General features: G+C 38.0%; 2 protein-coding genes and 6 long non-coding RNA genes across 16 annotated transcripts; 6 read left to right on the forward strand and 2 right to left on the reverse strand.

The window, feature by feature from the left end:
* The first annotated feature begins 28520 nt into the window (after window positions 1–28520).
* LOC118480435 lies at window positions 28521–54737 on the forward strand. Its single transcript, XR_004862729.1, has 3 exons — window positions 28521–28689; window positions 53073–53243; window positions 54378–54737. It is a non-coding gene; the product is annotated as an uncharacterized LOC118480435 (long non-coding RNA).
* On the forward strand, window positions 32264–33788 carry LOC110867312. Its single transcript, XR_002551513.2, has 3 exons — window positions 32264–32340; window positions 32965–33052; window positions 33628–33788. It is a non-coding gene; the product is annotated as an uncharacterized LOC110867312 (long non-coding RNA).
* On the forward strand, window positions 38650–40174 carry LOC110867313. The gene is made up of 3 exons (XR_002551514.2): window positions 38650–38726; window positions 39351–39438; window positions 40014–40174. It is a non-coding gene; the product is annotated as an uncharacterized LOC110867313 (long non-coding RNA).
* Window positions 54738–58819: 4082 nt separating the features above from the next.
* Window positions 58820–62067, reverse strand: LOC118480436. 6 transcript variants are annotated; one of them, XR_004862731.1, is made up of 8 exons: window positions 61824–62067; window positions 61488–61574; window positions 60908–60992; window positions 60089–60202; window positions 59905–59984; window positions 59750–59818; window positions 59336–59408; window positions 58820–59239 (listed from the first exon to the last, which is right to left on the reverse strand). XR_004862731.1 is itself a non-coding variant. In XM_035975280.1 (4 exons), exons 1-4 carry the CDS (start codon window positions 60033–60035, stop codon window positions 59150–59152), a joined length of 345 nt encoding a protein of 114 aa, XP_035831173.1. In that variant the 5' UTR covers window positions 60036–60082; the 3' UTR covers window positions 58820–59149. The 6 variants fall into 6 exon arrangements, 3 of the variants coding, with proteins under 3 accessions (XP_035831173.1, XP_035831172.1, XP_035831174.1); XR_004862730.1 differs by lacking the exon at window positions 59750–59818 and having other exon boundaries at window positions 60089–60534; XR_004862732.1 differs by lacking the exon at window positions 59750–59818 and having other exon boundaries at window positions 60908–61574.
* A 670-nt stretch (window positions 62068–62737) lies between these two features.
* LOC110868543 lies at window positions 62738–71710 on the forward strand. 4 transcript variants are annotated; one of them, XR_004862735.1, is made up of 4 exons: window positions 62739–63101; window positions 64421–64975; window positions 65567–66319; window positions 70318–71690. It is a non-coding gene; the product is annotated as an uncharacterized LOC110868543 (long non-coding RNA). The 4 variants fall into 4 exon arrangements; XR_004862734.1 differs by having other exon boundaries at window positions 62741–63101; window positions 64421–66319; window positions 70318–70872; window positions 71464–71690; XR_004862736.1 differs by having other exon boundaries at window positions 62747–63101; window positions 66158–66319.
* A 2138-nt stretch (window positions 71711–73848) lies between these two features.
* On the reverse strand, window positions 73849–76067 carry LOC110867314. Its single transcript, XR_004862737.1, has 5 exons — window positions 75929–76067; window positions 75736–75812; window positions 75395–75468; window positions 74226–74261; window positions 73849–73950 (listed from the first exon to the last, which is right to left on the reverse strand). It is a non-coding gene; the product is annotated as an uncharacterized LOC110867314 (long non-coding RNA).
* A 2724-nt stretch (window positions 76068–78791) lies between these two features.
* On the forward strand, window positions 78792–81906 carry LOC118480437. Its single transcript, XR_004862738.1, has 3 exons — window positions 78792–79377; window positions 80656–80800; window positions 81363–81906. It is a non-coding gene; the product is annotated as an uncharacterized LOC118480437 (long non-coding RNA).
* Window positions 81907–106238: 24332 nt separating this feature from the next.
* LOC110868551 (arogenate dehydratase/prephenate dehydratase 6, chloroplastic) lies at window positions 106239–107877 on the forward strand. The gene has a single exon (XM_022117744.2). The coding sequence runs from the start codon at window positions 106448–106450 to the stop codon at window positions 107705–107707; it is 1260 nt and encodes a 419-aa protein (XP_021973436.1). The 5' UTR covers window positions 106239–106447; the 3' UTR covers window positions 107708–107877.
* Window positions 107878–144179: the final 36302 nt, after the last annotated feature.

Below are 144179 nucleotides of genomic sequence, written 5' to 3' on the forward strand. Positions count from 1 at the left end.
AGTCAAACACTTTGCTACATGTTCAGCTACTGACTTTTTCAAACCAATCCACCAGTAGTTTGCTTTCAAATCCTGGTACATCTTATCAGCTCCAGGATGAACGGAATATTTAGAGCTGTGGGCTTCCTGGAGGATAACATCCCGAAGTCCTCCATAGACTGGAACCCATATTCGTCCGTTTAGTCGTAGCATACCATCTTTGTCGTAGGATAACTGCTCCTCAGTTATTCCTAACTTTTCTGTAGGATAGTTAGCTTCCAACACAGCTTCCTTCTGTGCAGCTAACACCCTTTCGTTCAAATTATTCCTTATTTCAATGCGCTTGGCATTGATTCTGATTGGCTTCACCCTTTCCTTTCTACTTAAGGCGTCGGCAACCACATTTGCCTTGCCTGGATGGTATCGTATCTCGCAGTCATAATCGTTTAAGGTTTCCATCCATCGCCTTTGTCGCATGTTCAATTCCTTCTGATTGAACAGATGCTGAAGACTCTTGTGGTCTGAATATATTATGCACTTGGTTCCATACAAGTAATGTCTCCATAACTTCAAAGCAAATACAACTGCACCCAATTCCAAATCGTGGGTGGTGTAGTTCTTCTCATGCACTTTGAGCTGTCGAGAAGCGTAGGCAATGACTTTGCCTTTCTGCATGAGTACACAGCCCATGCCAGTATGTGATGCATCACAATACACCACAAATTCATCTATACCATCGGCCAACGTCAATACTGGCGCATTGCTCAGCTTCTGCTTCAAAACATCGAAGGATTCCTGCTGCTTAGGGCCCCAATCGAACTTAATCTTCTTACGGGTCAACGAAGTTAGGGGCGCAACAATTCTTGAAAAGTTCTCAATAAATCGCCTATAATATCCTGCCAATCCAAGGAAACTGCGAATTTCCGTAGGAGTCTTCGGCTCCTGCCAATTCATGACTGCTTCTACTTTAGCGGGATCTACTTGGATACCACGCTCACTTACTACATGTCCAAGGAACTGGACTTCTCGAAGCCAAAATTCACACTTCGAGAATTTGGCATAAAGCTTCTCTTGATGCAAAAGTTTGAGAATACAACGAAGGTGTTTCTCATGTTCAGCTTGGCTCTTCGAGTAGATAAGGATGTCGACAATAAAGACAATGACGAATTTATCTAGATAAGGCTTGCAGACGCGATTCATGAGATCCATGAACGCGGCTGGTGCGTTAGTGAGCCCAAACGGCATCACTAGGAACTCGTAATGTCCATAACGAGTCCTAAACGCTGTCTTGTGTACGTCTTCCTCCTTGACCTTCAACTGATGATATCCTGACCTTAGGTCAATCTTGGAGAAATAGCTTGCTCCTTGCAACTGATCGAACAGATCGTCGATCCTGGGTAACGGATATCTATTCTTGATAGTGACCTTGTTAAGCTCACGATAATCGATGCACAGACGCATCGACCCATCCTTCTTTTTAACGAACAAGATTGGCGCTCCCCAAGGAGACGAGCTAGGTCTAATAAAACCTTTAGCTAACAGATCATCCAATTGCGTCCTCAACTCCTTCATCTCCGTTGGTGCCAATCTGTATGGTGCTCTTGCTACAGGTGCAGCGCCTGGAATGATGTCTATCCGAAACTCTACTTGCCTATCTGGTGGCAAACCAGGTAGCTCTTCAGGGAAAACCTCAGGATATTCCGAAATAAGAGGAATATCTTCAATCTTCGGCTTCGGCTCATCAATGGTAACTTGTGCCATATAAATGACACATCCTTTCTGCATGCACTTGGATGCCTTGAGCATGGACACTTGCTCAGGCAATCCATGCTGGGTATCTCCTTGAATAGTAAGTGACTCACCAGACGGAGTCTTCACTATCACCTGCTTTCTATTGCACAGAATCTGGGCTTGGTTACTCGACAACCAATCCATGCCCATCACTATGTCGAATCCAGCTAACTTAAAGGGAAGCAAGGATAACGGGAAAGAATGATTCCTAATGGATATAACACATCCATCTAGAACAGTCGAGGCGTTTTCTATGGTTCCATCGGCTAATTCCACCTCATATTTCACACTTAAGGTTTTAACAGGAAGGTTCAACAGTTTACAAAACTTATCATCTACAAACGACTTATCAGCTCCTGAATCAAACAAGACTCTAGCAAAAACATCATTTACAAGAAACGTACCGGTAATGACGTTGTCGTCAAGGACGGATTCCTTAGCATCCATTCTGAAGACTCTCGCATTAGTCTTCTTCCCATCATCTGCTTTCTTCGCATTCTTTGGGCAGTTGGGCCGAATATGCCCTTTCTCGTTGCAACCGAAACAAGTTGCATCCTTCATTTTCTTGCAATCCACAGCTTTATGATCTGTGGACTTGCAGATCCCACAACGTTTCTCGAAAGACTGGGACTTAGACTCCTGCCTGCATCTCCCAAAATGATGCCTCTTACAAACCTTGCATTTGGGTTTCTCACCCGACTGATCCCCTTTCTTGAACCCCGACCCTTTCCTATGGTCGTTGTTTCCCTTGTGTCGTTTCTCAGATCTTCGTGAGGTGTCATCCTCACGTTTCCTTTTGTTTTCCTCCGAGCTCTTCATAGCTCTTAGTCTGACGACATCTTGAGTGAGGGAGAGGGATAGATCAGCTACTGATCTAAATGTAGTAGGCCTTGAAGCCTTGACGCTTGCCTTTATCTCCGGTGCCAGACCCCCAATAAATCGAGCAATCCTACGCGGCTCCGGGGTCACCAGATAAGGCACTAACCGGGATAAGGTGTTGAACGTAGTAAGATACGCTTGACAATCGAGATTCTTCATAACTAGAGACACAAAATCCGATTCAATTCTCTCGACCTCATGCTGCGGACAGAAATTTTCCTTGATCAGTGCTACAAACTGATCCCAAGTCATGCTATACAGAGCGGTCTTTCCAGTTGCTTGTAGAAGCGACTTCCACCATGCTAACGCGTCTCCCTTGAACGACTGGGACGCGTACTTCACAACATCCCTATCAGCACACCCGCTGATATCGACCACAGTATCCATCTCATCAATCCACGTCATACAATCGACGGCTCCCTTTTCCCCGGTGAAATCCCTGGGCTTGCAAGATACGAAGTATTTGTACGTACAGGACTTGCTGTACGTATCATGCTTCAGCTTAATCTCCTGCTTTGGGACGCTGCTGTGGTTGGAGGAGTGATTATCATCCTCAGCTTTCTTCGGCTCACTCTTTTTAGAGGGTGGCTTACTATGAGCCTCAGAATGAGTCTTGGGCTTTGCGTGCGCTTCTGTTCGGGTCCTACTCCGAGTACCACTAGATTCCCTGAATTGCCTATCCATAGCTTTGGCAACATCGTTATCTATCAGTGCTTGCAACTCTGCACCGGTAACGTGAATCTTTGCATTATCTGAGTGTTCCCCAGAATGACTGTTGGTCTCCTCCGATTTGGCCATTGTAGCTTTAAGCTACAATAAAGGACAAGGTCTATTTAGAACCTAACAGTATCATCGTTCTAAACGATTTATTAACCATGGTATCAAGAACCTTAGCAGTTAATTTAATAAATTTCATTCAGGCTCTTATTAGCAATCAAGGAATGAAAATATATATATTGGCACCATAGGCCTAGTCACATGGACAATTACTAAATTATAAATTTAGATTTTTACAGGATTATAAATTGTATAATGAAACAAATAATCCTTTACTAGACAGAGAGTCATAAACCACAACTGTCACTATATGACATAGTCATAACCCGTAGGTATCAAGCCATTAATAGACTTGTGTACAGATAAAATCTGTAGATAATTTATTAAAAAGGGTGGCTTGTGTGATTCTACCGATCACGCTTAGCCAGGAATGTTAACATGTTTTCAGATGTTAACAGGGAGTTGAATCTTTTCAACCAGGTTTTACTATCAGGGCCAGGCCTGTTAATAAGGCATTCAAGCTAGGTTATACCTTACTAAGATTCTTATAAATGGCAAATCAAATAAAAATTGATATTTTCCATTATTTTAATATTATATTCATGCATATAAAAATGAGAATTTCCAATTAGCCATTTCAAATTTTAAATAAAGTACTAGTACATCTTTGCCCTAAACGGGACTTTAATTCAAATAACATGAATAACATGCCCGCGCAGGGGCTAAACAACTAACAACAACAACAAATAAAATAAAACAAACCCACGCAGGGGTTAACAGAACAACATACCCTCGCAGGGGTAGAATAAGGGAAATATACCCACGCAGGGGTAGAGTACGGAAATAGATGTCCACGCAGGGACATGAGTAATGAGATAACAATCAAAGGATTCAATGATCCTTCTTACTCTTACCCTTGAGTAAGTCAAACACCTTCTTGAACATACCACTGTTGCGTCGGCGATCAGCTTGCATCTCGTGTTGCAACTCACGTCGCATGCTGTTAATCCCATGCAGGATTTCTTGAACCTGCGGCGGCGACATCATAGGCGCCGGCGGCGGTGGCTGGTACTGCTGCGGCTGCGGCGGCTGTGGCTGCTGGTAACCCGGAGGGTAACCAAAAGTAGACTGCCCAGCAGTCCAAGTGTCTCCAAATGGACCACTAGGTGGGAGTGAGCTGTAGTTCACAGCTTGCCAATAAGGGTCTCCTGTGTAATCATAACCCTGAGGGAAAACCTGCTCGAACGGGTTAAACTGAGCTGCGCTGGCATAAGCCGGAATCGGCTCTCCATAGTTCTGCGGCGGTAGAGGCGGGATCGGTACTGAAGTGACCTCCGATACGGGATGCTGAGACTCCCCCGTCTCGGACTCCTCGGGAAGAGGCGTGTAGCGGCTGCTACCAACATGTGGAGGGGTGCCTATGCGAATCCCTCCGCGCGTAGACATGCGCGCATTCCTCCTTGGCCTCTGAGGCGGAGGAGGTAAAACTGGTGGCGGCGGTGGTGACGGAGTGATCACATCACACCATAGGGCCTCAGATAGGTCCTGCTGTAGAGGCGGCTGCTGCTGAAGCTGCTGCTGCTGAGAGTGGTGCTGCGAGTGCACCGGCGAACCATGGCGAGACTGGAGCATCGGAGAGTTGTGGCGGCTGGGGGTGTAATACCAATCGTACTGCTTAAATCTCTCCTGAAAGCTGTCCACACCATTGTAGGGTGATCCCCTAAATGGCGACCCATCCGATATCTCGATGGGATGGTTGGGCGTACCTGACGGTGGCAGTGAAGGGTCCGTGTCTTCATCAACTTCCATCTCGTGATCACCAGGAAAGTGGTCCTCCGGTCCTAGTGGGTTATGACCCACTGGCTCATCCACAAAAGCATCAGGGTTATACAGACCCTGGTAAACTGGTGCTGGGTACTGGTGAGGTGACTGATGGAGCGGTATGTAAGATCCATGAGAACCATGGGGCCCATTCTCCGAGTGGGGCCCAAATGATTGGGGTAGTGATGGCGAAGTGCTCATAGACACCGAGTGTCTAGCCGACTCGGCGAATGATCCCCAAAGATCATTGGCTGCAGTGTGGTGCGTAGCTGACGGAGCTCGTCTGTGTGAGGGTCCTGCCTCATGGTCGTGCGATGTAGCGAATCCTCCTCGACCTCTCATTCGTGGTGGCATAATGATCCTGTCAAAAATTAAACAGGTTGCACAACAAATATATAAGCAAGGTTGGAGAACTCGCTAGTCGCTAGCGGGTCGGTGAGGTAGGGACTAGCGACTACTCGGGATTACTCGAGATTAATCGGGATTAATCGGATTGGACTTTTTATGTATAATTTTAAGTTTTTATACATATATACATATATTTTTATACATAATTTTTTAAGTGGACAAGTTTTGACCGGAATCTGGGACGTTTTGGCCGGAATATGGGTTTTTTTACGATTTTTTCCGATTTTTTTTTGTTTTTTCCCGATTTTTCCCGACCGACTAGTCGCGATTAGGGCCGATTAGGGCCGACTAGGCCGACTAGCGATTTTTTTACTGATTAGCTGAAAATTACTCAGTTGATGGGCGACTAGCGACTAGTCGGCGATTAATCGCCGGCTAGTCGCGATTTTTGCAACCATGTATATAAGACAAAGCAAATAATGAGATTAAAATAAAATAAACGAAATGTTGAACATTTCCTAAGTTCTTTGTCTAGACTCGAAAATCGAGGAATGTGCAATTGTGTAACTGAGATTAAACACATTAGGATAGTGTTTAATTCACTCAGCGTTGGCTCTGATACCAACCTGTCACACCCCGATTTCCACGTGTCACCGGTGGGCCCGGTGTGGGGTACAGTGACGTAGTTGGCATCGTCATAGACAATCAACACAATATAATAATGCACAGCGGAAGCAGAATAGATACATTTCAACTTTTAAATAAATTGCAATAATAAATATCACAGTAGTTGAAACGGATCCACAGGCGGATCAAATACAAATAAGATAAAATATTGTTCAACAGATATTTGTCGTCCGAGCTTGCGAGACTATAGTGGACGCTCTTAGGAAACAGCCAGCCTATTTTCGTATAGTACCTGCACTTAACCTTTTGGGAAAAATACGTCAGTTTACACTGGTAAATACAAATCGACTGACTCATTTTGAAAATGATTGAAAATTGATTTAAATGCACAAGGCATAAATATTTTTATTAACTTGGGATAATTATATAATATAAACTTGTGAACGATTTACATGCACTCGTATCTTTGGTGGCCCGGGATCTGCTGTCCGGGCTAAGAATTAAATGACACACCACATTAAAGAGTTATACACGCCGAGTGTACGCCTACACCCCGTGCTCTGGTCGTGGCCATCTCGTAAGATAATGCCAAGGATATCCGGGACACGGTCAATAACCCCCCAAAGCCTAAAGTAAGACAAGACTGTTTAAACGAAGTCGCACAAGCTATTCAAGACTGTACACCCATAAGGAGCAGGACTTGTGCGCCCGATCAAGCGGTATTTTAAATACCGTACCCCAAGCCCGTATAGGGAAAATAAGTCAAAATGTATTTACCTGAGCAAGTATGTAACACAAACGGTAAGTGTGGTAGCTTTTACTGGGCCTCCTAATCTGGAACAAAGGTTTATAATTAACCTATTAGATTCCTAACGGGTCTTTTATTTAAGCCTAAGCTTTGACCGGTTAGTTTTAAGAATGATACGGTTTACGCACGATTAAGCGAAAGACCGGATAGAATGTGATTTAGACCCGACAAGTTTGAATACTTGTATAATATGGGTATACTAAATACATTCTGGATTTTGAAATAAAAATGATATCGTTTGACCCGTTTCGGTCAATTTACGCAAACTAGTTACGTAAACCGAACCGAACACAAAAAGGGCGATACGGGTAGACAAATGATTCAAATGCAAGTTCCCTGATATAATATGCTTTAAATATGATATAATATCAGTAAGTTATGTTCTATATTGCCCGGAATAATTTTAAACTCAATTTATGCCTTAGAAGGGCATTTTGGTCTTTTTAAAAGATTATAAAAGAGTCAAATTAGAAATCTGAGTTTCGGGTCTGGTTCATACAGTAAATATACCTCATTTAACATATTATAACAGTAGGGTATGACCCATATATCAAATTTATCATTTAAAATCAAACTATGCACTGTAGGGGTATTTTAGTAAATTCACAAGGGCTAAAAATGCCAAAACTGGAAATCTGAGATCATATACTTATACTTACTGTTATTATATGAAAATATGCTAATTACATCAGTAGGTATAAGTCTTACATGTTTAAAACAAGTATAACGCTTACTATGCGCTTAAAACGCTAAATATGCGATTTAGAGCCGTTTCCGGGTTTATATATGAAAGCTGAGATTTTTATATTTCCAGAAGGCTCAAAATAATTTATTTAACATTTGAAATCAGTAGAAAAAGGTTTCGGGTCAAAAGGATGTGTAAAACTCATTTTATGGCTTAAACGGTCAAAACCGACATAACCCGAAATAACTAGGCGATCTAGGATCCGTTCAGCCAAAAATTAATTAAAAATCATCAAAATTCCCAGAATATTATAATACATCAGTTGGTAAAAAGTTTTATACCAAAACGTGGCCAGAAATAGGTCATATGCGAAAAGGGCCGTTTATGTAAATTAAGAACATAGTTTTACGCTAATGGCCATAACTCAAAATCTGGACCACCAACTGATCCGAAATTTTCGGTGCAAGTTTATATATTAGAAATAAAGATTTCTACTCTTTCACTTTTCCAAAAATCACGTTTTATATCAAAAAGGGCAAAATAGTAAACTTTATGCATATATCGGAAACATGCATTCGAATCGGCTAAGCATAGACTTAATCAACAAAAATTCCAGAAAGTTTTACCAAAATAAAAATGGTCAAAAATACTCTCCAATACAGATCTCAAACATGCATGCACGAATCCGAATCGATAGTCTACGAATTAGTCGTTTTATAGGACTTTCGGCTCCGATTCGTATTTATACTATAGATTGTCGAGTTGATCGTGGTAAAATACATTCTTATATTCATAATAAAGCTATCTATGAAGATCAAACAGATTGCATGTCATTTATTTTACCATTTAAGCTATTTTTCTCAAAAATCACTTCTGTTGACTTTTTAGAATCACGTTTGACTCGACAATTAGCATGCATGTAGTGGGATTCAGATAATACCCTTTAGAGGGTTTGTTTCCCACATAAATACCAACATATATCAGGTTTCAATTCGAGAAATGACTGATTGAAACTTGTTTAATCAGAAAGTCAAAGCTTATGAACAAACAGTTTGACTTTTAGCAATAATCAAAGCAAGAACGGATTGGAGATCGAATTAGAAGCTTACCAAGGTCCTATTGATGTTAAGCTAACACTAGAAATCGGCCTTGATGTCCAGAAATGCTTCAGAGATGCTTGAGAGCTTTTGCAAGTTTGGAAGTTCTTGTTCACAACACAAGTGTTTAGTAAAATGAGCTTTGGATCAGATTTAAAGCTGAATTGTTGATGTTTGCAAGGGGTTACTGTGGCCTAGGCATGCATGCAATGTTATTGGAGCTTTTGGGAGGTGAAAACAGCTGTTACCCACTTAATTTCGGACCCAAATCGCTGCTGTTCGCGGATTCTGCACCTGGGTTTATTGGCAGCTCCAAAGTTTGCCCATTTGTTGCAGTTTTGGTCCCTGTACTTTGGTTGCGATGATTTGGCCATGAATCTTGACTCGTAAACCCCCGAATCTGGTTTTTAAGAACCCTTGGACATTTACCAACATGGTAATGTCCTCGTTTAACTTTGCGCTCGCCCGAAAAGCCATAAAATTCGACGTTGACGCTTTTAACCCCTCAAGTACGGTTTTGGCCATAACTTTCTCATATGATAACGAAACTTCATGAAATTTTTACCACATATTCTAGTGAGTATATTTTAGCTTTACAAAGCTTCGAGTCTGCCAAAAGATCACTCAGAGGTATAAATTCAACATGTTGACACTTTTAGCCCCTATAGTTACGGTTTTGGCCATAACTTTCTCATACGTTGACGAAACTTCATGAAATTTTAACCACACATTCTAGTGAGTATATTTTAGCTTTAAGAAGCTTCGGGTCTGCCAAAAGATCACTCAGAGCTATAAATTCAACATGTTGACACTTTTAGCCCCTATAGTTACGGTTTTGGCCATAACTTTCTCATACGTTGACGAAACTTCATGAAATTTTTACCACATATTCTAGTGAGTATATTTTAGCTTTACAAAGCTTCGGGTCTGCCAAAAGTTCACTCAGAGGTATAAATTAAACATGTTGACACTTTTGGCCCCTATAGTTTGCAATACTTCACTTTTGTGCAATTTCCGCGTCGTATGATCCATGAACCATCCGTTTAAGGTTATAAACATTATGTAGGGTTATCATAGAGCCTATTTATCCATTGTTGACACTTTGGACCCTTACGTTCCATAGTTTTCACTGTTTGTCACTTTTAGTCCTCTTAAAGTATGTTTTCACATACCGGAACCTTATGACACGTGTCAAGACGTTATTGGACGAAATTTTTCGAGGTGTTACAGTACAATTTCTCATTCAGATTGGTACCATGACAGATAAGATGAGGTAACGATTATACAAAGTAATACTATCATTATCATAAGCATTTACGGAATGAAGTTTAAGGTAAATGCTTGGGCTTTCTATATTTACCAAAGAAGTCCTTTTTTGCATGATTAAATCCTAGCTTTTTAGAAAATAATGAATAGGACATTTTTATATGATTAAGTTCCTAAACCTTATAAAAAGAACAATTTCATTAACTTTGGATCTAACCATTAAAAAATAGTTTAAAAGGACTTGTGTACCATTTTCGTGATATTATGTAGGCCTTTTTTTTTGTACCAATTGCCGTTTTTTAGTGAAATGTTAGTTTTTTTATTGAAGTTAATCATTTTGTTGTGTAGGTAGGTAATCCACTTTTGGACTTCAATACAAATTTTATTACGATACCAATAGTAGGTATTCAGTTTTGGGAACTTTTACATATTCTTTTGGTGTTTGCGTAAAATTGTTGTGGTGTTTACGTAACAAGTTAAGCAAACTAAGCAAGCCCAAAGTTCACCATGGCCTCCATCTCCATCTGAGGCATCAATGATGTCTGGTAGTTGTAGTGCCTGCGGAGAACCTCAATCCAATATGCACATGTGTTATCCTGTAGGTTGACTTTTGTGGTCAAAATATGCATGAATGTAACTTCATATTCATTGTGGTGAATTAATATTTGGAGAAAACTTGATTTGGCATCATACACTATAATATATTCTTCAAAGCTAGCAATATGAATCCAAAATTTTAACACTCAAAGAACCAAAACATTAACATGTTTGACTTTAATATTTGACATGTGAAAATATTACGTTAGTGGGTGCTTACTTAAGGTTCACAGTTAATTCAAGGGTTTTTTTTTTTTTTTGTCAAGCTTCATAACCATAACCATGTATTTTAATAAAATTACACATTTACCTCTATGTTCCATCTATTCCATATGTTTATAAATAAGTATTACAGGTATAGTAATCCTTCTTATTTATTAATTGTATCAATTCTAATACATATAGTCGGTGTCCCTATAATGTTGCTTCGTAACATCAACATCGATCAACATAATGGTTTATGCAATGGTACGAGATAACGTATTACTAAACTTTACAGGCATGTTATAGAAGTTGAGATTATATCGGGAGGAAACATAGGGATAAAAACATATATTACACGAATCTTTCGCAATGACGATAAACAAAAGTCAAGGACAATCTCTATCAAGGGTTGGATTGTATCTCAAATATCCAGTTTTCTCACATGGTCAACTATATGTCGCATTATCAAGAGTAAAAAGCAGAGCCGGTGTCAAGTTACCTATACTAGATAAAGATGGAAATATTACAAATAAAACAACCAATGTGGTCTACAAGGAAGTTTTTACTGAAATTTAATGATTTGTTATTTCTTTCTTCCATGTATTTGTTTTTTTACACGATCTTAAATTTCAAATAAATTTATTTTCATTTTTCAAACCGCGTTGAACGCAGGCAATAGCCTAGTATATTTTAAAGAAAACAAACGTACATACATATTCCGGTATAAGGAATGGTAGAACTCATTTGATTTTATAATAAAATCTTTATTCAAAATTTGAAAAACTAGACACAATACCTTATTATTTAGTATATTAGTAAAAACACAAAATACATTACCACTCGTGTAATTTGGTATATGGACGAAGATTATCCCCCACATAAAACCCATCTTCTTTAACTAACCAAAAACATCTTCCTGGTTTGCGAAATTCCCTTTTTGTGCAATATGTATCACTTATATGATCAGTATAAACATCAAAAAAAGCAATCTTTGAATTCCAATAAAAATGGGCATAAAATAGGGTCTTGAACGTGACACCCTCGCAAAAGCTCCAATTTTGGTTATCGTTTGATGCAAGCGTGTGATTTCCGAGATCATCGTCGCCTGATTGTACATGGACTGTGATAGGATCCTTAATCTCATTATAAATATAAACAGTCCAATAGTGAAACAAGCAAGTCTTTTTTGTTGTGTTAGATATCAGAGGTGTGATTTGAGTGCTTCCAATTAGAGAGACATTGGTTGTGATAACAAGGTAGAAGAACAAGAAAAATAAACTCTTCATTGTTATTGATGTGGGTGTATTAGTACATGAGCATATAAGAAAACAACATTGTTGTATATATATATAGAGAACAAACAAGAAACGGTAAATTAATTGTAAATGGTAAATTCATTGTAAATTAAAAACATTCCAAGAATGACAGGGATACACACAAATACTACATCCGAAAAGTATAATATTTCTTTTGACATTTTTAGGAAACTGAATAATTAATAATTATTAAGATTTAATGTTAAATAACTTAAATGATATGTCATTCTTAATTTGTGGATGCGAATTCTTTGTACGATAATGAACCTATGTCTTAACGTATGTGTTATTTATGATTAATTAATTGCCTAAATTTATGAAAGTTTACCTTCTTAATGTTGGTGCGGAATATTTTTCTAGAACCCTTTTGTTGTTTGGAATTCTAGTGATACACTATTTTTTCTTTTGTTGTGAAACCATATATTTTTATTTATTTTTTTGATAAAGGGCATCGCCCAACAAATTTATAAACCAAAAAGAAAAAAATTACACCATTAAGGGGCATCCCCGGCCGTTGATGAATAAAGTCGCCCAAAGGTCAAAATCCGTGTCACATCTTTATAATCGATCCCTGGTCGTTGATGAATAAAGGATCCGACGGTCCATGTTATATTAACAGTAAAGGGGTATAATACCCTTGGCGGGCTACTGCCCATCCTCATTCCCTCCCAATTACACAACTAGCCTCCCCCAAACCCTAGCATGACGCCGTTGCTCTGCCCCGCGCCCCACGTCCTTTGCCCGGCGTCCTCAGCCCCACGCACAAGGTAATCTTGACAAATTTGTCTCTAATTAGGTTTATCTTTACAAAATTCTTGAGTTAGAATGTCTATTAAGAAAGGGCAGGTTATTGTGATGTTGTTTTCAAGTTTCTTGTGTTAGAAAATGTCAAATTTCTTGTGTTGTTGTCAAGTTACATCTCACAAAAAAAAAAGCAAACAAACAAACTTTTACGGCAGTGAATGAAGATTTAGAATGGTTAAAAAAGCGTAAAAGAAAGGTGTTTCTCTTAAAAATAGATTTCGAGAAGGCATACGACAACGTTAACCGGAACTTCTTGATTTCTGTGTTAGAACAAATGGGTTTTCCGCCTAAATGGTGTTTGTGGATTAGAGGTATTCTCACTTCCGCTCGGGCTTCAGTTCTGGTCAATGGTTCGCCTACCTTTGTCTTTAAATGTGAAAAAGGTCTTCGCCAAGGTGATCCTCTGTCCCCGTTTCTCTTTGTTATTGTTATGGAGACGCTTTCCTGGATGTTGAAAAGCGAAGGAGGCGGGTGAATTTAGTGGTGTGACTTTCTCGGGTAATGAGGTTAGTTTTTCTCACTTTTTTACGCCGATGATGCTTTGATTATTGGAGAGTGGTCCCATGAGAACTTAAAGAAAACGGCTCGAATACTTCATGTCGTTTACTTGTGTTCGGGTCTTCGTATTAATCTTAACAAGTCTAACTTGTTTGGGGTTGGTACGGAAGATTGGGAAGTTGACAATATGATGGAGGTCTTGGGGTGTAAAATGTGACATCTGTGCTTGTAATAATTGTAAACAATTCAGTTATCAATGGAATAAAGTTATTTGATCCCTATGTTTGTTTGTTTGTGTTTGATGTTTTTCATGTTTTGACTTTTATTCGATTTTCAACTCTATATCGCTTTCTGGAGAATTATACGCAAACTGGTGCGAAAAAGTAATCAGTTATATGCAACAAATACTCCGGAACATCAATTTCTGCTTAACATACCTTAAATAACCTTTACATAACTTAGAAATAAGTTTTGAAGGCTTTGGTATGGCAAAAATCTAGTTAATTCGCTTACAGGGACTAAAATTGACAAACTGCGAAAGTATGCCAATCTGAACTGTAACGAACGTTCCGGAACATGATCATAAGTTAAACACACCTTAAATATCCTTTACATAGCTTAGAAATAGGCTTTGAGGGGTTCAGTGTGCTAAAATAAACTTTTGGGTCATTCAGGGACTAAAAGCGTCAAAAAGTGCATAAGTTTGCATTTTCGCGCATAACTCACGTTCTGAATACATCCGGAAATCCAAATATTTATGTAAGCACTAAAATATTATGTTTTAATGTTTGGCATGAGAAAAATCCATTCGTCGCGTAATTTGGATCGTCTTTCGCGCTTATGCGCATCCGTCGTAATTAAGCGAACATCGCGATCGTACGACCAAACAAACCGACATCCGGAATATTTTTGAGCATGTTTCAGGTCCCCTACACTTTAACTTCATCTTAGAGCCTTGAAATGAGGTTAACGGGGCTTAAACGTGCCAAAAATGGGCCAAATTGCATGTTTCCGAAGTGCAGGGACTAAAACTGCAAATTCTGATCTGTGACCCTCAGGCGGGGCGCGTAAGGATCCATGTATTCCTTACGCGGGCCGCGTGGCCTCCCCAAATATGCAATTTTGTTGCAAACAGCTGTTTATGGCTGTTATGCACTTCCAAACCACTTGCAAATGGTTTTTATCAATCCTAGGGGCTCCCATGGGTTTGTAAATCAGTGGGTAAGTGTTGTACGGTCAAGATTAAATGCTTGGGGAACAAGAAACGATCCTAATGGTTCCATGTTTCCTATAAATACCCAACCCCAACTTCATTCAAACCCACTTGATTCTGAGATTTTCTCTAAGTTGGAGTTATAAACACTTCATACCTGAGAAATACTCGGAAATCAATCTTGCGGGGACCTTCTGTAAGTATTCTTTCGCGTTTTTCGTTCGTTTTAGCGTTAAAGTCAAACTGTGTTTGACTGTCTGCATTGACCAGTTTATGGTCAACGCGAAGTTCGTTTGAACTTCATAACGTGAGCGTAATCACGATGGTTATAGTCCCTAGTGACTATACCTACTGATTACCACGTTATCTAGGCTTAGTGACGAGTCGTAGTTTCGGCCAAAATGCGTTTTCTCGCGTATTTTGTAACCAAACTACTCTAGGGTATTAAAACCGTTTGTTTTAATGCCAAACCTGTTTTCTAACATTACTAAACATGTTCTAGCATGTTTAGCTCGTCGCTTTTAGATTTGTGCTTGTTTAGGGTCGTAAAGGTAAGCGATCTAATCAATCGCTTATGCTTACGAACCCAACCCATTTGGTCGATCATTAGGATCCGACCAAACACTTTAGGTGACCATAGTTGTATAGGGAATAATCTTCCGAGGTTATACCTTATGGTCACATCGTTTATCTAGTTGTATGATAGGTAATGTATGTGCCTTAGGTAAATTACCAAAATACCCTTTTTACGCCAAAATTCATTTTAAGCCTATGTAACATAATTTTTGGTATCTAAACTGATTTAACAACAATATTGAACATGTTAAGGCATATCTTGTTTATCATAGGGCTAGTTAGGCATTCCGAACGCGTTTTACACGAACGACGCGTTAAAGTAGCATAAGCTACCTAAGCGGGTCGTAACGGGTCAAGAGCACTTAGGATAGGTTTCGTTTTAGTACGTAGGCTTTGTTAGACCATATTACATAAGTTCCCACACTTATTTGGTTTACGAAACCTCGTACTACCCGATCCTCCGATGGGTCCGTTTATTAATATAGATACCTATATAGGTGCCGTTTGATTCCGTGATCTTCTAGCATTGCTTGGTGGTTATCTTACGACTTCTAAGCAATCTCAAGTGAGTACATAGACCCCTCTTTTACTGTTTTCCAAACGTTTTGGGGTGAAACACATGTGCCTACTTGTTACTTTCATGCTTTTCATGTTTTCGCATTATGTACTTGCTATGTTCATTAGTACATTATTAGTACATGATTTCATTATGTTTTTGCTATGTATGTCCATTGTGTGCATACTTAGTACATCGTTTTACATGACATTTTCATGCTATGTATGTTCATCATACTTAGTACATCGTTTTACATGACATTTTCATGCTATGTATGTTCATCATACTTAGTACACTTGTTTTACATGACATTTTCATGCTATGTATGTTCATCATACTTAGTACATTTATTTTACATGACATTTCACGCTATGTGTGTACATTTGATTACATACTTAGTGCATTGTTTTCACATGTTTATATTTTGGGTATGACATTTGGTTTGTTTAAGTGGGACAATATACATTCATTAACTTTGATCACGCCGCTCGTTAGTAGGTAGTGGTACCATAGAAATTGACAACTCCCGTTCCTGACATCCTGGGTATGTTTGGATGAAAGGAATGACCGAATTCGATTTAAACATAAAAACCGATAGACCTTTAATTTGTTTAAAGGTTTATCACCACAGTCACAAGGCTTGAATGTATGCATTTTCACAATACCGCATAAATGTTTGTATTCAGTATAGCATGCATCTCCACAAAACATAACGTTGATTTAAACTGAGTTTTACTTCAATACTTTGTTTTGTGCATTTTCACCTATGGTTTAGTTGATACATATTTCACTTACCATACATGACATTTTGTTTACACATGACATGATTGACATTGACATAGACATTTTGACATTGTTACACACATTTCATGATTTACACTTGACGTTAGACATGGTTTTTCGCATAAACATTTTGACATTTGGTTAAACAAAAACATGTTTACATTGGTGGTTTGTTTGGGTAAGTGATTTAAGTAACGAGGCGTGTGTAATATGATACAAACATGGTGGATACGCCGCTGGTACTTCCTATATATAAGTGTTTGTATGATATTACGCATCGCAGCGTTGTTTAAATCATTTCAGTTTAGCTATATAACATATTTTTCACAATACATTGTTTTACAAACAACTTGTTTTATACAACTTATTTTACTGGGTTATTCATTTAACCCTACATTATTCTTTAAAAAAAATACATATCTACCATCGTTTTTCAAATGATTTACAAACAATACAATCAACAAGGTTCATGACTACATTTCATTAAACATTTTTCTAAAACCTAAGTCATGGATCCTATTTTCACAAAACCTATGTATCTCACAGGCATTTTTATGCTGACGTACCTATTTTTCACATGTGTTTCAGGAGCAAATGCATAGGATGATCGTGATACACTAGGGTGGACTTAGGCCTTAGTGACGATAAAATGGATCTAGACTAGTTAATACTTGTTATGTACTTTGTTTCTTTTTATTTTAAGACAATGTAACTTGTGGGTTCTCGTTTGAAACAATGTATTCCACCCTTGGGTGATGAATAAAATATTATTTAAATTACCTTGGTTGTGGAACAATAATTCTGTTACAACACTCCCCGATGTTTCCGCCACGATTTGATGTTTTACGTGGTCGGGGTGTGACAGAAGAGTTGGTATCAGAGCCAATGGTTATAGGGAATTAGGTTAGTAGTAATGATTTGACCTAGACTATAACCTTTCTAGGACCCCAACACAAGTGGTCTTGTGTTTAGATTTTAAAACATGCACTTCACCTATCCTTAGGTGATCACCAAAACAAGAACCCAGTTTTCTAAAACGATTTTTGAAAAACAATCTTCTGTTTTCAAATGCTTTCTTATACGGTTTTGAACCCTTTTTGGTTTTTCAATTTGATTTTGAAACTTTATCATTTGTTTTTAAATGATTTTTTTGGCGTTGTGCCTTCCAAGTTTTCAAAATCTCGTCAAAGTTTTGGGTTCTAAATAGTGTGAACACGTGCAAACTAGAAGGGTGAATGCCTGTACCCTGGGTTTTCTGTCTAAGGCTAGAGTGTTCGTACAAATCCACATAATCGGACCAGTCACTCTTACCTGGGAACTCCTGGGGTGAGTGTTCACTTATAGGCGAGCATGTCTTCGCTAAGCATTATTTATGAGCCCATTTACTTTGATTAGTCACTGTGTGTCGTTTGTTTGCTTTGTGATACGGACAAATGACCACCATCCTTGCTTTGTTGATTTTGTTTCGTCTCGTTCTTTTCATCTAATCATCTCACTCGTTTCCTCTCATGTTTTCCTCTTTTTAGCATGCCTCCTCGACGCGAAAATCAGCTACCCAATGCCGAACTGGCAGAAATCATCGCACAGCATATGGCTGCTGCGTTTAGGGGTGTAAACGAGCCGGGCCGAGCCCGAGCTCGACCAGGCTCGAGCTCGGCTCGTTAGGTTTTTATGAAGCTCGAGCTCGAGCTCGGCTCGGTTCGAGCCTACTTCATTGAGCTCGAGCTCGGCTCGCGAGTAAAACCCAGAGCTCGAGCTCGGCTCGACTCAGCTCGAACTATTTTGAGAACAACCTTAAACGAGCTAAAAGCTCGGCTCGAGCTCACTTCAACATCGCTTAAACAAGCCAAAGCTCGGCTCGAGCTCGGCTCATCAATGTTATCATCATTATTAATATATTACGTGTAAAAAACTAAAATTTTGTTTGGGCTCGTTTAGGCTCGCGAGCCTAAACAAGCTTTGTATTTCAGGCTCGAGCTCGGGCTCGATAACAAAATGAGCTCTATTTTAGGCTCGAGCTCGGGCTCGGGCTCGTTAAGGCTCGGCTCGTTCGAGCTTTTAACCGAGCCGATCACGAGTAGCTCTCGAGCCTCTAGGCTTGTTTACACCCCTAGCTGCGTTCCCGAATCTTATTGCTCAGTTTAACCAAGCCAACATCAATCAGAACGCTCCTTGTAACTTCAAGAGCTTCAATTCGGCTAAACCACTCAAGTTCAGTGGTACTGAGGGGGCAACTGGGCTCCTTCAATGGTTTGAGAGCATTGAGAATACTTTCCGTCATGTTCAGTGTCCTGATAATCGCAAAGTTGAGTTTGCTTCAAGTGTTTTTCAGAAGAGGGCGTTAACATGGTGGAACGGGGTTATGAGAGATCTAGGTGCTGAAGTCGCTTTAGCGCAAACATGGGCTGAATTGAGGACTCTCATGATGAGTGAGTTTTGTCCTCGTCATGAGCTACGAAAGTTGGAAAGGGAGTTTGACGATCTGAAACAGGTTAGTGGTGAGCACCGGGCGTATACTGATAGATATGAAGAGTTGAGTTTGTTATGCCCAACAATGGTCACCCCATTTGACCAGGCTATCGAAAGATACATCGATGGTCTACCTGACTACGTGCAAGACATCATTACTGGTAGTAAACCTACCACTGTTCGTCAGGCAATCGAACTATCTGCAACATTGACAGAATCACAGTTCAGAAAGGGTAAATTGCATAGGAAGGGTGACAAGAGCAAGAATCAGGCATCTGACAAAGGGGATAGCCAGAAAGGTAAGAAGGGGAAGGATTCTGGCTCATCAAAGGGCTCCAGGAAGCGAAAGGCTTCCCAAAATTTTGCCATCACTGCCCAACAGAACCAAGCGGCTCCCAATCAGCCAGCGCAGCCTCCCGCAAAGAAGCGGTATGAAGGGAATGCACCTTTGTGCAATAGGTTCAATAGTCACTATCAACAGCAACTCCCGTGTCGTTTCTGTACAAACTGTGGAAAATCGGGTCATCTTGCAGAGGTTTGTCGTTCTGCTAGAAATCCAGCCCAACAGGGAGCTCAACTACCTGTTCAACAGCAAGCACAAGCTGCACGACCTCACTATCCTCCTGGCTCGTGCTTTAATTGCGGAGACCTGGCCCATTATCGAAACCAGTGTCCAAGGCTGGTTAATGCAAATCCAGTTCAGGCTCAGGCTCGTGGACGAGCTTTTAATATGAATGCTGTTGAGGCGCAAGCAGACAACAAGGTGGTGAACGGTACGTTCTTAGTTAATAATCAACCTACATCTGTTCTTTTTGATTCTGGGGCCGATAAGAGTTTTGTGTCGTTATCTTTTGAGCCTTTGCTTCGCGTGTCTAGAACGAAACTAGGAAAGCCTTTGACAGTAGAAGTTGCGAATGGTGAACCCATTGTTCTTGATTCTGTTCTTAGCAACTGCCAGTTGAACCTCAACGACCATCTTTTTCCTATTAACCTCACGCCTATGCAACTTGGGAGCTTCGACATTATTGTTGGTATGGATTGGTTAGCCAAGCATCACGCAGAGGTAGTTTGTTTTGAGAAGATCGTTCGTGTACCGCTTTCATCAGGTGAGATACTACAGGTTCGTGGTGAAAAACCTGCTAGTAGCCTCAAGCTTATGTCTTGTTTTCAAGCTCGAAAGTATCTGCGAAAGAACTATGTGGCCTTCCTGGCACATGTTACGACAGATAAAGACCAAGGTAAGTCTATTCAAGATATCCCTGTTGTTCGGGATTATCCGGAGTTGTTTCCTGAAGAGTTGCCTGGTCTACCTCCAGCACGCCAAGTCGAGTTCCGTATTGATCTTGTACCTGGTGCAAATCCTATTGCCAGAGCTCCATATCGTCTTGCACCGTCTGAGATGCAAGAGTTGTCTAAGCAGCTTCAGGAGCTTTCTGACAAAGGTTTTATCCGTCCTAGCTTTTCACCTTGGGGTGCTCCCGTTCTTTTTGTCAAAAAGAAGGATGGATCCTTCAGAATGTGTATCGATTATCGTGAGCTGAATAAGCTTACCATCAAAAATCGATATCCCCTACCTCGCATTGATGATCTCTTTGACCAGTTACAGGGTGCTACTTGCTTCTCGAAGATTGACCTTCGTTCTGGGTATCATCAACTTCGTGTGCATGAAGAACATATTCCCAAGACAGCATTCCGCACTCGATATGGGCATTATGAGTTCACAGTCATGCCATTTGGTTTGACCAATGCTCCTGCTGTTTTCATGGACTTGATGAATAGGGTTTGTAAGCCTTATTTGGATAAGTTCATCATCGTTTTTATTGATGACATCTTGATTTATTCTAAGACGCGAGCTGATCACGAGCGCCATCTTTATCTTACTCAGGAACTCCTAAAGAAAGAGCAACTTTTTGCCAAGTTCTCCAAGTGTGAATTTTGGCTTAAGGAAGTTCAATTTTTAGGACATATTGTCAATGAACAAGGTATACATGTAGATCCCTCCAAGATCAGTGCGATTAAGGATTGGGATACGCCTACTACTCCTACTGAGGTTCGTTCTTTTCTTGGTCTTGCGGTTTATTACCGCCGCTTCATCGAGAACTTCTCGAAGATTGCAGTTCCTCTAACTGCCCTAACTCAGAAGAATAAACCCTTTGAATGGGGTTCTAAGCAAGAAGAAGCATTTCAGACCTTGAAGCAGAAGCTTTGTGATGCACCTATTCTAACTTTGCCTGAAGGCAATGATGATTTTGTTGTCTACTGTGATGCATCGAAATTGGGTCTTGGCTGTGTTCTGATGCAAAGGAATAAAGTCATAGCCTACGCATCAAGACAATTGAAGGTACATGAGAGAAACTACACCACTCATGATCTTGAGTTGGGTGCAGTTGTCTTCGCTCTCAAAATCTGGAGACACTATTTATATGGTACAAAGTGCGTGGTTTTCACTGACCACAAAAGTCTTCAGCATATCTTCAATCAGAAAGAACTCAACATGAGGCAAAGACGTTGGGTCGAACTCCTAAACGACTATGATTGCGAAATTCGCTACCATCCTGGTAAAGCGAATGTTGTGGCTGACGCATTAAGTCGTAAGGAACGTGCTATGCTTCATTGTGTTCGTGTTCAATCTGCTGTTCAAGCTCGATCTGATATCCAAGCACGCATTACTCAGGCTCAACAGGCTTGTGTTTCACAAGACTTGATGGGTAAGGAATTACCCTATCACATTAAGCCTGATCTTGAGCTGAAGGAAGATGGATCATATTATTTCATGGACCGTTTGTAGGTCCCAAGCCAAGATGATCTTCGCACTTTGCTTATGGATGAGGCCCATAAGTCTCGTTATTCTGTTCATCCCGGCTCAGACAAAATGTATAAGGATCTTCGTACTCAGTATTGGTGGCCTGGTATGAAGAAAGACATTGCCTTGTACGTTTCAAAATGCCTTACTTGTCTCAAGGTTAAGGCTGAACACCAACATCCTTATGGTCTTTTGGAGCAACCTGAGATCCCAGTTTGGAAATGGGAAAACATTGCTATGGATCTCATTACCAAACTCCCGCGCACTAAGAAAGGTCATGATGCCATCTGGGTAGTTGTTGATCGTCTTACAAAGTCAGCGCATTTCCTGCCGATCCGTGAGAATCTATCTGCTGAAGATCTGGCTAAAATCTATGTGGATGAAATTGTATCTCGACATGGTGTTCCCTTGAACATTATTTCTGATAGAGATGCTCGTTTCTCTTCTCGTTTTTGGAGAACCATGCAATCTGCTATGGGGACCCAACTCAATCTTAGCACAGCATATCATCCACAAACAGATGGCCAAACTGAAAGAACAATCCAGACTCTGGAGGATATGCTTAGAGCTTGTGTGATCGATTTTGGTGGTAGTTGGGATTCACATCTTCCATTGATTGAATTCTCCTACAACAATAGTTATCACTCCAGCATCAACATGGCTCCTTTCGAGGCTCTCTATGGTCGAAAATGTCGTTCACCAGTCTGCTGGAATGAAATAGGTGAGGCTCACCTTACTGGACCTGACCTCATTCTAAAGACAACTGACAAGGTTAAGAAGGTTCGTGATAACTTACAGGCAGCTCGAAGCCGCCAAAAGAGTTACGCGGACCAACGACGCAAGCCCTTATAATTCCAAGTCGGTGATCGTGTATTACTTAAGGTCTCACCTTGGAAAGGTGTGATCAGATTTGGAAAGAAAGGAAAACTTGCACCTAGATATGTTGGACCATTCAAGATCGTCGAAAGAATCGGTAAGGTAGCCTACAGACTTGCATTACCTCCCGAACTTGGAAATGTTCATCCAACCTTCCACGTATCCAATCTCAAAAAGTGTTTAGCTGATGAGAACCTCCACATACCACTTGACGAAATCCGTGTTGATAAAACACAACATTTTGTTGAGAAACCTGTGGAAATTATGGATCGTGAAGTCAAATGGCTTAAACGCAAGCGCATTCCGTTGGTTAAAGTTCGCTGGGAATCTAAACGTGGACCTGAGTTTACTTGGGAACATGAAGATCAAATGAAGGCGAAGTATCCACATCTTTTCCCACGAGTTTCCTCTAAACGAATTTCGGGACGAAATTCCCAAAGGTAGGGGAGACTGTGACATCTGTGCATGTAATCATTGTAAACAATTCAGTTATCAATGGAATAAAGTTATTTGATCCCTATGTTTGTTTGTTTGTGTTTGATGTTTTTCATGTTTTGACTTTTATTCGATTTTCAACTCTATATCGCTTTCTGGAGAATTATACGCAAACTGGTGCGAAAACGTAATCAGTTATATGCAACAAATACTCCGGAACATCAATTTCTGCTTAACATACCTTAAATAACCTTTACATAACTTAGAAATAAGTTTTGAAGGCTTTGGTATGGCAAAAATCTAGTTAATTCGCTTACAGGGACTAAAATTGACAAACTGCGAAAGTATGCCAATCTGAACTGTAACGAACGTTCCGGAACATGATCATAAGTTAAACACACCTTAAATATCCTTTACATATCTTAGAAATAGGCTTTGAGGGGTTCAGTGTGCTAAAATAAACTTTTGGGTTATTCAGGGACTAAAAGCGTCAAAAAGTGCATAAGTTTGCATTTTCGCGCATAACTCACGTTCTGAATACATCCGGACATCCAAAAATTTATGTAAGCATTAAAATATTATGTTTTAATGTTTGGCATGAGAAAAATCCATTCGTCGCGTAATTTGGATCGTCTTTCGCGCTTATGCGCATTCCGTCGTAATTAAGCGAACATCGCGATCGTACGACCAAACAAACCGACATCCGGAATATTTTTGAGCATGTTTCAAGTCCCCTACACTTTAACTTCATCTTAGAGCCTTGAAATGAGGTTAACGGGGCTTAAACGTTCCAAAAATGGGCCAAATTGCATGTTTCCGAAGTGCAGGGACTAAAACTGCAAATTCTGATCTGTGACCCTCAGGCGGGGCGCATAAGGATCCATGTATTCCTTACGCGGGCCACGTGGCCTCCCCAGATATGCAATTTTGTTGCAAACAGCTGTTTATGGCTGTTATGCACTTCCAAACCACTTGCAAATGGTTTTTATCAATCCTAGGGGCTCCCATGGGTTTGTAAATCAGTGGGTAAGTGTTGTACGGTCAAGATTAAACGCTTGGGGAACAAGAAACGATCCTAACGGTTCCATGTTTCCTATAAATACCCAACCCCAACTTCATTCAAACCCACTTGATTCTGAGATTTTCTCTAAGTTGGAGTTATAAACACTTCATACCTGAGAAATACTCGGAAATCAATCTTGCGGGGACCTTCTGTAAGTATTCTTTCGCGTTTTTCGTTCGTTTTAGCGTTAAAGTCAAACTGTGTTTGACTGTCTGCATTGACCAGTTTATGGTCAACGCGAAGTTCGTTTGAACTTCATAACGTGAGCGTAATCACGATGGTTATAGTCCCTAGTGACTATACCTACTGATTACCACGTTATCTAGGCTCAGTGACGAGTCGTAGTTTCGGCCAAAATGCGTTTTCTCGCGTATTTTGTAACCAAACTACTCTAGGGTATTAAAACCGTTTGTTTTAATGCCAAACCTATTTTCTAACATTACTAAACATGTTCTAGCATGTTTAGCTCGTCGCTTTTAGATTTGTGCTTGTTTAGGGTCGTAAAGGTAAGCGATCTAATCAATCGCTTATGCTTACGAACCCGACCCATTTGGTCGATCATTAGGATCCGACCAAACACTTTAGGTGACCATAGTTGTATAGGAAATAACCTTCCGAGGTTATACCTTATGGTCACATCGTTTAACTAGTTGTATGATAGGTAATGTATGTGCCTTAGGTAAATTACCAAAATACCCTTTTTACGCCAAAATTCATTTTAAGCCTATGTAACATAATTTTTGGTATCTAAACTGATTTAACAACAATATTGAACATGTTAAGGCATATCTTGTTTATCATAGGGCTAGTTAGGAATTCCGAACGCGTTTTACGCGAACGACGCGTTAAAGTAGCATAAGCTACCTAAGCGGGTCGTAACGGGTCAAGAGCACTTAGGATAGGTTTCGTTTTAGTACGTAGGCTTTGTTAGACCATATTACATAAGTTCCCACACTTATTTGGTTTACGAAACCTCGTACTACCCGATCCTCCGATGGGTCCGTTTATTAATATAGATACCTATATAGGTGCCGTTTGATTCCGTGATCTTCTAGCATTGCTTGGTGGTTATCTTACGACTTCTAAGCAATCTCAAGTGAGTACATAGACCCCTCTTTTACTGTTTTCCAAACGTTTTGGGGTGAAACACATGTGCCTACTTGTTACTTTCATGCTTTTCATGTTTTCGCATTACGTACTTGCTATGTTCATTAGTACATTATTAGTACATGATTTCATTATGTTTTTGCTATGTATGTCCATTGTGTGGATACTTAGTACATTGTCTTACATGACATTTTCATGCTATGTATGTTCATCATACTTAGTACATCGTTTTACATGACATTTTCATGCTATGTATGTTCATCATACTTAGTACACTTGTTTTACATGACATTTTCATGCTATGTATGTTCATCATACTTAGTACATTTATTTTACATGACATTTCACGCTATGTGTGTACATTTGATTACATACTTAGTGCATTGTTTTCACATGTTTATATTTTCGGTATGACATTTGGTTTGTTTAAGTGGGACAATATACATTCATTAACTTTGATCACGCCGCTCGTTAGTAGGTAGTGGTACCATAGGAATTGACAACTCCCGTTCCTGACATCCTGGGTATGTTTGGATGAAAGGAATGACCGAATTCGATTTAAACATAAAAACCGATAGACCTTTAATTTGTTTAAAGGTTTATCACCACAGTCACAAGGCTTGAATGTATGCATTTTCACAATACCGCATAAATGTTTGTAATCAGTATAGCATGCATCTCCACAAAATTTAACGTTGATTTAAACTGAGTTTTACTTCAATACTTTGTTTTGTGCATTTTCACCTATGGTTTAGTTGATACATATTTCACTTACCATACATGACATTTTGTTTACACATGACATGATTGACATTGACATAGACATTTTGACATTGTTACACACATTTCATGATTTACACTTGACGTTAGACATGGTTTTTCGCATAAACATTTTGACATTTGGTTAAACATAAACATGTTTACATTGGTGGTTTGTTTGGGTAAGTGATTTAAGTAACGAGGCGTGTGTAATATGATACAAACATGGTGGATACGCCGCTGGTACTTCCTATATATAAGTGTTTGTATGATATTACGCATCGCAGCGTTGTTTAAATCATTTCAGTTTAGCTATATAACATATTTTTCATAATACATTGTTTTACAAACAACTTGTTTTATACAACTTATTTTACTGGGTTATTCATTTAACCCTACATTATTCTTTAAAAAAAATACATATCTACCATCGTTTTTCAAATGATTTACAAACAATACAATCAACAAGGTTCATGACTACATTTCATTAAACATTTTTCTAAAACCTAAGTCATGGATCCTATTTTCACAAAACCTATGTATCTCACAGGCATTTTTATGCTGACGTACCTATTTTTCACATGTGTTTCAGGAGCAAATGCATAGGATGATCGTGATACACTAGGGTGGACTTGGGCCTTAGTGACGATAAAATGGATCTAGACTAGTTAATACTTGTTATGTACTTTGTTTCTTTTTATTTTAAGACAATGTAACTTGTGGGTTCTCGTTTGAAACAATGTATTCCACCCTTGGGTGATGAATAAAATATTATTTAAATTACCTTGGTTGTGGAACAATAATTCTGTTACAACACTCCCCGACGTTTCCGCCACGATTTGATGTTTTACGTGGTCGGGGTGTGACATAAAAGGGGTGTGATACCGTTTGAGTATTTGAGGATTAAAGTGGGAGCGAATATGAACCGTGTTAATAATTGGTTGCCGATTGTGGACATAGTTAAATCGCGGCTTAGTTCGTGGAAAGCCAACACTTTATCTATGGGTGGTAGACTCATTCTTATTAAATCGGTTCTTGAAAATCTTCCGATTTATTATTTTTCGCTTTATAAAGCTCCCTTGGCGGTGATAGAGCAAATAGAAGGGGTTATGAGAAGATTCTTATGGGCGGGGTCGAGTGTTGGAAACAAGATTTGTTGGGTGGCGTGGGATGATATCACTCGGCCTAAAAAAGAAGGGGGGTTGGGTCTCAATAAGCTCGTCCACATAAACAATGCTCTTCTCCTTAAATGGGTTTGGAGATCTAAAAGAGAAGAAAGAAGCTTGTGGAAAAACATCTTGATTGGCTGTAACGGGTCTTCTCGCACATGGTCTTTTCTGCCATGTACCCAGAATGCTAGTAGTTGCTGGAAGAATATTGTTAAGATGGGTGATAAAAAATTGCAGGATGGTAGACAGATTAGTCGCTTGTTTGCAGGGGCTGTTGGGGATGGTTTAAATGTGAATTTTTGGACTGATGTCTGGTTACATTCAATTCCTCTAAGAGAGAAATATCCAAATCTGTTTAGTATTGAGAAGAATAAATGGGCTTCGGTGGCGAGTCGTGTGATCATAACCAATAACGGTAGAGATATGCTATGGGAATGGCGTAGAAATCCCACCAGTGCCGAGGAGGTGTCTGAGTTATTTTCTTTATTGCAAGATATTTATGATTACCAATGGATTGATGGCAAAGATCGATGGGAATGGAGAGGTAATTCTGATGGCTTGTTCTAGGTTCGGAAAATCAAGAAACTTTTTGTTATCTGCAGGAACATTATGAATGAGTTAAAAATTAAATGGAAAGGGTGGACCCCTCTCAAATGTAAGCTGCTGATTTGGAGAGCTGGATTAAATCGTCTTCCCACGAAAGATCAATTGCAGAAAAGAGGGATAGCGTTGTCTGACCCGTTTTGTCCATTCTGTAACACAGTGATGGAATTGGCTATTCACTTGTTTACGGGCTGTATTTTTGCTGTAGAAGTCTGGTTTCGCATCGGGTCGTGGTGCAGGCTACAGGATATGATAATCTTTGATGTCAGTGATCTGTTATTGTTTCCGGACAACACGTCATTGGCTGCGGATCAGAAGAACCTGCTTAGGGGGTATTATATATACTACCATGTGGTGTTTATGGAACGAGCGGAACTCCAAAGTTTTCTCTAATAAATGCCGGAGAGCTATTGAAGTCGTGGAATATGTTAAGTCGATTTCTTTCTTTTGGGTTCGACATAGATCGAAGATGAAAGTTAAATGTTGGTTTGATTGGTGTAATTATCCCCTAGACTTGATGTAAGCTCGTTTTTGCGCTCTTGGGTCTTCTCTTTGAAGACTCCTGTGGCGGTTTTTGGTTAATGAAATTTAATTTCCAAAAAAAAAAGTGAATTTTGCTCTGATTCTTTAGCGTTTGCAACTTTGGTGCAAAGATTGATAAATAGAGAGATGCAAATAGAGAAATTAGAGTCGATAAAATCGGTTGTAGCAGATACAAGAGGGAAGCATAGAGTTTTGGCTGAATTGAAGAGGCTTGAACAAGAAACTCGTCATTTAGAAGTTTGAATTTCTAGTTTTATCTTATATGGGTTATTTGTGGGTTTGTTTAAAATTGGGAATTTTTATATTGTTATTTGTTTTCTTGAAATTAAGATTATAGATGGTTTGTTATTAAGTTGTTTCATGAATTTAATTTGTTTAGAGTTGACTCCGAATTAGATGGCTGGATTTTATATTGATAGTGAGCCTAATGTTTATGTAATGATAGATATGACTGGTTAGAATGTTGGATTAATGAGTGCATTCTTTTTTAATAATAAGAGTATCAAGTTATAACCGCTTTAGAAACCGCGAATCAGTTTGCTGGTTTAGACTAAATGGGTTATGAATTGTTCATGGAAAAGTTTAAATTTTAGATGCCAACAAGGTGTATTTTGGTCACTTTGGGATGCTATAGTACAAAATTCAGGAGAATGGATCCGGTAATGTTTTGTAACACCCCGTGTTTTGAAAGTCAAAGTCAAAGTCAAGGTTGAAGTTAAAAGGAGAAAAGATTGCTAATTGCAAACTGTCCCTCCTCGCTCAATTTCTGTTTTGACTTCTTTGACTGTAATTAGCCCATTTTTGGTGTTTTACGTTAGTTGTATTATGTGGAGTAATCATTAAAATCGCAGTAATCGAATATTTATCAATACGAATAGCATTACGACTGTGAATAGTAGGAAGTAACAATGTGATAAAGTCAATTAAAAGCTAATCGAACTAATCTAATCAACATCGCGCTCGCAACTCGAACTACGCAATTTTGATGATTAATATACGTGTGTGTGTGCCTTATGTGTTACTTGTGCATATTTATTTACGTTATGTGTGGTAATCAATAGAAACGCAATCGAATTCAATCGCAATCGCAAAACGAATACGAATCAAGGATGATTGTATGTAGATATAGTATGATAATTAGTGGAGAAGAGACCGCACGCGATATGAGTAGTTAGGATTAAAAGTAATTTAAAAAAGAAAACTATATCGCATTCGCATCACTCGCAATCGAAATCGAAATATCAAAAAATCGTCGCACCGAACACTCAAATCAGGCAACTGACAGATCAGGCTACCAGCCGATCAACCAGCCGGCCGATCGGACAGGCTGTCCGATCGAGCTGCCCAGCCGATCGGCCAACACTTTCCTCATTTGGAAGCCTATAAATACCCCTGTCATTTTCATCATTTCCACTTTCGGAAACCCTCTGACCAACCAGCACACTTTCTTCACATTTTCTCAGAATTCTCTCAATTCCGGTAAGTTCTCGTCCTAAATCTTGTACTTTCTTGATCTGCACGCACTTCTACACCTTTCTATCTTTTGGATTTTAACTTTTAACCGTGAAATCATCAAGATTCGAGTGTTCTATAATGATGTCATCATGGTGTTCTTCAAGAACTTCATGTTTTGGCCTCAATCTCTCGAGAACAACTTGAATCTAACCAATTTCCACATAAATAAACAAAGATCTACCATAGATCTAAACATTTTCACTTAGAAAAGGATTGAAAGATGGTTTTCTAACTTTCTTTCAACTCTTTTACACTCAATGCACTTAAAACCGATAGAATCGGGCCTTGTGTCGACATACTACTCATTCTTGTGGTTATATGGCACAAGATCTGTATTCTAGCCGCGAGGTTCACCGATTTCGGGTTAAACATGGAACACCGTCACAAAAGTTAACTGACCGGATTTTGGGTGATTCCTGCCCGATTAGGAGAACCAAGTAATGACGAGGTTTCTGTTGCTTAACTCGTTATCAGAACGCCTCAATAAAACGACAAACAATTAAAACAACCAAGTGTTAGGCGAACAGGCCGGCCAAGACAAGGCGCTGTCCGATCGGACTGACTGTCCGAACGGACAGCCAGCCGAACGGACAGACAGCCGAACGACTAGCCAGCCGATCGGCTAGCACATGGGTCCCACACTTTATCACTTTTTTTGAAGTCTAAGTATTGAACGAACTGTTGTTCGATCGGCCTACCCTCCGACTGGATTACTCTTCGGATCATGAGATACTTGACTTTAACACTTAGTCGATTTTCAACATGTTCAATGCACTGGTGATGCCACCCGACCGGACTGCTGTCCGATCGAGTGACAACCTGCTGAGAACTTATTCTTACTGAAGTGTCAACCTATCGGATTGCTGTCCGTTCAGACGACCGTCCGGTCGACCGACCTGAAAGGTAAAGGTACTTTAATGTTTTCAAATACTACAAGGAAAACTTCAAAAGTCAACCATCGTACACAAACACATCCTACTCAAAGGAAGAAACAATCCACTCAAACAGCCATCTGATCGGACCTCTGTCAGACCGGACAACTGTCCGAACGGACTGTCAACCACACGGTCTGCAGTCCGATCGGACTACCGTCCGATCGACCAGCTGTCCTATCCATCGACACCTATTTCCGTTTTACGCGTTGCTTATCGTTATACTATCGAACTGTTCAGGCTAACTTTACTCTCAAGCGCTCCCTTCAATCCATCAACCACTGTGAGTATACTCGATCCCTTTTTGCTTTAAGCACTTTTGGGTGTTACATACGTTACTTATACGAAATCACATCGAATACACTACACAATATTTTAAACGCTAACCGTTACCGCATGTATTACATGACTTAATGAATGCTTGTTGTTATGTTTACACATGGAATGTTGTCTACCTGCCTTAACGACTATAATACTATAGTTTGGACTCAGCACCCGCTCATGTGGGGGTTGATAAGGACAATTACTTGCATGGATTACAGTGGTGATAATGTATTGCGAACTGCCTTGGGCAGTCAACCCGCAGTCACTGGTATCGATCGATCCGTGTCGATAATTAACATGCTTCGTTTTCCTCTGTGTACGTGCTGGTTATGCGTAAACTATTTCAAACTCTATATGCTATTATCAAACTTGTATGCTCGCCTTTATACTATGTGTATTGACTTTTATTTTAACGTATGTGACAGGTATTTAGGATGCTTATCTACTAGGAAAGCGAGGCTAGAATAAGCTTCTAGAGCCCAACAAATAGTTGTCTGTAGATCTGACAACAAGAGTCTCTAGAAGCAGATAAACAATTGGGCAATTTTGTAAAATCTGAGTTGTCTGAATAGAACTATTTGCCTGAATTTTGTCTGTAATAATTTGTTTACCTTTTGAGGCATGGTATGGGACATGTGAATTTAAATTAATTGGTAATGATAATTGTTATGGAAACTTCTGGACAATTTGTTTCGCTCAGTGCCACGCACCGTGTAACACCCCAAAAATGGGTTTGGTAATTTAAACTCGGGTAATATAAAGGAACGGGTAAAAATACTGTTAGGAGTAAAAGGGAACCCGTAAATGAATATTTACTAGGGATAATTAACCTAGTTGAATATTAGTATCGTTGGTATTAAACGAAGGATTGTAGCCTTATTTAATTAAAACGAAACATGAGGGACCAAAGTGAACAACTTGAAAGTTGTTCTATTAAAAGAAAACAACACACACAGACACACACATCGTGTGTGTGTGTGTTCGTGAACGAGCAGGAAGGCTCCCATGGAGCCAAAAACCCTAAACTTCATCAAGTTCTTCAAATTGAAAGACTAAACAAGGCCCAAATTCACAACCAAACATAAATTAACGATCACCTTCACAAGGGGATCACAAGGTATGTCATAAAACTCAGATTTGATGATCTTGTTTGAAGTGGGTTATGATCAATCCATGAAATTGTATGAATTTAAGCATGTAGAGGTGTTAGAAACACCAAATAGAACTTGTGTTATGAATAATTTCAAGTAATTGGGTGATTTAGAATGAAACCCATTGCATGAGTGTGAAGATGATGATCATGATGAACTTGAAGATGCTATAGTGTAATCTTGTGTTGTATAAGGTGTTGTATGATAGACTAAGATAGTTAAACTTGAAGTGAAATTTATGATTATGAGATTTTGTTTGAATGTGATAGTTCATAAGATGAAATAAGGAAGAACATGCTTAAAGAACTTGTACATTATGCTTAGGAAGTATTATGCACGCCAAGTGTTTGATAAAATGTCTAAAAGACAATAATAAGTGAAACTATATGCAAGTAATGGGTAAACATATATAGTTCATGTGAAGATTATGTAGGGATGATGTCGAGTATGCTTTATGCTTGTTTAAATGGATTAATGATGTTGAGTATGCTTTATGTAGGTCGTATGTTAGATGTGAATTTGATATGGTTGTTCATAAGTATAAGCATATATGCTAATACGAATGTGAATGTAATGACATGAGTGTATAGGAATCATGTCAAGATGGATGGGAGCGTTGAAGGCTAACGGGCTACGAATACTCAATCAAATAAGCGAACGCAAATACGGGCGCGCAAGGTAAGTGAACTCCGAACTTACCCCTCTTTGTTTGGTAAGGTAATTATGAAATATGGTAATTATTGAATGTACTGTAAGAAGATATGAATTAATGATAATTACTAAGTTAAGTTTTAGTGGTAATGGGTTGAAAGTGGTTAAGAAAGGGATTCGATTAAGTTTGGGTAAGAAAGGGGAACTTACATAATGAATTATGCATAAAGTCGAACTAAAGAGTTATACATGTAGGATGTAAATTGCAAGTACGTGTATGGATAGAAATTGATTGCATGTTTGAGTGGGTATTTAATTATATGCTTGAATGAATAAGTCGAGTTATGGGTATTTGAGGACATGTTCATATGAAGGGAAGCTAATGATACTAACCGTTTTCCTATTATGAATTAATGTGAAGTATAGGCACGTAATTATGGAAGAGAAGGTTGACTCCGCAATCCGATGCGAGTGATCGAATGGATGGATGATGGGCTAGTATAAGAGAAAGCATGATATGTTGACGCTTTATTATGCATGTGTTAAGATTATTTGTATTATGTCACCGGTTCTAATGATGTGATTGAATGTGGTGACTGCAGGCTGTACAGGATTATGGAAATTTCATCAAGAAGTGTACGCGGTCGAAGATCGAGTCAAGTCATGGATTGTACGTGGGTGTGTATGTGGTCACTTAATTTGATATATGTATGTTAGTTTTCATTAATTTATAAAAAGAGTTTAGTGTATTTAAGTGAATTGAAGAGTATCATGAAAGAAATTTTACATATGCGTTTTCCGCTGCGAATCTTAGGTTAAAATGTGTTAGGGTGTTACAAGTTGGTATCAGAGCCTAGGTTTGAGCGAAATCAAGTACAAATGAGTGAGTACTTGAACTCAAACCTGTGTGCTCTTGTGACTAATGACCCGTACAATCCAAGACTCGATCAAGACCAAAAGGTAAGATTTAATATAAGTAAGTATGTGAGAGATTACTAATAATGATGAATATTGAAAGGTGAGCTTGATGGATAACGAGGATGATCCGCAGTCGCAGGCTAGTACGAAAGCTAAGGTGTGAGATATGTCAGGAAAATGGACCCCAGGTACACAAATTTTAAAAATTTGCAAGCATTAGTATGTAGCATACCCTTATATACGAGGGTGAAATCCTTGAAGGATTCAAATGGGTGTGTCACGAACTTAAGACCGGTTCCCTGGACATAAAGTGATAATTCTTATGAGGACACGAGACTAGTATGTGGATTGCACGCCTGGCCAGTGTGCAAGAAGCAGAGGACGCTCGTGGGATCATAAGGATCATCACATATATGTTCGGACAAATCGGGATTAGGGGTCGTGTGGATTGGAAAGGGGTTCCCCGATTCTTTAAGAATCGGGTCAGACATGAGAAAGAAAGATAAGAATGAAAAAAAATGAATACAGATAAAAATGGAAAGAATGTAAAGTATGAATGAAAGGTTTAAATTCGGGAATGAAATTCAAACCGGAATGGAATGAAAGGAAGGAAAGGTTTGAATTCGTGAACGAATTCAAACGTGAATGGAATGGAATGAAAAGAATGGAAGGTATGAATGAAGGTTTGAATTCGTAGATGAATACGGATCAAACTTATGAAGAATGAAAAGAAGAATGAAAGTTAAATCCGTGGTGAATACAGATTAAATATGCAAGGAAGAAAAGAAGAATGAAAGGCTTGAGCCGTAAGCAGTGAACGAATCAAGTATGCGGAAAGGCAAAGTCGGATGGGAGGTAAGTAAAGCTTACGGCATTTAAAGTAGTACAACTACTTATGTATTTGACTAGAACTAAGAGATGTTAGTATTTGAAAAGAGATTTCGAAATAAGATGTTCCAACACGAATCGATACGGGTCGGAACAAGTTAGAACTGGCAGTAAACCATATTTGATGGTAAAAAGGGTAAAATAGTAATTTGGTCATGGAATAATGAAGGTATAAGGAGTTTTGAAAGATTTTGTTATGATGTATGCCATGATAAGTAATAAGGGTAAAACGGTAATTTAGTTACATGGATGAATGAAAATAATGTTTAAAGAATACCCTATGGCGTAAGCGATGATGGGTTAAATGTATGGAAGAAAGGTTTTGACCATACGGTGAAAATCCGTAATGAGCCAAATGAGCGAAATGGTAAATCGGTACCATTTTATGTAAAATGTAAAAGGTTTGGGGTGTTTAGACCAAATGGGTCAATTAATGATGATATGATCAATTGATGATGATGATTAATGAACGTTTGTTGAATTTTATGCTCACAGGATGAATAGCATATGGAAATTACGTTGCTATTAATTAGCAAGTAAAAATGCAATGTAATTAAACGGGTCACAGCATGATCCAAGCCAGGTATGTACGAATAAGATTGTAGTTAAAAAGTGTGACTTTTGGTTAATTCTGTATTAAGGTCTTTTGTCGTAAGAACCAGAGCATTTGTTGACCAAAACACCCTCGAATGACAAAGCGGGTAAACGACCCTTATGGGCTAATTGGAGACAAGTATTATGAACGAGTAAGTCATTTTGAGTAGTGTAAAGGTTAAAGGTATAAGCTTTTGGGTTTTGCCGTAATAGGAGGATCCGAGGGGTAAAACTCGGATTATATAGATCACCACGTTAGCTCCACCACAAATGTAGTTGTGGTGGAAAATCAATTGATAAGAATTGTGAAAATATGAAGCTAGAAGTGAATAAAGGTGATCCATACTTAAAATAGACTTAAATACCCTTAACGGGTCAAATTAGACATATAAGCGAAAACGGGTTTAAGAATGTATATAAACCCATGATACGAACCTAGTATGGTAGACAATATTGAAATTATGGGGTTCATGAGAAATTGGGATCAAACAAACGTGTTTGTTTGATAAGTGCGTGAACGGGTCGAATAATTCTTAAATGAATATTAAGCCGGAAGCTTGTAAGTTAAGAGTTTTCTTAATTCGGGCATGGAATTTTGAGTCCATATGAAAGAGGACCAAATTTTGGTCATATAGGAAGAAACGGGAGGTTAAACGGGTAAACGGTTCAAAAGTTATGCGCGTTTAAGTATGCAAGAACGACGGAAAAATCTGCTGATGTACAGGTTCCACCGTAAATTACGGTGGGTACCGTAATTTACGGTGGGTACTGGGGATAAATGGTTGCACCGTAAGACAGGAGGTTTCCACCGTAACAAAGTTGCCACCGTAAGTTACGGTAGGTACCGTAATTTACGGTGGAGGTCAAATTTGGGCAAAAATATATATGACATTGTGAAATCATTTTGGGATGCACTTTTTGACCAAAATCAAGTTCTGATGCATTTTTGATAAAGGAATTTTGCCCAAAATAAAAATTTTCCAAGCTGACCTGGCAGCTCGACCCTAGCCAGGGGCTCTGCCCCTTGGACCCCGCCAGGGGCTGCCGCCCCTTGGACCCCACTTCTCTCAGGGGCGCTGCCCCCGAACCCCCGTTAGTATAGAAAGGTATGTACGCACGTATGAGTTATGTATGAATGTATGCAAGTATGAAGTAATGTATGAAAGATATGCACGTATGAAGTTACATAGTAATGTATGCACGTATAAGGTTATGTATGATTGTACACACGTATGTAGAAGATGTAGGAATGTATGTACGTATGAAGATGCGTATGTAGGTAAGTACGAATGTATGCATGAGTGTATGTGTAAATGTAGAGATGAAGTAATATATGAACGTATGTGGATATGTATGAAGTAGGCATGAATGTATGTACGTATGCATGAGGAAAGAATTATCGTCCATGAAGGTATGAGGGGTATGTATGAATGTACGCATGTACGTAAAGGTGTAGGAATGTATGCAAGTATGTATATATATATATATATATGTATGAGTATATGCACGTATGTAAGTATGTATGAATGTATGCAAAAATGTATGAAAGTATGAATGAATGAATGTAAGTACGTATGAAGGTAGGTATAAATATATACACATATGTAGATATGTATGAATGAATGTACGTATGTATGCACGTGGGAAAGCATGTGCGTATGTACGATTTAGATACGTTCGAGTATTAACGTTATTAACCGTGTTTCCGTTGAGAAAGCAATGTAATGAAGGAATGAGAACATTGGATGCTCGAGGAATTGAAGTTGATCTCAAAAAGGGTAAAGTTACGTTATGCTACGAATTGAACCAATTATGAACCTTGTAAGGGTTTTATGAGTATGAGTATGTTATCATATCCAAAGTGTTGAAGTGTTATAAACATTGTATGAAAGTTATGGCCATTATTTATATTAAATGCAAAGATCCTTGTGAATTCTCAAATTATGTAAGCTTAGGTCTTGCAAGTGATATTATTTGATTCATGAACAGTATAATGCTGATACAAATCAGAAATTTGTGAAGGAGTTATGGGTGAATAAACACTAAGTTAAACAAAAGAATGGAATGAAATAAGATAACCGTTGATGTTAAATATAAAAAGGATGAAGTGACATGCTATAGGTATGCTCGAACTAGAAGTAAGTACAATGCATACTCCAATGTGTAATGACCCATCATGAATAGGTTAAACGAATGAAATTGATATGTTAGAGGGCGGCCATGCATTGACCTGTTATAGATGGGTCAAACAAACCAAAGTTTAAAAGAAACTAGAAATGGGATTGAATGTGCATAGTACATGTCGGTAACAAACGTAGCGTGATGTTGAATCTCGAGTTAAGTACGAGAGGTGAGTATGAAATAGTAGTTATGTTGCAAAAATGTTTTCGGGTGTATGTAAATAGATGTATGAGTGTACATATATGAATGTACGTACGTATGTGTTAAAGGGGATTGAATGTGCACAAATGAATAAAGCTTGTATGTATTTATGTATGTATGTATACATGTGTGAATGTATTCATGAAGGTATGTATGTATGTATGTATATATGTAGGAATATACGTGTAAATGTAAGTATATAAGTATCATACTTGATTTAAGAAAGTAATGATAGGACGTATAGTTATATATGTTCATGAATGAGACCCTTTTTATAAGATATGAGTGAATTCTTGCCATGGTGTGTAATGTGAATGAAATGAATGAATAAGCCAAGTAGTGATGATCATCACTAGGGGACTAACATAAGGCAAGAATTCGATATCTCAAGATACGTATATTTTAGAGTTGTGCGAAATAGAAAGGATTGGTATCAACCGGTCAGTTAAGGACTATGGTCCCGTGGAAATGAGCAAGGTTTCGAGGACGAAACCTCTTTTAAGGGGGGTAGATTTGTAACACCCCAAAAATGGGTTTGGTAATTTAAACTCGGGTAATATAAAGGAACGGGTAAAAATACTGTTAGGAGTAAAAGGGAACCCGTAAATGAATATTTACTAGGGATAATTAACCTAGTTGAATATTAGTATCGTTGGTATTAAACGAAGGATTGTAGCCTTATTTAATTAAAACGAAACATGAGGGACCAAAGTGAACAACTTGAAAGTTGTTCTATTAAAAGAAAACAGCACACACAGACACACACATCGTGTGTGTGTGTGTTCGTGAACGAGCAGGAAGGCTCCCATGGAGCCAAAAACCCTAAACTTCATCAAGTTCTTCAAATTGAAAGACTAAACAAGGCCCAAATTCACAACCAAACATAAATTAACGATCACCTTCACAAGGGGATCACAAGGTATGTCATAAAACTCAGATTTGATGATCTTGTTTGAAGTGGGTTATGATCAATCCATGAAATTGTATGAATTTAAGCATGTAGAGGTGTTAGAAACACCAAATAGAACTTGTGTTATGAATAATTTCAAGTAATTGGGTGATTTAGAATGAAACCCATTGCATGAGTGTGAAGATGATGATCATGATGAACTTGAAGATGCTATAGTGTAATCTTGTGTTGTATAAGGTGTTGTATGATAGACTAAGATAGTTAAACTTGAAGTGAAATTTATGATTATGAGATTTTGTTTGAATGTGATAGTTCATAAGATGAAATAAGGAAGAACATGCTTAAAGAACTTGTACATTATGCTTAGGAAGTATTATGCACGCCAAGTGTTTGATAAAATGTCTAAAAGACAATAATAAGTGAAACTATATGCAAGTAATGGGTAAACATATATAGTTCATGTGAAGATTATGTAGGGATGATGTCGAGTATGCTTTATGCTTGTTTAAATGGATTAATGATGTTGAGTATGCTTTATGTAGGTCGTATGTTAGATGTGAATTTGATATGGTTGTTCATAAGTATAAGCATATATGCTAATAAGAATGTGAATGTAATGACATGAGTGTATAGGAATCATGTCAAGATGGATGGGAGCGTTGAAGGCTAACGGGCTACGAATACTCAATCAAATAAGCGAACGCAAATACGGGCGCGCAAGGTAAGTGAACTCCGAACTTACCCCTCTTTGTTTGGTAAGGTAATTATGAAATATGGTAATTATTGAATGTACTGTAAGAAGATATGAATTAATGATAATTACTAAGTTAAGTTTTAGTGGTAATGGGTTGAAAGTGGTTAAGAAAGGGATTCGATTAAGTTTGGGTAAGAAAGGGGAACTTACATAATGAATTATGCATAAAGTCGAACTAAAGAGTTATACATGTAGGATGTAAATTGCAAGTACGTGTATGGATAGAAATTGATTGCATGTTTGAGTGGGTATTTAATTATATGCTTGAATGAATAAGTCGAGTTATGGGTATTTGAGGACATGTTCATATGAAGGGAAGCTAATGATACTAACCGTTTTCCTATTATGAATTAATGTGAAGTATAGGCACGTAATTATGGAAGAGAAGGTTGACTCCGCAATCCGATGCGAGTGATCGAATGGATGGATGATGGGCTAGTATAAGAGAAAGCATGATATGTTGACGCTTTATTATGCATGTGTTAAGATTATTTGTATTATGTCACTAGTTCTAATGATGTGATTGAATGTGGTGACTGCAGGCTGTACAGGATTATGGAAATTTCATCAAGAAGTGTACGCGGTCGAAGATCGAGTCAAGTCATGGATTGTACGTGGGTGTGTATGTGGTCACTTAATTTGATATATGTATGTTAGTTTTCATTAATTTATAAAAAGAGTTTAGTGTATTTAAGTGAATTGAAGAGTATCATGAAAGAAATTTTACATATGCGTTTTCCGCTGCGAATCTTAGGTTAAAATGTGTTAGGGTGTTACACACCGATGATTCCGCCATCGGTTGGGGTGTGACAGATTGGTATCAGAGCCATAACTATAGGGAATTAGGCAGACTCGACCTAGTCCGGGTCGATGTCTTAGAGATCTAGTCTATAGTTAGGACCCAATAGATCGACTCGTGCATGTCCATTAGGGACAATGTATGAGCTTATTACCATTCTTCGCTATTCTCGCCTACGCTACACTATCACTGTGCTCGAATTTTCAATGATGAAGCAGCGATTTAGTCGAGATTAGGTGTGAAAGCCGCAAATTCTCGACTAAAATGCTTGATCAACCCGTATTTCCACTATTCACCTTGCTCATATCATTGCTGTTTTTGAGAATCATGACATAGTATGACCAGTTGTCTTCACTTGGAACAGATTCTATCAACTTATCAATGATCACTTCATTATTTTTGACACACCAACTCTCTCCATTTCAAGTTTAAGATGACAGAATCTTTCAATCATTTGTGGAACAGTTTCACCTTTCATACAAGCAAACAAGTCAAATTCTTTTCAATAACGAACACTTGATTAACGGGGAAAATTATACCAAACCAGGAGTGAAATCCGTATTTTGATGAATAATCTCCTCTATTTTACTAAAACCAAGGGGAAATTGTCAAGCCAGGGGTGAAACCCTAACCTTGATGGCTTGTCCAGGGTTTTACCAAAACTCTCACCAAGGTCTCGACGGACTCCAACGACCTGAACTCACAGTATGGCTAGAGGGGTGTGCGTCTGATGCCCAAGAATCGAGGCAGAGGCCCTATCCTAAAAGTCAAAATGTGTATGACAGATCCTTGAGAATAGTCGAATCACTTTGGGTGGTCAATGTCTAATAGCCGCATACACTCTACTTCTCGATTTTTCTACGTGTTTCGATTCTGAGCCCGCAACTGCTGACTCTGATGATTTGTCGTTTTTATGTGCTATACGTGTAATTACCTGTTTATGTGTTTACATTTTTGGAAACTTATTCGATTTTTGCTCTCATTTCGATCGACACGCACGACCCGCATTGCTCTTCTATCTCAAAACAGTAACAAATCTCGCTACTAAAAGGAAATGCCGTACGCTATGATGCTCGCTATGCTATACGCCTATACTATAATTAATCGCTACGCTAAGCGCTATCGCCATAGTCGAACGCTCGCAAACTTGGAATGATAGGTTTCTGTATTCTGACTGCACCTATGTGCTTTTTGGAGGATTACGTGCTTCTGTGTTTCTGTGCTTCTGTGCCCTACGTGCTTACGTGCTTATGTGTTCCTCTGTGGATCTGTGATTTCGTGCCTACGTGTTTCTGTAATTATGCGACTGTGTTTCTAAGCTTTAGTAAGTACTATACGTGTGAGGTGAGATTCGACTATGACGTGTCTGAGACCTATGACAATGTCTGTTGCAGATAATGTCGTCATTTGGACACCGTCGCCCATCACTTTCTCGCCAAGAAAAGAGAGACAAACTTCTTTCTGCTATCCTCGGCAAACAAGTAGCAAAAACTATCAGTGATGTCTACGAGAACGTCAGCAAATCATCCGAGGAGTCGAGAACTGAAGCTCCTAAAGCTGCCCCCAAACTGCCTTCAGTTTCAAGCAGTTTAGGGCTTGTGGGCCAAAGGAATTCACTGGCGAGGGAGGCCCCACAGCGTTGTTCCAATGGTTTGATTCCACTGAGGTCACTCTGCGAATGAGCGGTTGCCCCGACGATCTTCGTACTCTCAACGCTACTGGCGTCTTCCAGTTCTGCGCACTAGACTGGTGGACGGCCGAGAGAAACAAGCGAGGAAACGATGCAGGCTACGGTCTATCATGGGAAGAACTCAAGGAGGTCATGCTGGAAGAATTCTGCCCTCCTCATGAACACCAGAAGTTGGAAGATGAATTTTGGCACATAAAGCAGAAGGATGGTGAAAACGCTGCTCTAACGGCTCGATTCAAGCAGCTCAGCATTATCTGCCCTGATCAGGTAAAGACTTCTGACATGGCAATCAAGAAGTATATCTGTAACACCTCGTAAAATCATACCCAATAAAATAAAGACACGTGTCATATAGGATAAACGTGTCAGGAATCCGGATCAAGTAAAAGATGTATGGTAGGATTTAAAATGTCGACATATTAATAAATACCCCTGAGCAACAAAATTTTAAATCCCAAGACCTTAAATCATTATGATAAACATCTGATATACTAAACCGGTTATTCCTGTAATAAATAAATTCAGTTATAAAGAAATTGGGTTCTTAAAATGATATTACAACAAGCTCATAATCAAATTCTTATTCAAAAGAATTTAACTTATTCAAATGCATGACAAGATTCTCCACAAGAATCCAAGGATGATTAAGTGCATGGCAAAGGTCTTTAAAACCTTTCAGGACTGATTAAAGTGGTCCCATGCTGTTGCAAAAGACCCAAGATTCGAACTTTGAAAGGTTGCATGGTCAAAGCTTGAAAGTTTACAAGTTTTTGTGTTATGGTCATCGGATACGGACCGTATGGCCTTAGGCTTACGGTCCGCAAGCTCTGCAACTGGGCGATATAAGCCAAGGTACGGACCACAAAACCAAGGGCTTACGGTCCGTAAGAGGTGCTTACGGTCCGCAAGACTCTTAGCTTACGGTCCGTAAGACAATCGCTGGCAGTAGAAAATGGACAGATGCCTGTTCAGCCTGTTACACCGCCTTACTTAAGTGGTTTTCGAATTCTGGGACTTGGCAACTGGTTTTGGCATTATAGGGACACATGGGGGACATCAGGGAACATCTATAGACTTAGGTGTGATGATCTTGTGGCATTTTGTTCACTATATAAAGACTTGATGTTGCAACATTTGGACTTGCTCCTTTCATTTGCATTCAAGCATTGCTCTGGAACTTGTGGAACTTCTAGCAGACTCCCATCAGCTATTAGATCATACTTAGGACTCTTGTAAGTGTCCTTAACCCTTTTTAATTCAGTTTAGCTTAGTTAATTAGCTTAAAGTCAAACCGTCGCAATTAAGGTTTGACTTATAATTAATCAAGATCTGTCCAGTCAAATCTCGAATTAAAAATACCTATGAGTTGGTAATTATGTGGGCAATAAACCCTTAAAAGGGCACCCTCTGATTCCCACTCTAAGTAGGTCAAATGTCGGGTCAAAGTTAACTTTAAAAAGTCAACAGAAAGCTTATTTTCAAATTAAGGCATAATTAGCAATGTAGAAGCCATGCAACCTGTTTTATCATTAATATAACTTGGTAATTAACGTAAGAATATGTCTAAACATGTTCAACCCGACAATTTTCAGTTTAGGCTTGGTTCGGAACGGAAAGTCACATAATTTGACTTTTGCTTTGACTTTCAGTTCTGACCCGTTTAAGCATAGTTTAGAGATGCCTTAGAGCCTTAATAGGACCAGGTTTCATGTAAGTATAACCCTCTGTGATTATACAACTTGGTTCATTAGATATCTGATTCATATGCATGTTTCCGTTAATTGCTTAAATATTGACTATTATGCCCTTTTCACCTTAAAATGAGATTTTTGAAAAAGTAAAAGAGTAGAAACCTTCATTACTAATTTATAAACTTGTCCCCAAAATTTGACATCAGTTTGAGGTCTAGATTAGGAGTTATGCTCATTAGCGTAAATAAGAAGTTTTTTAGTAATTAAATAGCATAATTAGCATATAGTATATATAAACCCAATTTTTGATATCAAACTTTTTATCTATTGATATAAAATAATATTTTGGGATTTTTGGGATTTTTATTTATTTTTAGGCTGAGCATAACATAGAGTTCTAAGCTTAATTTGGTTATTGTCGGTTTTGCCCTTTTGGGCTATAAATTGAGTTTTACAAAATCCTTTTGATACCAAACCTTTTACTACTGATCTAATATGATGAATAAAATATTTTGAGCCTTCTGGAATAATAAAAATATCAACTTTCCTTTAAAAACCCAGAAATGGCTCCAAATCGCCTTTTTAAGCGTTTTTAGCGCATAGTATGTATTAAAACTACTTTAAACATATAAGGATTGATACTTGCTGATATTTCCAGTAAATTTTTATATTTTAACAGTAAGCAAAAGTTTTTAACTCGGATTTCTAGTTTTGACCTTTTAGGCCTATGTGAAATTACCAAAATGCCCCTACGGTGCATAGTATGGTTATGATTAATAAAATTCACATATGTATGATACCATACTGTTATAACTTATTAAATTAAGTATATTTTCTGATTTAATCAGACCTGTAACTCAGATTACTATTTAAACTCTTTTACAACCTTTTAAATGAGCAAAATACCCCTACGGGGCATAGTTTGAGTTTAAAATCATTTTGGGCATAATAGAAGATATCTTACTGATGTCACAACATATTTAATGCATATTAACTTAGAAAACCTATATATGACTCTTATGGTTACCCGTTACGCATCATTCACGTTGGGTTCGGGTTATGTAACTAGTTTGCATAAATTAGCCGAAACGGGTCAAACCTTATCATTTTTGTCTCAAAATCCAGAATGTGTTTAGTTTACCCATATTATACAAGTCTTCAAACTTGTCGGGCCTAAATCACATTCTATTCTGGTTTTCGCTTCATCATGCGTTTTAAACCGTATCTTCCTTTAAAACCAACCGGTCTAAGTTTAGGCTTAATTAAAGACCCGTTAGGAATCTAATAGGTTGTTATAAACCTTTGTTCCAGAATAGGAGACCCGGTAAAAGCTACGTGCACTTGCTTGTTGTGATTATTACTTGCAAAGGTAAATACTTTTAACTTATTTTCCCTTATACGAGCTTGGGGTACGGTATATAAAATACCGCTTGGTCGGACGTTGAATTTTTAATCGTATGAAGGTTAATTTATTGAAATGACCCGTTTAAATTGTTTTGTTTGCTTAAAGCCTTTGGGGGGTTAATGACCATGTCCCGGATATCCTTGGCATCATTCACAGAAATGGCCACGACCTTAGCACACGCGGGTGTAGGCGTACACCCGCCAGCGCATTTATAAATAATAAGGTATAACCGCCGGTTTCGGGAATAACCCGCCGCGGGACTATACCATGTGGTGTGTCAATTAATCTTTAACCCTGTGTTCAACCCGGGCTACTGAACGTATAAGAAACATGTTATTCTTTTACAAGTTTATATACAAATAATTATCCCAAGTTATAAAATCTTTTGTGCCATGTGCATTCAAATCAATTTTTTTTTAAAACATTTTCAAATTGAGTTAGTTAAATTGTATTTACCAGTGTAAACTGACGTATTTTCCCAAAAAGGCTAAGTGCAGGTACTACTCGAAATAGGCTGGTCTCTCCTAGCATCAATTAGAAGTCTCGCAAGCTTAGATGCCTAAAGTCTGTTGAACAAGTTTCCTCTTTATTTTGATCCGCCTGTGGATTTGTTTCAACTGTGTTGTGATACTTAATATTACACTTTTATTCGGTTGAAATAAATCTATCTTTTGCTTCCGCTGTGCATTTAAATTTGTGTTGTTTGACTATGATAATATCAACTACGTCACGATACTCCCCACCAGGCCCACTGGTAATACATGGAAACATCGGGGTGTGACAATATCCGAGCCCTGCCTGACTGTGTTGCCGATTTCGTACAAGTGGCTAAGACTAAGACGATCGAGAAGACTTACCTACTGGCCGCTGAAATCAACGACAAACGGGTCAAGGCCGGTGTCTGGGATAAAACTCCAAAGCATCTGCATCAAGCTACTACCGCACCAACCGCTGACTCCACCGCCACCGCACCTCAGTCATCAAAGTCCTCACGCCGGAAGAAGAAGAACAACAACAGCAACTCCAGCAACAAGAACTTCGCTGCCACTACCACTGCTGCTCCACTGCAAGCCGTACTGGCTCAGCAGTAGTCCCATCACCGTCCAGCCCCAACTACTTACGCACCACCGGCAAAGCGTGCATACACAGGCCCCCACCCGGTTTGCCCAACATGCTCTTATCATCATCCGGTGGGTATTGCCTGTCGTTTTTGCGCTCACTGCAATATGTACGGCCACTTCACTGTCAACTGCCGTATTGGTCCTCGCAACACCGCAGCTCCTGCCACTGCTCATCAAGCTCTGCTCCCTGCCCCGCAAGGCCAACATGCGGCCCCGGCACCTGCAATCAACACCAGAGTCTGCTTCGCATGTGGTGATCCCAACCACTTTGCAAACATGTACCCGAACAGGGTGGTGAAACAAGAGCCCCAGCAGCAGCAACCTCACCAACAATAAGCCGCACGCGCCAGAACTTTCAACATCAACGTGCGCCAAGCCCAGACCGACAACAACGTGGTCAATGGTACGTTCCTTGTGAAAGGTATTTATGCATCGTGTTTCTTTGATACTGGAGCCGATAATTGCTTTGTGTCGTTCGAATTTGAGAAGCTCCTTAGTCGTAAGCGCTTTTATCTCTCCTCGACATTCGATGTTGAAGTCGCTACCGGAAGGACTGTCGTCGTCAACTCTGTTCTCCGTGGTTGTACTCTTGAGCTCAACAATCACATCTTCCCAATCAACCTTATTCCGATGCAACTAGGGAGTTTTGATGTCATAGTAGGCATAGACTTTCTTCACGAAAACCATGTTGAAGTTGTATGCTTCGACAAGATGATTGGATTCTCGCTCACGAATGGTGATTTATTATGTGTGTATGGTGAAACTGCTTCGAAGGGTCTCAAGCTCATGTCGTGTGTCCAAGCTTGCAAGTACCTCCGCAAGGAATACAGAGCTTTCTTGGCTAACATTGTAGTAGCGGAAAAGGAAAAGAAAAGGAAGACAGAAGTCAAGGACGTCCCTATGGTCCGTGAATTTCCTCATGTGTTCCCTGATGATCTTCCTGGACTACCGCCAAGTCGTGATATCGACTTTCGAATCGACCTCATTCCTGGAGCTAACCCTGTTGCCAAAGCCCCTTACCGACTCGCACCGTCCGAAATGCACGAACTCTCAAACCAACTCCAGGAACTACTTGAGGAAGGCTTTATTCGCCCGAGCACCTCTCTTTGGGGCGCGCCAGTCCTCTTCGTCAAAAAGAAGGACGGGTCGTTTCGGATGTGCATCGACTACCGGGAACTGAATAAGCTAACCATCAAGAACCGCTATCCCCTACCTCGCATCGACGATTTGTTTGAGCAGTTGCAAGGTGCTACGTGTTTCTCGAAGATCGATCTACGCTCAGGCTATCACCAGCTACGCATTCAAGAGGAGGATATACCCAAAACCGCTTTTCGCACTCGCTACGGCCACTATGAGTTCGTGGTTATGCCTTTTGGTTTAACCAACGCACCCGCGGTTTTTATGGATGTGATGAATCGCGTGTGTAAACCTTATCTCGACTGTTTCATCATCGTGTTCATCGACGATGTCTTGATCTATTCTAAGTCAAGAGCCGAACACGCGCAACATCTACGTTTGGTCCTTGAACTACTCCAGGGGAATCAACTCTATGCTAAGTTCTCCAAGTGCGAATTTTGGCTAGAGGAGGTTCAGTTTCTGGGTTACATCGTAAATAGTCAAGGTATTCACGTTGATCCTGCGAAGATTGAAGCAGTTAAGAGTTGGGTTACACGAAGAACCCGTCCGAAGTTCGTTCTTTTCTCGGACTAGAGGGTTATTATCGCCGATTTATCGAAGGATTCTCCAAGATCGCTGTGCCGCTTACCGCTCTCACGCATAAAGACAGGTCTTCTATTTGGGGAACTGAACAAGAGTCTGCTTTCCAAACCCTCAAACACATGCTCTGCAACGCTCCTATTCTCACATTGCCCGATGGAAACGACGGTTTCATTGTCTACTGTGATGCTTCCAACCTCGGTCTTGGTTGTGTTCTCATGCAACGGGACAAGGTTATAGCTTACGCGTCTCGTCAGCTCAAAATCCACGAGAAAAACTATACAACCCATGATCTCGAGCTAGGCGCGGTTTTTTTTTGCGTTAAAGATATGGCGACACTATCTGTATGGTACCAAGTGTACGATCTTCACCGATCACAGGAGTTTACAACATATCTTTGATCAGAAAGAACTTAATATGCGTCAACGCTGATGGGTGGAGCTCCTCAACGATTACGACAGCGAGATTCGTTATCACCCGGGCAAGGCTAATTTCGTTGCCAACGCTCTCAGCAGACGGAGTTATTTGCTCAGCATTCATAATACCTAAGCCCAATACGATCTCAAAACCCTCACTCGTGAAGCCCAGCATGCCTGTTTTAATGAACGCACTCTGAAGAAGGAATGAATCTATCACGATGGAGCCCAACTGGTGAATAAATCGAATGGGATATTCCACTATCTGGACCGAATTTCGATCCCTAAGCGGACCGATTTGCGAAGGATCTTGATGGATGAAGCCCACAAATCCTGATACTCTATTCATCTCGATGCTGATAAAATGTACCAGGATCTCCGCTACAAGTACTGATGGCCGGGTATGAAAAGGGATATCGCACTCTACGTTAGGAAGTGCCTGACTTGTGCAAGGGTCAAGGCTGAACACCAAAGGCCCTCTGGCTTGCTCGAACAACCCCCAATCCCTATGTGGAAATGGGAGAGTATAACTATGGACTTCATAACAAAGTTTCCGCACACGTCATCAGGTCACGACAACATTTGGGTTATTGTTGATCGTTTAACCAAATCAGCCCACTTTTTGCCAATACGAGAAGACTACAAGGTGGAACGATTAGCCCGAATCTACACCGACGAGATCATCTGTAATCATGGGACGCCTTGTGACATCATCTCCGACCGTGATGCTCGGTTTACCTCGCGATTGTGGGAAACGTTTCAAGCAGCTCTTTTTATGACGCTTAATCTGAGTACCGCATTCCACCCTCAAACCGACGGTCAGACTGAAAGAACGATCCATACTCTTGAAGACATGCTCCATTCGTGTGTCATAGACTTCGGTGGTAATTGGGACAAATACCTGCCATTAGTCGAATTATCGTACAACAACAGTTATCATACTAGCATCCGAATGGCACCATTCGAGGCTTTATATGGAAGAAGATGTCGATCGCCTATTGTATGGCACGAGATCGGTCACTCGCAATTAACCGGTCCTGAGCTATTGCAAGAAACGACTGACAAAGTCCTTCAAATATGAGACAACTTGCTGAAAGCTCGAAGTAGACAGAAAAGTTACGCCGATAGACGACGCAAGCCCCTTGAATTTGACGTTGGTGACTACGTACTCCTAAAGGTATCACCTTGGAAGGGTGTGGTCAGATTCGGCAAGAAAGGGAAACTAGCGCCTCGATATGTTGGACCTTTTAAGATTCTGGAAAGGATCGGAAAAGTCGCCTAAAGACTCGAACTACCGGAGGAACTTAGTAATGTCCACCCGACTTTCCACGTGTCGAACCTCCAAAAATGCCTGGCTGAGCATGATTTAATTGTACCCTTCGACGACCTCCAAATAAACGAAACACTACACTTCGTGGAAAAGCCTGTCGAAATCATGGATCGCCAAACCAAGCAGCTCAGACGCTCGCGCATTCCTATTGTGAAAGTCCGATGGGAAGGCAAACGAGGCAAAGAGTTCACTTGGGAACTCGAAAGCGACATGAAGGCGAAGTACCCGCAGTTGTTTGGGAGAAATTGTTCCAGAGAATGAAAGTCTAGAGAGAGAAAGTTCTCAACCGTGATTCACGGTGTTGTACATCTTTCGACCTAATTTCAGGATAAAATTCCCTAAACAAGGGGAGGCTGTAACACCCCGTGTTTCGGAAGTCAAAGTCAAAGTCAAGGTTGAAGTCAAAAGGAGAAAAGATTGCTAATTGCAAACTGTCCCTCCTCACCCAATTTCTGTTTTGACTTCTTTGACTGTAATTAGCCCATTTTGGTGTTTTGCGTTAGTTGTATTATGTGGAGTAATCATTAAAATCGCAGTAATCGAATATTTATCAATAGGAATCGCATTACGACTGTGAATAGTAGGAAGTAACAATGCGATAAAGTCAATTAAACGCTAATCGAACTAATCTAATCAACATCGCGCTCACAACTCGAACTACGCAATTTTGATGATTAATATACGTGTGTGTGTGCCTTATGTGTTACTTGTGCGTGTTTATTTACATTATATGTGGTAATCAATCGAAACGCAATCGAATTCAATCGCAATCGAATCGTAATCGCAAAACGAATACGAATCAAGGATAATTGTATGTAGATATAGTATGATAATTAGTGGAGAAGAGACAGCTCGCGATATGAGTGGTTGTGATTAAAAGTAATTTGAAAAGAAAACTCTATCGCATTCACATCACTCGCAATCGAAATCGAAATATCAAAAAAATCGTCGCACCGAACATTCGAATCAGGCAACTGACCGATCAGGCTACCAGCCGGCCGATCGGACTGCTGTCCGATCGAGCTGCCCAGCCGATCGGCCAACACTTTCCTCATTTGGAAGCCTATAAATACCCCTGTCATTGTCATCATTTCCACTTTTGGAAACCCTCTGACCGACCAGCACACTTTCTTCACCTTTTCTCAGATTTCTCTCAATTCCAGTAAGTTCTCGTCCTAAATCTTGTAATTTCTTGATCTGCACGCACTTCTACACCTTTCTATCTTTTGGATTTTAACTTTTAACCGTGAAATCATCAAGATTCGAGTGTTCTATAATGATGTCATCATGGTGTTCTTCAAGAACTTCATGTTTTGGCCTCAATCTCTCGAGAACAACTTGAATCTAACCGATTTCCACATAAATAAACAAAGATCTACCATAGATCTAAACATTTTCACTAAGAAAATGATTGAAAGATGGTTTTCTCACTTTCTTTCAACTCTTTTACACTCAATGCACTTAAAACCGATAGAATCGGGCCTTGTGTCGACATACTACTCATTCTTGTGGTTGTATGGCACAAGATCTGTATTCTAGCCGCGAGGTTCACTGATTTCGGGTTAAACATGGAACACCGTCACAAAAGTTAACTGACCGGATTTTGGGTGATTCCTGCCCGATCAGGAGAACCAAGTAATGACGAGGTTTCTGTTGCTTAACTCGTTATCAGAACGCCTCGATAAAACGACAAACAATCAAAACAACCAAGTGTTAGACGAACAGGCCGACCAGGACAAGGCACTGTCCGATCGGACTGACTGTCCAAACGGACAGCCAGCCGAACGGACAGACAGCCGAACGACTGGCCAACTGATCGGCTAGCACATGGGTCCCACACTTAATCACTTTTTTTGAAGTCTAAGTATTGAACGAACTGATGTCCGATCGGCCTACCATCCGACTGGATTACTCTTCGGATCATGAGATACTTGACTTTAACACTTAGTCGATTTTCAACATGTTCAATGCACTGGTGATGCCACCCGACCGGACTGCTGTCCGATCGAGTGACAACCTGCTGAGAACTTGTTCTTACTGAAGCGTCAACCTATCGGATTACTGTCCGATCGGACGACCGTCCGATCGATCGACCTAAAAGGTAAAGGTACTTCAATGTTTTCAAATACTACAATGAAAACTTCAAAAGTCAACCATCGTACACAAACACATCCTACTCAAAGGAAGAAACAATCCACTCGAACAGCCATCCGATCGGACCTCCGTCCGACCGGACAACTGTCCGAACGGACTATCAACCGCACGGTCAGCCGTCCGATCGGACTACCGTCCGATCGACCAGCTATCCTATCCATCGACACCTATTTCCGTTTTACGCGTTGCTTATCGTTATACTATCGAACTGTTCAGGCTAACTTTGCTCTCAAGCGCTCCCTTCAATCCATCAACCGCTGTGAGTATACTCGATCCCTTTTTGCTTTAAGCACTTTTGGGTGTTACATACGTTACTTATACGAAATCACATCGAACACACAACGCAATATTTTAAACGCTAACCGTTACCGCATGTATTACGTGACTTAATGAATGCTTGTTGTTATGTTTACACATGGAATGCTGTCTACCTGCCTTAACGACGATAGTACTATAGTTTGGACTCAGCACCCGCTCATGCGGGGGGTTGTTAAGGACAATTACTTGCATGGATTACAGTGGTGATCATGTATTGCGAACTGCCTTGGGCAGTCAGCCCGCAGTCACTGGTATCGATAGATTCGTGTCGATAATTAACATGCTTCGTTTTCCTCTGTGTACGTGCTGGTTATGCGTAAACTATTTCGAACTCTATATGCTATTATCAAACTTGTATGCTCTCCTTTACACTATGTGTATTGACTTTTATTTTAACGTATGTGACAGGTATTTAGGATGCTTATCTGCTAGGAAAGCGAGGCTAGAATAAGCTTCTAGAGCCCAACAAATAGTTGTCTGTAGATCTGACAACATGAGTCTCTAGAAGCAGATAAACAGTTGGGCAATTTGTAAAATCTGAGTTGTTAGAATAGAACTATTTGCCTGGATTTTGTCTGTAATAATTTGTTTACCTTTTGAGGCATGGTATGGGACATGTGAATTTAAATTAATTGGTAATGATAATTGTTATGGAAACTTCTGCACAATCTGTTTCGCTCAGTGTCGCGCCCCGATGATTCCGCCATCGGTTGGGGTGTGACATGTTTGATTTGTATACGTGTTTTATCACTATGCTTATGCGGGTAATCGTTTTTCGGGTAACTCTTATCTTAAGCAGTAATAGCGAGTGGGGTAGCGGTTATCAGGCCTTCCAAAATGTGATACCCGATTCATTTAGGTGACCGGTTCAAAAGCAGAAATTGAATCATTAGGTTTATTTGTTGTTTCTTAGGCTTATTAATTATGTCCGAATAATTTTTACATGGTGGGAGAATTGTAGATAGGATGCCGCCTAGCCCTAATCCGCAATCTTTTCACGCCACCTGCAACCCAGAACCGACTGCCGCCCTTCGCACCACCAGCTACCTCTTGTTCCATCAAATCCTATTTAATTGCAATTAGTAGTGGTACAATTTCTCATTCAGATTGGTACCATGACAGATAAGATGAGGTAACGATTATACAAAATAATACTATCATTATCATAAGCATTTACGAAATGAAGTTTGAGGTAAATGCTTGGGCTTTTTATATTTACCAAAGAAGTCCTTTTTTGCATGATTAAATCCTAGCTTTTTAGAAAATAATGAATAGGTCATTTTTATATGATTAAGTTCCTAAACCTTGTAAAAAGAACAATTTCATTAACTTTGGATCTAACCATTAATAATACTGTCGCAATGCATGAGCATAACTTACTCGTTAGAATCAAAAATAAATTTACATTGTGCAGTAACACTCCCATCGATCAGTTTCAACCTTAACTCTGTCTACCACGCTCGTTGCCCATCAACATCTTCAACAAATCTGCTAACAATCGCCAGACTGTCACCACATTCGCGCACACCTCCCTTCTTGTCGAACTAGCTTTTTTTTTTTTCAAGAGGCTTTACTAGCTGAGCCGAGCTAGGATCAGCTCTTATAAACCTTGAAAATATATTCTCCATAAAACCTACCAAGTATTAATTACACCCCTTTTCAACAAATATACACCGGTAAGGATTTTAGCCCTAATTCTTTTTTATATTTCCGCTTAAATATATTCCCATAGAAATTTATTCTATTTTGCCCATAATAGCTACCGAAAGGCGAGCTTAGACAAAAACTGAGGCCCTTGCTTTTCCCCTCAATTTCCCTTTGAAAAAGCTGTTTGGATGGATCTACAAGTTCGAGCCATAGCAATGTAAGGGTTCCTATTTAATTACAACTAGTAGTGGTACAATTTCTCATTCAGATTGCTACAATGACAGATAAGATGAGGTAACGATTATACAAAGTAATACTATCATTATCATAAGCATTTACGGAATGAAGTTTGAGGTAAATGCTTGGGCTTTTTATATTTACCAAAGAAGTCCTTTTTTGCATGATTAAATCCTAGCTTTTTAGAAAATAATGAATAGGTCATTTTTATATGATTAAGTTCCTAAACCTCCAATTTCATTAACTTTGGATCTAACCATTAAAAATAGTTTAAAAGGACTTGTGTGCCATTTTCGTGATATTATGTAGGCCTTTTTTACCAATTGCCGTTTTTAGTGAAATGTTAGTTTTTTTTATCGAAGTTAATCATTTTGTTGTGGAGGTAGGTAATCCACTTTTGGACTTCAATACAAATTTTATTACGATACCAATAGTAGGTATCTAGTTTTGGGAACTTTTACATATTCTTTTGGTGTTTGTGTAAATTGTTGTGGTGTTTACGTAACAAGTTAAGCAAACTAAGCAAGCCCAAAGTTCACCATGGCCTCCATCTCCATCTGAGGCATCAATGAAGTCTGGTAGTCGTAGTGCCTGCGGAGAACCTCAATCCAATATGCACATGTGTTATCCTGTAGGTTGACTTTTGTGGTCAAAATATGCATGAATGTAACTTCATATTCATTGTGGTGAATTAATATTTGGAGAAAACTTGATTTGGCATCATACACTATAATATATTCTTCAAATCTAGCAATATGAATTCAAAATTTTAACACTCCAAGAACCAAAACATTAACATGTTTGACTTTAATATTTGACATGTGAAAATATTACGTTAGTGGGTGCTTACTTAAGGTTCACAGTTAATTCAAGGGTTTTTTTTGTCAAGCTTCACAACCATAACCATGTATTTTAATAAAATTTCGCATTTACCTCTATGTTCCATCTATTCCATATGTTTATTAATAAGTAGTACAGTTATAGTAATCCTTCTTATTTATTAATTGTATCAATTCTAATACATATAGTCGGTGTCCCTATAATGTTGCTTCGTAACATCCATCGATCAACATAATTGTTTATGCAATGGTACGAAATAACGTATTACTAATCTTTACAGGCGTGTTATAGAAGTTGAGATTATATCGGGAGGAAACATAGGGACAAAAACATATATTACACGAATCAGTTTGACGCCATCTGATCCTATCAAGTTTCAACGGCGCCAATTCTCGATATCTGTATCTTTCGCAGTGACGATAAACAAGAGTCAAGGACAATCTCTATTAAGGGTTGGATTGTATCTCATTTCGCAATAACGATAAACAAAAGTCAAGGACAATCTTTATCAAGGGTTGGATTGTATCTCAAATATCCAATTTTCTCACATGGTCAACTTTATGTCGCATTGTCAAGAGTAAAAAAGCAGAGACAGTGTCAAGTTACCTATACTAGATAAAGATGGAAATGTTACAAATAAAACAACCAATGTGGTCTACAAGGAAGTTTTTACTAAAATTTAAATGATTTGTTATTTATTTCTTCCATGTATTTGTTTTTTACACCATCTTAAATTTCAACAAATAAATTTATTTTCATTTTTCAAACCGCGTTGAACGCAGGCAATAGCCTAGTATATTTTAAAGAAAACAAACATACATACATATTCAGGTATAAAGAATGGTAGAGCTCATTTGATTTTATAATAAAATCTTCATTCAAAATTTGAAAAACTAGACACAATACCTTATTATTTAGTATATTAATAAAAACACAAAATACATTACCAATCATGTAATTTGGTATATGGACAAAGATTATCCCCCACATAAAACCCATCTTCTTTAACTAACCAAAAACATCTTCCTGGTTTACGAAATTCCCTTTTGGTGCAATATGTATCACTTATGTGATCGGTATAAACATCAAAAAAAAGCAATCCTTGAATTCCAATAAAAATGGGCATAAAATAGGGTCTTGAACGTGGCACCCTCGCAAAAGCTTTGGTTATCGTTTGATGCAAGCGTGTGATTTCCGAGATCATCATCGCCTGATTGTACATGAACTGTGATAGGATCCTTAATCTCATTATAAATATAAACAGTCCAATAGTGAAACAAGCAAGTCTTTTTTGTTGTGTTAGATATCAGAGGTGTGATTTGAGTGCTTCCAATTAGAGAGACATTGGCTGTGATAACAAGGTAGAAGAACAAGAAAAATAAACTCTTCATTGTTATCGGTGTGGGTATATCAGTACATGAGCATATAAGAAAACAACTCTGTGGTATATATATAGAGAACAAACAAGATGGTAAATTCATTGTAAATTAAAAATATTCCAAGAACTAGTGCTAATACCCGCGAATTTCACCGTGTTGGGAAATGATATGTTTTTTTTATTTTTTGAAAAAAAAATTACGTTTAAACTGATCATAAACATATTGTACGCATGGACTTATGGAAATCTGAAGTTGAACATTAAGAACACAATTCAGAAAGAAAAACAACTTATTATGTTAAAACATGCTTGAGTACATTATACTAAATATGGGTGTCAATTCGTATCTAGAAAATTCCATTTAGTTTTCAGATTAAATATAAAATTTCTTCTTACTAGGGCAAACCATTGAGCAGGTCAAGAACAGCTTTAGTTTCAACAGACAACATATCAATTTGATTTTTAGTGTACAATACTTTTTTTTCTTTTTGGTCTTGATCGTATGATGTATATATTTTAATGGACCCTCTAGCCGCCCTCTTTTTTGTGATGTATTTATACGGACGATTTTTTTTGATGTCGTAGAGTTTTTATATGATATATTGAATGGTATATTCAAAGTACCCACTTACCTCCTACTTTCTTGGATAATGAAATCCTAAAATAATAATTGTTATATATGATATTAGTGCTAATACCTGCAAACTTCATGGGGGCAAAATAATATGTTTTTGAGGTATAGATTCGAAGAAAATTATACGATTACTCCTTGAAGGAAATAGATACAACGAATTATAAAATTGTCATGACTTTTCCTTCCTTAAACTTCTTGAGATGATCAACACTCTTATTACTCGCATAACTTGCTAGAAGCTTTCCATGTTAAATAAAAAAGCATATTGGTCAAATCAAAAAGTCAAAATTGGAACTTTTGTGAATTTAAAGATTAAAATATAACGAATCATCGTACTATAACTGCAACAAAAGGGAATTGTTTGCCACATCCTCATTTGACTAATTAGTAAGTGATGTACCCCTAGCCCAGTAACAAATACCCACTCAACACCAAGAAATTAACACGAATAAAGGTATCATGCCACAATAAATACTTGTATTGCCACATTAGATTATATAGCCCTTTTCCAAAAAAAAATAACACATACTTGCTGATCCCCACTCACCAACTGTTTACAGACCCGCACTTTGACGCGTCCGCATCTTCCAAATAGTCATCAAGAATAAACTTTTCCTCTAACAAAACTTTTGCATCAGGACATACTTTTCCTCTAAAAACCTTGTCATTTCGACGCATACACATCTTCCAAATGGTCATTAAGAAAAACACATAGATAATAGGGTTCTCCTTTGCTGGTTTGTTCATTTTAAGAGCATGCTCCAACATATCGCTCTAGCACTTATACAGCCTGCAAGTAAATGATCTGCAGTTTCCTCCCGTATACCATACATGGGACATTTCCCATCTCAACGACCCTCGCCACAAGGGCCATAGCCGTTGGAATGTTGTCGTTGACCGCTATCCGAACAAAACACTAACTTTTGGAACTACAATCTTATTCCAGTAGAACCCGTTATGACCCGTATTATTATTCGGACCCCTAGTAATATGCAGCAGCCCCAAAATTAGATGCACCTCATCCTCAACTTCATCCTAGGTTAGCGCCTGTTTCCACTCGAGGGCCCATTAAACCTAAGTAAACACAAAACGTAAAAGAACTGTTTCAAAAATAATAAATTCATAATTATTCTTAACTTATGATACTTATTATATATAAGAATGAAAATAGAAAAGTTTATGGTTATAATGCATAAATCTCCAAATACTTCATATTGTAAAAAAATCAAATTTCAGGCAACTCGTGGCTCTTTGGGGTGTTACTTTTACGACTTGCATTAGTAAATATGTTGGCAAGTTTACATCCCACTTGAACACAGAAATTTAGAATAGTTACAAAAAAATACATACATATACGTTGCCTCTCAAATCTATGGTTACATGTTTCCCAAGTCTTAAATATAAGTGAACTTTGAAGATAATGAAATAGTAGACACATAACATACCTAATGAGTATTTGAAGCATAGTGTGGAGGGGCTCGTTAAATAACAGAGATGATATTTAGAGAAAAAAGAATGATATAATACAAAAGGTAAAATATTAAGATATGGTTATTTTTATGAAAATAATAAAAACAAACATACCTATCGAAAAGAACATGCCAAAAGTTCAACGTATCTAAAAAGAAGGGATAAACAAATGTATAAAACTCATAATTCTCACTGCAGCCCAGACCAAAACTTTAGCCGTATTGACACAAACTCATTTTAACTTGTTAGTCTGTTACCCAACCCATCTATTTTGCTTGCTCTTAACATTTATGTACCTCTTGAACAGATTTACGAGTCAAATCCAACATCTTCTAAGTTGATTTTACGATTTATGTCATAAGCCTACTTGTTCACTACTCTGGGCTAAACAAATTGCATATATAACTCCACACGTCCACTGTGAGATCTCACTGTCCAAATCCTAAACCATACCAACCATCGCCTATGGCCTTATTAACTACCCATTCAAACAAAACCAAAATAAACCAACCATAATAGACTCAAACGTTGTATCAGCATTCAATATTACACCCCATATCTATATATTGCAAACAAATATAACCTATGGCCTTTCTTTGATTTCTGTTGACTTCTTGTTAAAATTGAAAAAAGAAACATTGACTTTTTATTTTACTTTCAAAAAAATTATTTTCCAACAAACAGTTCTTCTTTTTGAACTTGATGCGTACATTGACTTGATTAAAACAGGGGATACCCTAACATGAGTAGAAATCTGGTGTCCATCTCTGGTGCTGATAAAGTGAGTCTAGTCCGCTTTGAAATTTATACCCATCTTGAAACCAGTTTTTCTTTAAGATTCACTTGCTATTTCGTTGACCCATTTATGATTTTTGATATCATGACAACCTCGAGTCCAGCTTCCAAGCCTTAGCGTCGGGTCCTTTTGCAACAACAGTCGTATATAAACACACGAAGTTTAAATAATTCTAGCGATTAACGTGTATAGTAAGAGGTTAATCATGACTAAGTGACTTACCCCTTTAAGCAAAGAGTGAGCTTCACAACTTAACCACGGTAGCAACTTCACTTTTTTAGTTGACAATCTTCTCCTGAAGTTTCTTTGTGTTAGAATGTGTGAATGGTGGCCGAAGAAAAGATGACAAAAATACATGCCATCATAAAACTCTTGGTAAAATGGTAGGGTCAAAACAAATAGTTTTGTGCCCATCAAAACGGGTCAGGTTGGGTCAACCCAGAATACTAAAATAACTAGTGTTGCAAAAAATTATACTAATTTCAAGGCATGAGCCTTAAATGCACATGGGCGACTTTCCATCCATTTTAAAATAATATTATCATAATTGAATGTGTTAAAAATAATATTAATATAATATTACAGTAAGAATCTGGTCATGAAACATATTATACCAATTAGCATATTTTTTATTACCCTAAACAACTCAACGGGTTCAACTTCCTCAAGTTCACAATGCCATGCTTCCTGGAAGATAGGTGAGTTCTAATAATAAAGTGTTATCAGGTCTAATACAATATACATGATTGTAGCTTTTACATATTCATAAGCTAAACCCACGAATTATGTACCTTATACATTGAAGCATGCTTTTGGCAACCGAAACCTCTTTCATGGCCTCCATGGCAGCAATATGTCTAGCATCTCTATGCTTTATGATTTCCAGCATAATCATCGTTTTAAAAAGATTACCGTCATACATGGATCGAGTAATAAAATTGATAATTTACGATAAAAATATGGACAAAAACTTACCTGATACCATCGACTTTCAAAACCACTATCCCCCTCTTCCTTTGTGCCTTTGTGATGGATTGTAGCCTGCGGCCATCAACTGAGATCAAATCGTCGATTGGTCTTGATTGCTTTCTTTTCCCGACAAAAAATAAAAAAGATATTCATTAGCAACCCAATATATTGTAATCCTTTTATTTTACCAGCTTGTGGATGACCTGCAACAACAGTAATAATACTATAACCCAGAATATAATGATTTAGAAGATCATGCAGTGTACTGAACAATGATTTAGAAGGAAAATCATCTTCAGAAAGCATACCTCAAAGGTAAAGGTGGCCTTTTCAACCCATTCTTCATGGTAGGTCAAATGAGTAACGTAAAGGTTTTTTCAAAACGAAAATGGCTTGAAATTTTCCTTACATTTATATCAAATTTTGTGATCAGCTACGTGTAAGTGATGCTCCTCTAGCAGAATAAGAGTCATGATAATGAAAATCCTAAAGACTTTAGTTTAGTATGGTTCTTATGGTTAAATGGTGATACTTTAACCGTCAATCATCAACCACCCAAAACCATTAACCATATAGTGAAAATATAATAAAGCATAAAAATCAACTTTAAAAACAACCCTTAGGGTTGTCTTTATCAAACGTCAAGAAAACAATACCTTGCTTTTCTTGCTCCAACAAAAAAAATGAGATAAAATATCTGCCGTGTTTGGTGTTACTACATATGCATTGGTTGATGAAAACTTGGAAAGCATTGGTTTTATTTTATAATTAGTTCGTCTAAAAATTTAATATGAACCGATAGCAGTCGAATATGAAAATACCAACCCTGCTCAAGTCAAATGAAATCCAAACATTCTAGTCCATGTGTTCTTGCTTATTGGGGCATTAAATGCAGTTTCCTCTCTGGTACCTGCAATGATTCACCATAAAACAATAAAAGACAGATCATATACAAATTATAGACTTGCGATATGCCACCAGTTTATTTAAGTACTTTTTAAAGAACTAAATTGTAATTATAACAAAAAAAGATCTTATAATCTAATTGTTTCTTCAAGATATAATAATCCTAAACCTACACGAACAATTCTTGTAATGTACTCTAAATTACACTGATAATTTCAATCATTAAACCATAATTCTTGTAATTTACTCTAAATCAAAAAATGGGAATATTTTAAACAAAAAATCAACAATATATGTTAAAGAACAAACACATCTGGATCGTACCTGATGTTGAAGTGATACGATTAAGGAATCCAAATAATGATGAGAATAAACAGATCGGATAATAATATCGAAAGATTGACAAATCAAAACAGAAAAGAAATTAAATCGACATCAAGAATGATGAATAAAGATTGAAAATATTAAGATTGGATCAACATAGAAAACTTAAGATTACCTTGCTGTTAGCCGATTGAGAATGAGATGTGAAACCCTAAAAATTTCTTCCTTCAATATCAAAAACTTGATTCATTTGGATCTATAACTGATTGATATAAAATGAAGATGAATAACATGAGAAGATCTAGATTGAGTAATAATATGAAACAACTGAGAAATCAAAACACAAAATAAGTAACCAAACCCTAAAATCGAATACATATTATAGTAAAAATCAGTGAAAACATAACAGATTGAGCAACGGATCAAAGAAAATCCTAAATCGAAACACTTAGAATTGAAATAAATATTAACAAAATCATCAATAAATATTACTTGAGAGTTAGAACCGTACCTCTAAGTTCATGAAGAAATCGGAGTGAAATGGAGGAAGGGATGAGGATCATATCGTGTCGGGTGTTGGTAAGTTGAAGAAACCAGAAAGAAAAAATCAAGAATGATGCTTACTAACATATTAGGATTCATAATTCGCTTACAGATTAGAGATTTGGAATCTTACCTGGAAGATTTGGGGAGAAAGTAGAATGTTGCGAGTTGGAAGCGTGTAGAAGAAGATGAAACCCTAATCGGAGTTGTCGTATGAGAGAATAGGAAGAACATGGAAAGAAAATTTCCGGGTTGTGTGTTTATATATGGTCATTAAGAGGCTACCAAACAGCCCCTTAGTTGCTATAACTAGAAACTGAGGCATATTGTTATTTAAAATATTAAAAACCCCTACTTAGTAATTGGGTAACTTATTTTAAACTTGAGTATGACAAGCACAAAACTAAAAGTCTAAAACAATAAGAGCACCGGCATGCAATGCCACTGTTTACGTTACGCCCCTGCCTATGTTAAGCCGCTACCTATGGCATTTTGGCATTTGACTCTTCCACTACACTCTATTTATATTCCCACAAATCCTTGGTTACACACACATAATTTTTAATTTGCTTCTCAACCAAAAGCTTAACTCTGTCTAAATCTTCCGCCTGCATGTTCCTATTCGGTTAGATCGGCAGTCAATAAGCTTTGACTGGGTGATTTTTGTTAGACAAGCGAATAGGAAACCTCCGGTTAATAAATTCTGGTGAACTCCAGTGAGAAGTTTTAGGGGCAATGACTCCTTTGCTGTGATTATATTGGATTTATGTTTACTTTAGATCACTAATTTTGTTCCATATTTGTTGTATAGTCAGATTTAAATATAATTATCTTTAAATAATTAAATGTTGAATTGTAACACCCCAAAATATAAAATTTACATATACATATGTAAATTATAAATTGGTCATAACCAAATGTAACATAACTAGGAATAATTAACCTAGTTAGTAAATTGAATTGGAAAAAAAAAACAATAAGGAAAAACATGAAATAGATAACCATTTTACAAAATATGGAACTATAGGGACTAAAAGAGGCAAAAGGGAAAAATGTTTTTAATTAAAACAAATAAACACCAAAACACACACACATGTGTGTGTTTGGTCGACGTTTACACAGAGCCAGGAGAAGGGTTCTTTTCAAAACCCTAAACTCACTAAAATCCATCAAAATCTAAGGGAAATCGAGTTGGAAATTAGGGCTTTAACTAAATTCATGATCAACCATGCTAGGAGATCACAAGGTATGTCGAATTTTATCATTTGGTGATATCTTGAAATTTGGATAAACATTCATGAACGAAATTCTTGTGTGCATGATGAATATTATAGTTGAATTGATATGAGTATGAGTCTAGGAACAAACCCTAGATGAGAACTTGATGAATTAGTGTCATAAATTAGAGATTTAATGATTACCCATATATGTCTTAAGTGGATTTTTATGATATTATGATGAACACTTGAAAAGTGATGGTAAATCTGAGAAAAAAATTGATGATGAGATATAAGTTCTAGATGTGCTTAATGCACACAAGACATAGAGGTTTGATTTTGATGTTAAAACTCGGTTAATGGTTAACCATGAATTGGATAATAGATGCGTATGAATCTCGCCTACAAGGTGCTCGTTAAAATTCCTAAGTGAAATCGTGTTGTCTACTAGTTTGTATGTAGAGTTTGATTTGATGATTAAGTAGTGGGTTTATGACATCTCTTAGCCTACAATCATTGTGTTATAGGTTTCTAACCATTAACAAATAGTTTAATAAGGGTTTTAGCCATGGAAAAGTGTTGCGTTTGATGATTTGGGTCGAATTCGAAAGAACCCTAAACATGATTTCCGTAGCTTTTTATATGGGTTTTTACTAATCTTAAAAAAATCATATAAAATCAACCGTTTATCCGTTTCGGGTGTTCCATACCTTTTCGGAAAGCTTATGAAGTAAATTTTTACTGTTTTCAATCATAAGAAACAAATGTGGTTGTTAAATAGGTCAAAAAGGCGAATTAAAACTGCTGTTCAGAACTTGAAAGCTGTCAAAAAATGAAAATATAGTTGCTGAACTGATTTTATAAAAATCATATAAAATCATAGAAAATTCGTTAGAAGGTGTACCTTATATGTTTGCGAAGGTATTGGAGTGTTCTACAATCCATCTTTGAACATGTTGATCTAATTCAGATTTTAAACGGGTCAAAATGGTCAATTACAGCAGCTAAATAGAAAATCGCTGCACATAAATAATGTTTTTATTAACCAAGAAAAAGACATAGGATTGTATATACTTGCTTTAGGCATGAAGTATTGATTGTTGGGAACAAATGGCACTTTATGTGACATGCTTAAAGTGTTTAAAATCACTTACTAACTAGTTGTATAAGTAACTTCACTAACGGGTCAAACGGTTAGTGAATGAAAAGAATTATGGTATGAAACTAATTGTTGAATATATGGCATGTTTTGATTGATAAGTGTGTAAAAAAAAGGGGGGGGGTCCATAGGGTGTTGGCCATTATATAGAATGACCAATCTAACCATCTTATGGATGTCATGATATAGTTGACTCTAAACAAGCTAGGTGGGAGCTTGGAAAGGAACGGGTCAAACGGATCATGGATGCGAAGAATGTTTGCGCGAACGCGAGGTAAGTAAAGCTTACGCCCAATTGTAGTAAACGTATGTATTTTATATATGATAAATGTGACAACCGATTACATTCGAAATTGAAGTTCCGACACTAAGCGATGTGAGTCGGAACGAATAAAAATGATCAAAACCATGGTTAATGGTAAAATGGACAAAAGGGTAATTTAGTCGTGAATCGACTAAGAATTTATAAGATTTCTTTAAGGTTACCTTATAGCGAAACTTGAAATGGGTCGGATGTGTGAAGGGGATATTAAAAGTCATGTTTTGACATAAGTATAAATGTTTGGTCATAAATACCAAATGGGTCAAATGGTGGTGATGACACCATTTGACAATATCGACTAATGTTTGGTTGTTAAGTTAAATGTTCACAGGAGTGAACGGGAAGTGGATTATTGCGTTGCTATAAAGTAGCGGCTAATAAAAGAAAGGTACAAAACGGGTCTATATGTTGACTCGAGCCAGGTACGCATTAATTAGATCATGGCGATATGCGTAGTTGTATTTTAGAATATAAGTTACTATGAAATATAGCGATGATATCGCCACATTGAATATTTGGTCAAAAGATGGTTAGAACTCGTTGGTAGTCGTCAAAAAGGAAGGAATTCCGTAGACGAGCCAAACGGGTCGAATAATCAAGTAAGGCATGGTTATTGTTTTGGATTATGATGGTTTGATGGTTGATTTTGAATATTTTATAACATATTAGAAATATGAGGTTTTAATGAATTAGTATCATAGAAAACTGAAAACCGAGAGTCGGGTCTTGGAGTAATGATCAAATAAAACAAAACCTGACATTCCAGGTACTACCGTAAATTACGGTAGAACCGTAATTTACGGTGGTTGTGATATGGTTTACGGAGCAGATCTCCTGGTTTACGGTGACCAGACATTTCCAGGTCTCACCGTAAATTACGGTGATACCGTAATTTACGGTGGATTCAGAATCACTTTTTATATTTTTGTTATTTCTAATGTGGCATTAAGCCTTGGGATTATGCTATTATATAACAACGTCAAAACTAATGATTTTAACGGTTTTGATCATAGGTGAATGCCAAGAGTGCCCGGATGAAGATCAAGCTCGATGAGGAACCGAACACAATAAAATCTAACACTCGGGATTAAAGCTTCCGCACGGCGTTACGCCATATCTTTTAAATGACGAACTTATTTATATTACGTTGAAAACTTTTAAGTTGTAAAAAGTTTTTTTTGATTACTTGTATTTTCTAAGAATACTTAATCGCAATTTCATGTTTATTTTCGATATTTATACGAAAACCTTAAAAATTATAACATGGGTGTTACAAGTTGGTATCAGAGCCTTGGTTTAAGAGATTCAAGTATGGTGTGGAAAACCATGCTTGGACTTAAACCTTACGCTCTTGATAAAGAATAGTGTTCGGTTCGAGGCTTGATCGCAAATCCGGTAAGTGCATGTATGCTGATGGTCTAGTGTATTAAAGTATTGTAAATAACACATAGGGTTACCGTGTAATACACATTACCCCAACTAAATGATTGATATAGTTGACAAAAATACGCGCGTTGACGCTTATAGTAGAAAAAGCCTTGTATTATAATACAGGGGATTATTGAAGTTGACATTACTAACTTTTGTGAATGTCTTGATTTAAGGACACTTGCATTTAAAGATGACAAAGGACAAACAAATTAAGGATGTGATAGAGGAATAGTCCGAGGCATGACAAGAGGAACATGCTCACTAAGGACTAAATCGCATAAAGACCGCGAACAAGGTTAATGGCAAGAGACGCCCGTCGGGGCAAGCATTATCAGGTGCGTGCTTTTAAATATAATCGCGCAATTAGCAATATGCAACAAACATGTAAAGAATGATTGTCGCATATGTAAATTACAAACTTGGGAAACCTGAATAGAATACATATCCAGGATATTAATTCCAAGAAAACTAAATAGAGGTGTTACTTGCATGGGGTGTGATGTGAAAACTATAATAAGGTCGTGTATGTCATGTGTTAATCGCTTACTCTGGCCAAGTAAGCAGTGGCATATGATACCATGAGTTTCTTATAGCAGACACATTTACATCTGATGTAGTAAGGACGGGATAAATGGGACAAATTAAAAAGGTACCCAAAAGAATCAAATGAGCAAAATATTTGATAATAATGTAAACGCACAGCCGAGAGACGGAAGCGTACTACATTAGGAAAACGAGCCCAAGTGAAGGGACAAAGAAACATGTAAAATGATGTAGACATGAATTGGGAGGGGGTGTACTTACACTCGAACCCGGAAAACGAAAGCATGTAAAATGATTTAGACATGAATTGGGAGGGGGTGTACTTACACTCGAACCCGGAAAATGAAAGCATGTAAAATGATTTAGACATGAATTGGGAGGGAGTGTACTTACACTCGAACCCGGAAAATGAAAGCATGTAAAATGATTTAGACATGAATTGGGAGGGAGTGTACTTACACTCGAACCCGGAGAACGCAAGCATGTAAAATGATTTAGACAAGTGTTTGGGAGGGAGTGTACTTACACTCGAACCCGGAAAATGCGGATGTCTCTAAACGAGTCGTTTTTGTAAAACGCCAAACTTGAGAACAAAGTAGGAATATAAAAGCGAAACGAAGTCATAATGCGTACCGTAAGGGTTGCAATAATAACGACTTCGGTAAAACACCCGGTTGGCGGGTAAGGATTTAAACACATGCGTAGACCGAGAAACGGGAACTCGGATGGAAAGTTAAAAGACTTGGATTTTGAGTCATTACTAAAAGATGACAAGATAAAGTAAATAGAAGTTTTGATAAATCATGTTCAACTATTTTAAAGTTGAACGGGTCGAACAAATATTGAAGTTTGACATTCATAAGTGACGAATTTTCACACGAACAAGTTAAACGGGTTAGATAAAACGAAACATTGGAAAAGATAAAGAACCCGGTAATGGGACGAGATTGAATGCAAATATGAGCGCAAACCGAAGAAAGGAAAGCGCGAGACATTAATGAACCCATGTAATGGGTCGGAATTAAATATGAGATGATTGTGGACACGAATCACAGTCGGCATGAGCGAAATTTTGATGCAAAAAAAAAAAAAAAAAAACAAATAATTTTCAAATATAAAAAGGAGAATCTACGGGATCATTATAACCTTCGGGTTAGAAACAATGTAATGGTCTACGGGACTAAACTGACCCATGGGTCACGAATAGAAAGGGAAGGAATCATAAAGGCAACGCCCTAAAGAAGTGAAAGCCTAAATAAATAGCCTACGAGGCCAAGTAAAAGAATCTACGGGTTACGTAGACGAGCGGGGGAAACCAGTAGAGAATTCCCACATAAAACTAGACTGTAAAAGAATAAATTACAGATTGTCAATGTCCTGGTATGGATAATTGACAAAAGATAAAGAAAAGATCCTAAACTAAAACTTTGGTTTTAGTAAGAAATAACGTTTTTACAAATATGTATGCTGATAGGAAATTGAATATTAAGCATGAAAGGTTCAAGTTTTGACACTGATAGGCGCAAGACGTTATGTTTGAAAAGTGATATTTTCGAAAATGAAATTTTGATATAAATTAAATATGATATGACGCGATCACGTAAAAAGTAACTGGACTAATAAATCTAGTTAGCGAGACCGGTTAAGGTCAGCAATTAAAATCAAGAAATTTGGTTTGCTTGTAAGTGGTGGATTCGGTATAACTAAATCGAATGAATAAATTTGAAAACAAAAGAAATTGTTGCTAAAAGTGAAAATTCTCACTAAAGACCTTTAAACGGGTCAAAGTAATGGATTCATAAAGAATTCCATAGTATATGAAAGCGATGGATATCGCTAAGTTAACTAAACTAGTGGAAATAACAAGATTACGTTATTTCAAGTTGCATTATGTCGTATGAGATGTGTAGACAATTAGTAACCAAAAAGATGTTACCATATTTTTCTGGTACTAATAACGATTGGTTAAAAATATAAGTAATGTTTAAAAGAATTCTAGGATCGAATACATTGAGTTTAAACTCGATGAATTATGTAAGAAAAGGTTTCGAGGACGAAACCTCTTTAAGGGGGGTAGACTTGTAACACCCCAAAATATAAAATTTACATATACATATGTAAATTATAAATTGGTCATAACCAAATGTAACATAACTAGGAATAATTAACCTAGTTAGTAAATTGAATTGGAAAAAAAAAACAATAAGGAAAAACATGAAATAGATAACCATTTTACAAAATATGGAACTATAGGGACTAAAAGAGGCAAAAGGGAAAAATGTTTTTAATTAAAACAAATAAACACCAAAACACACACACATGTGTGTGTTTGGTCGACGTTTACACAGAGCCAGGAGAAGGGTTCTTTTCAAAACCCTAAACTCACTAAAATCCATCAAAATCTAAGGGAAATCGAGTTGGAAATTAGGGCTTTAACTAAATTCATGATCAACCATGCTAGGAGATCACAAGGTATGTCGAATTTTATCATTTGGTGATATCTTGAAATTTGGATAAACATTCATGAACGAAATTCTTGTGTGCATGATGAATATTATAGTTGAATTGATATGAGTATGAGTCTAGGAACAAACCCTAGATGAGAACTTGATGAATTAGTGTCATAAATTAGAGATTTAATGATTACCCATATATGTCTTAAGTGGATTTTTATGATATTATGATGAACACTTGAAAAGTGATGGTAAATCTGAGAAAAAAATTGATGATGAGATATAAGTTCTAGATGTGCTTAATGCACACAAGACATAGAGGTTTGATTTTGATGTTAAAACTCGGTTAATGGTTAACCATGAATTGGATAATAGATGCGTATGAATCTCGCCTACAAGGTGCTCGTTAAAATTCCTAAGTGAAATCGTGTTGTCTACTAGTTTGTATGTAGAGTTTGATTTGATGATTAAGTAGTGGGTTTATGACATCTCTTAGCCTACAATCATTGTGTTATAGGTTTCTAACCATTAACAAATAGTTTAATAAGGGTTTTAGCCATGGAAAAGTGTTGCGTTTGATGATTTGGGTCGAATTCGAAAGAACCCTAAACATGATTTCCGTAGCTTTTTATATGGGTTTTTACTAATCTTAAAAAAATCATATAAAATCAACCGTTTATCCGTTTCGGGTGTTCCATACCTTTTCGGAAAGCTTATGAAGTAAATTTTTACTGTTTTCAATCATAAGAAACAAATGTGGTTGTTAAATAGGTCAAAAAGGCGAATTAAAACTGCTGTTCAGAACTTGAAAGCTGTCAAAAAATGAAAATATAGTTGCTGAACTGATTTTATAAAAATCATATAAAATCATAGAAAATTCGTTAGAAGGTGTACCTTATATGTTTGCGAAGGTATTGGAGTGTTCTACAATCCATCTTTGAACATGTTGATCTAATTCAGATTTTAAACGGGTCAAAATGGTCAATTACAGCAGCTAAATAGAAAATCGCTGCACATAAATAATGTTTTTATTAACCAAGAAAAAGACATAGGATTGTATATACTTGCTTTAGGCATGAAGTATTGATTGTTGGGAACAAATGGCACTTTATGTGACATGCTTAAAGTGTTTAAAATCACTTACTAACTAGTTGTATAAGTAACTTCACTAACGGGTCAAACGGTTAGTGAATGAAAAGAATTATGGTATGAAACTAATTGTTGAATATATGGCATGTTTTGATTGATAAGTGTGTAAAAAAAAGGGGGGGGTCCATAGGGTGTTGGCCATTATATAGAATGACCAATCTAACCATCTTATGGATGTCATGATATAGTTGACTCTAAACAAGCTAGGTGGGAGCTTGGAAAGGAACGGGTCAAACGGATCATGGATGCGAAGAATGTTTGCGCGAACGCGAGGTAAGTAAAGCTTACGCCCAATTGTAGTAAACGTATGTATTTTATATATGATAAATGTGACAACCGATTACATTCGAAATTGAAGTTCCGACACTAAGCGATGTGAGTCGGAACGAATAAAAATGATCAAAACCATGGTTAATGGTAAAATGGACAAAAGGGTAATTTAGTCGTGAATCGACTAAGAATTTATAAGATTTCTTTAAGGTTACCTTATAGCGAAACTTGAAATGGGTCGGATGTGTGAAGGGGATATTAAAAGTCATGTTTTGACATAAGTATAAATGTTTGGTCATAAATACCAAATGGGTCAAATGGTGGTGATGACACCATTTGACAATATCGACTAATGTTTGGTTGTTAAGTTAAATGTTCACAGGAGTGAACGGGAAGTGGATTATTGCGTTGCTATAAAGTAGCGGCTAATAAAAGAAAGGTACAAAACGGGTCTATATGTTGACTCGAGCCAGGTACGCATTAATTAGATCATGGCGATATGCGTAGTTGTATTTTAGAATATAAGTTACTATGAAATATAGCGATGATATCGCCACATTGAATATTTGGTCAAAAGATGGTTAGAACTCGTTGGTAGTCGTCAAAAAGGAAGGAATTCCGTAGACGAGCCAAACGGGTCGAATAATCAAGTAAGGCATGGTTATTGTTTTGGATTATGATGGTTTGATGGTTGATTTTGAATATTTTATAACATATTAGAAATATGAGGTTTTAATGAATTAGTATCATAGAAAACTGAAAACCGAGAGTCGGGTCTTGGAGTAATGATCAAATAAAACAAAACCTGACATTCCAGGTACTACCGTAAATTACGGTAGAACCGTAATTTACGGTGGTTGTGATATGGTTTACGGAGCAGATCTCCTGGTTTACGGTGACCAGACATTTCCAGGTCTCACCGTAAATTACGGTGATACCGTAATTTACGGTGGATTCAGAATCACTTTTTATATTTTTGTTATTTCTAATGTGGCATTAAGCCTTGGGATTATGCTATTATATAACAACGTCAAAACTAATGATTTTAACGGTTTTGATCATAGGTGAATGCCAAGAGTGCCCGGATGAAGATCAAGCTCGATGAGGAACCGAACACAATAAAATCTAACACTCGGGATTAAAGCTTCCGCACGGCGTTACGCCATATCTTTTAAATGACGAACTTATTTATATTACGTTGAAAACTTTTAAGTTGTAAAAAGTTTTTTTTTGATTACTTGTATTTTCTAAGAATACTTAATCGCAATTTCATGTTTATTTTCGATATTTATACGAAAACCTTAAAAATTATAACATGGGTGTTACATGAATATATTACATACTAGTATTAAGCCTCTGCGTTGCAGCGGTTGTCATAAAACTGTGTTAAGTAGTAGCAATACTTTACCATTGTCAGCGACCACCAACACCGGAAAAGTTCGTGTAAACAAAATAAATAAAAACAGGAAAAAATAACGCCGAACGAAAAGCAGACGTAAAATCTTTGAATCACGCACGCTCGTGACTGAGAAATTAAACCGAAACGTAAAACATAGAAAAAAATAACTAAGTCCATCCAGGACCCGCGTGTTGGACGAACTTGTCAAACGCAGAAAAATAGATGTGAGGGGACGGGCCAGTCAAACGGGAAAAAAATATACAAAAAAATGTTAAACCCCGCATGCACGTTGCGTTGCGGTGCGTTAACTCACAAAATTTAGAACGAAACGAAAAAATTGGGAAAGATGAAAAGTATGGTGGAACAAAACTGAAAATAAAAAAGAGTTAGGATTAAATTGTAAAAGATGAAAAACTTTGATATAAAAGTAAAAAAAAAAACAAAGGGTCTAAATTGCAAAATAGAAGTTATTTATTAATTTTAGATAAAGATAAGGATAAAAATAAGTGATATCTATATATTGGTTATTAATTAATATTAATACTAAAAGAAAATTATTAAACAAATATAAATAAAATTTATGAGGTTGAAGGAGAGAATGCCATGTGGCATTATTTGGAGTCTTTTATTATAAGTTAGATTTTGGTATTTTAATAATATTTTGATTTTTTTCTTTGTTATTATTTATATAGGATTGGTGGATCGGATATGGACCTCCAAGCAAAGTAAGAAGTGTTATCAACATGTTTATCTATACTATATTATAATGCATGAGGGAATGGTATTTTAAGATACCCAAAAAATAAGAATTTTTCCCTCCATTTATTTATAATAAGACCCCTAAAATGAGGGTAGTTTGGTCTTTTAAACACAATTTATTTTTTAGCCCCTAAACTTATTACACTTAAATCCATAAGGTTTTAACAAAATTATAGATAAGAGTGAATTGCAGATTTTGTCCTTTATCTATATACCAGTTTTCAGGCAGTGTCTTTATTTTTAAAATTAACGAGCTTTGTCCTTTTTGTTTCAAAATCTTGCACGATACGTCCTTTAACCCTAACTCAGTTAAAATTTTATGTGAAATAAGATCAAACAAGGGCAATATAGTCATTTTAACTAATTATTTTAAAATGTTTTAATAAATAGGCAAAAAGTAATTAAAACTTTTAAAACTTATATTAAAAAAATCAGTTTTTTCACCTCTCTCTCCCTCTATCTCTCTCACTTACCACCGCCACACACACCACACCACACCACCATCATCCACCCCTGTCAAGAACCGTCGGCCACCACCCACCGCTGCCATCCACCCCTGTTCAAGAACCGCTAGCCACCACTAGATCTGGCATCATAAATCTCCAACACCCATCAACCGACCCTAAGCTCCCATCTTCAATCTCTAGAACAAACAAGCAACTTATAGATTCACTGCATAAATGCTTCAACATCAACAGAAACCAAACGGATTCAATTCACATTCATCATCAAATCATACCAAAATTACAGAAGCTCCGGTGAACAGATCTGCTCTGCTTATACCAGATCTATGAAGATCGGCCTTTAATTATTGTTTGCAGATCGGCCGTTTACAAAGGATTGGACTGTGTTCTGAGATGGATTGATGTGATTAGTGTCGATTCAGGTGCTGAAAAGATGATGATTTCAGAACTAGGGTTAGGGTTTCAATTTAGTTATTAAACTAGTAGAGATACCCGCCGCGTTGCGGCGGGGTACATACCAATTACCACCGGTAATAACTCCGAAAGACAAGGGGATACATACCAATTGTCGCCCGAAAGTCATTATCAAACTGCAATATACAAGTTCTTTGGAATTTTGTTTTATAGTGGACAACATAGGATAATTACATTTCCGCATATCGCCAATAGGTATTTCTTATTTTCTTGCCCATCTATCAATTTGACCAGAATTTCATGCTCTTTTGTGCTGCATTGACATAATTTACACTAATTTTACATCATCTATCAAAGGGGATAACTTACACCATTCACGGCATACATCATTAGAGATACCTAGTATATATCCACCACTTCTTTATATCATATGTGATTAAAACCCTGGTGACCCTGCATGCCTCTCCAAGTGCAATGAGAGCCCTGGTGACACCGCACGCCCCTCGAAGTGCATGCTTTGAAGGAACAAACACAAAACACATATAGTGAACTGGTACCCATTAAATTCTTGTTTTTTTTTCATTATTATAGTATAACAGCATCAAGATTATGGATTCTTCTGATGAATGTAATCTAATGATACAAAAGTTTAGACATTTTATCAAAAGACACCTAGTTAAGAACTAAGAGTAAAAAGTAATTGCATTCTGAATGAAGCTGGTCGAATCACTAAATAAATTTCAAACCTGATGCACAATGTCACAAAACTAACATAGATTGTAGCACATACCTCTGTCTGAACATGAAAGGCTTGCTTCCATAAGTCCTTTAGAAAAAAACAACATATTAGAAAAATATATCAGCCAACATAGCTATGAAATAAAGGAAAGTGAAGTTAAGATTATGGTCTGGTGGATGAAGATTTGTAAGAAAACAAACCATGATTGTCGTTAATGATGTGGATTGAAAGCCTTTTTCCTCAGGCACAATTCAATTAAGAATAAATGAGACATGTTTATTAAAAACAAATAAAGAATAACACAATGGTAAGTGTTCTAAAACAACAGTATGGCATATAAACGTCAGATGAATGTTCTGAATTAGATGAATGTTCTGAATTAACAGAATACATGCTCCAAACTTTTGAAAAAACAATTAAGATTCAAACAACATGATCATACAGTACTAACTCTGTATATTTAGCCAGCAAGTCATATATGACTAACTTTGAGCGCCATCAGCTTGTTCTGTCTCATCTAATAATAATATGAAGCCAGGCTAGATTAGTGATCATTTTATTTGTATTTGTTCACCTGCCATCTTGAAATAATGGCTTAGAAAGGTCTGTTACCGATCAATGGAGTCTCACAAACAACACTATAACTAACTCCCATCTGTTTCTTCCTTTTGGGCTCGGGTTTAACTTTCATGGTCTTTGACTGCTTTGGAGCCCAAACCAACAACAAACCAGGCATTTGGCTTGTGAAAGATACAAACCTTCTAGCCCTCTCTCTTCTCTCCCAAGCCTCATTTAACATTCGGGCATTGTTGACCTTAGTGGCTTGTGTCGACCTTTTCAAGTAGATGACAAGATTCGTCTTCTAAAGATAATAAATCTGAAATCATCTTACATGTTGGCATGTCATTTCTTTTGTGTTTCATTCTCCAAGATTGATTGCTATCCTCACTATTAAACGCTAGAGCTTGATCATCATTCTCTTCACCAAATGGCAAGAAGTCCATTTAATCAAGATCAACTTTTATAACATCAGAGATAAAAAAATATTAATTCCGTAACTTAAATTCACATAACATGATCCAAAATAATGTAAATCTATGTTATCTTTATATTGTTTACAAATTCATATTCATAGGTTCAACGTCGCTTATCTCATTTGAAATCATGACCCAACATGTATATGAAAAGGTAACATTGGAATTTACTGAATAACAATTTACCATGTGGTTGGAGACAATGTGTCCAGAAATGTTGCGGCCAACAAAGATATGCTGCCAGAAGTTCACCATCTTACCTAGACAAGGAAAACAACAAACGTCAAATAATCCCGAAATTCATTTACTCACATTTCAACAAACAGTAGGTAGGCAACCTTTAACATCCCAATTCAATTTCTCAAGTGAAATCAACACTTAAAAAGACTTATAAAACCCCAAATCACAATCAATTAGACCTAAAAAACATCATTCTTGTTGACATATTAAGGTTTAAAAAACGATCACTTGAATCAAGGTAAAAAGGTTAACCACCCAACCACATATAATACTTTTTGCAAACATACCTCGTATTCCATTCATTGGAGCTCTACTACCAGTAGAGAAATCTAAAGGCCCAAAAGAATTCGAAGCATTACATAGCCTGTAGTATGAGACAAACACAAACATTAGAAAGAAAACATAAAAGCAAATCAAAGGCCCAAATCACACAAAAACAAACGTGTTCTTCGCTGAGTAACAAACCGTAAATTTGTTCACCTTTAAACGGAATAAAACGCACGGGATAAAGGGGCGATGGTGCCACCGACACGCCCCTTCCACCAGGTGAAAGGTTTCACGACGAAAAGAGAAGGATTGCTTGTGCTCTGTTTGTGAAGCAACTATTATTCCAGCATCCACAATGAAAAGAAAAGAGGGGAAAAGAGGATTGTTTGTGTGTTGGTTAGGGGTGTTCAAAAGTATCCGTATCCGAAAATCCGATCCGAAATATCCGATATCCGAATCCGAAATATCCGAAAAATCGGATATCCGAAATTTCGGATATCCGAAATTCGGATATCCGAATTTTTCGGATTCGGATTCGGATAGTGATTTTCAAAATTTTCGGATATTTCGGATATCCGAAATATCCGAAAATTTAATTTTCATTTTTTTTCGGATATCCGAATATCCGAAGTATCCGAACATATCCGAAATATCCGAAAAATATCCGAAAATATCCGAAAAATATCCGAAATATCCGAAAAATATCCGAAAACTTATATTCGGATATCCCAAAATATCCAAAATATCCGTTTCCGAATATGAAAAAAATAATAAAAAAATAAAAATTAAATAAAAAGTTGGATTTTCGGATATCCGATTCACTATCCGAATCCGTATCCGAAATTTCGGATATCCGAAATTCGGATATCCGAAATTTCGGATACGGATTCGGATAGTGAAATCTGGTATCCGAAAATTTCGGATATCCGAAATTCGGATATCCGAATTTTCGGATATCCGGTTTTGAACACCCCTAGTGTTGGTGTAAGCAAACCAAATCTATAGGAGGTAAAAAGCAAAAGGTAAGTTACAAACAACTAAACTAAAGTTACAATATTATGATGCAAGTCAAAGAACTAAAGCATAAGGTACAACAGTTAATGCATAGAAATGTTAGGAATTAGAGTTATATATAATTAGGTCTCTCTTTCTTGTCGTTGGTGATTAAGTGTAGAGAGAGAAAGAGGTTGATAAAGTATGTTGTGGATTACTGGTATGAATTTTCTTCTTATTTGGATTACTTCGGGGGTGTTTGGCCTAGTTTTTTTTAACAAAGCTTATAGCTTTTTTAGCTTTTTTTACAAAATAAGCTTAATTTGGTGTTTGGTTTAGCTTTTTAAGCTTACGCTTATTAGCTTATATAATCTAATTTTAAGAAGCTTACTTGAAGATGGTTTTTTAGCTTATTTTGAAAAAGCTTCTTTGTGTAAGGGTAAATGATATAAAAAAAGCTATAAGCTAATCCAAACACTTAAACAAGGCTTATCAAATGATAGAAAATAAGCTATAAGCTACTTAAAAATATAAGCATAAGTCCCCCCGTAGTGGGGCGTTTTTTTAAAAAAAATTCAAAAAAAAACGCCGGATAACGCCGAGATCCCCACTACATAGGGCGTTTCCGGGCGTTTTTTTTTGAAAAAAAATTAAGCCGGCGTGTTTATTAAAACGTTGAACCATGTTTGAATGCCCAATCCCAACTCAAACGGCTAGTTTTTTTAAACGGCTAGTTTTATTTTATTTTATTTTTTTTAATTTCATTTCCCCCCTATATATATAAACTCATTCATTTTCAACCAAAAAATCACAAAAACCCTCTAAAAAATACAACCATTTTATAAAAAACATGATGCACAACATGATTTTGGAAGACGAAGGAAAGGCAATATGCCAGAATTATGTGCCAGAAGCCGTTCAAGAGGAGCATCCACAGGCGTCAATGGAAGAAAGAGTGAATAATGCGCGAGAGTTGCGTTACGAACCGTACCATTCCCAGTTAATGGTTGATTTGCTACACCACGCATGGTCGGTTCGGTATGTACCACCTGAGGGAGAGGAAGAAACGGAGGACGAGGGTGAAGAAAGCGAAGATGAAAACTAGTGTTTTTTTTTTTAATTCAGATTTTAATTTTTTTTATTTCTAGTATTGTATTTTTTTTATTTAACCGGATTTTAATTTTTTTATTTCTAGTATTGTATTGTTTTTATTTAATGAAGTATTTAAAGTTTAAAAAAATAATTGGGAAATGATTGCATGGGCGTTATTGGAATAATGCCTCACTACACCACTTTATGGTATAATGCCCCATGCTGGCTGGGATGCCACGTGTCGTATAATGCCCCATGTTGGGGGCATTATTCTTGATTACCACTACGGGTGGTCTAAGCCAAAAAATAAAAGCTAGGCCAAACACCCCCTTCTCACAAAAAGTCCTTTTTTAACTTAAATAAGCTAACCCAAACACCCCCTGTTATAATTGGAGATGAGAGTGAGAGATGAGAAAGGAGGTTTTTATATTAAATCTTTTTTTTTTTAATTTTGTATTAAAAAAAAGGTAAAAAGACTACTTTGTCTTCATGTGGGGTCCATGTGACATGATTAACAGAAAATTTTAACTAGGTTAGCGTCAAAGGACATTGCGTGTAACATTTTTAAACATTAAGTACATAACTCGTTAATTTTAAAGGTGAAGTACACCGCCTGAAATTTGATACAAAGACAAAGGACAAAATTTGCAATTCACTCTTTAACTCTTATAGATAATTAGTTACATTTTTTCCCATCCACAACAAACTTATAATTATTTTACAAATTCTTGTCATATCTTTTAGACTATGACGTTATACAAGCATTCGAAGGTACCGTGACGACCTGCTCATTTTTGTCGACGTTTCGATGTTTTTCTTGGTCAATAATTAACGCGCAGATTAAAATGTACAAGTAGATGATGTTTAGTGTACAAGTGATTATTGCAATACAAAAATTAGACTGCTTGGTTTGGAGAGCCTAAAACAAAAAGGTACAACCCATTCAAGCATAGTGTATAAGTGTTCTTAACACATCAAACAAACCCACAAATCCACCCTAGAAATCAAGCTCTAGATTCAAAATTCAAAACCCCTCATCTGAGTCTCTCTTTCTCCCTAAAATATCTGCGAGAACCCACCCTCCCGCTTAGGGATATTCCTAGAAAACCCTGGCTCATTCGAAAGCTAGGTTAAAGCTGAATCTAATGGTTTCAAGGCTAAAGTTGCTTTAGTTCGTGATAGAGAACTAGCCTAACATCATGTTAATTGCTTCCTCCTTAACATGCAAAAAAGTTACTGTTGTCGTTATTTAATTCCATACTAATGCTAGCTAATTTCTGTTTTTTTATTAATTCCATCTGTTGCATCAGATATTTGATCTTCTATGCTTCTGGTTAAAATTAGGGTTATTAGTTTGTGGATTTTGAAGTTACTATTTGTGGTTTGAAGAGACCGAAAAACAGGAGCTAAAGCTCGATTTGTGGTCGGATCTCACATAACCACCCCTAATCTCATCGTCGGTGTTACTCAAGTCTTCCGCTACAAGACGCGTCTTTTAATTGCACACTTTCCGATCCACGGCAACATAACTAACAATACCTGAGCGATTGAGATTCATAACGTTCTTGACAAATAAGGTACTCACATTTTCTTATTTACGTTTTTAACATTGCCTTGCCTTTTATTTTGTCTCTTCGTGTGTTATTTCCTTTCCAGTGGCCATACACTTAATTATTTTTTATGTTCAACATTTGCGTTTGATTCAAATTTATTTTTGATTTTATGTGACATTATTGTATTACAAATGCTTTTATGGTATATCTGGCCTAGAACTAAAGCCCAATATTAGTAGATGTGTAAAAAGATATATATAGATTGTATATTAGCTATCAAAGACGATGGGTGTGATTGAATTGGTCAAATTTCATGTTGATATGATCATTGTTATATGAATGGCCTTTTATCTCTATTTGTAGTAATTTTAGAGGTAATGTTTTTTGGTCAAATTGGTTAAGCAACATTTTTATATGTCAAATTCACGAACCACTAAATTTACATTAGTCTTGTTGGTAGCGAATGGTTCTATTTTTTATGCGAACGTTATTACTAATTTTGACCCGTGCTTATGAATAGCTCTATTAACTCAAACGGGTCGACTAAAATAATGCCAAAAGGGAACAAGCCATTCTTTACAGTTTACTCATCTTTACAGTTGTTATTCAAAGTGTCACACGTGAACCCATACACAACACATGTATTCATGGGTTGAAACAAACAGGGAGGAAAAAAAATTATTTAACTTTTTAAAATTCTAATTTACATTTTATTTTAAGTTTTTTGAAGCAATTATGTTTTACCTATGTCTACTTATTTGAAAAACAAATGGCATAAAAATACCTTAATGGTTTAAGACATTACATAAAATACATTAAAAAAAGATATTAAAAAAGCAAATAAATGGGTTAAAACACGACTTGTAAAGCTAACCTTGTTCGCGGTGGTTCTTCTAATATGATAAGGCCTCTACTGATTTTGAGACTGCAATAGCCCAAAATGATGATGACAAGATGAATCGAAGAGAATAGCACAACACCGGTCAAACCCGGTACCGGCCTTACAGTTGCGGCCAAAATGCTAAATCATGATGTGGGCTTTAGGGCGATGAAGAGTGGCTGGTTATATACTTTTTATTTACATTGGATAAAATGCCTCAATTGTTTTGACCTTAATACTTGTTTTGTGCATTCTTATAACTTGGAAATTCGGAAAATTTTTGTATTTATGTCTCAATTGTTTTGACCTTAATACTTGTTGTACATTAATAATATGTGGGCATAATGCCTACTGCTGCGTTTAATCATTATAGAATTTTTTTTTTTAATTTAACATGTTTGACTTTTTTGGAAATAAATTAGAACCCAAAGATGCGTCAGGTTTTTGCGTAGATGCGTCAAAGAAGAGATTGGGTTGATAGGCAGGTTCTTGATCTAGAAACTGTTGGCAAAGATGGAGTTTTGGGGCAGTGATATAAAAGGAAGCATTCATAGCGATCCTTCTGATGTAAGCTCTATTTCACCTTGCTAACAACTAGATACAAAGCATGACCTTTTTAACTAGGCCGAGGGAGACCCCATTGAGAGAGAAATATCCGAAGAGGGTCCTCTGGATGGTGTTATCAAAACACGACACTAGATCAGGTTTTGGGTTGTCTTTTTTTATTAAACGGGTCATATTTGGGTTGGCTTGTTCAATTAAAAGGTTGACCTGTCAATCCACTTGTTTAGTTAAAACATTGACCAACCAACCTGTTTACAATTTGATCACAACCAATTCACAAATCGCCAACCTGTTTGACTCAATTGGATAAATGGGTTACGCGTCGTGTTCGGTTTACATAATTTTGAGTGTTTTTGGGTTAGGGTTGATGTCTTTGACATGTATAAATATATGAGTCGTGCTCGGGTTTAGGTTCATTGATTCAACCCAAAACAATTGCCATTCCTAGGTCGATCTGAATTAAAATGCACTGTAATTCTGCCAGCCGCCTATTTTAAGTACTGTTAGTAACTTATTTTTTTTCATCATTCCATTATATTTAAATTTTGTTATAAAATGATTACAGGCTTGGACATATAGAGCAAAAGTATGCGTTAAGTTATCGCCCGTGTTGATCTTTTTACCAAGCATAATGTTGTAAATCCTGCTGCAATCATTTCTGTGGGTTCTGCAAATTATGTTGCTGCTGGTATGCGGTTTTGTTTTGTGTGGTGATGGTGGCTGAGCTACAACAGAGGCAGCAGAGACTAAAGCAAGAACATCAAAGACGCCGCCAGGAGATGATGTCTGCGCTCAGATGCATAGCGAGATATTTAGCTATCCCTGGTTTCCTACAACAACAACATTTGAGGGACGGTGATTCAGAATATTAGGATCCAGGCCTAATCACAACACTTGTTTTGTATCTGGTTGTAGTTTTTGAGTCACTTTTGTACAAACCATGTTTAGGTTGATGCTATGCTTAGAAATAAATTGATGATACAGATGCAAAGATTGATGATCCTTAATAGGTTGGTGTTTTTTTTTTGGTCATTACCTAATCACGCTGGAAGTTGCTCAGATGATTTCTTTAACTTTTCCTCTGTTTTAAAGATATCTAGAGCACTAATTATACATTGTATTATATTTCTTGATCAAGTAAAAACTTCTAAATAATGCCTTGCAATACATCATGGGATATTTTCATTATAATTGTTACTTAGTCAACACTTACTATCTAACACCTTGCTCAAATTTTAGATTTCCATTACTGGAGGTGTTAAAATGGTAATTGATGATATTTAATATGGGTCAAAACGGTGGGTTAAATTCTTTATTTTATTTTAATGCAGGTTAAAGATATATTATTTAGGGATACTAAGATAATATTGTTAGATGTAGAAATATTATTGTATTACAATGGTTTAGTTTCTAAGACTTAAGTTGTCAAGTGAAAAATAGAAGTTTATATTTGTGCTCAAAATCGTTAACCAAACTTTGATGTTTAGAGATATTAAAATAAAAGCGTGATTTAAATTGAGTTTTCACTTTTCAAGCACAAGTGTGATTTTTTAGTTTTAATATCTAATCATGGTGTCCTATTGATTAGAATTACCATTGAAGAAATATGTTAACAAACAAACAAGGTTGAAACAAAATGATAAAGTAATTTAAAAACGATGATATTATAGGGTTTCATGATATCTAGAGGAGACGAAAACTACATCAATGCAAAGTGTTGACCCGCCGCATCACACGGGCACCATACTAGTTTAATTAATATATATGACACACTCCAACGTGTTTTTAACTTAATTATGAAAATACTATATTATACAAGTCCTTATCTTTCAAATTTGGCTATCAATGATCTCTTGGCCTAGTGGTTAAGGGGGAGGTGGGAAGCTTTGCTTCTTTTAATACTAACTTGGTGATACTAACTACTAACCCGGTTAGCGATATCCTAACCGTACGCTGTTCAAAAAACCTTACGGTTTATTTTTTCTCCTTTGGAACTTCCTATTGGTTTAGTGACACAAGTATGGAATCTTGCTATGGAGCTAGGTATGAACCTTTCATCTACTTTTGGTTGCTTTATATCCATCCATGTGCCAGTAACATGGTATGTTCGTTTCTGAAAAAGCTTAAACAATACTTGGTTAATATGAAGGAAAGGTGGATCGAGGATACAATCACTGTTGTGAACAAATGCAAATGGTGGTTGAATCATCCGACTTTGCATTGGGTTTTGGGGCAGTAGTTCTATACACATAAGTAGCGCAAAAGGCGATTTGTCTTGCCATTTTAAATGTTTATAGAATGCAATTGCAGCCCCATTAAAGCATAGATATGAGCTATAGGGAGAGAAAGATGTGGGTACTTCTTGGGTGACCAAAGGCTTAAATTGTTGGGACAATGCCCAACACAACAACTAGCATTCCATCAAATGGGGCAGTGTGTTTAAAACCAGCCAATTTAGAGGTGGTGATTCTGACCCGTTCATTTTTTAACGGGTCAAACAAAAGAACTAGCCGAAAGGGAAGGGATCAAATGGGTCAATTTGTCTCACATCAGAAATAATCCCAGCACAGGACGGACTGTTGTCCGATGGTGCTTAATAAACGCTTATCGGTTAATTTTTAGACATTTTATACAGTTAGTACACTAAAAGCAAAAACATTTTCTTGCCTTTCCAATTTAACATGTATTTTTCTAGCATATGTTTTCGGTTCATTTTGTTGTTCCACTAGAGAGAGTTTCGAAGCGACTTGATGTTTTTTATGACTATCAAATGCCGATATCCCTTACGGTTTATTACAACTTCATATGTTCCAGCCTATAGTAAATCAACAAACGAAACAATACATTATTTTCAGATGTGCTAAAATGGGTGGGCCGGACCTGTTAAGCAATGAGTCAATTTCTTTTGTTACGAGTCAAAATGGGATAGGATGTATTAGAGGATATAGATGCAATTTTAGGATGTATGAGTCGAAATTGAGTTGATTAAGGGATAGGATCTTATGCTAGAATAACTGGATTTGATGGTTTAATGAATGCCCTTGCTGCTATGACATTTACTCATGTATATGAATTAATGCTATATAAGGTAAAGGATATAGATGCAATGTTAGTTTACACAAATTACTTATCTAGTTCAACATTTTATTATTCTAAAGAATCAAAGTATTTAAATGCTAGAATTGTGTGATGGGATATTTAATGGCAGAAAAACAAGGTGTGATTGTGAGTGCTAAAGGATACGACCCAGATACCTTATAACATGTACAAGGAGTATAGGGATACGACCTCAAAACGGTTCTATTGAACAGATGTACACTGAGATGGTCAGGGTCTACCACCATTGCATCCGGGCAATCGAATTGTGTTTGTAACTTCATTTTTTGTTTTTAATGTAATATGTAACTTCGTTTATAATAAATTTTAACACAATTATGAATTATATAAACGGGTAAACTTGATTCCAAGCAACAAGATTTGATTACCAAACTAAAGATGGGTATTCGGTTCGGGTATTAATAATAATTCGGTCTAGAATTCTCGGGTTCTTTCTTTTCAGGAAAGATTTGATTACAAAACTGAAGATGTTCGGGTTCAGGTATTAATAGTAATGGTTTAGGTTCCTCGAGCTCCTTCTTACTCGGTTCAGGTAGCATTTGGTTAGGTTTGGTAGTCGGGTTTTGGTTAAAAAAGGTAAAAGCCGAAGTGCCCTCATATCTTCGGAATTATGGTAGGAAGCAATTTCAACTCATTTCTTCATATAAATGGTTTGACTTAACAGGTACCGTATCGCATAGGGGTGCACTGACATGTAAAGAAAAGGAGGGAGACACCCCATGCGAAAAATAGTGTTATTTTACGGCAAACGTCTTGAGCGTCTACATGATGATTAAAACCCGGGGTCCGCCATTGGTACCGCATAGTAGCATAGTATCGACACCGAAGTTTAATTTATTTATTTAAATAGTTATAACGTTTGAAAACATTTCTTTTTATTTTTCAACGACATAATTTGATTAATATAAATTAATTTTTCATGCCCAGGAAGTTTCCGAGTTATAACCGTGCTTCGTTGCAAATTATCTCATTTACACATGTCAATGCAATTAAAAAATAACATAATTCAATAAAACATTTGTAAAAACATACTTTTATGTCATTTTACGACATAAATCTATTAATTAAAATTAAATTTTCCTATCCGCGAAGTTCATAGGTGATAGCCTAGTATATATATATTCAAGGCTTGTGTTTATATAAATTCCATTTTTCTACATAAAATCATAGATCTCCCATAATTTATACTTATACATTTGGAACCAGAGCTTAGGAAAATAACATTTTCAAGTTACCAAATCAGCAAGTCTTGTATTTAACACTCAAAATAACCATTTAAACCATGATGATCATCCGGTATTCACCTAACAAAAACATCACCATACTTGGTGATTTTCCATACAAAACATACACTTTAACATGTCAAATCCACCTTTTTTAACATGTTAACATATCCAACTCACAAATCATACTAATATACATATCTAGGGGAAGTATCTATGCAGAACACTTAATATTGCGAGCAGTGGCGGACCCAGGATTTTATTTCAATGTGGTCCATTTTCGGGTCGGTCCTCGTTCGGGTTGAGTTAAAGTGAGGTTTGAACTAGATTTAAAAAAAAATAAGAAAAATGGGCTTATCAAGGATTGAACCCATGACCTCTTGGTGGAAAAGAGGGATATTTACCACTACACCAGCTTTCGTTTTATTTCTCTGGTGTCCACCTAATTGTATTTATGGGGTCCATATACAATTTAATATACCGAATCTACTATTTTTTTAAAAAGATTGGGGTCCGGGGACCCCGGTGGCACCAATGTGGGTCCGCCCCTGATTGCGAGAACATGCAGAACAAAATGAATCACTCCTTTTTTCAATCCTACAAACCTAAAAAATAAATGAAAATGTTATAAATGTAAGATTTATTGTTTCTCGCAATAAAATTTAAAACAAAATATGAAAAATCATCAGTTTTTAAATAACCTACACACATGTAGGTTATGTGTAGGCTAAATTACCCACATGTATGTAGACTACGTGTAGGGAAAAAATATATGATTTTTTATGTCTATATAATACACATATGAATGTAAGAAACATAAAATTTAAGAAATATGCACCTTATATCCCAAAATTTAGTGATTTAGAGTTGATCCTTATCCTACATATCTAAGTGTATACATCCAATTTTCATGTTCCAAGCATCAACAAACAAATATCGTCATACAACCTATATTAGGGTTTTCATGATACTTTCAAGATCAACAATTCTCCCACGTACGTACATATACATACAGCCCTATATACATACATAAATATTCATTTTTAGTGAAAATAACCATATAAACAACATGCACCATGATCAACATCCTACAACACATAACATACTAGTGTTTTAACATACTTCAACTTTTCATCAACACATACACACACATCCATGACCTTAATAAACATAAAAATTATCCATTTTCTTCCATTTTACCACTTGAATAGCTTGTTTTAACAAAAAACTCATGTAACATCTAATTTGGACATTTGGTAAAACATCTTGAACAATATTGACATATTTACAATATTTAACAAGTAGAGAGTTAAATTTTACCACTAGACTAGCTAGAGAAGATTCACAATTGAAGATGGATGGGGTTTTGCTTGATCTTTGAGGTGTAGCTCGTTGTTATGCTCCAGTCCTCCAAATACACCTCAAAGTATGATGATCTAAGATGGATTTAGTGTGTTTTGGCGATTGAAAGTGAAGGATGTGTGAGGGTGGTGCTTGGGTCGTAGTTTTTTTTTTTTTTTTTGGGGGGGGGGGGGGATGATTTATTGGATGTGTTAAGTGCGAATGAGGTTATGAAAGGGTCTTGCACTTATTTAAACCAACTAGGTGAGGGTGGTGCTTGTTGTCAACTAGCCAATTACACATAGTTTTGTGAAAATTGATAACTAATGGTGTTAATTTGTGGCAAAATTAACAATAACGCGCAAAATCCGGGAAATATGATATTAATTTATCCATATATGGTTTTCATCAAATTTTCACACCACAACATATATTAATGCCACTCGTTTAACGTTCTTGGTATATTGAAACAATTCAAGTTGTTAAAAGTTTACAGAATAATCACCAACGTCTGTTTCATACATTTTTATTGTTACACGAAATGATGATATCTAGTAGTTACCAAATGAAAGCCTATGCATTTACCCGAATTTTGCTAGGCTTTATAGACTCAATTAACAACAATTAAGTCTAAATGCACACAATTAACATAAACACCTATGATTAGAATGTACAAATTAACCTAGAACTTTGTCGGATGTCACATTAACCGTGTGGCTTACCTATTTTTAACGTCATTTCAACGTGAACTCTTTTAAACACAAATGTACATGTTGTCAAAATGCTCTTATATATTTGTCGTCGAATCTACACTACGCGTTACTGATATTCGTTTTTATGGTTTTCAGTTGATATGTAACACATGTCAAAACCCTTTTGGGCAACTTTATTTTTTGGCTTTTCTTCTTAAGTTTTCATACCGAGTGTTAGTACCTTGTGTCACGGCCCCCGACCCGGTTTGACCCGTTTCAGAGGCCGCGGGACAGGAATCCCGTGGTATTTAATTTAGGCGACAGCGGAAGACTTTTTAAAACAGGATCTTTTAATAATTCAAACTGCTCGTTTCATAACTTAGGGATAAATTCCCGTATTTTACAATAATGTGATTTCCCAGGGAAATCTTTATTTTCAAAACATGTTCATTTTATTTATTTACATTGAGCCACTTTTCTAAGCTGGGAGTGCTCCGTGGCACTTTCCTTTGCTCACACCAGATCACCTAAAACATGTTTGAAAAAGGTTTTGTCAGCGGGGAAATACTGAGTGAATCATTCAGTTTACTAAAACGACTCGTTTGTTATAATTTACAGTATTAAGGGGAATTACAATGTTTCTGATTTCAAACCAACTACCCACGGTACTTGTCACTCGACTACCCATTGGCTATCTCGTTGTCCAAATGGTGTCTGTGACTGTGGTCAGATCACCCATTGGCTAACTCGTTGTCTAAGTGTGACGGGAATAAGTAATGTATACAAAACCCCACATACCGGCTGTAACTTGGTGATTACATAGACTTAATCACTGTAACTATAACTTTGAAAATAATTTGGAGTTTTGTAAAACAGTTGATAAAAAGAGAATGACTCACATTGCAGATTTACGAGCAGAGTATAAGCTTTACTAATTAGCCTTTTAACCTAATTTAAATAACAATACGCACACAAACGGGATTAGTAACTAATTCAGCAGTTACGTCAATTCACGAGATTAAACCCTCACAACTATTATCAAGTGCAATACTTAATAATTCAATGGATTCACAACGAATGACAGAGCATAGTCCGAATTCGAACAGCACTCAAACATTCAAGTTAAAATCACAATGAATAACAAAGTACAAGCTCAATTTGAGCAGCACTCGGACAATCGTTGGATAGTTATAATCGATCGGACGTTGAATCATAATAGCGATCGGGTTATTACCCTGATTGCGGCAGCACCTCGTGATTCGTGTGTGTGTGTTGTGAACTGTAATTGCTCTAACTCGTTGTACAGACAGAATTTGTGCGACGTTTTAACACCAGAAGCTAAGTGCCAATGTCGGCTATTTATAGGAATTTTTGAGGCTCGCTTACGGACCGTATGCCCTGACCCTTACGGTCCGTAAGCTAAGCAGTCTAATTCATAGGCTCCCTAGGCTCGGTTATAGCTTGGGTGACTCAACACTTCAACTAATCAGAACTGTGCAACGTTAATTTTAGATAAATATTAAACTAGGGTTTGCCCCCCTTGAGCTTTAGGGGCCCTGATCCTGATTCCGATCATTCTGAAAATTTTAGGGCTAATGCAGAATTACTTGGGTGTCTTAATTAAGGTTTTCTTATTGACTAATTATCGTCCTAATTATGGATTTTAGTGACAGCAGTTGTTACACCTTGGCGATATTGTAATAAATCAAATCGGCACCGACCAAATTCCCTTCATTAACGTCATTTTTATCACTGTCGTTAATGTTAAAGGTTCCCATTTTTATTTTTTTAAAATGGACGTTTTATTGGTAATTAAAAATAGAAAGTTACAACTCAACCGTACTCCCCCTCCCCCTCATTTAAATCGTCAGCCACACTCCTCCGTCTTAGTCAAACGATCTTCCCCTCCAGCAGATTTATCAAGTGGTGATTGCAATCGTTTTCTCCACGACAAGTCGCCTCTTGTTGTTCTTCCCTGTCCAAACTAGTAAGTAAGGGTGCTAAATTGGTCCCGTGTTCGTAGATTAGCGAGTCCAATCCGACACGAACCCAAAAACAACCTGACCTCAAAAACGTTGTTTGACACAAACGTGGCCCATTTATCCTGGTTTTTTAGCATATTAATACTCTAAAATTACATATTTACAAAAAGAAAAAATACAAATGTATATAAAACAATTACATATGTAATTATGAAATTTATTGTCTCTTTTAAGTTTTAGATTTGGCATAAAATAGCCAACCAATTTAATTAACCGCAAGCCCCTCTGGCTGACACAAACCCGACATGTTTAGCTAAGCGTGTTATCGGGTCCAACCCGAAATTGGCCTGAACTTGTTTATACTAAAACCTAGCCTGTGAATTTCGTATTAGATTTGTGTCATGTCAAAAATTCACATCCACACTAGTAAGTCGCCATAACCCCTGCATGAAACCCACCACCATCATCGGACTCGCTAAAAACCCACTACTCCGGCTTGAAGCTTTGATATTGAAAGATGGTTTAAAACATGTCACCTCGCCTAAAACTAGTGTGTGGCGTGATATATTGTTAGTTGTGGTGCCGCAAATTTGCAGATCTGTTTTGTAGCGGAAAACTAGTGACGTCGCAATGGTCGTTTTTTATGAAACAAACTTCAACACCACGGTACCAGTTGTTGACGGAAAATAGTGACCCTGGGTATGGTGGTTTATGAAGTAAAATCGTGACCCTAGATACAGTGGCGGAACTAGAAGAAAAATTCAGGGGTATCCTAATTTTTTTATCTCGACCCATCTATGAGAATTCGAGGGCCGCTAAGCAGCCCTGTGCGGCTAGTAAAAATGGGTCTTTAAAAATTTCTTTTACCTAAGGTCATCGTGAAAATTCGAGAGCCCTTAGGAACCTTGAGCAACTGGTATATTGATATCAAGTAAAGTTTGTGAAAATTGTGGGTGGGTACATATCGTTAAGGAATAAGGATCATGTATGTTGGTAAAATGATATATAAATAAACAAAATGAAAAACAAATAAATAATGTTTATAATAATAAATTAAATAAATAAACAAACTAAATGGTTAAATATTATTGAAGTTTGACTAAAACGGAAGTTCTACTTTTACTTTTGAAGGCTAGTATGTCTTTTCATTCATTATTCTATTTATTCTACCAATGTTTATATTATTATATAATATAATATTCCTTTTTCATCTTCTTCTTTCTTTTAACAAGGTGCCATTGCAGCCTGCAAGTTTCATCAACCACAATTTTGTTTCAATCGAACATAAAATTTCATTCTATTTTATTTTCACTATATTCAGGGGTATCCTAGCATCTGTATAGGGGTATTCCTGATAAATAAAACAGATATTAAAAAGAAAACCACATTTCGCTAAGAAAGTTGAGGGGTATCCCGGGCAATCCCTCGCTACTATATAGATCCGCCCCTGCCTAGATATATAGTTTGAAAACCCACATGAGTTGTTAAACCCTAGAGAAAACTAAAAAGCCCATAATTTTTTTTTCTAAGAGCATTCACATCCAATCCATCATATTCTCACCTTAAATTACACTAAATCTTCTCTCTCATTTTCAATTAAATAATATTTTTTATACCTTTATGATTACCTTTTCTCTCTCCTCCACTCACAACTACTTTCAAAATATATTAATAAATTATAGGGGGTGAACAGTATCCCCCAAATATACAGATGAACAGTAACATTTTCTCTCTCCTCCACTCACAACCACTGTTTATACTTTTTATATTTTAAAAACAAAACACACATAATTTAATTCCTTGGATGTGAATGCTCTAATACGTCTTTTATGTTACTAATCTTTATTTTTAATTACAAAAATTATAAAAAAGACTTATGCAGCAAAAAATTACATACATGTAATAATTGAGTGGCATTTATGTAAGTAGTACTTACACGTCATATATGTAGCTCGTTTATCATAAATATATACTTTTTTTAACATAAATTTTTTATTTTAAAAAATTCATAAATATTAGTAAAATATAAGACATATTAGAAAAAAAATGGTTGGTTTTTAAGTTTTCTCCTGGTTTTTTGAGTTTTCTTCGGTTCACCATCGCGAAGTATTAAGGTGTCAGGCTTATCACACGCCATAAAAGCCCTCGCAAACCCGATTTAGTGTTCTTTTAAATATCCACTGATACTAATGCTTTCTGTTTACATGTAGCGCAAGCACACTTAAAGATGAGTAGTCCCACATGTATCGTTATTTATTTAACATATCGCTATTTTGTCCTTTATTATTATAATGCATTATAGAACAAGGGTGGCAGACTGGCAGCAGGTGTAAAACGTGATGTTGTTGAATTTAAAATAGATTGATTTATTGTTTTATTCTTTCAATGTTTTTGTTTGTTTTTATATAACTTATAGAACGTGATGCATGTGATGACTCCAATTATGTTTGAAGTCCCATTGGCATTTTGAAAAGCTTTCATCTTTATTGTTTACTTGCCCCATCTACCAAAGAGTTTGTAGCAACACGATAACGTTTAACTCTTATGCTAAATAAAAGTATAGATTTAGGACTAAGAGTAGAGAGCATGTGAGTTAATTTAAAGAAATTGCATCATCTCAAAAGTAAACTCTCATAAATATTATTTACTATGTATAATCAAATTCAAATGCCCCATAAAATTTCTAATTATCCTTGAAAATACGAATTTGTGTAGAAAACTAGAGGGTGGGTAAATAAGTTTTCTTATAAAAATCTCGGTTAAACACTTGTTTAGGTTGATTGATTGCTTGTTAAAAACCAACCACACATTTATACGCAATAAACAATGAGACACGCAAGTAATTAAAGAGTTTAGGGAAGAAATGACAAAACCGATTTATAGAAGTTCGAGAGATGTTAACTAATCTCTCTATGATCTCTCTGATCCTCCGATCGAGAGTTGCTCAACTAACATTTCTTTTAAACGACAGAGATCACTAGTACAAGTGGTTCACTAAGCAAGGTAGTGATCACCTAAGCATTCACTATATCAAGATAATGAATCTTCACACAAATCACCAACTAATGGTTAGACCCTTTACAAATCACTCACTGTTGCAACAATTATTAGTACTAATAATAATAATAATAAATAGATAGTGTAGATAAATTAATACTTTAAATGATTTAGCGTTTAAAATCGAGACTTACTAAAAAAGTTGTTGGAATGGAAATTCGTTTGTTAAGTAATGTGATGTTTGACATTTAAATCGGCTTGGGGATGATGAAATCCACATGAGAGTTCTCTAAGGACATTCGTAGTCATAAGGCTCTTTTGTGGGCGTTATGCGACATGTGGCACGTCATGTCATCACAGGGCTTTATAGGGCGTTATGCAACTTGAGGCCGTAGTCATAAAGCCGCTTTGTCATCATTACTCAATTATTTATTTTTCATTTTTTAATTAATTTCTAAGTTTTATAAAATTAAAAATCATTGCATTAAATAAAAAAACAATACAATAGAATTAAAAAAAACGTTAAAGTAAAAAAAACATTACACTAAAAAAATATATTTATTCTTCGTCTTCATTGTCGTTCTCTCCTTCTTCCTCTTCGTTTTCACCAGCATCCAAACATACGTCTTCAAAGTTCCCGTCTTCGAATTCCTCAACTTCTTGTTTCTCGGAATCTTCTTCGCCGTCACTGTTGTGTCGCATTGGGCGAATCGCCCAAGCATGCTCAACCAAATCCGCCTTCAACGTGTTATGTATTTCCTTAGATCGCAATAGTTGAGCATTTGCGAGTCTCTCTTCCATTGTTGCTTGGGTTCCTTCGACTAAATCTTCCGGAATATAGTTTTGGCATATCGCTCTTCCATCATCCTCTATGATTATATTATGCAAAATGATGCAAGCATACATGGTCATTCGTATTCTATCCTTATGCCACATACGACAAGGATTTCTGATAAAATGTCATCGTTGCTGTAGAACCCCAAAACACCTCTCGATGTCCTTTCTCGAAAACTCTTGTAGTTTTTTAAAATACTTTCTTTTCTCATCGAACGTTTCAGAAAACGTTTTAACAATAATCGAATACTCCGGGTATATACCATCGCCGAAATAGTAGCCATGCTCATAGTCGTTCCCGTTCGCATGAAAACCGGTCTTTGGTATCGTTCCAGAAATGTAGCTCTCTAATAAAGGTGAAGCCTGATACGTGGTTGAAAACCGGTGATCGTTTATGCCTAAGTTGATGTTTTTACGTAGCTTTTAATCTTGAATAGCCTACTTTTAATGGGATTTGTGTTTGACAGGTCTAAAAGAGTTTAAGGAGCTAATCGGGAGCTAATCGGGAGCTAAACGGAGCACCGGGACGCGAATCGGGTCAACCGGGGATGTGAAATGAACTAAACTGGGTTAACCACGAAGATTGGATGTGTTTTGGAGGGTGTTAATGGATTTAAAATGAAGATATTGGAAGATGGCATGACAGAGGGCTGAATTACGAGTACGTGGGTGAAAACGGTGAGTAAAACGGAGCTATAACGAAGAAGTTATGAAGAAAACAGTTTTCGCAGGAAACCAGGAGGCGTCGGCGACGCATGGGGGGGCGTTAGCGACGCCCTCCAGAACCCTCCGTCGGCAAAAAATGTTCGTAGGCAGTGGATTAGCGCGTCGGGCGAACTTGGAACATCCAGGGGTCGTCGGGGACGCCCTAAATGGCGTCGGCGACGCCCCCTAGATTCTACTATCATGAAATTTGAGTTTCTTGGTTGTTGGGACGAATTAAAACCATCTTTGACCAAGTTTTCGGGGGTTACGAGTTGTGAATGATAAAAACACCATGAGGGATCATCTAAACATCATCTAACCCATTCCAAAAACATCTCTTCACACCTAATTGATTCCTAACCTTCACCTCTAACCTAAAACCTAACCGTTCTCCATCATCTCTAACCTAATCGATTCCACGATCATCACCATCATCTTCATCCTTCCACCTTCACCTTCAAACCCTAACCTCCATAATTCCTCCAAGACTCAAAGATCACGGTGTGGTGCTCGTGTTCGTTGTCACACCCCCCAAAATCTACTCGCGGAGTATCACCGCTTGGAGGCGCGACTGACCAGGATCAAGCCACCAATCATATTGAATAATAAAATTAAGTAAATAAAACCAAACACAATTTGGTGTTTCAAAATAAACCAAACATGTTTAAGAAATCAGCGGAAGCATAGTAATGTTTAAATAACCAAAACATAGTTTAAAGTTCAAATGTTAAGCATAGGACATAACAGTCCATATCCCACAACGACCTGTCCTCCTCGTGCAAGCTCCATAAGCATCTAACGACCTGCAAGGCATGTAACAACGAGTCAACAACAAAGTTGAGAGAGTTCACAGTTGGTGTTCATTGTTAAGTTGTTTCAAAACCAGGAGTTCATTTGTAAGTTGTAAGTTAATCAGTTTACACTGTTTCTCTAACATATCCATAGTTGGTGGGGGCTTCCCCATGTTAACCACTAGACCTGTTTACCATATCGACCACTGACTAAAATAAGTTGGTGCCTGACGTCAATGTCTATCATCATTGACTAGTGCCCAGATCCATTAGTTCACGCCCGTCCTCTGTGGCACGGTGTGAGGCTTGTCAAACCTAAATAGCGCTATCTAACTAATGACCCACTCGCCATTGGCCCGGCGATTAAGTCGATATAAAACTGAGGGACTTCATGATAGAGTTTTGGTCTAGAATCCATGTTGTCACCCTTCAGTATAGAGGGTGCGTACGTGTTCCAAACCAGGAGACCACGCAGTTTCCAATTAAATCCTTATCACATGTTGTCACCCTTCAATTAAGAGGGTGTGTACGTGTTCCAAACCAGGATGTCACGCGGTGTTGGTTTAAATCCTTTACCCATTCCCAATCCTTGGGAATCCCATGCCTTGTGAAAGTGTGAACTCACCTTGGTTTGCTCGGTATGCTAAACTATGTGCTCACAAGTAATCAGTCAAGTCCTATAGTTATGCACGTATACACAATCAGTTTACGTTCGTAATGATTCACATGCAATCTATGTCACAAAGTGTGCTTGGCAGTTAACATCATGTATCACGTAAGCAGTTAATCAAATTCATACAATTCATGTGTCACATAAATGTCTTGCTCAGTTTATTTTAACATGATTAACCACTAACATACTTAACAGAGTTATCAGGCTTAACATAATTAACATACTTAACTGGATTAATAAACTAATGGAGTTAATAAACTAACAAAGTTAATAAGCTTAACAGAGTTACATACTTAACAGAGTTGCATACTTAACAGAGTTACATACTTAACATAGTTAACTAGGTTACTGTTTCCAGTTTGATAGAATACTCAGCGAAAACACATATGACGAAAACACTTAGTGGCGAAAACACTTCAGGCGAAATCCCCTTGTGGAGAAATCCCTGGGACGAAATCACTTTGGACGAAAACCCCAGGCGACGAAATCCAAGGGTTTTCGTCGGGCTTAGGGTGTGACGAAAACACCTAGTGTTTTCATCTGGTTTTGATTACGTCTGCACTTGATTTCGCCGGCACTTGATTTCGTCGGGGTGAGGTTTCAGTTAAGCAAAATCATCTGGTAACCCTAATCATCATCATCGACAACAATTACACAACCTAGAACTCTAGTGATTCGTCTAACAGTTACATAACGCATCAAACAATTGCTCAACAAATGAAACCAACAACTATAGCGCCACACCCTAGATTAACAGATTATCATTCAATCATCGATCATCATTAGCAAGTTGTTGAAATCATCAAGTATTCATCGTATCTTTTAACATAGAACCCTAATTTGTTAGACATCTATAATCATACTATCAACATATCTGGATCGTCAAACATCGAATCGAACATGGTCAATACGCATAACATAATGTAACTGATCATACAACAGATTGTAAGGATCCCTAACATGCCCATCTATTCAATCCACAACAAAATCACATAACAGTTAATTCATGGTAACAAACAGATAGTTCATGATGAATTAAATCAAATAACTATTAACAGTAGACTACTAACCCAAACAGGATGAACAACGAATATGTATAAGGCTTCGAGGTCTCGAGACTGCCGTCGGGTACAAAGAAAAGCGAGAGAGAGAAGGAGAGGTGATTAGGGTTTTTGTCAGTTACCGTTTTCGTGCACAGGTTATAACAAAATCCTATATCCGATCGCTACTTGGCCGAAGCCCATGTGTTGTTTTCGCCGGCCACCCTCTTGACGAAAACACTTAGTGTTTTCGCCAAGAGGTGATTTCGCAGGGGGGGTGTTTTCAGGTGGGTGATTTCGTGGGGTGGGGTATTCGGCCAAGGTTCCATGTTTTTAATTATACAATCATAATATTAATACAAAATATATTATCAACCTACACACGTATAATGCACACCATATATAAATACAAAAACAACACCTAGTGAACAAGTATTAAGTCGAGTAGAAACCTTGAAAACTCGGGTTGTCACATTCTTCGTTCGGTGATTGCGTACATTCAACCATGAACGGCTAGTCTCTTCGGTTTCACCCCGGTGTAGATTTTTGTAAGATTTTCTAGGGTTTATGCATTTGTATTTTAATTTGATTTTGTGACAAATTGTTTAGTATTTGAAACCTTTGATAATTGTCTTGCATTTGTTTCGAATTCGTAAATTGTCGAAAGATGATAAAGTTATGACTTTGCGAAATGGTTGTATGCAATTACGCCTTATCTTAGGTTAGGATTTCCACGTCCGAGGTAATGAAGTGCATTGTGTTCTGTTGTCTATGACGTAGATAGCAATTGGCCCCTAAGTTTCGTGATAGTAATCCGTTAATCACTATATGCAATTGAATCAAGTTAAAACATGTAGGAACCCTAGGTCTTGCAATTATTGAACCGGGTGTGATCCGTTTCCCCAATTCTCATTTTCAATTAAGTAATTTAGCAATTGAAAAGAACTCGGAGTGAACCGATAAATTGATATTATCTAAAACAACTACTTACTAACTAAGATTGCAACGCTAAATTACTCAATTGAAAATGAGAATTGGGGAAACGGATCACACCTGGTTCGATAATTGTAAGACCTAGGGTTCCTACATGTTTTAACTTGATTCAATTGATTAACGGATTTCTATCACGAAGCTTAGGTGCCAATTGCTATCAACGTCATAGACAACGGACCGTAATGCACTTCATTACCTCGGACATGTAAATCCTAACCTATGATAAGGCATAAGTGCACAAATTCATTTCGCAAAGTCAAATTTTATAATCATTCGACAATTTACAAATTCAATTCAAATGCACGATAATTATCAAAGGGTTCAAATACTAAACAACTTGTCACAAAATCAAATCAAAATACAAATGCATAAACCCTAGAAAATCTTACAACAATCTACACCGGGGTGAAACCGAGGAGACTAGCCGCTCATGGTTGAATGGTCGCGATCACCGGATGACGAACATGAACACCACACCATAATCTTGAGTCTTGAGGGAGAGTTGAAGGGTAGGGGTTAGGGTTTGGATGGTGGAGAATGGATGAAGATGATGGTCATGGCGAACTAGGGTTTTGAAGTGTGGATGGTGATGGGTTAGAGGTTAGGGATGTTAGAGGTAGGTTAGAGGTGAAGAATATGATCAAGAATGGTTCCAAGATGGTGTTTTCAGCTTCCCCAACTCGTAACCCCCGAAAATTGGTTAAAACCTCATCTAAAAACCGTTACCAACTCATTAAACAACAAAATTCGCGACACACATACAAGGAGGGTGTCGCCGGCGGCCATTTAGGGCGTCCCTGACGCCCCCTGTAGGTGTGGATTTCCTGATTTCTTGTTTTCTTCATAACTTCTTCGTTATAGCTCCGTTTTACTCACCGTTTTCGCCCACGTACTCGTAATTCAGCCCTCTATCATGCCATCTTCCAATATATTCATTTTAAATCCATTAACATCCCCCAAAACACATCCAATCTTCGTGATTAACCCAATTTTGTTCATTTCACATCCCCGATTGATCATGTTCGCTCCCGGTGCTCTGTAAAGCTCCCAAATAGCTCCTTAAACTCTGTAAGACCTGCAAAACACAAATCCCATTAAAAGTAGGCTATTAGAGATTAAAAGTTAAGCAAATAAATGAACTTAAACATTAACGAACACCGGTTTTCAACCTCATATCAAAGCCTCTAAGGTATTAATGTCGTTCATACACCCGGCTACACCAAAGAAGGCCGGCCAAATCCAAAGGTCGTATGACGCAACAGCTTGTAACACCAAAGTTGGCCCTTTTTGGTCACCCCGTGTATGTTGACCTCGCCATGCGGTTGGACAATTATACCAACGCCATTGACGACAATCCAAGCTACCAATCATGCCGGGTATTCCATGTTTTTCTAGATGCACCTCATATATTTATGGAAGGTCGTTCTAGTGGGATTTCTCAAATAGCGTTTTCCATATAACTGGCATATACCTAAAATTTAATTAAATATATAAAAATTTTTTTAGTAAGCTACTAAAAATAAAAGTAAATATATAAAAGTAAATAAATAAAAGTGATTAAAAAATACCATAGCAAAAATGTTCCACGCAATCTCATGTTGTTTTCTCTCCCATCTTCAAGTACTCGTCATTGATGCTGTACATGTTTCCGTAGGCTAATATGCGTAAGGCGGAAGTGACCTTTTGAATTGAGGTGAAGCCTAAATATCCTCGCGCGTCCATTCTTTGCTTAAAGAAATCATACTTATCTTCCAAATCATTATTAATGTGCAAAAATAACCTTTGGCTCATCCAAAACCGCCGTCTAAAAACATTGGGTCCGTGAACCGGTGTGTGATCAAAATAGTCTTTCATCAAACGCTCGTTCGCGGCTTCACGATCTCGCAAGATATAGGTGCGACGCAAAACGGGACGTGGAGGGGGAGTAGGCCGAACGTGCTCAAATGCTTGTATCACAAGAGTACATGCACTCGTAACCGCTTCTTCCTACTCCGCGTTTTCTTCGGGTGAAAAAAATCTTCAGTAAATATCGGTAAACGAGTCTTTCGATGGGGAACCCATTTTTTTGAATAGGGTGGGAGTAGCTTCAACACTTTTTAAAAAATATGTAGAGAAGAAAGGAGTGATATATGATGAATTGTAAAAAAAAAATGGAAGATTTGGGAGTTATTTATAGATTGAAAATTTGATTTTTTTTTAAATATGACCGTTCAACGGTCAAAAAATCAAACCAAACACCCCATAGAGCCGCTATGCATATGGCGCCTCCCCCTTCTTTTCGTTTGATGGCGCCCTCCGTTCCGGTGTTTAGCAGCGCCATCGGGCGCTATAGCCCAACATACCGCCCCATTACAGGGGGACTAAGTGCAGATGGAAACTTTCCTTGAATTTATTCTACAAAATAGACGTTGTAAACCTCGCTATAGGAAGGAAATTCCTCATGCGACAACTCTTATGTGTGAAAGCAAGTACTTATTTATCATCGAAGTATGGGTATGTAAGAGAGAGAAAGAGCGTGCATCGAAATATGGGTATGTAAGAGACAGAGAGTTGGTGAGGGATCAAATAACTTTATGTGTATGAGGTTATTAATATTTGTACCAGGTGTTTAATGGCGCTACCCCGTTTTTTATCTGACCATTCGCCATTGGTATTAGCTACCGATCCGATGGATGGCGGACCTATACCTTTTCGGTTTTTTAACTCTTGGCTGGAGAAAAGCGGGATTGATGAGGTGATAAAAAAAGCTAACGATTCGTTTGTTTTCAATGGGCCGCCAGATTTAAGCCTCCTAAAAAAGCTTGGTCATATAAAAACTCACTTAAAAATTTGGGTGGCGGATACTAGATTTAAAGAGGAGGAGTCTAGAAATATTATAGAGGCTGAGCTATTTGAGATGGATGAGATCATGGAACTCAGGGAATTATCGGAGGAAGAGGTCTGGACTCATGAGGAATGTAAATTGAAGTTGTTGGAGATGGATGCTTTTAAGCTGAAAGATCTTAAGCAGAAATCGAGAGCGAAGTGGGCTTCTTTCGGAGACGATAATACCGCTTATTTTCATGCCCTTATTAAGAACAAAGAGATGAAATGCCGAATACACGGTTTGGATATTAATGGAGTCTGGAATAACAATCCTAATCTGATAAAAAAAGGAGGCTCTCAAATTTTTTGGTGAAAGGTTTAAGGAACCTCTATGCACAAGGCCGCACATTCACTGCTCGAATATAAAAAAAGTTGTCGGAGTTGGAAGCTACTGCCTTGATTCAACCGTTTTCGGAAGAAGAGATAAAGAGAGCAGTTTGGGAGTGTGGTGAAGACCGGGCCCCGGGTCCAGATGGGTTCAACTTCAGATTTATAAAAAGATATTGGGAGATAATTGGTCCGGATTTTATAAAGGCAGTTCAATTTTTTCATGGCTCTGAGACGATTTCCCATGGCTGTAGCTCCTCGTTTATAGCACTCATCCCGAAGGTAAATGACCCCCTTGGCTTTAATGATTTTCGTCCGATTAACTTGGTTGGGTCCTATAGCAAAGTTTTATCCAAAGTCTTGGTTTCAAGACTTAAAGCTGTGATTCACTCGGTTATTTCCGAGTCGCAGTCTGCTTTTCTTAGTGGTCGAAACATTGTGGATGGGCCCTTGATTATAAATGAGATTGTGGCATGGGTGAAAAAACGTAAATCCAAGTTAATGATTTTTAAAATTGACTTCGAAAAGGCGTACGACCACTTAAATTGGGATTTTATTGATTCGATTATGGACCAAATGAATTTTCCGATAAAATGGAGGAGATGGATCGGTGTTATCTTAGCTTCGGCTAGATCGTCGGTTCTTATCAATGGTTCGCCTTCTTTCGAGTTCCAATTCCAAAGAGGTATGAGACAAGGAGATCCTATATCGCCCTTTCTTTTCATCATCGGGATGGAAGCCTTTTCATGTTTGTTTAAGAAAGCGATGGAAGTGGGGGTGTTTAATGGTTTGGATCTCCCGAATAATGGCCCGAAGGTATCTCATTTATTGTACGCAGATGACGCTATGATCATTGGAGAATGGTCACAAGATAATGTCATGAATATGGCCCGCTTGCTTAGATGTTTCCACTTGGTGTCGGGTTTAAAGATCAATTATGCTAAGTCTAACCTATTTGGTGTGGGGGTTAATGTGAATGAAGTAAAGGAATTTGCAGAATTAATAAATTGCAACCATGGTACGTTTCCTTGCAAGTACCTTGGGCTTATGGTGGGTTCGAATATGAATCGGATTAATCAATGGGAGGCGGTAGTGGAAAGTTTTGAAAAACGTTTGGCCTTATGGAAATCTAGCATGTTATCGGTGGGAGGGAGACTTACCATCCTCAAATCGGTGATGGAATCGCTCCCAACTTACTATTTTTCGTTGTACAAAGCGCCCAATAAAATCATCAATCAATTAGAGGCGAAACGGAGAAACTTTTTTTGGGGCGGGAGAGAAGACAAGAAAAGCCTTTGTTGGGTTAGTTGGGAGAAGATTACGACTCCGTTTGACAAGGGTGGTCTTGGGTTAGTTCCGCTTCGGGACTCGAACGTGGCCCTTCTAACAAAGTGGTGGTGGCGATTTAAAACCGAACCGGGCGCTTTATGGAATAAAGTTATCTCCGCTCTTCATTCATCAAATAGAGTGTGGTCGTGTCTCCCAAATGCTAAAAATCTACATGGAACTTGGAGTAATATTGCTAGCTTGGAAAATCGATTGGCGAAGTCGAACATCAATATGGCGAATCTGATCAAGGGGGTGATCGGGGTGGGTGATAAGATCCGGTTCTGGCTAGATCCATGGGTCGCAGATGAGCCATTGAAAGACAGGTTTCCAAAGTTGTTTATTTTGGAAAAGGAAAAGGGGTGCATTGTCCATAATTGTTATGAAGTAGCAGGTCAGTGTATCACTTGGAAATGGAGGTGGAAATCAAACATCATGAGCCTTGAGGAAAGTAGAGAACTCGACAGTTGTTTAGACTTACTCCAGCATGTGCAAGTTAGCAATCAAGCGGATACTTGGAGATGGAGCATAGAACCGGATGGCGACTTCTCTGTTGCTTCTATGAAGAACATTCTGGTCAATAATATAGTGACTGATCCCCCTTTTGTTTTGGATTGGAATGGTTGGGTCCCAAAAAAAATAAATGTTTTTGTTTGGAAGGCTGAGCGTGATCGAATCCCGACTTTGACGGCGTTAAGGAAGCGAAACATCCAGCTGGACCAGGTTACATGCAGATTCTGTGGTGAGGATGAAGAAACGAGTGTGCATCTCCTCACTTCCTGCTACGTTGCCACGGGGATTTGGCAGTTTGTGTCGTCTTGGTGCAACATCCCTCCGTTATATGCGTTTTCGGTTAGAGATCTTCTTGAGGCACATAAGTGGATGAAGCTGGAGAAGATAAAAAAGAGGGTTGTTCAAGGTGTGATTTTTACGGCTTGCTGGGTGATTTGGAAAGCTAGAAACGCGATGATATTTTCAAACAAAGACGAAGGAACGGCTAAAATGAAGGAAGATATTAGATCTTTAAGCTACTTATGGATTAAAAATAGATCCTCGTTAAACTTGTGTTGGAAAGATTGGTGTTGTTTTTCAGTGTAATGTGGTTTTGTTGTTGTTCGGCTCTAGTGTGTTGCTAGAGTCGGTTTTTTAATGAAAGTTGCCGTTCCAAAAAAAAAAAAACAAAAAAACAAAAAAAAAAAAAAACCAGGTGTTGTTACCTATCATTGTTAAGGACTCATGGGCCCACTTGAGAGCTTAACCGAATTGATGTTGACATCTCAGTGGTCACGTTACAATGCGTCTTGTGGAATGTTCCAAGTTTGCATAGCTTCTTAAGATATCCACCGGGTCCTGATCTTTAGACCCAAGACCCGTGGATTATACTCAAATGACACATGTAATCCACGGATCTCAGGTCTAAAGATATGAACCTGGGCATGCTACTTTGATACTACATGTCTCCCATGTTTGATAAAATGTAGAAAATAATAACTAAGTCGATTTAGAACCCGCGCGTTGCGACGAACTTGTCAGATGGAGAACATTTGACGCGTTGCGACTGGCCTGTCAAACGGGAAAACACAGACAAAAGACGTTGAACCCCACATGCATGTTGCGGCGTGTCGACTCACAAAATTTAGAACGAAACGTAAAACGAAAAATTTGCGAAAGATGAAAAGTATGGGGGTAGAAAGTTGAAAATAAAAAAGTGTTGGGGTTAAATTGCAAAAGATGAAAAGTTTTAGATTAAAAGTAAAAAAGTCAAAGGGGTTAAAATGTAAAAGATAAAAACTTTTAGATAAAAAAATGCATTTTTTTTAAATTCACAATGCAAAAATTACAACAACATAAGGCTATGCGGTATGATGATGGTCCTCCCTTGGAGGATGATCCGCCACGTAGGTGCCACGTCATAGTCCCTTGGAGGATGATCCGCCATGGTAGAAACACTGGAAATGGAGGATGATCCTACCCCATCAAATTTATTTATTTATTTTTTTAATTCATCTACTTTTTTAATGGCCACAGAGGTTCAACAAGAAGACTATAGAAGGCTTATATATTTAACTGATACAAAGAATTCACCCATTCCATTGCCATGCGAATTTATAGCATTCATCAAATTAACTTTCAACCATACATGACACACTTTTGACCCATTCACTTCTGAGTGAAACAATTCGGGTTATTGTTATCCAAAGAGGTTGAAAGAAATTAGTAAAAAACAAACAGGTTGAATAGGTCAACTATCACCTGCATCTTTGTCACCACCTAAAATAGATTCCTCTTGCACATTTCTAGTGTTGAACCGAATCCATCGCCCAGTAGACTCGCAAACTTTACATCATTAAGGGTCGTTTCCTGGTAAATTATAAAATATTAAGCGTCTGATATAACACAAACACAATACAGACTATGAAATCTGTTATAATGAAACTACTTACTTGTAAATGATTCATTAGAGTTTCTATCGATGCAGTTCGATCAGCCCCTATTTCATATGATCTAACAGAGAAGTTTTGACGGAATACAAGGCCATCTTTAACGATCCTCCCTAAACCGAAAGGATCCATATCAGCAATCATATCGGGCGTTTGCTCTTCCATTCTAGCATCATCCATTGCTTCTCTGCAGCCAAGAAGATTGTTGTGATTACAGCAAGAAGCATGCTCCAATTGGGCAATTGGTTGATAAAGGTTCTCGGGGCGGGTGATGTAGAATAATCATCGGTTTTGAAGCCATTCATGATACGTGATCTACTCCCATTCACCTCAGTAGGAGCCTGTGCGTTAGCCTTAACTTGCATACCACCGGAATTAACAGATTTTGTCTTGATTCCGCGCACATCAACACTACCTGGTTCACCTCCAAGCTTATCAGATGTCTTGGCTCCAAATTATCATGAAACAAAAGCCTAACATCAAATTCATTTAATCATAACCTAACATCAATTTCATTAATTCAAGTATTCAACCATAACCTAAGATCAAATTCGTTCAAAAACCTCCATATGTAACCTAATTTTCTACCTTCTAGACCTAGATTCACAAAAAATTAAACACACAGAATAAAATTGAACACAAATTGCAACCGTACCTCTCTCTATGCTATCAACGATCGATAATACGTACACATGTGAAAGAATAAATGATAAATTGACAAAAAAAAAGTAGGCGATTAAAGATGTGTAGCAATTGTTGTAAGATCTGGAAGCAATAAACAGCGAATAAACGGAGAGAATCGTTAACCTAGGGTTTACGATTACGAATAGTGTTGAATTATGTTTTGAGATTCAGATTCTTCAATTTTGTTGTACAGAGAGAGGTTGAGAGAGACTGAATACTTTCTTTGTTTTGTCTTCTAGTGGGTCATCGAGGACGTCTGGTTGTTGCCGTTTGGGACGACGACGGGGTGGGGGGGAATTGAGGGCGGGGCGGCGATGAAGGAGGACAGGGCGGAGACGAAGCCCGTACCGCACAGCCTAAAGCAACAATTTATTGCTAATTTATAGGTTAGAAATATGAGCGAATAAAACAGCTATGCTACTGAAGTACCTTAATAAATCTTATTTTAACCAAACTTCTAGCACCTATCTTATCAAATCAATCAAATGAAAAGTTTTAACATGTATTTTATTTAGTTTAAATAAAAAGGTATTTTTATCTATATTTATTTGTTCTTTTATCTACAAAAACGTTTATTAAAGGGCGGGCATAGGGCTTTTGTTGTGTTGTTGCCCAATAGTCAAGTGTGGATGCTGGATACATCTCTCTCTGGTTGGTCATTGATTGGGTACTCACACTTTAAAATGGAAATAAATAGTTGAAAGCACCAATAAAGATTCCTTAGTAGTGTGAGCCACCATAATATTTCACACGCTTATATTTTTCTTGTACCAATTTTCTTTGTATTATTTTACCAGAAAAATTGTTACCAACGTTTTCAATCTAAGCCACCTAATATAACAATGAAACATGCTTATACTTTTCTTTACATATTTTACCACAAAAGAAAAATTGCTACCAACATTTTCATCATGGTTAATGACTTGCTATAATGGTTTTAAACATATGTATACACTTGATAGGATCGAGTGATAAAAAATCCGCTTTTATACAAATTTGGTAAGGCTGTTTTTCTTAACTATTTTCAGTTGTTTATAATATACCCACTCGTTATTAAAAAAACTCACAATACTCATCTCATACCTTTCTAACCAATGAGATCAAACAAAATACAGTTTATGCTAAGCATATGCTATTCAAGAGGTTAGACACAAATAAATAAAAAACGACTGAATTCAACCACAACACTACTGCTAAAAGGACTCGAACGTTACAACTACCTTTGGTAAAAACACACCTAGGTAATTTTATTTTTGGGATTGTAATGTGAAAACAAGATCTACTACCAACTTTTACCATTTCTTTCAACACACACATAAGTTTTTTATTAGGTTTGATTATATAATATCAAAATTTGAAAAGTAAAAGCAAAACAATATAAAGTCAAACAAACACTTGCAAGAAGGAAAGAGAGGGGTAGGTGTGAGATTTGACCCAACCACCCCAAAACCAACTCCTCCACCCACATATAAAACCCATTCTTTTCCTCCTCTTCATCCTCAGCTTGCCAGTTCCACCAAGAACATCAAGCAAGCTTCCACTTCTTTCCATCTCTCACACTTTTAGTCCCTCATCTTTCCCCTATTTCCACTTCCACACCCCTCCAAAAACTTCAAAAAATGCAGTGTGTTGCCCCTTCATCAAGTATAGGTTACAAGTCCACAATCGGAACGACGTCGTATAACGTCTTTCACCTGCCCGCTCGGCTCAACCAGCTTAACATCCAATGCGCCGCCGCGCCAGCCACCGCCAACGGCTTCGCATCCGGCGGCATAGGAAAGAGCCGAGCCGACTGGCAAAGCTCGTGTGCGATACTAGCTAGTAAGGTGGAGTCACAACAACAAAACACCGATAACTCCACCGGAGCCGATCAGATAACCGTCGTGAACGGCCACAACAGTTTAGATCTGGTCCCGATCAAAAAGCTACCAAAACCGCTCACAATTGCCGACTTATCACCGGCGCCGTCGCACGGATCTACACTACGAGTCGCGTATCAAGGTGTACCTGGTGCGTACAGTGAAGCCGCCGCCGGAAAAGCTTATCCGAACTGTGACGCCATTCCGTGTGACCAATTCGAAGTCGCGTTTCAAGCGGTGGAGCTTTGGATTGCAGATCGAGCGGTTTTACCGGTGGAAAACTCTCTCGGCGGAAGTATTCACCGTAATTACGATCTGTTATTACGCCACCGCCTCCACATCGTCGGAGAAGTTCAACTTCCGGTTCACCACTGCCTGTTAGCACTTCCAGGTGTACGGAAAGAGTTCATTAACCGAGTTATTAGCCATCCGCAAGCGTTAGCTCAGTGCGAGTTAACTCTAACAAAACTCGGATTAACCGTCACTCGTGAAGCAGTCGACGACACCGCCGGAGCGGCAGAGTTTGTTGCCGCGAACGATTTACGCGACACGGCGGCGATTGCATCCGCACGCGCTGCGGAGCTGTACGGATTGAATATTCTCGCTGACGGAATCCAGGACGATTCAAGTAACGTCACGCGCTTCGTGATGCTAGCGCGTGAACCGATTATTCCACGAACGGATATTCCGTTTAAGACGAGTATCGTTTTCGCTCACGAACAGGGGACGTCTGTGCTGTTTAAAGTGTTATCAGCGTTTGCGTTTCGGAACATCAGTTTGACGAAGATTGAGTCACGGCCGCATCGCAACCGTCCGATTCGAGTGGTCGGTGATGAGAATGTAGGAACTGCAAAGCATTTTGAGTACTTGTTTTATGTGGATTTTGAAGCTTCAATGGCGGATGTTAGGGCTCAAAATGCATTGGCAGAGGTTCAGGAATACACATCTTTTTTGAGGGTGTTGGGGAGTTATCCTATGGATATGACCCCTTGGTCACCATCATCGTCATCATCTCAGTGATTTATTTGTTTATTATGATGTTATTTTTAAAGAATATATATGTTTTTATGTTAATTTTGACAATTTGCCTTTCTTTTTTTGAAGAAAAAAAGGAAGGGTTGATATGTTGGGTAAATATTGTGTCCATTTGAGATATTTTAATAATGAAAGATTCCAATTTGTATTTGTTATCTTACATGTTTGAATCATTTGCCATTATTCTTTTACTTGTTTGTGTTACATGTTTGGGTTACCTACCACTAGAAAAGTAGAAAACTTGTAAGTTTGAGTTGGTTTTGAGTAATAACTACTTAACTAGAATTAAAATATAGCATTTAACTTGGTATAGTTTTTTTAGAAAAGTATTGAATTTTCAACTCAAATGATAGAAGCCGCCTTGATGTAGAAAAACTTGGACTTCCACTGATGGAAGCATTTAGGAGGCGTCTTCTTTACACTCTTGCGGGCGAAGAAAGAATAAAAACCCAGCTGAACCTGCAACTGGTAAAAACGACGAAAGTGCTCAATCGTCAGTTCTATTCCTTGGGACCAAAAACAGTACTCGAATTGACGAACACGAACCATCCCCAGTGGACTCACCTGGGAGATGTGGATCCTATAGTACTCGAGCAAATCAGCCATGAAGACCGTCAATGGCAGCCGGAAATACCCCTCGTGGAAGAAGTCGGCAAATAAAGTCACATAGCTGGAGGAGGCATCGGCAGCAGTCTCTCCCTCTGTCGGATATCGAGCACCATAATCTGCCGGCATACGACAGTTCAACAACAGGGTTTGAAAAGCAGTTTCAGACCAGTTTAGAACCGGCAACACACCGCCGGCGTCAACGTTTTCAGGGTTTTCACCACCGGATGAAGACGGTGAACACATTGTGAATAATGTGTGAGAGATTGAAGAAGAAAGGGCTGAAAAACTCTCCGGAAAACAAGAAACAGTCGTCGAAAAGTTAAGAGAGAAGGAAGAAGATGAAGGTGAAACAGTTGGATTTTCAAAAGTGTGAAACAAAAAACCCTAACAACTCTCCTATATATACCCTTCGCATTTAAGGCAAAGGGTCAGACGTGCAGAATGTGCGTCTTCGCCACCTATTAGCGTTCGCCAGCTGCCAAGCGACGGTTCACTAATGTTTACCACGCGCGCGTGGCCTCCCACGCGTCTGGTGTCACACCCCGATTTCCGGTGGGCCCGGAAGGGTTTAGCCGTGACGGTTGGATACCAGTTACAATTACAGTTAATTAAATAACAATGCAACGGAAGTATTAGGAGTAAAAATAAACATTCATTATATCCAAAGTGTTTAATATTCAAAGTACAAATTGATCAAGATGTTCAAATAAAGCCCACAGCCGGATCGAAGTAAACGGAGCTTAGACATCATAGGCCTTACGCTAGGAGTTGCAAATTTCATTGCTTTTATCATAGCCGACCCGGATTCCCAGCCTAACAGTCAAGGTTCGGTACCTGCAGTTTAGTCTTTTGAAAATACGTCAGCTTTCGCTGGTAAATACAATTAACTAACTCATTTTGAAAATATTTTTTCAAAAATGATTTTATACATAGAGAAATCCGTAGGTAATCATTTAATATTTCTTGTGATTTATTCTTGTCACCAGATTTACATATTTGTCATATGATGGGAACCAGATATCAAAGCCGGTCATTTTCAATGCTAAAATGATTAAGGTACACACCAAAGTTGAATAACATGTCTTACAGTCGGTATGCCTACCCCGGCACATTATTCTGTATGGCCAAATTAGTCTATGAATCGGGACGCCCGGACACAGTACCAATAACCCCCAATCATTTCAGTTATCAAATATAATGGATTAAACCGAGTTCTTACATTTATGAGCAATCATAGGTGGCTCATTTATGTAATACTCGCTCCAAGTGGCGTATCCGCCATACCCCAAGTTTAAAAACTAAAATAAGTTAAGAGTATTTACCTTTTAGCTAGCTTCAAACCATTACCGGTTTTCAAATATAGTAAAAGTTGTATAGACAAAGAACTAAACTCAAGTCCGATTATCTGGGGGGTTCTATAGTCCGGAATGAACAGATTTAGTTCCTTTGACACAACCCGTTACGTAAGAATATGATTAATCGCTAGATTAAGTGTAAATCGATTTGAATGTGGTTTATACCTATCCGAGTGTAAGGACTCATTGGATAATGGTATTTTAGACCAACATTCTGATTTGGAATTATTTAAAATGGTTTTTACCAGTTACGCCTAGTTTATGCGAACTAAGTTTGCATAACTAGTTACGCGCATTAAAACGGATTCGGAAGGTCGAATGGGCTTATGATAAATCTTAGTATCAAAACATATTTTAAGTTGAGTTACGCGCATAAAAACGGGTTCGGAAGGTCGGATGAGCTTATGACAAGTCTTAGTATCAAAACATATTTTACGTCGAAGTATCTACTGATATAAAGTCAGATTATAACTTAGTTTGATTTAAAACCATTAGATTAGTTTATTTGACTACATAAGGGCATTGTGGTCATTTATGAATATAATTTCAAGACTTGTCAATAAACCTATCAAACGGACTGACCATGTAGCATAACTTCAGTGAGTTATGCTTAACAATAACATGGTCATAATACGACTTTAAAACAGCCCTAAACATTGACCAAATGGGTCATAATCAAAAGTCAAAGCAAAAGTCAAACTGCTTGACTTTTGACATAGAATAAGACCCTAAACTGAATTGGACAAGTTGAGCATGTTATAATCAGTTAATATTAGTTATAAAACTTGTATAAGTGATAAAAAACTGAGTTTTAAGTTATAGAACACATTTATGCATTTTAGTCGAAAATTCAAGTTTTATAGAAAAATGCTCAACTTACAATTCGACTAGTAAACGTGATCGGTTGAAGGTATGATTGCAGAGGGATCATACCAATGTTATTATGATCACGATTCACGTAGTAAAGTTCGAACCGAACTTTACTTTGACCAAAATGGTCAGAATCTAGAGTCAAACAGAAAGTCAACTGTTTGACTTTTAGCTTAAAATAATTAAATAAAATGCAAAGGCACTAAAGTAAACACTTACTTGGAAGTGTTTTGGCAGAAAATGAACAGAGAAGGGAGTCCTCTTATCCAGAGGATAGCTTCAAATGAGTTTAGAAAGAAAGATGAGTGACTCGCCAGTATTTCCCCGCTGACAAAAATATTTTTAAAACATGTTTCAGGCGACCTGCTGTAAATCAAGGAAAACGTGCTACGAAGCACTAACAAGCTTGAAGAGGTGGCTCAGTTAAAATAAATAAACATGTTTTAATAAATCAGGGAATTTCCTAGTAAAATTCCTCTATTGTAAATTACGGGGTTATCCGGATTTATGGAATAAAATAATCAGGCATTTTCAAGTTTTTAAAGATCCTGATAAATCTTCCGCTGTCGCGTCAATTAATAAGTACCACGGGTTCCTGTCCCGCGGCTCCTGACCGGGTAAAACCGGGGCTGGGGCCGTGATAGGAAAATGTGGTATCAGAGCCACTGATTTAAGCCAATTAAGTATTTAAAAATACTTAATTTTTCCTGATTGCCATTCTATGGTTATGTGATTCTATCTTGACTATTTGTTAATTTACAGTATGGGTAAGCAAAGAATTTCGGACATCTACCATAAATTAGATAGTTCACCAAAAGATAAGGGAACTTCATCCCAATCAAATTCCTCAAGATACTCAGCAAATACTGAAGAAGGAATATTTGTTCGTAAGGCACAGTTTGAGATACCACTTACCCCTAATAAAAGAAGTCGGATTATTAGAAAAAGTCAAGAGAAAATAACGAAATCATACCCAAAAGAAGTGATGAGTGATAAGGAAACCCAGGAAATAGGCAGTAAACCACCATGGGAAGATGAGTTAGGTGAACAATGGGCAAATCTCTATATGTTAGCCACTGTAGTAGTAAATATTAACCTTTAAACTGCCAACACCCCGACCCAGTATTAGCACCCATATTATCCATAAGCCAGAAACTTTAATATTGTAGTTGTACTAAAATAAATATTTTGTTTCAATAAAATGGTTTATTAAATATTCGTAATTAATATTAAATTTTCTGATTTTATTCTATGATTCTGTGAAAATTTGAATTACAAAATTTAACCTAAGAATTTGTGTGTTTCTTCATAACTGCTAAAACAGCATGAATGAATTGTCTGAACCCCTAGAGAATCTGAATTTCTATCCTGTTAAAGTGGAAGTTTCCAAAGACTTCACTGGTTACATGGCCGATGTGGAGGAACCTATGGAATTTCAAGCTCCACCTCTAGAAAAATCAAAGCCAAAGAAAAGAAGAAGATTTGTAGGCTAGAGGCGTGTACGCAGGAGGAAACCAGCATCTAGGAAAGTTCCCAAAATAGAAAATCCCATTGATAAAGGAAAAGGGATCGAGATTGGGGAAAGTTCTAGGCAAGCATGAATAGAAATTGGGGAAAGTTCTAAGCAAACCAAGGAATTGTCACTGCAAGAGGAATTAGATCGCATACTGGCAAGTTGTGATATCCTTAGGCCTATTAATGAAAACCTCTTCCCTTATCCTGCTGAAACCCAACTTCCAATAAACTTAGAACCAGCCATTCCAGAACCTCTGATCCACACCCAACCTTTAGGAGAAATGGACGAGTGGTGGACCAACGACTGGCAATTTTAAAACCTACTAAATAATCCTTACACCTTTTTCCCTCAGTTTGACCCAGAACCTGCACCAAACCCACCAATGAGTAATGAAAACTTAGCTGAACTCCGCCATTTTGGTGAGGAGCTGGTGAATGCAGGGAACAGGATCCGGGATGTGGGAGAACAAATCTCCTGCAAGTACGACGAGAGAGAACGTCGCTTCTAAAAAATGCCAGCTGACGAAGGATAGTGTGGTTGGAAGGCTGTGGTTGTATAATAACAATAGTAATAAAAATATAACTCTGTAAAATAACTTAAAAATAAAACTTTTGTAAAATAACAGCGTGTATGGATGCCTAATATAATCTATAAGAAAAATGGAAGTCGAGAAATCGACAATTTTGACTACACGTGTTAACCTGATTGTGTGCAATTGTTTTGTTATATTTGATTATTAATTATTTTATGCTAATTATTTATATAAATTAATTATCAGATGGCAAACGCTGGTAATGAACCCGTTAACGAAACTAATCGTTCCGAACAAAACCACGACGATCAGTTTCTAAATAGGCAAGATATCGAGAATATCGTTGCTCAGGGAATAGCCAATGCTATTCCAGAAATACTTGCTGCTGCTCGACATCCAGTTGAACCTCAAATTATTCCTAGCAAACGTACTCATGAAGATAACTTCAGTAATAGTGTAAACGGAGGCGGCAACAATAACAATAATAATGATAATATACTGCAAGCCCCAATTCTCAAAAGAATGAAAGCTGCAATGCCTGGTTGCACTTACAAAGAATTTATTGCCTGTAAACCAGCTGAATTTGCAGGCAATGAAGGGGCGACTGCAGCGCTGTGTTGGTTCGAGAAAACCGAAGCAGTAATTATGATAAGTAAATGTGTCGAGGAAGACAAGGTCATGTACGCGTCGCATCTTTTTAAAGAAGGGGCGCAAGAATGGTGGAATACGATACTTCAAGCCAAAGGAAGAAATATGGCCTATGCCATGAGATGGGAAGAATTTAAGCAGCTAGTGGAAAGAAAATTTTGTCCTGAATACGAAAAAGAACAAATGACAAATAAGTTCCTAAGCCACCGAATGGTGAATGTAGACTGTCGAGGGTATACTTCAACATTCTTCGAATATGCGAGAGTGGTACCTACTCTGGCCTCGCCAGAACCGGTACTTATTTCTCGTTATATTTGGGGATTGATTGGCGAAATTCGAGATATCGTTAAAGCTGCGAGACCACGCACTATTGATGATGATGTGGAATTAGCTAACACCCTAACCGACGGACTGGTACGCACAAGAGAAGAAACCCGACAAAAGGAAGTGGCCCAAAAGATTACCCAAGGATTTCGTGTGGGTAATCGTAGCAATTTCAAGAGAAAAGGAACTGGGCAATCTTCCACTGTTCCATTTTGTAATGCCTGTAAAAGGAAGCATTTTGGAAGATGCAAAGGGTATTGCAACTTCTGCAAAATCCCGGGGCACCAAGAAGAAGATTGCAGAAAGAAGAAAGCAACAGTCTGCTACAACTGTGGAGAAGCTGGACACTTTAGGCCAAATTGCCCAAAACTGGTCAAACCAGCTAATTATCCAGGAAGCCAAACCTGCAGAAGGAACTACCAAGAAAAACGCAAGAGCCTTCCAGTTGACTACCCAGGAAGCCGAACTAATCCCTGACGTAATAGCTGGTACGTTCCTAGTTCACAACGTGTATGCAAAAGTATTATTTGACTCTGGTGCAAACCAAAGTTTTATAAATACTTCATTCTGCCAAGCTCTTAACCTACCTTTAACCAAGCTTAGGCAAATTTTTACGGTAGAAACGGCAGACGGTAATTCTGTTCACATAGATAAAGTTTTGCGAGAAGAAAAGATAGAACTCTTAGGCCATAAATTTTCTGCAAACCTGTTACCTATGAAGTTAGCCGAATTCGATGTTGTGTTAGGAATGGATTGGTTAGTAGCCAACCATGCTCGAATTCTCTGTGATAAAAATGCCATAGAAATACATACACCCACAGGAGAATTAGTGGTGATTACAGGAGATAAGCCACGTAAGCCACTGAAATTCATTTCAGTAATGAAATTGGCCAGTTATTCAAGAAAACAAGAAATGGTGTATATGATTTCAGTAATCATTAACACTAAGGGTAAGGAACTCCAAGAAATTCCAGTAGTATCAGAATACCCAGAGGTATTCACAGAAGAACTACCTGGATTACCACCTGATAGGGAAGTAGAATTTAGAATTCATCTAATTCCTGGAACTACACCGATAGCCAAGGCACCTTATCGGTTAGCACCCACAGAATTGCTAGAATTGAAAAAGCAGTTAGATGAATTACTAAGCAAAGGTTTCATACAACCTAGTTCATCCCCGTGGGGAGTACCAGTGTTGTTTGTAAAGAAGAAAGATGGTTCAATGCGAATGTGTATCGATTATAGAGAATTGAATAAGGTTACAATTAAGAATCGATATCCATTACCTAGGATCGATGATCTCTTTGATCAACTTCAAGGAGCTAGATACTTTTCTAAGATCGACTTACGTTCCGGATACCATCAGTTGAAGGTACAAGAAGAAGACATATCTAAAACTGCTTTCAAAACTAGGTATGGTCATTACGAGTTTACAGTCATGCCCTTCGGACTAACAAATGCTCCTGCAACATTTATGGACATGATGAATAGGATCTGTAAACCGTACCTGGATAAATTCGTAATTGTCTTCATCGATGATATACTTATTTATTCCAAAAGCCAGGAAGAGCATTGTGAGCACCTGCATGCATTCTTAACCTTGTTAAGAAAGGAGAAGCTTTACGCCAAATTCTCGAAATGTGAATTCTGCCTGCAAGAAATGCAATTTTTAGGGCACATGGTGAATCACGAAGGTATTCACGTAGATCCTGCTAAGATAGAAGCAATCACTAAATGGAAGGTTTTGCAATCAGCTATGAAAATTCAAAGTTTTCTAGGATTAGCTGGGTACTATAGGCGCTTTATTAAGGATTTTTCCAAGATAGCTGTACCGCTAACTAAGCTAACCTGTAAAACAGTTAAGTTTGAACGGGAATCTAGACAGGAAGAAGCCTTTAAGGTTTTAAAGCAGAAATTAACAAACGCTCCAATTTTAGCTTTACCGGAAGGAACAGAAGATTTTGAAGTATACGGTGATGCTTCAAAGCTAGGATTAGGATGTGTGCTAATGCAGCGCAAGAAGGTAATTGCGTATGCATCCAGGCAATTGAAAAAGCACGAGGAAAACTATACGACTCATGACTTAGAGTTAGGAGCCATAATTTTTGCCCTTAAAATTTGGAGACATTATCTGTATGGAAGTAAGTTTACTATCTATACAGATCATAAGAGCTTAAGATATATATTTGGGCAAAAAGAATTGAACATGAGACAAAGGAGATGGATGGAAATCCTAATTGACTACGACTGTGATATTCAATATCACGAAGGGAAAGCAAACGTAGTTGCAGATGCCTTAAGTCGTAAGTATCATGAGAAACAACAACGAGTTCGTGCTCTTAGATTAAGTTTACAATTAGACTTAATGGAACAACTGAAAAGCATTCAAGAAACAGCAATCAGGGATGATGCTGAAGGAATTAAGGGAAGAATAAAGGAATTAGAGCAAGGAAGTGATGGAATTTGGAGATTCCACAAGAAAAGAATTTGGGTACCTAAGCAAGGAGAGTTAAGAAATAAGATTTTAAATGAAGCTCATAAATCTAGGTATACCATGCATCCTGGTAACAATAAAATGTACCAAGATTTAAGAAATAATTTATGGTGGATAGGAATGAAACAGGACATAGCTAGATATGTTTCTAAGTGTCTTACTTGTTCACAAGTTAAGGCAGAACACCAGAAACCTTCAGGTCTACTTCAACAATTAGAAATGCCTATATGGAAATAGGAGCTCATAACAATGGATTTTGTTACTAAGTTGCCCAAAACCAGAAAAGGTAATGATGCGATTTGGGTGATTGTAGATCGATTAACCAAATCAGCTCATTTTCTACCCATGAAAGAAACCTTTAGTATGGAAAGGTTAGCAAAATTGTACATCGACGAAGTAGTATCCTTACATGGAGTTCCACTCTCCATTGTATCGGATAGAGATAGTCGTTTTACTTCCCACTTCTGGACAAGTTTCCAGGAAGCAATGGGAACTCGACTAAAGATAAGTACTGCATACCATCCTCAAACGGACGGACAAAGCGAACGGACGATCCAAACACTGGAAGACATGCGTCGGGCATGTGTGATAGATTTTGGTGGAAACTGGGATGATCACCTACCTTTAATCGAATTCTCCTATAACAATAGTTATCATGCAAGCATCGAAACTGCCCCATTCGAAGCACTGTATGGACGAAAATGCAGAACTCCAGTTTGTTGGGCAGAAATAGGAGAAAGTCAACTATCAGGACCTGAAATAGTACAAGAAAATACTGACAAGATCACTCAAATCAAGGAAAGATTAAAGACAGCTCGAGATCGCCAGAAAAGTTATGCCGATAATCGACGCAAGCCACTCGAGTTTCAAGTTGGAGACAAGGTACTTTTGAAAGTTTCTCCTTGGAAAGGAGTAGTTCGGTTCGGTAAGAAAGGAAAGCTGAGTCCAAGATACGTAGGACCATTTCCAGTAATCCAACGTATAGGACCAGTTGCTTGTCGTTTACAACTACCAGAGGAGCTAGCAGGGGTACATGATGTTTTTCATGTATCCAACCTCAAGAAATGTCTATCTGACGAATCTCTGGTAGTACCTTTTCAAAATATAAAAGAAAATGAAAAGTTAAAATTTGTTGAGAAGCCACTGCAAATAGAAGATAGAAAGATCAAGTTTCTCAAACACAAAAGACTAGTATTGGTCAAAGTCAAATGGGATTCAAAGAGAGGACCCGAATACACCTGGGAGCTGGAATCGGAGATGAAGCCAAAGTATCCTCACTTATTTCAGTAAATCTCGAGGACGAGATTTTTTAAATAAGGTGGGGAGGATGTAAGGACTGCCAAAAATGTCCCAAAACGACCCGTAAGTAAAAACCTGGACCCCTGAAACTCTACTGTGCATGAAAAACCAAGAAAACAAAGTTTTTGAGTTTCAGGCGGGCCGCGTAAGGGTTAGCTTAGCCTTACGCGGGCCGCGTCAAAGCTTTGTTGACCGGATAAGCGTTCCCGGTCCACGTGTCATACACGTCGCATGCCTACCGATGACACGCTAACCCTAATCTAAGAATAAATGGCCCTCGCGGGCCGCGTAAGTGTTATGCATGGGTTTACGCGGGCCGCGTAAAACCCATATTTTTGCTATAAATAGCCTGGACACCGAGCTTTCATTCTGTGTCAAAATCAACTTTCAAAAACAAAAATATACTGTCCAAAAGTCGAATTCACTCTCAAAATTAGCGAGGCGCTGCTACGATACCGGGTATTAACTCGATCGCTATTACGATTCAATGTCCGATCGATTAGAACTATCCGATGGATGTTTAAGTGATGCCCACATTAGGGTTTATGCTTTGTCATTCGTTGTAAATTCGATGGATGTTAAGTATCGCACTTTGTCATTCGTTGTGAGGGTTTGTATCTCGTGAGTTATCGTAAATGCTGTATTAGTTACTAACCTAGTTCGTGTGCATTATTGTTTAAACTAGGTTATCAGGCTTATCAGTAGGCTAAACTCTGCCCATATAAACTTGCAATGTGAGTCATTCTCTTTTTATCAACAATGTTTTACAATACTCCAAATTATTTTCAAAGTTATAATTACAGGGATTAAGTCGTGGTTATCTTGAATCACTGGCTAGTGGGGTATTGTGCACATTACTAATTTCTCATGGTTAGGCTAATAAATCCTAACAGTGATAATCGCCACTACTTGGGGAAAGACCCAATAGTGGTATGACCATCGTCACCAGGTGACACGGCGCCAGATAAAAATAAGATAAAAGCCATTGTAATCGCTCTTATGCTGTAATTTATAACTGTGTGTCATTTTATCAAAATGAGTGACTCGCCAGTATTTCCCCGCTGACAAAAATATTTTTAAAACATGTTTCAGGCGACCTGCTGTAAATCAAGGAAACGTGCTACGGAGCACTAACAAGCTTGAAGAGGTGGCTCAGTTAAAATAAATAAACATGTTTTAATAAATCAGGGAATTTCCTAGTAAAATTCCTCTATTGTAAATTACGGGGTTATCCCGATTTATGGAATAAAATAATCAGGCATTTTCAAGTTTTTAAAGATCCTGATAAATCTTCCGCTGTCGCATCAATTAATAAATACCACGGGTTCCTGTCCCGCGGCTCCTGACCGGGTAAAACCGGGGCTGGGGCCGTAACAGTAAGGGTTAAGGCCATGTGGTCCGTAAGGACCTAAGGCGTGCAGGAATTCGGACTGCATATGGACTGTAAGCCGCATGGCTTTGCGGTCCGTGTACGACCGTCAGAAATTGATTTTGTGATTTTCCAAGTTTAGTCCTTGGATTTTCACATCTTTGGTCATTTGTCATAATTAGTCCCTCTGCTTCTCGTATTTGGGATTAGTTGGAGATCCGGAACGCATTTCAGTTAACGCTCAATGAAAATTTCATTTCTCCTTCCCAGATTCGAGATTAGTTGGAGATTCAAAACACGATTCAGTTAACGTGCAGTGTAGGTCCTTCCTCCTTCCACATAGTCGAGATTACTCGGGGGTTTCTCCTTCCTCGTAGACGGGATTAGTTGGAGAATTGGACACGTGTCATCACATAATTTGACGGAATTTTCAGGGTGTTACACCTGGAAATAGACGAACACACTTCCTGCTGCACTTTGCATTTAATGTCTCGGGCAGTGCACCAGTCACAGATATATCACCTTTTCACCAACCAAATCCCACCAACTTCTCACCTGCGGTGCACGAGACTAGTTACACATCAAGTAACTATATACCTTGCACCTTATCTCCACCAACACAACTTGCGTCGGCTGGCGCAAGGCTAGTAGAGAGAACTAGCCATTCTCATCTTTCACCAACAAGATTCAAATATTATATGTTCAACACCAAATCTCATTTGACCAGCAATCAAGATGGTGGACCGCAACACCTCATTCCCACCAATATCCCTTGCGCCGGCCGACGCAAGGCAACTTTTGCTATCAGGAAAACTAGTTTCGGTTTTCTTTTTACTTTGAAACAAATCCCATTTAATCAAAGAAAAACAAAACTCAAATAAACGACCAGTTGATGAACATAAAGCAACAGCGACAGCGTTACTTTCAGTATCAAAGACAACTGATATCTTTTTACTTTGAAACAAATCCCATTTTCAAACAAAAGACCAGTTAATAAACATGAAGCAAGAGCAAAAGGCGATCATGCATTTGGGTTACCAAGGCATACTGCACCGCAATCGCCCGAGTATTTTCTCCAAACTGTTTCAGACAGCACCAAGCACTTATTACATATTTACAAACATAGTCCAACATTCCACCCACCTGCAACTTGTGCATGGAAGCAACAGTGGACTGGGGGGACTTGAAGGGGTATGGTCCCAAATCTTGCACCAGACACAAGCGCAAGTGACCATCACCTTGTTTACTTTCCCACTCGACAAAGAACATGCCTCAGTCCGTGCGGGCGCGCGCGGAACCGGTTTGCTTTCCCACTTGGATAAAGATGAGATTCTCATCTTGTGTATGAAAATGGCTATTTTAGGCAGCATACATAGAATGCGGTGGTTGCTACTAAAGATGGTAATTATGACAATGATCATCACCCAGTTTATTAGTATCATCAGAATCCACATCTTCTACAACTGTCGTGTTACTACATTCCACACATTGCCATGTACAATCCCGCGCGGGCGCGCGCGGGGATGAGGTTGAACGATGCAACCTTCCGAGGCTATAATACGCGCGGGCGTGCGCGGGGACAGCGAAGGAAGTATAGAGTAATGTGTGGATGTGTTGTTCTGAACATGTACAACTTACCCAACACATGTTATGGTCTTGCGCAAGCCTGCAAAACCTACGCGCAAGGACGATATCTTATTATAATGCAAGTGGAACAGTCACTTTGACTTCTATGACCAACCGGTGAGCGGTATGCCTTAACACTAACAACAGCGGTCAGCTGACCGTCTAATACGTGGCTACCCAGCCCACTTACGGAGCTCCCACTTGCATAAAGCTGATGAACAGACTGACAACCAAAGCCAGCAGGCCACGTGTAACACCCCGTGTTTCGAAAGTCAAAGTCAAAGTCAAGATTGAAGTCAAAGGGAGAAAAGATTGCTAATTGCAATTTGTCTCTCCTTGCCCAACCCCTGTTTTGACTTCTTTGACTGTAGTTAGTCTAATTTATGTTTTACGTTAGTTGTATTATGTGGAGTAATCAGTTAAAATCGCAGTAATCGAAGTATATTCATCGATATGAATCGCTTTACGACTTTGAATAGTAGGAAGTAACAATGTGATAAAGCTAATTAAACGCTAATCAATCTAATCTAACCAACGTCGCGCTCACAACTCGAAATACGCATTTTGGTGGTTAATATACGTGTGTGTGCCTTATGTGTTACTTGTGCATGTTTATTTATGTTATGTGTGGTAATCAATCGAATCGCAATTGAACTCATCTCAATCGAATCGCAATCGCAAACCGAATACGAACTAAGGATGATTGTATGTAGATATAGTATGATAATTAGTGGAGAAGAGATAGTGCAAGATATGAGTAGTTGGGATTAAAAGTAATTTGACTAGGAAACATTATCGAATCGCATCGCTCGCAATCGAAATCGAAATATCAAAAACCGTCGCACCGAACACTCGAATCAGACAACTGATCGATCAGGCTACCAGCCGATCGGACTGTTGTCCGATCGGACAGGTTGTCCGATCATGCTGCCCGACCGATCGGCCAGCCATTACCTCTTTTGACATCCTATAAATATCCCTGTCATTGTCAACTTTCTACTTTTGGAAACCTCTGTCCGACCAGCACGCTCAGCTCACCTTTTCCTCGATTTCTCTCAATCCCGGTAAGATTTCGTCCTAAATCTTGTACTTTCTTGATCTACACGCACTCCTACACCTTTCTATCTTTCAAATATTGACTTTTAACCGTGAAATCATCAAGATTCAAGTGTTCTAGGATGATGTCATCATGATGTTCTTGAAGAACTTCATGTTTTGGCTTCAATCCACCAAGAATAACTTGGATCTAGCCGATTTCCACATGAATAAACAAAGAGCTTTCATAGATCTAAACATATACACGGTAAAAAGGATTAGAAGATGGGTTTTCCAACTTTCTTTCAACTCTTTTACACTCAATGCCTTCAAACCGATAGAGACGGAGCTCGTGCCGACTTACTAATCATCCTAGTAGTTGTGCGGTTCAAGATCCGGGTTCTATCTACGAGGTTCACCAATTCCGGGTTAAACGTTAAACAACCGTCCCGAATAGTTCATTGACCGGGTTTGGGTGATTCCTGTCCGATCAGGAGAACCAAGTAAAGACGAGTTTTCTGTTGTTTGACTCGTTCTCAAAATACCTCGATAAAACGACAAACAATCAGAACAACCAAGTGTTAGACGAATAGGCTGATCAAGTCAGGGTGCTAACCGATCGGACTGCTGTCCGAACAGACAGCCAGCCGATCGGACAGTCAGCCGATCGACTGGCCAGCCGATCGGCTAGCACAAGGTCCCACACTTAATCAATTTATCCTCTTGAAGTTGGGTATTAAACGAACTGTTGTTCGATCGGACAACCGTCCGATTGGATTACTCTTCGGATCATGAGATACTATACTTCAACACTTAATCGCTTTTTCAACATGTTCGACACGCTAGGAGTGCCACCCGATTGAACAGCCGTCCGATCAGGTGACACCCTGCTGAGAACTTATCTGCTGAAGTACCTAACCGATCGGGTTGCCGGCCGATCGAACGACCGTCCGATCGATTGACCTGAAAGGTAAAGATACTTCAAGGTTTTCAAATACTACAACAAAAACTTCAAAAGTCAAACCATCATACACAAACACATCCTACTCAAAGGAAGAAAAAATCCACTCGAACAACCATCCAACCGCTGTGAGTATACTCGAACCCTTTTTGCTTTCGCACTTTTGGGTGTTACACACGTTACTTATTCTAAATCACAAACGAACACACTACGCAATATTTAAACTCTAACCATTATCGCATGTATTACGTGACTAAATGAATGTTTGTTGTTATGTTTACACGTGGAATGCTGTCTACCTGCCTTAACGACGATAGTACTATAGTTTGGACTCAGCACCCGCTCATGCGGGGGTTGTTAAGGACAATTACTTGCATGGATTACAGTGGTGATCATGTATTGCGAACTGCCTTGGGCAGTCAACCCGCAGTCATTGGTATCGATAGATCCATGTCGATAATTAACATGCTTCGTTTTCCTCTATGTACGTGTTGGTTATGCGTAAACTATTTCGAACTCTATATGCTATTATTAAACTTGTATGCTCACCTTTACACTATGTGTATTGACTTTTATTTTAACGTATGTGACAGGCAATTAGGATGCTTAGCTGCTAGGAAGGCGAGGCTAGAATAAGCGTCTAAAGCATAGTTGTCTGTAGATCTTGCAGCATGAGTCTCTAGAAGCAGATAAATAATTTCTATATTTAAATCTGAGTTGTCGGAATAGAAATATTTGACTAGATTTTGTCTGTAATAATTTGTTTACTGTTTGAGACATGGTATGGGACATGTTACTTTAAATTGAATAGTAATGATAATTGTTATGGAAACTTCTGGACAATCTGTTTTGCTCAGTGCCGCGCCCCGATGATTCCGCCATCGGTTGGGGTGTGACACCACGTGGCGGCCGTTCCTTCGTGCGCCTGATACAACAGGACACGTGGCAACACCTCCACCGTGCATCTGACACTTCGGCAGCCTACACACCTGCTAGGCCTATGGAAAAGTTGCGAGTTGTCAGTTAGGCCCAAGACCCATCAAGCGGCCCATTAGTCTCTCTCCTTCACTCTTCGGCTATAAATACCAACTTCAAACCAGGTTTGAGGTAATGCTAATCTGCTCACTCAGACTTACTACTTAATCATTTATCTTGCATCCAAAGCAAATACTTATTCTCATGTCGGAGGGTGGTAACAAGGAGCAACCCCCACCCTATTCTCCTTGTTGCGAGTCACGGAGTGTTTCAATGGTATGTGACAGATTCAAGATGATCCGGTCATCGATCGAGGAAAGAAGGGATTTACCCTACCTAACGAGACTTGACCCATGAACTAACCTTCTGGTTAACCACTATTTATTCAGTTACCTACCACTAGAAAAGTAGAAAACTTGTAAATTTGAGTTGGTTTTGAGTAAAAACTACTTAACTAGAATTAAAATATAGCAGTTAAGTTGGTATAGTTCTTTTAGAAAAGAATATTTGAACTTTCAACTCAAATTATGTTTTATAGTGATTTTAATAGATATCTTACTATTCTCTTTCAAATATTATTTTCTATGTATATGGTCATTCTCTATATTTATTTTCAAATAATATTTTTGATTATTTCTACTGTTATATATAAATCATTTAAGTCAAACATTAAACAACTTATATTGTAAAGACCATCATTTAGTATTTATTATATGAAACAGTTTTACTATATTTGGAAATCTATAGACAATATAATCGTTTTTAACTCGCTCGACTTTACGTTTTAGATACGCACATTGGAGTTAACGTTGATAAAATACTCTAACAAGACCAACAATGCTCTTTGTTTGCTAAACATCTAAAGTCCGGAGTTTGCCTTTCCATTTAGTGTTGCAATAACTTACATAAGAAAATTTGTATTTGTGACATATAATTGGGGTGTTCATGAAATTTTGAATTTGTAACATATAATTGGAGTGCTAAAGTGACTATGTTAATGGGTCAAACCCGATGCAAACAATAAAAAAATTACATTAACCCAAACACGACATGAAGCAATCACACCTCAAATGGATTAACCTGAAACTTTTTTTTTTTTTTTTGCATATGAATGCTTTAAAATTACAATTTTACACCTAAAAACACAAATGTATGTTAAATATTTACGCTTAAAAGTAAGTCAACGTTCATTTCTATTTTGACTTTAGTATTTTAAAATAAAATTTTGACCAATTTTAAGTTTTGACATAGCAAAATCCCAAAGAAAAAAATTATAAAAATAATCAGGTTAACCTTTGACCCAAACAAACCGTTTAGCCAAAAGAATAAGTTTCACAAAAGAAAAAAATAACCTATACTTATTAACTTAAACGCGTAAATTTCATGTTAGTTGATTCCGTATTAGAATTCACATGACTAATACAAGGTCTTATGCTTTTGGACTTGCTAAATAGAGCAATACATTAATAATGATACAGGAATTAAATGTTAATACTTAATAGGAAGACATGCTATTAATCTTGAACAAAACTTTAACCTCATCTTAGATGGGTTATAAAAGGCTCGTATTATTGGCACACCTTGAGGAATTGAATCGACACCCTCAATACGCATCGTATAGGCCTATACGATGCGTATTCAGGTTGGTTCAAACTTCTATGTCAGTCAAAGGCTGACAATGTCCCCTTATCAAAAACTAATACGCATCGTATAGGCCTATACGATGCGTATTGAAGGTGTCGATTTACTTTTTTAATTTGGTTAATTTTGCAACGTAGCTTCCTGTCACACGGTAGCTTCCTATCACGCAGTAGCTTCCTGTCACGCAAACGAAGAAGCAACACTTTGGACATTTGTTAGTCTTCAAACATCTAGGAAACATTATTTCAGAATACCCCTGAATTTATGGAAGCTGTAGAATGAGATCCTCCACTGTTGGGTTATCATCTTTCAACCTCAGTTTCCCTAAATTTATCGATTCTGTTTTTCAATGGGGATGTAATGCAATGATTCCTTTCTATTGAATAGACAGACACTTGCTTCATAGGACTCACTTGAATCGTCTCAGATGTGATAACAGTACGTTTAGCATCTGTGCCTGCTTGAATTGCAGAAAGCAAAGGATAACGAAGATGAACATTGTATTTATCACGAAAGTACTGAACAGCCGAGAGAACAGCTCCGGTTTCATCAGTTGCATTTGGAACAAGAAGTCCAACAATTCGTTCATTATCTGTTGTTGTCTCAACAATATGAATGCATGCAACGAATATCTACAATCCAATTAACGCACATTATGTGTTTCAAATCAAGGGTCCCATCATTACAACCATTTGTTTGAAAATGGCCAGGAGAGTTGAAAAAACTGCAATTGGAATTGATCTTGGAACAACATACTCTTGTTACCATATGACACATGATAAAAGCGCTTCTCTAGATAATATGGGATTATGTTCTGCAAATTGGGAACCACATATTTGCTTCAAGATTTACGTCTGATGTCCAAGTTTGATCACATTTGACTTCATCTGCGGCAGTCCAATGACTTTCTTCCCACGTGTCTGTCACACCCTGGCTTTGCGGAAGCGTGGGTTAATTTGGTGTGACTTCTTAATACCATAGCTTAATCACAACCAAGCTATATGAATTTAAAATCTTGCAGATCATCCATTGATTAAAGTCTTAAAAACAAAATACCACAACATTGTTTTAAAATGCAGACACATGCATCGAGTTTACAACACTACAAAATAAAAACATTGTTCTTAAGACACAACCACAACATAAATTAAACACCGTTTAAGACTTGCGACTCGTCCAGTTAAAAGTCGCAATCCCTAAACGAGGATGATCCCATAACTCTAACGCAGCGTAAAAACGTAGCATACCGTGCCAGATCCTTAGTTCCCTGAAATACATGTAAGTTGGAAAAATCAACAAAAATTGTTGAGCGAGTTCATGTGTAGTGAGTAAGTAAAACCTTTGTAAGTATAAAAACCCTGGTATGTAGCAAATAAGGAAATAAAGAGATCACCAATGGTTTGCAAGGCCATTGATATGTGTGATGTGCAGTAGGAAGACTCAAACCTAGCAGATTTTTGCGTCGGGTACCAAGTCACCCCGAGGTCCGTTCTGTTGGGCCTGGGGCTGGGCTCACTACACCCAGATAGATCTACCGCTACTGTCCCTCGGTCCTACAATGAGGACTAATGGCCTTCAGTTCCCGCCTACCCACTCACATGATCTAAGTAGTAACCCTCCTTACACTAATCATACCATGTGTAAAAGTACTCGTAATCATAGTAACATGTATTTCACCCCCGCAGTTTAAAAACTGAAACAGTTAAGAGAAAAGGGGGACATGAACTCACCGAAGTGCGTCTCTAACTAGAAATCTCCCAGTCAACCTGCTGTGCGACGACCTACACGTACTAACTTCTATTAGACGGACGGCCGTGCCTTAGCTTAAGGTTTAAGTTTTTGGGAAATAGTTAGACAACTATTTCGTGATTACACTTCGTAATTATTTGATAAATATATTCCTTCCCAAGGATGGGGGTTTTAATACATGTGCGTTTATGTATCTTCAAAATATATTATTAAGTCTCACTTAAAATATATTTTAATTCTTTCTCCAAAATATAAATATTTTTCCCAAAAATATTATATTTTATTCCATATGATTTTCCAAAATAATACTTTTATCAAAATACGCGTTTAAGAGTATTTTTTTGAAAATACGTAAGTTACGGTTAAAGTTCGGGTGGTAATAATAATAATACCGGTGTAACTTAAATATTATGAAGGCATTCGTATTATTTTGGAGTTGTTACTTTTCAGTGTATACGAGTTATATTATTTTTACTCTAAAAATAATATTTGTATAGTTCACAAAATAATCATAAAAATCTCACAAGTGTTACTACGAAAAATATATACTAAATATATATTTTTAGCAAGTCTTATTTTTGAAAATCCCACCTCCGACACTTGGTTGTTTTGTGATAAAATCATGGCGAAATTTATTTGGGAAAGCAAGTTAAAAATTATATTCATAACACTTGTTGTAAAAATATTTTCCAAGTGTTATATTTCTGGAAAGAATTCGCCAGAGTTTCCTCTGTAACTGGAGGTGGCCACGCTTACAAGCGTATCATTTTCTTTTCAAAACTCAATCAACAATTTTCTCAATATCAACAAACAATATTTCAACATCAAACTAGTAAAAAATATACATAAATCGCAAACAAATGAACTTGTGGGTTATGTAAAAGTGTGTGTGGTAACCTTCCATTAATTTTAGTAGATCTTTCTATCTTTGTAAATAAAATTGGTTTCTTGAAAATCTTATTTTTAAAGAAAGTGGAAGTTTACAACTTCTTGGTCAAAAATTATAAAAATAATTCTTTGTTAAAACCTTTTGTTACACAAGTGTCTACACACTTGTTTGTTCACAAAACACCTTTGTTTCAAGAAAGATCCGGCTTCTAAACATGATTTCATTTGACACTTGGTTCTTCGAAAATACCACTTGTAGATCTTTAGATCTACTAGTTTAGAACTTCATTTGTTGGATCTGAGTTTGATTCTGATTGTATTTTGTGTTTGTAATTAAAATGAAAATGGATGAGTGTGCAGCGAAATTATGATGAAAACAAACTTTGCATACAATCAAACGAGAGTAATACTTTGATCAAACATCTTTTCACAATGAATTAGAAGATTAAATTTATTTCAATAACGATTACAATGATTGATGAATGAATGCGAACTCCCCCTCAGCCAGAGCTCAGTTGTTTGTTCGTGCAAAGAAGACGATGATGCAAAAGAGCTAATAGAACAGTACAAAGTACTGATCTATTTATAGGCACTTGCAAACCACTGAGCATCTTAGCTGACGTCACCATGAAAGTGACATCTAACCTCCTAACAAACTCTAACCTGTGATCTATACAAATACTGCTATGTTACCTACTGCTATTACATTGCATTACAAAACATACTATTGATCAGCTGCTGCAACCTTCCACTGCTGTGCACCCAGCAGTACTTGTCCGGATCGGCAGTGCTTGACTCAAAGCAGTAGATTGAATCTGCAGGGCTTTAGTCTTTCATCAGGTCTTTACTTGAGCAGCAGTTGTAGGTCAGCATTTTGCAAGATCAGCAGATAGTAGGTCAGCAGATGTTGAAATCATTTTCAAGGGGAGAGATTTGTATGTAATCATCTGCTTATTCTGGATCCACTGCTCTGATCCAGTTTTGGCTTTAATTATCTGTTCCTCTGATAGGGTTCAATCCCAACAATCTCCCCCTAGAACAGATAATGCCAAAACTCTTCATTATTGTGGACATTTATTGCCTCATCAACAGTTCCCTTATCTGTCCTTTAAATTGTAGTTCAAAGTCAAGGGCATCTGTGTCTTCATCATCCCTGCTAAGTGGAAGATCAAGGAGATCCTGCAAATCTTCAAGACTCAGGCCAAGAGCTTGTTCCCTTGATATTTTCTCTACTTCTCCACTAGACCTGAGCAAAGTCAATACGCATGTCTGTTTGTCAGTTTCTCACTTTTGTATTTTTGAGCCTGGTGGGTTTCTTGGGAGATGTTTATTTGCAGAGGTATTTGGTGAGGCTGGCCTATTCATAACTGGCTGACCAGCATTTGCAGTTTGATCCAAACCAAGAGTTTCTACGATCATTTTCTTTATGCCTTCTTTTACAAGGTCATCTCCTTTTATCATCTCTTGGATGGTTTCAGCTCCCAACTGTTTGTGTGTCCTTTTATAGATGGCACCACCAGTTGGAGCAGTGGTTCTCCTGATTTGCAGCTTTGATGGTCTTTTTGAAACCTCAGCTTCAGGATAGTCAGGCTTTTGAGGAACTTTTGGATCTTTCTTTCTTAATTCCTCCAACCTTTTGTAGGTGATCCTGACCACATCTTCTTTCCATCTAGCAATTTGTCTTTTGTTTCCATATTCAGCAGCAACCAGTTCTTCTTTCATTCTTTTCAGTTCTACCTGTTTGTCAGGTACATTCTTTCTAAACTTTGCCCAGTCAGGAGGAGTGTGAGTGACTTTCCTTTTTATCATGTCTTGAATTCTTGCTGCTTCATTTTCAAGCTCAGGAACAGTCCACTCTTTGTACATGTATCTCTCTCCTTTGTACTTCTTGTGAGCCATAATGCTTTCAATGTAGTCTTTCTTCAAAGTTTCAGCTGCTCTTTCTGAAATTTGTTGACTGACATTTTTGGCAAATTGTTCTAGGGAACTGACTTGTGTGAGCAGATATTGATAGTTTTTAGAAATTTCTTTGTCAGATTTCCCTCGTGTGCTTCTTTTTGAGATATCCTCTGCTTGCTTGGCCTTGATCTTCAAATATTCATCAACATTTTTAGGCCAGGGATATCCTCTTATTGATGGCAAACTCCTTTTGGCAGGGTCATCCTCATAGTAAAAAGATTTTATTTCTTCTCTAACAGCTGCTAGTTCAAGAGGAAACTGAACACCTGCAGGAGGTAAGGGCTTGTGCATTCGAACTGAAGAGAAAGTAACTGGTTTTGGTATTGTGACAAGAGCTAAAGATTTTGAAGATGTTTGAGATGGTGGAGTGTCATCATCTTTGAGAATTAGCCTTCTCCTCTTTGTTTGAAGAGGGGCTGATGATGTTTTGGATGGAACAGTGGTGGTGGATGTAGTGGCAGTGATTTGTGATTGACTAACAGTTGTTGAAACAACTGGTGTTCCAACCACTGTTGTCTTTACAGCAGATGTTGTAACAACTGCTGTCTTCTGCCTTTTGGCAGGAGGTGATTTTGTTTTTGGTGGTGATGGTGATAAGGCAGTGGATGTAGTGTGTGTTGAAGTGGTGTGTGTTGAAGTGGGAGCAGATGTTGAAACCACTGAAGTACCAACAGTAGTGGGTACAACAGGAGTTACAACAGCTGTTTTAGGTGGTGGTTTTGGAACACACTTTGAACGTCTGGTTGGAATGGATTTGGGTAGCCTTACTTTTCTTGTAGGCTTCTTCTTTTCATCAACAAGATTTTCATCATCTTTTGACCCTGAAGTACCCTGATCCGGATAATTCACCCTGGCTTTCCTTTTGGCCTCTCTATCCCTTTTTACACTTGCAATTGCTTCTGCCAGTGCATTTGTGGTCACATCAATTTTCTTGCTTCCATCTGGCAGAGGGATCTGTTTGGTCATGTTTGCATTTTCTGGTTCAATGTAGAGACCATCCTCTATTCCCTTCTTTTTCCACTCCTGAATTTTCTCCCCCTTTTTGGCATTATCTGGGGGGAGTTGATCAATGAAGAGAACTGTTGGAGGAGCAGTGCCAGTGGTGTGCAAGATCAGAGTTTTGAGAGCCTTTAGATCAGCCTGAGTGTTCTTGAACCTTGACTCCATTGCATTTCTCAGCTGTTGAACATGTTTTTCATGTTGCTGATCTGCTATTTGTGCTTGATGATGGAGAAAAGGTTGAAATAGCGGTGGATTGCATCTTTTGAGTTTTCAACACCTGCTGTAGCATGTTTTTAAGATCTGCAACAGGTGTATCCAACTTTTCAATTTGTTCTGTCAAATCCTGATATTTTAAATCATCACCTAATTTAATGGGATCATCTGATTTCCCACTAACAGTGGTTTTATCAGTGGTAGAGGTAGGGAGTATACTCCAAACATTAACCACTGATGCCCCTTTTTCTTGGTACTGGGGTCTTCTGCCTTCAACACTTGACAACCTTTTGATGTTGCCAGTAGGATAAATAAATCCACTGGTGGTTGGCAGAGGTGCTATAAAAGGAATTGCCTCCAAGGAAGTCTTATTGATGTAACCACTATCCAACTGTAAACCAGTGGGTTCAACAGTTGTAGTGGCTGCTTCACTTGGATGACCACCAAGAGTTACTTGTAACTCAAGGGGTGTAACCTCCTCAGGTTGTGTTGGTGGGTTAGCAAGGAATGATACATCAGGCTCAGTCAGTTGTTGAGGCATATTCTCATTAACAGGTGATTGAGAAGGACTGAGTAATGCCTGGTTCAAATCTATTGCATCCAACAAAAGTTGTGTTTTTGGTGGAATTGTGGATGTGAGGATGTGAGGTGGGGTGTAGAAAGAGAATTTGCCTCGGGCATTGGGCTGTGGATGATGGAAACGAGTGTTTCCAGAGCATCATAATGTGGTGGCCCTATGTGTACAACCTGTTCTTTTTGTGAAGAAGCAGGAGGAGTTTTGGTTATGGGTTGAGATATTTGTACCAACTGCTGTGAGGAAGTAGCAGCAGTGGTTTCTTGTGACATTTATGTTGTCACAGGCAGTAGCTCTGGTATCTCATCCTCCAGAGTTGCCGTTTTGATTGGTTTGGGGGGTTTTTGATTTTTCTTTTTGTTTGGCTTTTTGGGATTTGTAGGTGTGGGTTTCAAAACAGTTAGTCTGCTGCTTTGATCACCTTGAGCAGTGGGCTCAGCAGCAGATACCTGAGGAGCAGTGGTAACTGCTAAATTCTGCTCAGGCACCTCTGCTTGTGTTTTGCAAGGTGCTAACATTCTTGAAAAAGTTTCAGTTGTTAAGCTGTTTATTTGAGTAGACTCACCTTGATTTATTGCAGCTAAATCATTCTTACTGAATTTCTTTTCAAAATAGTAACTTAAAAACCTTGGAAACAGTAAGAATGACTTTGTTTCAACATTATTAACCAACTCTTTAAAGATTTCCCGAGAGTAGTTAAAATTTTCTTCTTGAAGAATTGCATATCCCAGATTTTGAATCTTTAAAGGGATTTCATTGAAAGAAGTGGTCTTGTTTGAAACACATAGTAGGAGGGCATGAAATAAAAATCTGGTTGCAGAAGGAAAATAACCTTTTTGTAAGGTAAGTTTCTTCATCATTGTGGCTTCATACCCTCTTTCAATGAAGTCAGTTTGTAACTCGTTTTTAGTGGAAGAAGTTTTACCTTCCTGATCATCGAGTTGAAAGACCTCTGAAATGGATTGTGGCGTGATTTGGATAGCTTTACCCTTTATAGAAGAGTGTATGGTGGTTGCATTGTCTCCTTGTTTTTCAAGGGTTGCATTCTTCCAGAACTCCCTTTAGGTCTCCAAATAGATTGATGCATTGGCGGTGAACAAAGTTTTGTACTTTGATTTTGCCATGATGTTAATGATGGAATCGAAGACATTGGTGGTTCCTGGTTTTGTGAGAAGACCCAGGAGATTGTGAGATGATTTATATGGGATTTCAGTGGAGATTGCCTTTTGAGAGGTTGTTTTCGATGATGATTTGGATGTGGGTTTTGCGGATGGCTTCGATTTTGTCATTTTTGAATAGAATGATCGAAGAAATTTGTGAAAGATGAGATGAAAAACTGCTTTGAGAAGAGAATTTTTTAAGAATTCAATTCGACAGTAAAACCCTGTTTTGGTGGTGAGTGGGGGATTTTTATAGGGAAGAAGGCGAATGCTGACATGGCAGCCGTTACAAAAGGTCTGGCCACAATATACTGCCCATGTGACAACCCCTGGTGAAAGTGAAGGACAGTACTTTGATGAAAGTGACGGATGAAGGCAGTGGTAAGGAAGCAGTGGATGATTTTCACTATCAGTGGATAGCATATCAGTGGATAAGACACTGTTTTTGAAACAACAGATATTATCAAAGGAATGAGAGAACAAGGGTTGACTTTCAGCAGTGGACAGACTTTTGAAGTAGAGCAGACTTTTGAACAATCAGTGGTAATGGCAGACTTTTAAGGATTTTAATGAAAATTTCATTGTTAGCTATTTTTAAGGATGGATTTTTGATTTTCTGAAAACATTTTGTTGCTTTTATTCAAAGAAAAACAAGATGTTGCTTGTTATTCCATGTTCAGCATCCCAATCCTAGAGACCAAGCTTTCAAAATTGGCTGTATCAAGTGCTTTTGTGAGCACATCTGCCAGCTGGTCTTTAGTTGGGACATGATGCAGAGAAATCAAACCTTTTTCATAGCAATCCCTCACAAAGTGATGTCTGATGTCGATGTGTTTGGTGGTAGAGTGGGAAACTGGATTTTTGATGATATTTTCTGCTGCCTGGCTATCCAACATGAGTGGTGTTTTTAAGGCAGTGATACCAAAATCCAGTAACTGATTTTGAAGCCACAAGAGTTGGGCTGTACAGCTTGCAGCAGCAATGTATTCAGCCTCAGCTGTGGATGTTGAAACTGCTGCTTGCTTTTTACTTTGCCAAGAAACTAAGCAATCACCTAGAAACTGGCACCCTCCTGAAGTGGACTTCCTTGTGGTGTGACATCCAGCAAAGTCACTGTCTGAAAAACCTGAAAGCTTGATATTCCCATTAGCTGGATACCAGATACCAAGTGTGGGAGCACCTTTTATGTATCTGAAGATCCTTTTTACAGCAATGAGATTTTATTTTCTAGGAGCTGATTGACTTCTTGCACAAACACATGTTGCAAACATGATGTCTGGTCTAGATGCAGTTAGGTACAATAAAGACCCAATCATGCTTCTATAAAGTGTTTGGTCAATCTGCTCATCCTTGTCATCAGACATGACCAACTTATTTGTTGCCATGGGTGTGCTGCATGGTTTACAATCATTCATATCAAATTTGGTCAAAAGTTCTTTAGCATATTTGCTTTGATGAATGAAAGTTCCATTTTGCATATGCTGTACTTGGAGACCAAGAAAGCATTGCAGCTCACCCATTGCACTCATTTCAAACTCAGCTGTCATGAGTTCTCTAAACTCTTCACACATTTTGTTACATGTGCTTCCAAAAATAATGTCATCCACATAAATTTGGACAATCATTAAATCCTTCCCTCTCCATTTAAGAAACAGTGTTTTATCAGTGGTACCTCTTTTGAAACCATTAGAGAGTAGGAAGTTGGAAAGAGTTTCATACCAGGCCCTTGGTGCTTGTTTCAGGCCATATAAGGCTTTGTTTAGCCTGTAGACATGATCAGGATAAAATGGATCCTCAAAACCTGGAGGTTGACATACATACACCTCTTCTTGAATTGTACCATAGAGGAAAGCACTTTTGATATCCATTTGAAACACCTTCATGTTGTGGTTGACAGCAAAGGCCAGGAACAGTCTAATGGCTTCCAATCTTGCAACGGGGGCGAATGTTTCATCATAATCAATCCCCTCTTCCTGTCTGTAACCTTGAACCACAGGCCTGGCTTTATTCTTGACAACAATGCCCCTTTCATCAGTTTTGTTCTTGAAGACCCACTTTGTGCCAATGGGACTAACCTCTTCTGGCAGTGGTACAAGCTCCCATACTTGTTGTCTTTTAAACTGTTGGAGCTCCTCTTGCATGGCTTCTACCCAGTTGTTGTCTTTCAGTGCCTCTTGGTACTTGACTGGCTGATGGAGTGATAGAAAACCAGCAAAAAGACAAATGTTTTGGGTTTGGCTTCTTGTGAGCACCCCTTCATTGATGTTGCCAATGATTTGATCAGGTGGATGAGATCTCAAGAAGATTAAATCTCCTTGGTATGGTATGATGGCATTTGTTGGTGAAGGCTGCAAATGTGTATCATCTGAGCTAACCACTACTGGTGACTCTGATGACCCAGCAGTGGCTTCAAAAGGTGGTGGAATAGGAGGTAATGAAGTGGACAACTGCTGACTTTTATCCACTGTTTGAGGACTTTTGTCAGCAGTGTTTGAGGATGTGGAAGCAGTGGTGGATGGGCTGCTTTGGTCAACAACTGTTGAAGTAGCAGTTGTTGAACTTTGACAACTGTTTTGAACAGCTGGTGCTTTTCCCTTTGTGGCAGACCTTTGAGGGATGATGATTTCATACCCATAGTCTGGTGTTGTATCCTCTGATGGACCTGCATTGTTAGTCTTGACAGCAGTATTTTCAAAAGTAAATTTTTCAAGATCAAACAGATCTGCAGGATTTGCTGGGATTTTCATTGATGAAAGTTCATTGAACTTTACATTCAAAGTCTCCTCCACTGCCTTGGTCCGTGTATTGAACACTTTGTATGCCTTGGCAGTGGTTGAGTATCCCAGATGATAACCACAATCAATTTTGGCTGCAAATTTTGAAATGGAATCTTTTAAGTTCAAAATAAAGCATGGGCAGCCAAACACCTTGAAATATGAGATCAGTGGTTTGATTTTATACAGAATTTCATAAGCAGTCTTTTTGTGCCTGGGGTTTATTAAAACTCTGTTCTGGACATAGCAAGCAGTGTTTACTGCCTCTGCCCAGAAAGTTAATGGCAATCCTGAATCTGCAAGCATAGTTCTGGCAACCTCAATCAAAGTTCTGTTCTTTCTTTCAACAACCCCATTTTGCTCTGGTGTTCTAGGGATGCTGTACTGCCTTACAATCCCTTTCTTCACACAGAAAGCATCCAACTCCTTATTTTTAAATTCTGTGCCATTGTCACTCCTGAAGCTTTTCACTGGAAGGTCAAATTGCTTTTCAACCTGTGTCACAAAGTCTTGCAAAATGCCTGCAGTCTCATCTTTTGAGTGTAAAAAGAAAGTCCATGTAAACCTAGAAAAGTCATCAACAATAACCAAACAATATCTTTTCTTCTTGAGGCTCATGACTTGAACTGGGACAAACAAATCCATGTGTAGCATTTGCAAACACTGGGTTGTTTTGGACTCTTCAATGGACTTGTAAGAACTTTTATGCTGTTTTCCTTTTAAACAGGAATGCAATGTTCAGGACATGAAAACAATTTTTGTGGTAGGCCTCTCACCAAACCATTTTTTGAAATTTCAGTGATTGTCTTAAGATTTGTGTGCCCCAGCCTTCTGTGCCAAAGTTCTGTCTCTTTGTTAGAGGCAGCTGAGAACAGACAGGCATCAGCTCTGGGACACTCTTTTGACATATCAACAACATAAACATTGCCACTTCTTTGAGCAACAAGTTTAGTTTGACCAGTTTTGATTATTGCTTCAATCTTTTTGACCATTTCTGGTCCAACAATCCTACAACAATCTTTTTTGAAGAATGACCCAACCCTTTTTCACTCATTTGTGATACACTCAGAAGGTTGAATTTAGATTGTCTATCAGATTGACATTTTCAAATTTTACATTTCCAGATTGCACTGTACCAGACCCCCAGAACTTTCCCTTTACTATTATTCCCAAAGGATATATCACCCCCTCCATGGATTTTAAAGTCTTTGAGGAGGGCTTTACATCCTGTCATGTGCCTGGAGCCTCCACTATCTACATACCAAAGACTATCAAAGCATGCAGAAGCTCCCTGCACATGAAGTAAAAGGACTAGTTCATTAAGGGCTCCAAAGCCAACAGGGCTTTGGATGGGGTTTCAACAGTGTCTGGTATGGATGCAGAGTGATGGACAGTGGTTAGGTCAGGGGTTTGGATAGTTTTAGTACTGTTTCTTGCTAACCACTGTTGGGGTCTTGACCAATCACCTGCTGATAACCAAAAGGATGCCTATTCACTATAGGTTTAGAGGGCCTTTTGTAGGCCTCATAAACGTGCGGAATCCTTTGGTAGGACTGTTTTTTCTTGCCTTTTCTGAACTGATTGGCAGGGGGTGCATCAGTAACCTGAACATCTCTTTTAACAGATGTTTGGTTCAGCTGTTTTGTGACAGCTGTTTGAACTGGTACAAACAGTGGTTGTTTCTTGGTGAATTTGACAGATGATGATGATGATGGACTCAAAGATGTTTTAGCAATGTACTCATTCTTTTTCACATCAAAGTTTTTGAGATATACACATGCTTGAGTTTTGTGGTTTGTTTTACCATAAACAATGCAATTTTCAGCTGAAACAATGACACTTGTTCTGTTCAAATCATAAGCTTTTAAGTGGAAACAGTCTTTTGTTAGATGATTCCTTTTCTCACAGAATTCACAAAACAAGTTATCAATTTTTTCTTTCTTCTTTCTCTTTTCAGACTCCTTTGCAGCAGAGGTTTTAACCACTGCTGGGATGTCCTTGAGAGGTGTGACTTTAGCTTTTGGAGCTTTAACACCATCAGTTGATGTAAAGTCCATTGGCTTGAAATTTTCAAGAATATCACACTCATCAGACCATTTTGGTTTAAACTGATGATCTTCAAGCTCCTCAAAAGTAGAGGATCCCATTGGTCTGTCAAGTGTGATTTTGTTACCAAGTTTGTCAGTGATTTTCACTTCTTGGCCATTCTTGTTTGCGGGGATGAACTCAATGATTACATCAGTGGTTGGAACAGATTTTCCAAAAGCAGTGTTTTCATCATCATGTTTTCTATAACCAACCCCAAATTTCACATTGCTTTTTATCTGTTTTTCAAGCATAACCTCATACCCTTTGCATGATTCCACCCATCTCTCACATGTGATCTGGGTGGACTCTAACTCCTTTTTGCAAACTTGGTATTTTTCTACCAAAGTTTGGAGTTGGGTTTTGGTTATGCTCTGCTCTTCTTTCATGCTGCTAATCTCTTTCTCCTTTTCAGCCAATTTGTTTTTAAGTTCTTTTAGAGATCTTTCAAATTTGACTTCATCAGTTAAGATTTTATCCTGAAGGTTTTCGTTCACCTCTTTGATGTTAGCAAAAGCAATAATGCAATTGTCAGAACACAGTTTTTCAAGAACTTGAGGTGATACCTTGGCAGCAGCCATCATTGCACAATCACATTGAGGATTTTCTTCATCTTCAGCTCTTTCTTCTTTCTCACCTGCTTTTGCTTCTTTCTTTTCTTCCTTGTTCTCTTCGGACCATGGGTCTGTTAGTGGTTCAATCAGGGTACCTGAACTTTCTCCCAACAATAGTTCACCAGCCACAGCAGTAACCACTGCTTCAGTCACCTCATCCACTGTTTCAATACTCAGTTGTTCCTCTTCAGTTTCAACCCCCTCCTGTATTGACTCTAATGCCATCAAACAAAATTCATTATGAGAAGAATCATTGGAAGCATAGAGTGCAAAATTTTCATCACTAAGGTCTTCAGGCATACTGCTCCAGTCAACAAACCCTTGAGTGAAAAAACTTTGTTGATCTGGTGGTACTGCTGCTGGAGCAGTGGTTTGAGGTGCAGGCTGCACTTGTGCCTGATTGACAGGGGTTTGAACATATTGGATCTGTGGAACAGTAGTTTGGACATAGTGCACTGGCACAGGGGCAGCAACATAGTGAGCAGTGTTCACTTGAGCTGCTGGGGCATATTGGGTATAGTGCACAGTGCCTTGATTTTGAGGTCTAGGATTTGAGCTAGGATGAGTGATTGTGGGACCAGTAGTTTGACTCCTACACTCCCTAGCGAAGTGTCCCAACCTATTACACTTGTAGCACTTGATTTTCGATTTATCCAACCCAACCCTTAGATTCCCATGCAAACCTAGGAATTTTCACCATGTTCTTTTGTAAAATTTGCTAGTTCTAACACTTAGCAAGGCCAGTTGGTGCAGAATGTCCATTTCCTCTAAGTCAGTGGGATCAAAATGCTGTAGATCATTGAGTTCAAAGCTTAGATTGTCTGACATCTGGTTTTCGTTTGCAGTGAATGCAAAACTTGCAGTGTGAGGATCAGGGTTGTTAAAATTTGCACCAGCAGTTATGTCAATGAAGTGATCATAACCCTGATCCTTAGCACTACTCCCAGATTCTTCTTGACCCAGAAGAGCAGTGTTACCGAATGTATAATCATCAACGGCTTTTCCTGACTCTTGTAACTTCCTTTTCTGGTTCAACTCCCTTTCGTAGGTCAGGAGTCGACCGTGGAGTTGGGTCAAGGTCAGATCCTTGAACTCAGGTGAATTTCGGGTGACAAAAGCTATGGTGTCCCATTTTTCTGGCAGTGACCTGAGGAACCTGCTATTTTGAGTTGAGTTTGTAAAAGTGGTATTAACATGCCTCAGTTCACTGATGAGACAACTGAACCGCTCAAATTGTTGCGTCAGTGATTCACCTCTAACATGACAAAATGTTTCATACTGTTGGTTCAGGATTTCCCTATTATTTTCTATGACTTATTCGGTTCCCCCAAACTGTTCCGTAAGCGCGTCCCATAACTCTTTGGCACTGTTACAGTGTAACAGTCCAGCATATATTTCATTGGGCAGCGCTGATGCTATGATGCTAAACGCTTTAGCATCTAGTTCGAGCTTTTGATAGTCGGTTTCGGTATAATTTTCAACTGGTTTTGGAACGAACTTTTTAGCATCTTCAGCGCTTGGCACTGTGGGAACATGGGGACCAAAGACGACAGACCTCCAACAACCTGTGCTTTGTTGAGCGAGGATGTGACCCATCCTCCTCTGCCAGATGTTGTACTCATTTCTTTTTAGCATAGGTGGTTTAAAAAGCAAGCCAATGTTGTTTTTATCATCCTGAGATTGTGACGTCATTCTTGTTGTTTTACAGACACTGACAAATCAACTTTAATGGTGATTAATCCTTGCTCTGTTTTTCAACAAACGAACAAACGATCAGTATCAACTGTTATGAGCTGAACTATTTACGTCAAAATGATTGTTAAATCAAATTTGACTGTCCAAGCTCTGATACCAATTATTGGATCCGAGTTTGATTCTGATTGTATTTTGTGTTTGTAATTAAAATGAAAATGGATGAGTGTGCAGTGGAATTATGATGAAAACAAACTTTGCATACAATCAAACGAGAGTAATACTTTGATCAAACATCTTTTCACAATGAATCGGAAGATTGAATTTATTTCAACAACGATTACAATGATTGATGAATGAATGCAAACTCCCCCTCAGCCAGAGCTCAGTTGTTTGTTCGTGCAAAGAAGACGATGATGCAAAAGAGCTAATAGAACAGTACAATGTACTGATCTTTTTATAGGCACTTGCAAACCACTGAGCATCTTAGCTGACGTCACCATGAAAGTGACATCTAACCTCCTAACAAACTCTAACCTCTGATCTATACAAACACTGCTATGTTACCTACTGCTATTACATTACATTACAAAACATACTATTGATCAGCTGCTGCAACCTTCCACTGCTGTGCACCCAGCAGTACTTGTCCGGATCGGCAGTGCTTCACTCAAAGCAGTAGATTGAATCAGCAGGGCTTTAGTCTTTCATCAGGTCTTTACTTGAGCAGCAGTTGTAAGTCAGCATTTTGCAAGATCAGCAGATAGTAGGTCAGCAGATGTTGAAATCACTTTCAAGGGGAGAGATTTGTATGTAATCATCTGCTTATTCTGGATCCACTGCTCTGATCTAGTTTTGGCTTTAATTATCTGTTCCTCTGATAGGGTTCAATCCCAACATCATTTTACAAGAAAAATTACTTTTACACAAGTTCATGTTACTAAGTAGTAGTGTTCATCATCTAATCATTTTCACACTTAAACATACACTAGTTCATGTTCCATGAACATGACCTAGCCGGGTTAGATGACGATCCGAACTACTACTAGCATTCAACAACATAAAATAATCATAACAAAACAAGTTTCAAGAGTTCTACACTAATATTTATTCTTTAACCACCATGTTCATCACACTTTCAAGACTTTAAACTTTAATCTTTGGTGTTCATAATTTTTATCCGATAAATTTCTTATTAACCACTTTAGACAAGCTTAAGAAGGCGTTTAGAGTCACTTACAACTAGCTCAAGGCTAGGGAAGAAACTAGACGAAAAATGGGTGGTTAATAGCGTTGTGGTGAGGTCCTTGGCAATCCGTAAGCACCGAGCTTCCTTATACGTGATCCTTCACCTTTGAGTATACTTGGAAATGCAAGATCAAACTTGAAAATAATGGTGGGTGTGGGCTTGGTGGTCGGCCGAGAATCAAGAGAAGGAGAGGAGAGAGTTGATTTTTGTTCAAGTGTTGGATGATTAAAGTGTTTATCCTTTGATCCTTTTTATAGACCACATCACTAATTAACCAATGTACAATTTGTAGGAAAGATATTTAGCATGTAAGGTTATTATAATCAAAAGAATTAGTGGGGTGTCCCCACAAGGGACCGATTTCGGTCATGGGGGGGGGGGGGGGTGAATGGGTTGGTTTCTAACTATATAGTTAAGTTAGTTAGTTAAGTTAGGAGTTTATTTGGTGTATGATGTGTGTTGTAAGTTATGACGGGTGTTAGGGTATTCAGGGACCCTAACTGGCTTAGAAAAGGAAAAATATTATCTTTGACAATATTTTTATGTTCCGGGTAAAGTCCGGTTGTTCGGTTGGATACTGATCCGTTAAAGTGCTTAACAAGCATTTAAAGTGTCTTTATTATTATTTTTAGTGACACAAAGAATTCCCGACACTTTGGAAAGTGTCTAGTATTATTTTCCCATGTTTTTGCACTTTACTAGTTAGATAAAATGCTGAATTTTATATTAAAGTGCAGTATTTTGTGTTTAAAACTTATTTTAGGCACATCCGATCACTATAACTATCACCTAGTGACGCAGTTCTACAACCCTCATTTCCCTACACTCTCTACTAGTGTAGTAAACTATTCCCGGCTCATACAGGCCTTAGAGGCAGTGTCTGCCTGGTGCTGGCTATGTCAGCACGTTTAATGGGTTATCCGTTCATTGTGCTACTGTGCTTTTGGGCATCAAGTTTGTCACTAAAGTTCTGTGCAAATAAATGAAGTGACAGTTAATAAAGTATGATGCAAGTATGTGTATGTATCAGTATTCAAGTAGCAGTTTATCCACAATTGTAAGCAAGCGCAGTAATTAAATATTAATTAATTCGTACGGATACCTGGTTTGGTGAGGGTTGTCACATTCTCCCCCTGTTAGAAAAATTTCATCCCGAAATTTTAAGTTCTGCTTCTAGTTGCAGGGGTCTTAGGAAATAAGTGGGGGTACTTTTCTTTCATTCGGTCCTCACGCTCCCAGGTGTATTCAGGACCATGTCTTGCGTTCCAACGTACCTTGACGAGTTTGACACTGCTCCGGCGGGTTTTGTTAATCTTCCAATCTGTAACCTCAACCGGTTCTTCGACAAAGTGGAGCATGTCGTCAATATGAATCTCGTCTGCGGGAATGATAACAGTATCTTGCGTTGGACTTTTCTTCAAATTTGATACATGAAATGTATCGTGAACACCGTTCAGCTCGGCAGGTAAATCCAACTTGTATTCTACTAACCCAATCCTTTCCAGAATCTTGAATGGACCAATATATCGCGGGTTCAACTTTCCACGCTTCCCGAAGCGTGCCACACCCTTCCAGGGTGATACCTTCAACAATACCATATCGCCTACCTCAAACTCTAGAGGTTTCCTTCTTCGGTCCGCATAACATTTCTGACGATCACGAGCCGCCTTGATGCGATATCGGATCTGTGCAATCTTGTCTGTGGTTTCCTGGACCACATCAGAACCAACCAATTGTTTATCACCTGCATCAGACCAACAAAGCGGTGATCTGCACTTGCGGCCATATAAAGCTTCAAATGGCGCGGCACCAATACTGGTGTGGTAGCTGTTGTTGTATGAAAATTCGACCAATGGCAAATGTTTATTGTCGCGACCCCCGACCCACCCTGGACGGAGTCGGGGTCCGTGAGCAGATTTCAGTGTGGTACCCGTGGTATCTAATGGCAGCGGAAGTCTTTTATTACAGGATCTTTTAACCGTAAAAATATGCTCGTTTTAATATATTACACAAAGTTTTTAGGGATAAAATCCCATCATTTACAATCAGTTGATTTCACACAGTAATCATTATTTTCCAAAACATGTTTTATTTATTTATTCACAATGAGCCACTTCTCTGAGCTTGTAGTGCTTTACTGCACTTTTCCTGGATCACACAGATCACCTGAAACATGTTTGAAAAAGGTTTTGTCAGCGGGGAAATACTGAGTGAATCATTCTGTTTTCTAAAATGACCTGTTAGTTATAAATCACAGTATTAAGAGCGATTACAATGTTTCTATCAACCAATTATCAAGAATGGGTATTTGTCACTCGACCGGATCTGTGACTGTGGTCATACCACTATTGGGTCCTGTCGCCCCAATAATGACGGTTTACTCACACAGAGTAATAATCACTCACATAGAGTAATACTCACTCACATAGAGTGATAAAAATAGTAATGTGCACAATACCCCACATACCAGTTGTAATTTGGTGATTACAAAGACTTAATCCCTGTAATTATAACCTTGAAAATAATTTGAGGTATTGTAATACTTACTCACAAACTGTGAGAAAACAATTTAAAAAGAAGAATGACTCACATTGCAGATTAACGAGCAAATAGATAATGCCTACTGATTAGCCTTGATTAAACCTAATTTAACATAATGCACACACACAGGTTAGTAACTAATACAGTAATTACATCAATTCACGAGATTAAACCTTCACAACGATTAATCAGTGCAATACTCGATAATTCAATCGGATTCACAACGAATAACAGAGCATAGTCCGAATTCGAACATCACTCTAATATTCAAGTCGAAATCACGACGAATAATCAAAGTACAAGCTCAATTGAGCAGCACCTGGACTATCGTTGGATAGTTATAATCGATCGGACGTTGAATCGTAATAACGATCGAGTTATTACCCTGATTGCGGCAGCGATTCGAGATCTGTGTGTGTTTGTGTAGTATATAGCTGATAACTCAGCGTGTATTTTACGTTTTACGTCGTTTCAACTCTCAAATTCAAGTCCCAGGCACCCTTATTTATATACGAAATTTGACCCCCGTCGCGTAGCGCGAGGGGTACCCCCATGGGCGTCGCGCTACGCGAGGGGTCACCCTACTTCATAGGGTAGCCCTTCGTGCATGTAGGCTGGATGAGTCGACAGTTTCTTAAAATTCGATTTTGACAGATAGTTATTAAGATAATCGTTGGCTAGGGTTTATCCCCCCCTGGGTTTT

Source organism: Helianthus annuus, chromosome 7 (assembly GCF_002127325.2).
Source record: "Helianthus annuus cultivar XRQ/B chromosome 7, HanXRQr2.0-SUNRISE, whole genome shotgun sequence".
Taxonomy (NCBI): Eukaryota; Viridiplantae; Streptophyta; class Magnoliopsida; order Asterales; family Asteraceae; genus Helianthus; species Helianthus annuus.

Coding starts and splice junctions, on each gene's coding strand:
- LOC118480436 (XM_035975279.1), bottom strand. CDS start 60,035: ATGTATGACGGTAATCTTTTTAAAACGATGATTATGCTGGAAATCATA. Junction 59,409..59,749: donor AACCCGTTGAGTTGTTTAGG/GTAATAAAAAAT, acceptor AAGAAACTTCAG/GAGAAGATTGTCAACTAAAA. Junction 59,240..59,335: donor CTCACTCTTTGCTTAAAGGG/GTAAGTCACTTA, acceptor TTGTTGCAAAAG/GACCCGACGCTAAGGCTTGG.
- LOC110868551 (XM_022117744.2), top strand. CDS start 106,448: ATGCAGTGTGTTGCCCCTTCATCAAGTATAGGTTACAAGTCCACAATC.